The 136544-nt window shown below is 56.9% G+C and overlaps 12 protein-coding genes across 19 annotated transcripts in view; 7 read left to right on the top strand and 5 right to left on the bottom strand.

Annotated features, from left to right (window-relative positions):
• Nucleotides 1-4432, top strand: part of ZNF653 (zinc finger protein 653) — a gene marked incomplete at both ends in the record, with an annotated part of 11370 nt that extends 6938 nt beyond the window's left edge. The window contains 6 exons of one of the 2 annotated variants that reach the window (XM_080715681.1): nucleotides 670-1278; nucleotides 1379-1553; nucleotides 1636-1747; nucleotides 2442-2556; nucleotides 4080-4179; nucleotides 4255-4432. In XM_080715681.1, coding sequence (XP_080571807.1) covers nucleotides 670-1278; nucleotides 1379-1553; nucleotides 1636-1747; nucleotides 2442-2556; nucleotides 4080-4179; nucleotides 4255-4432 — 1289 coding nt within the window. Of the gene's footprint in view, nucleotides 1-669; nucleotides 1279-1354; nucleotides 1554-1635; nucleotides 1748-2441; nucleotides 2557-4079; nucleotides 4180-4254 lie in introns of both variants that reach the window. The other variant, XM_080715680.1, reaches the window with a different exon arrangement.
• A 16959-nt stretch (nucleotides 4433-21391) lies between these two features.
• ELAVL3 (ELAV like RNA binding protein 3) lies at nucleotides 21392-29502 on the top strand (the record flags this gene model as incomplete). The annotated part of the gene is made up of 6 exons (XM_080715534.1): nucleotides 21392-21596; nucleotides 22495-22598; nucleotides 25967-26120; nucleotides 26199-26424; nucleotides 27612-27650; nucleotides 29151-29502. 6 exons carry the CDS (start codon nucleotides 21392-21394, stop codon nucleotides 29500-29502), a joined length of 1080 nt encoding a protein of 359 aa, XP_080571660.1.
• Nucleotides 29503-34012: 4510 nt separating this feature from the next.
• PRKCSH (PRKCSH beta subunit of glucosidase II) lies at nucleotides 34013-42303 on the bottom strand (the record flags this gene model as incomplete). 4 transcript variants are annotated; one of them, XM_080715056.1, is made up of 16 exons in its annotated part: nucleotides 34013-34159; nucleotides 34242-34341; nucleotides 34514-34588; nucleotides 34732-34821; nucleotides 34928-34997; nucleotides 35323-35422; nucleotides 35490-35666; nucleotides 35858-35944; nucleotides 36397-36475; nucleotides 36895-36979; nucleotides 37899-38028; nucleotides 40109-40226; nucleotides 41255-41312; nucleotides 41450-41545; nucleotides 41930-42046; nucleotides 42225-42303. In XM_080715056.1, the coding sequence occupies 16 exons, from the start codon at nucleotides 42301-42303 to the stop codon at nucleotides 34013-34015; spliced, it is 1608 nt and encodes a 535-aa protein (XP_080571182.1). The 4 variants fall into 4 exon arrangements, with proteins under 4 accessions (XP_080571182.1, XP_080571185.1, XP_080571183.1 ...); XM_080715059.1 differs by having other exon boundaries at nucleotides 35323-35392; XM_080715057.1 differs by having other exon boundaries at nucleotides 35511-35666.
• A 1065-nt stretch (nucleotides 42304-43368) lies between these two features.
• On the top strand, nucleotides 43369-55643 carry ODAD3 (outer dynein arm docking complex subunit 3; the record flags this gene model as incomplete). The annotated part of the gene is made up of 13 exons (XM_080715532.1): nucleotides 43369-43624; nucleotides 46235-46356; nucleotides 46425-46502; nucleotides 48988-49155; nucleotides 49513-49614; nucleotides 49686-49811; nucleotides 49900-50022; nucleotides 51693-51845; nucleotides 53214-53374; nucleotides 53452-53806; nucleotides 54137-54295; nucleotides 55323-55407; nucleotides 55525-55643. The coding sequence occupies 13 exons, from the start codon at nucleotides 43369-43371 to the stop codon at nucleotides 55641-55643; spliced, it is 2007 nt and encodes a 668-aa protein (XP_080571658.1).
• Nucleotides 55644-56123: 480 nt separating this feature from the next.
• On the top strand, nucleotides 56124-69664 carry RGL3 (ral guanine nucleotide dissociation stimulator like 3; the record flags this gene model as incomplete). The annotated part of the gene is made up of 19 exons (XM_080716005.1): nucleotides 56124-56156; nucleotides 56600-56713; nucleotides 57700-57929; nucleotides 58037-58090; nucleotides 58237-58448; nucleotides 60973-61121; nucleotides 61195-61410; nucleotides 62879-62982; nucleotides 63079-63163; nucleotides 64076-64108; nucleotides 64181-64267; nucleotides 64451-64483; nucleotides 64560-64681; nucleotides 65877-65972; nucleotides 66067-66135; nucleotides 66222-66339; nucleotides 67620-67748; nucleotides 67823-67937; nucleotides 69546-69664. 19 exons carry the CDS (start codon nucleotides 56124-56126, stop codon nucleotides 69662-69664), a joined length of 2118 nt encoding a protein of 705 aa, XP_080572131.1.
• A 4743-nt stretch (nucleotides 69665-74407) lies between these two features.
• EPOR (erythropoietin receptor) lies at nucleotides 74408-78828 on the top strand (the record flags this gene model as incomplete). Its single annotated transcript, XM_080715757.1, has 8 exons — nucleotides 74408-74522; nucleotides 75230-75365; nucleotides 76195-76373; nucleotides 76455-76609; nucleotides 77011-77164; nucleotides 77250-77337; nucleotides 78036-78123; nucleotides 78217-78828. 8 exons carry the CDS (start codon nucleotides 74408-74410, stop codon nucleotides 78826-78828), a joined length of 1527 nt encoding a protein of 508 aa, XP_080571883.1.
• Nucleotides 78829-81509: 2681 nt separating this feature from the next.
• Nucleotides 81510-83774, bottom strand: SWSAP1 (SWIM-type zinc finger 7 associated protein 1; the record flags this gene model as incomplete). The annotated part of the gene is made up of 2 exons (XM_080715531.1): nucleotides 81510-82013; nucleotides 83526-83774. The coding sequence occupies 2 exons, from the start codon at nucleotides 83772-83774 to the stop codon at nucleotides 81510-81512; spliced, it is 753 nt and encodes a 250-aa protein (XP_080571657.1).
• A 9361-nt stretch (nucleotides 83775-93135) lies between these two features.
• On the bottom strand, nucleotides 93136-99141 carry PLPPR2 (phospholipid phosphatase related 2; the record flags this gene model as incomplete). Of its 4 annotated transcripts, none has more annotated exons than XM_080715214.1 (8): nucleotides 93136-93479; nucleotides 93572-93623; nucleotides 93896-94018; nucleotides 95620-95796; nucleotides 96857-97128; nucleotides 97658-97793; nucleotides 97921-98109; nucleotides 99076-99141. In XM_080715214.1, the coding sequence occupies 8 exons, from the start codon at nucleotides 99139-99141 to the stop codon at nucleotides 93136-93138; spliced, it is 1359 nt and encodes a 452-aa protein (XP_080571340.1). The 4 variants fall into 4 exon arrangements, with proteins under 4 accessions (XP_080571340.1, XP_080571341.1, XP_080571342.1 ...); XM_080715215.1 differs by having other exon boundaries at nucleotides 97921-98034; XM_080715216.1 differs by having other exon boundaries at nucleotides 93447-93479; nucleotides 93912-94018.
• Nucleotides 99142-101533: 2392 nt separating this feature from the next.
• On the bottom strand, nucleotides 101534-107860 carry CCDC159 (coiled-coil domain containing 159; the record flags this gene model as incomplete). Its single annotated transcript, XM_080715530.1, has 13 exons — nucleotides 101534-101587; nucleotides 101691-101854; nucleotides 102272-102354; nucleotides 102462-102571; nucleotides 102776-102852; nucleotides 102933-103000; nucleotides 103408-103603; nucleotides 104493-104574; nucleotides 104650-104738; nucleotides 104915-104948; nucleotides 105597-105834; nucleotides 105917-106056; nucleotides 107630-107860. The coding sequence occupies 13 exons, from the start codon at nucleotides 107858-107860 to the stop codon at nucleotides 101534-101536; spliced, it is 1566 nt and encodes a 521-aa protein (XP_080571656.1).
• Nucleotides 107861-108845: 985 nt separating this feature from the next.
• On the top strand, nucleotides 108846-111115 carry TMEM205 (transmembrane protein 205; the record flags this gene model as incomplete). Its single annotated transcript, XM_080714971.1, has 3 exons — nucleotides 108846-108945; nucleotides 109049-109212; nucleotides 110810-111115. 3 exons carry the CDS (start codon nucleotides 108846-108848, stop codon nucleotides 111113-111115), a joined length of 570 nt encoding a protein of 189 aa, XP_080571097.1.
• Nucleotides 111116-114158: 3043 nt separating this feature from the next.
• On the top strand, nucleotides 114159-118177 carry RAB3D (RAB3D, member RAS oncogene family; the record flags this gene model as incomplete). The annotated part of the gene is made up of 4 exons (XM_080714928.1): nucleotides 114159-114386; nucleotides 115839-115957; nucleotides 116025-116149; nucleotides 117990-118177. The coding sequence occupies 4 exons, from the start codon at nucleotides 114159-114161 to the stop codon at nucleotides 118175-118177; spliced, it is 660 nt and encodes a 219-aa protein (XP_080571054.1).
• Nucleotides 118178-127371: 9194 nt separating this feature from the next.
• TSPAN16 (tetraspanin 16) lies at nucleotides 127372-134979 on the bottom strand (the record flags this gene model as incomplete). Its single annotated transcript, XM_080715529.1, has 7 exons — nucleotides 127372-127419; nucleotides 127689-127772; nucleotides 128820-128972; nucleotides 129803-129910; nucleotides 131441-131515; nucleotides 133688-133885; nucleotides 134911-134979. 7 exons carry the CDS (start codon nucleotides 134977-134979, stop codon nucleotides 127372-127374), a joined length of 735 nt encoding a protein of 244 aa, XP_080571655.1.
• Nucleotides 134980-136544: the final 1565 nt, after the last annotated feature.

Genomic DNA, 136544 nt, shown 5'->3' with positions numbered 1-136544 from the left:
GGCCCTCCATGCCCAGAAGAGCCATGTGCCCCGGGAGGGCGCAGGAAACCAGGGGGCAGGGCTGGAGGCTCAGGGAGGAGAGCCGGGAGCGGCCGTGGCAGGTGCCCTCCAGCAGCCCAGGCCCAAGAAGTACCGCTGTGCCTGTACGGGCACACACCTGCAACCTCAGCCTCCCAATACTGAGAGGGTGTGCCACAGGGCTCTGAGGCAGGAGAATCACAGGTTCGAGGCCAGTCTCAACAACTTATCAAGACCCTGTCTCAGAATGAGGGGCCAGGGATGGTGGCGCACACTTGTGATCCCAGGACTTGGGAGGCTGAAACAGGAGGATCGCAACTTGAGGCCAGTTTCAACAATTTAGCAAGGTCCCTCAGCAATTTAGTGAGACCTTGTTTCGAAATAAAAAAAAAATAAAATAGGGCAAGGGGTGTAGCTCAGAGGTAGAATGCCCCTGGGTTCAATTCCCAGCATCCCAAAAAGATAGTAACAAAATAAGAAAGGCGAGGGTGGCTCCGTTTCAGGATGCCCTGGGCTCATCAGTCCCCAGGACCACAATAAAAAGGGCTGGGGGAGCAGCCGCTGCCTTTGGTAGGGGAGGGTCACAGTGCCTGGCCGCTGTGTGGATCCTTCAGCAGACACCATGGTAACAGTCCGCTTCTCTCTGTGCAGCCGGCCATGGCCCCAGAGCGGGCAGCTCTGACTCACCCAGCTCGGGCTCAGGCTCAGACTCCGAGGACAGCCCCGAGAGTCAGCCGGCCAAGGCCTGCGCGCCGGCGGCCATCACCCCATCCAGCCCCATGGGCAGCAGCGGGCTCGTCGCTCAGGACGGCGTGCACATCCCCTTCGACGTCCACCACGTGGACAGCCTGGCCGAGCAGGGCGCGCCCCTGTGCCCTCACCCCGCAGGCGGCGGGCCCGAGGCCCTGGAGACGCTGGTGTGCGTGCCCGTGCCCGTGCAGGTGGGCACGGGCCCTGGTGCCCTCTTTGAGAACGTGCCCCAGGAGGCGCTGGGTGAGGTAGTGGCAAGCTGCCCGGTGCCTGGCATGGTGCCCGGCTCGCAAGTGATCATCATCGCGGGTCCCGGGTACAACCCCCTCACCGCCGACGGCATCCACCTCAACGTGGCTGCGGGCGGCGGTGCCCCTGGCAGCAGCCTGGGCGAAGATGTGCCCTGCGCCGTGATAGAGGGCGTGGCAGCCTACACCCAGACAGAGCCGGAGGGCAGCCAGCCCGGCACCATGGATGCCGCCAACATGGCCGCCTTGGAGACCAAGAAAGGTCTGCGGGGTCGGCAGGCACTGGGGGGAGGGAAGTGTGGCGTGAGACGGGCTCCTGGACAGCCTTAGCACCCCAGGCGAACACCGTGTGCACCCCGTAGAGAAAGAGGACCTCCACGCACTCAAGAAGGAGAAGGAGGAACCCGTGGCCCCAGAGCTGGCAGAGCTGGCGGCAACGGCTGAGAGTGCAGAGCCCGAGGCAGAAGCGGACGGGGAGGAACTAGACGGCAGTGACATGTCGGCCATCATCTACGAGATCCCCAAGGAGCCCGAGAAGTGGGTGCTGGGCTGGGTGGGCGGGCGGGTGGCGCCCGGGCAGGGGCGAGGAGCCCCACGATCCAGGGCCCCTTCCCCCCAGGAGGCGGCGGAGCAAGCGGTCACGGGTGACGGACGCCGACGGCCTGCTGGAGATGTTCCACTGTCCCTACGAGGGCTGCAGCCAGGTCTATGTGGCCCTCGGCAGCTTCCAGGTGAGGCCCTGCGGGGGCTCCGCTCCGGCCACCCCGCCCAGCTTACTCCACCGGCGGCCCACTGACTCCTTGCTGGACAGCTCGCCCTGCGCACCAGCTCTGCGCAGAGACCCTGCGGGACTCCCGCTCCTAACCCACAGCTCCCCATGTTGCCCCTCTCGGCCCCCAGGCTGCCTCCCGCTCAGTATGTCTCCCCCGTCCCCCTGGGGAAGCCCACCAGCCCCCAGAGCCGGGAGGCCCCCAGGATCACAGCTGCTGTTTGCTGTCTGGAACCCGGCCAGAGCAGAGACAGGGTCTGCGCACAGCCTGCTCCTACCCCAGAGGTGGTGCTGGCCTTTGGGTTTGCCAAGCCGCGTTCTCATTAAGCACAAATTGAGCACCTTTGGGATGTGAAGCTGCCATAGTGAGAAGCAAAGAGTGCCAGGGGCTCTGGACCCCGGGTCCCCCAAGACACCGGCCCCCGTTTCCTAATTGGTAAAATGGCTAATGCCCAGGCCCTCCCCGGGTCCTAGAGCCCACATGCCCAGATGCTCCAGCGAATCTGCTCCGTGACCCCACTCGAGCCCCAGGGCTCCAGGCCAGGCAGCCCTGTGCCCACCTGGGCCACCACGCCCACCTCCTGCTGCCCTCTGCCCTCCCCACCTCGGGAGCCCCCATTGGGCCCAACGCCCACTCCTGCCCCTTCTGCCCCCAGAACCACGTCAACCTCGTGCACCGGAAAGGGAAGACCAAAGTGTGCCCTCACCCCGGCTGCGGCAAGAAGTTCTACCTATCCAACCACCTGCGGCGGCACATGATCATCCACTCAGGTCAGGGTGGGCGCGGGCCGGCCCGCCGAGGATCCCTCCGCCGCGCCCTGCTCAGTGAGCCGAGCCGCTCAAGTCCTGACGCGCCGAGGGGTCAGGTGGAGCGGGGAGGAGCCCACCCCCCTGCCCACGTGTGGGCTTCACGCGGGCCCCTCTTCCCATGAGATCCTGGGGTGTTTATCGTAGTGGTTTCTTAAAAACTGCTGCTTTTAGTCAGACATGGCGGTGCACCCTTGTGATCCCCGCGCTTGGGAGGCGGAGACAGGAGGATCGCAGGTTCACGGCCAGCCTCAGCTACTTAACAAGCCCCACTGCAACTTAGGGAGACCCTGTTTCAAAATAAAGAATAAAAATAGGGCTGGGAGTGTAGCTTGGAAGCAGAATACCCCAGGGTTCCATCCCCAGTACCACACACACACAAAAAAAAAACCCTGGTATTTTTGGGAGAAAAAAAAAACGAAATGTTGCTTATTAAGCAAACATTAGAGAAATACTAGATGTCAAAGTCTGCACACCAGCTCTCCTCCAGACTGGTCCCATAGCATGTAGCTGGTGGGGCGCCCAGGCGGCAGGAGGGAAGAGGGTTGGGCGGCTGCCATCAAGAGCCGAGGACTGGCCTGCGTCACCCTTGGTGCAGGTTTCCTCACGGCTAGGGAGCCCGAGGGCACATGCTTGAGTTCTCTGGTGGCTTGAGTTTTCGTTTGTTTGTTTTTTGGCTTTTTGTTTTATACAGAGGCTGAACCCAGACGCATTCTACCTCTAAGCTACTCCCCTAGCCCAATTTTTTAATTTCTTATTTGGAAACAGGGTCTCACTAAGTTGCCAAGGCTGGCTTCTTAAATTTATTTTTATTTATTTTTGGTGGTACTGGGGTTCCTGGAAGCCCTTCTACCTCCGGGCTACACTCCCAGACCTATTTTTACATTTTTATTTATTTATTTATTTATTTATTTATTTATTTATTTATTTTTGCTGGTACTGGGGTTCCCGGAAGCCCTTCTACCTCCGGGCTACACTCCCAGACCTATTTTATTTTTGGAAACAAGGTCTCTTAAGCCAGCGTGGCTGGCTTCAAACCTGCACGATCCTCCTGTCTCCGCCTCCCAAGCGCGGAGATGACAAGCGTGCGCCACCACGCCCGGCGCCCAAGGCTGGCTTTGAACCCACGATCCTCCCGTCTCAGTTCTCCCAGGACTGAGATTACAAGCGTGCACCACCACACCTGGCGTCTCTATTTTTTGAGAAACCACAACTTTGGGCTTTGGGATGGAATCGTCCAAACATCCAACACTGGGAGGCAGGCGGCGTTTTGCACCGTGCCCCGGTGACCCGAGTTTGATTCCAGGTCTGGCGGGCGCATAGCTGGGCAGTGAGCTGCCACTTTCTGTAATGGACTGTCAGTATTATAGTTGACATCAACCCCGGGAGGATGTGTGTGCTGGGGGTCGGCCTGGCAGGCCGGGGCACGCGGGAGCCACCCGCGGCTCCCTTCCCGGCCGCAGCAGCCCAACCTCTGCCGCCCGCAGGTGTCCGTGAGTTCACCTGTGAGACCTGCGGCAAGTCCTTCAAGAGGAAGAACCACCTGGAGGTGCACAGGCGCACGCACACGGGCGAGACGCCCCTGCAGTGAGTGGGGCCGCCCGGGCTGGGGAGGCGGGGCGGCCCTGGGTGTGCGGCCGGGCTCAGCCTCCCTGCTCGCAGGTGCGAGATCTGCGGCTACCAGTGCCGGCAGCGCGCGTCTCTGAACTGGCACATGAAGAAGCACACGGCCGAGGTGCAGTACAACTTCACCTGCGAGCGCTGCGGGAAGCGCTTCGAGAAGCTGGACAGCATCAAGTTCCACACGCTCAAGAGCCACCCGGACCACAAGCCCGCCTGACGCCGCCACCCACCGCCCCTATTTATTCCTCCGCTCGGACACTAGGCCCGGCACCCCTGCCGGGACAGCTGTGGGCGTCCCCCAGACCGCCGGCGGGAAGGAGGCGCCCGGCCCAGGGCTGGACCCCCTGGGCACATCCCCACCCGTCTGTCATCTCTGCTTGAGAGACCAGAGCGAGATTAAAAGTTGAAGAAGGAGATGCCCTTCCCTGAGGCCCGGATGATTGGGGTGGGGACTTGCCAGCCTCTCCATCCCCCTCCGGGGCACACCCGGTTAGGTGGTGGTCCTGCAGGTCACACGGCCCTTTCCTGTCGTCCTCAGCGCCTGCTCGGGCCCTGGGCCTGGGGAACCCAGGAGGTCACCCACCATGTCGCTGGACTCAGAGTTCTGATGCCTAGCTGGGCATGGTGGCGCACGCTTGTAATCCATTACTCGGGAGGCTGAGACAGGAGGATCAGAGGTTGGCCGCCAGTCTCAGCTACTTAGTGGGGTCCTCCACAACTAGTGAGACCCTGTTTCAAAATAAAGAATAAAAAACAGGGCTGGGAAAAAGCTGGGCGTGGTGGTGCACGCTAGTCATCCCAGCATTTGCCAGCCTAAGACAGGAAGGTCGCAGCCTGCCGACAGCCCCAGCTGCTTAGGTGACCCAGTGAGACCCTGCTTCAAAATAAAGAATAAAAAATAGGGCTGGGGGTGTCGTTCAGAGGTAGAAGGCCCCTGGGTTCCAGCCCCAGTGCCGCAGGGGTAAGAAATCTATGCCCACTCACATAGAGCACTCATTCCCAGAGTTCCAGGGGGATTGGAGGACATATTCGGTAACCCCCCTCGCCCAAATGTGATGCCAATAGTGAGGTGCTGTGCAGGAAACGGGGTGACGCGGGTTGGGGGAGCTGTTCGGGTCCGGCTCACGGAGGGCCTCCAGGAGCGGAGGCGACGTTCAAATGCAGGTAGACCCGAACGACAAAGGACCCGTCCCTGGGGAAGGCGGCTAGGCGCGGCGGCTCCCTCCCGGCCGAAGGGACGGGCCGCGCAGCGCTCCCGGGTGGGGGCGGGGGCACCAGCTCCGCGTTCCTGCACAGGGAGCCGCGGGGGAGGGGACTTGGCCCCATTTCCCCGCGGACCACGGCGAGGCCGCCGCCTCCAGCGGCCACGGGGGCAGGGCGGGAGCCAGGCGCTGCCGCCAGGGGGCGCGCGAGCCGCGTGGGCCCCGCTGGACGCCGCCGCGTGACCCCGGGGACGCCGCCGGCCGGCACGTGCCCCGGGAGCCCGGTGGCCGCCCGCAGGTCCGCCCGCGGGGCGCAGCCAGGCCTCGTGTCCGCGCGGACGGGAGGCTGCCCCCGCCAGGCGCGGCAGCGGCAGCAGCGAGGAAGGGTCCACCCGGCCGGGGAGGCTGCCCCCGCGAGCCCCCTTCCCCCGAGCTTGTCCCCTTTCTCCCCGCGCGGCCGGAACCTGCGGTTTCCATGGGAACCGCAGCAGGGTCTGCGCGCCCAGAAGTCGCCCAGCCCCAGAGCCGTTTTCTGTCGACAGGAGCCGAGAGGAACACGGGATGGGGACGGAGCCACCGACCGGGGTCCCCGGCGCTGGCAGCCAAGTCACCCCGGCAAGCCCCAGGGGGCCACCCGGGGCCCCAGGGTACTGCCAACACCCTCCTGCGCGGGCCACTATAATTGGCCTGCCCCCGCCATCAGCGTGGCAGCTCTCTCTGGTGCGCGCGCTCTCATTGGCCCAATCTCCAGGGCATCTTCCAGCCATTGGCTCTCTCGAGAGCCATTCCTGATTGGTCGGATTAGGCTCAGTTCGCTGATGGCATTCTGACAGTCTGCAGCCTAAAGGGGCGTACGAGGAGGAGGAAAGGGGGGAGAACGCGGCTGTTTGGTTGGGGGGATTTGTGCTACCCGCCCGCAGCGCCCTCAGAACTGCCGCGAGGCCGCTGTCTGTGGCGGTGAAACCTCGCTCGGAGGCCCCCCCGCCCCGCCCCGGAGACGACTGTTGCACCTGCTGCGCCCCGACGTAAACACCTGAGTGCGCCCGGACCCAAAGGAGGTGGCGCTGCGACCACTGCCTTAGGGAGGGAACACCCTCCCTTCAGCCTTCAGGAGGACCACCCGCGAGCCCCCAAAGCCAGGGCATTTAGCTGGCAGACCCGCCCACTCGAGTTTTATGAGGTCCATAAAGGATCCGTGGAGCTGGCGGGAGCGCACTTGGCACGCGCGAGACCTTGGATTCGCTCCCCAGCACCCAGAGAAAAAGGCGGAGGGGGCAGGGCGGATCTGGGCTTTCCCTGGATCCAAAGCTCGCCCGACGAGGTGAAGGGCAGCCGTGCGGGCTCCCCTGCACCGGAGTGTGCCGAAGCCCAGCTTTTGAGCGCGGGGCACCTGGCCCACCCCAATCCGCAGGGCTTCGGCTTCCCTCCCCAATCCTAGCCACTCCTCTCGGGAGTCTGGAGCAGGCTACGCCCGGTTCCCCTCCTCCAGTCGGGGAGGCCGCGCCGCTGCCCGTGGAGGCCTTCCTCGGCCCTTCCGGGCTCGCGCTGGACGGACAGCTCCCGCAAGGCCGGACGGTTGGCCCACGGATCCCTCCTCGCTCTCTCCGCCTCTCTGGATAGATCTGGATGGGCCGAGGAAGGAAGTTTTTCCCGGCGGAAAAACTGCTCCAGAAGCGGTGCCAAGTCGGGAAGCAGGGACCGCAGGGCCAGGAGCGCCCGAATCCGGCCACCCGAGACTCCGGGACGCGCCTTTGGCCGGTGCGGACTCCAGGCCAGCGCGCGCGCGCGCATCCACCTGCCGCGCCGTCGGGCGCCGGGAGGAGGCGGGGCTCGGTCGCGCCGGCCAATAAGCGACGCCGCCGCTGGCAGCTGCTGCTATAAAGGGCTGGGGGCGGCGGCGGCGCGGTCCAGAGCGCGGAGCGCGCAGCGCGGGCCGGAGGGAGGGAGGGAGGGCGGGCGAGGGGCGAGGACTGAGCACCCGGGACCCGGACCGGCCGGACCGAGGGGTGGCGGCAAACGGCAGAGCGCCGCGATCCCTGTCGGAAAGCGCAATCTCTCCGGGCCCCGCGGGGCCGCGCAGGGGACATCCTCGGCCCCGCGCCCGCTCCCTCTTTCCATCCCCAGCCGCTCGCAGGCCACCCCGGGGCCCGGTCCTCTGCGCGCGCCTCCTCGGGCTCGGGCCCGCCCCTGGCCCTCGAGGGAGCTGCCGTCTTCGTCGCCTCCCCTGCAGCGGCCGCACCGGAGGCCGCCCAGGCGGGACCCCGGCGTGAGCATCGGGCGCCCCCCTAGGAGAGCACGACCCCCGGAGCCGCCCTCAACACGGACCGCGCCCGCCGGGCACACAAGAATGGTCACTGTAGGTATTTCCCGGTCGCCAAGAGAGAACCCGGCGGGAGGGGTTGGGTCCGGGCTCCATGGAGACGGGGGGTGGGGGGGGTAGGACCAGGCCTAGCTAGGCCCGGGTGGGGGGGGTAGGACCGCGCCTCGGGCTGAGAGTGGGCAGGGCCGCGCCCAGAGCGCTGGGGGCGCCTCGAGCCTGGTCCGAGAGGCCTTGGGGAGCCAGGCTGCGATTCAGGGGGCGTCCCACGACGCCCTGGAAGCGGGGTGGCCCTCCCTCCAGAAGGCCCGGTGGGGGAGGGGCCGCGGCGGCGGAGGATGCTTCCTCATTCAGGCCCAGACCCCGCAGGCCGCCCCGGCGAACGCAGGGCCCCGCCACTGATGCTGGGCCAGGCCCAGGCGGCCGGGCATCCCCCCACCCCGAGCCCTGGGGGAGCGGGTGGCGTCGGATGGCGCGTTCCGGGCCTCGGCCGCGCCCGGAGCGCGGGCGCCTCGTCCTCGAGCCCGTCGACCTTGCGGCAAGCGGGGAGGGGAGAGGAGGGGGCGCGCCCGGAGGCCCCGCGGGCCCGCGGCCGCCGCGTCCCTTTGTTTCTCGGCGCTTCTTCGCGGGCCGTAGCCTCGCGCGGGCGCCTCGGGCTGGGGGGAGGGGAGGGGAGGGCCGGGCGGGGGGCGCCTCCCGGCTCGCGGGCCCCGGCCCCCCGGGACGTGGGGTAGGGGCCGAGGCAGCCCCCCTGGGCCCGGGCCAGGCGCCCCACCCCGCCAGGCTCTGGGCCGCGGGGTGACCTTGAGCGCCGCCCGCCCGCCCGCCCGCCCGCCCGCTCGCCCCGCGCCTGGCGCTTTCAGCAGCCACCGAGCTGGTCAGCTCCCGAGCGCGGCCCCGCCCGCCGGCCACGCCCTGCGGCCACGCCCGGCCACGCCCATCCCGGCCCCGCCCCAGCCCTGGAGCCCGGCGCCCGGGCGTGTCCCGGGGCGGGGCTGGCCAGCCCTGGCCCCACCCCGGCTCCACCCCCGCCCCTGCCGCGCGACTCCGCTCCCCGCGCCGCCCGCGTCCTTTGTCTGGTCCCCGCGCCCGGGCCTCCTCTCTCGGCTCTTCCCATCTCTCGATCCTGTGTGTGTCCGTACCAGGTGTCTCCCTCTGGGCCCGGTTTCGAGTCGTGGCCAGCGGCGTGGGTGGGGGGGGGCTCCGCTGGCTCCCGCACCCCTCCGCCAGGCCGGGGCCTCTCCGCTCCTGGACCCCGGTTCCTGCCCAGCTGTCTCAGAGACATGGGGAGTCATGGGGGCAGGGCAGAAGCCTGGGTTCACCCGCTGTGCAGCCTCGGGCTAGCTCCTGCCCCTCTCTGGGCCCCCGGGCTGCTCACCCCGGCCTGGGAACCGGAGTGTGGCTTCCCGAGGACCCTCAGAGCCCACCCTGCATCAGTCCGGCCTCCCTGAGGTGGCCCCATTTGAAACCGGGAGAGTAATGCCCGCAGAAGAGGGTGTGGTCACAGGTCAGCAGGGGCCAGTGGAGGGTCCCTCTGGCAGAGACATCATGGGGACAGGCCCGGGAAAACAAGGGAATGAATTGAGACCGCAAGCGCCCAGCGTGGAGGGAGAAGGGTCCAGAAGGAGCGGCGGGCAGCACCACGTGGCCGGCCTTACCACTCAATGCCCTATTGTCAAGCGGCTGCAGTCAACTGTTACGGCCGGGGCCAAAGGGTGCTGAGAAGCGAGTGGGCTGGGTGTGGTGGCACGCTCCCGAAATCCCAGTCCCAGGGAGGCTGGGACTGGAGGATTATGGGTGAAAGACCAGCCTCAGCAACTTAGTGAGACCCGCTATCAAAATAAAAAGGGCTGGGGGTGTAGCGCTGAGGTTAAACGGCCGGAGTTCAATCTCAGAACCAAAATAAAAAGAAATACGTGGGCGTAGGCGCGTTCATGGCAGATCCCTATGTTAGGTGTCTATGGTGTAAAGGGAAAGGAGTTGTGGCCCGACGTACACTCATGATCCCAGCACTCGGGAGGCTGACAGGAGGATCTTGAACCTGAACCTGTGATTAGCTACTTAGTGGACCCTTTGTAATTTAGTGAGACCCTGTTTCAAAATAAAGAATTAAAAAAAATAGGGCTGGGGGCGTAGCTCGGAGGTAGAACGCCCCTGGGTTTCATCCCCAGTATTGCAAAAAAAATTTTTTTTAATAATAAAACATTAAAAAAGAAAAGAAAAGAAAGAAAGAAAAAAGAAAGGAAGAAAGTTGTGAACGCCTATAATCCTAGCACTTGGGAGGCTGAGACAGGATTGCAGGTTCAAGGTCAGCTTCGTCAACTTGGCAAGCCCCTCAGCAACTTAGTAAGACCCTGTTTCAAAAAAAAAAGTGACAGAGAGAAGAGAGGACAGTGGAGAAGAAAGAGAAATGGGAAAAGAAGAGAAAACCCAGAGAGAGGAATTCAGAGACCCAAGGAAAGAGCTGGAGAGAGAGGGGAGGAAGGTTTCCCCACTGCAGGCCTCCAGATCGGCCTCTGCGGACTCCACTCCCCTTCTCTATTCTGGGCTGGTGACAGAGGCCCAGGGCCCCATCATCCCAGAGTCCCGTCATCCCAGGGCCCCGTCATCCCAGGGTCCCGTCATCCCAGGGCCCCGTCATCCCAGGGTCCCGTCATCCCAGGGTCCCGTCATCCCAGGGTCCCGTCATCCCAGGGCCCCGTCATCCCAGGGTCCCGTCATCCCAGGGCCCCGTCATCCCAGGGTCCCGTCATCCCAGGGCCCCGTCATCCCAGGGTCCCGTCATCCCAGGGCCCCGTCATCCCAGGGTCCCGTCATCCCAGGGCCCCGTCATCCCAGGGTCCCGTCATCCCAGGGCCCCGTCATCCCAGGGTCCCGTCATCCCAGGGCCCCGTCATCCCAGGGTCCCGTCATCCCAGGGCCCCATCATCCGAGGCCACAGACTTCGGGCAGGCCTGCGCAGTGCGGGTGTGGCCGGCCGCCACCAATCCGATCCCCATTAGCGGCTCAGCCGGCTCAGCTGCAGAGGAGGAAGCAGCCACTGGCCCCGCTAAGCCCTGGCACAGATGGGTGGACAGCAGAGGTGGTGATACAGGCAGGCTGGGCTCCGGGCTCTGGGTGTGACCGCCCTCCCACCTCTTCACTCTCTCCCAAGCCGGGTCGCAGTTCCCTCTGACTGACCCTCAGTCTCTGCATCTAAGAGATGGAACAGACAGTGTCCACCTTACAGTGTGCTGTGGGAAGTCCGTGAACATTCTGCGCACGCTCAGTACCTGGTACAGAGAGAGGCTTTGGAAACTGGGATCTCATGGGACCAGAATGCTCCGTGCGTGGCCGAAACTCACTGGTACCCACAGCAAATGCTATCGACCCATCCATCCGAGAACCCGGTCTTGGCCAGCCTGGACGGGACTTCACGGTCCGTCTCTATTTATGGGATACCTTTGTACCTTCGTCGGAGAGACAGAGGCTCAGAGGAGTAACAAGACTCTAAGAGCCAGCAGTGGGCACCTGGTGACCCTCAGTAAATATTGATTTTATTAGATTCCAGCAACTGATTTTAAAAGTGGTGCTATAGCCAGATGTGGCGGCACGCACCTGTATTCCCAGTACTGGGGAGGCAGAGACAGGACGATTGCAGGTTTGAGGCCAGCCTCCGCAAATTAGGGAGACCTCAGCAACGTAGGCACTCGGCTTTGTAGTGCTATTTTCTTTTTGAGGTACTGAGGATGGAACGCAGGGGCATTCTACCTCCAAGCTACCCACACCCCCAGCCCTATTTTTTATTGTGTGTGTGTGTGTGTGTGTGTGTGGTACTGAGGGTAGAACCCAGGGGGCATTCTACCTCCGGGCTACACTCCCAGACCTATTTTATATATTATTTGGAAACAGGGTCTCACTAAGTTGCCGAGAGCCTCACTAAGTAGCTGAGGCTGGCTTCGAACCTGTGTGATCCTCCTGTCTCAGCCTCCCAAGCGCGGGGATTACGAGCATGCGCCCCACACCCGGCTTGTGTTACTATTTTGTTTTGTTTCATTTTGTTTTCTGGTACTGGGAATTGTATTTTTTAGGGGGGTACTAGGGAGTAAACCCACCATCATTATATTTTCGAGCTATACACCAGCCCTATTTCATTCTTTATTTGGAAACAGGGTCTCACTGAGTTGCCGAGGGCCTCGCTAAGTAGCTGAGGCTGGCTGCAAACCTTCCATCCTCCTGTCTCAGCCTCCCAAGTACTGGGATGACAAGGGTGGGCCAGGCTCAGCAGGTGGCAAGACTCTTATCCACTTAGGAGACGCTGTTTAAAAATAAAAATAAGCCGGGCGTGGTGGCGCACGCTTGTCATCCCAGCATTCGGGAGGCTGAGACCGGAGGATCGCGGTTCGCGGACAGCCTCAGCTACTTAGTGAGGCCCTCTGCAACTCAGTGAGACCCGGTTTCAAAATAAAGAATAAAAAACAGGGCAGGGGGGGTAGCTCAGAGGTCGAATGACCCTAGGTTCCATCCCTAGACCCGCAAAACATAAATAAGGAAATAAGTAAGTAAATAAGTAAATAAATAAATAAATAAATAAATATGAAAGCTGGGTATGGTGGTGCAGCCAGCCTCAGCTACTTAGTGAGGCCCTCTGCAATTTGGTGAGACCCTGTTTCAAAATAAAGAATAAAAAATAGGGCTGGGGGTACAGCTAGAAGGTACAATGCCCCTGGGTTCAATCCCCAGTTCCGATTAAATAAATAAAAATAAAATAGGGCTGAAAATCGCTCAGAGGTAGAATACTCCTGGGTTCAGTCCCCAGCAGCCCCCAACACACAGCACATGTCTGTATTGTGGTATAGAGTTAATGTTAGGAAGGCCGTGGAGTGTGCTTCGCCGCTCACAGTGGGTGCCTGTGGCAGACATTACTAATCAACTCAGTGTATATCCCTATTCAGCCTGGATGTAGCTTCAGAGTATACACCAGGCAGTATACACCTCTGTGTCAACAGTGCGTGCGTGCGTGCGTGCAGTGCTGGAGGCTGAGCCCCGGCCCTCACGCCTGCTAGACAGTGACTCTACCAGTGAGCTACATCCCCGGTTCTGTATCATTCCTTTTTGTAAGAGTAAATGGGCGTGGTCATCCCAGTACGCGGGAGGCCAAGTCAGTTGAGTCACAGGTTCAAGGCCAGCCTCAGCAATGTAGCAAGCCTCTCAGCCACCTAGGGAGACCTGTTTCCAGATAAAAAATAAAAATAAATGGAGCATGGCCACGCATGCCTATAATCCCAGTACTTGGGAGGCTGAGACAGGAGGATTGCAGGTTCGAGAACAGCCTCAGCAACTTAGCAAGACCGTGTTTCAAAGTAAAATATAAAACACGTTGGCAGTATAGCTCAGAAGTGGAACACTCTGGGTTTGATCCCTAGAAGCACCAAACTTTTAAAAAATATATACTGGGCCGGGCGTGGTGGTGCACGTTTGTAATCCCCGCGCTTGAGAGGCTGAGACAGGAGGATCGCGCAGGTTTGAAGCCAGCCTCAGCTGGCTTAAGAGACCCTGTTTCCAAATAAAATATAAAATAGGCCTGGGAGTGTAGCCCAGAGGTAGAGGGCCCCTGGGTTCCATCCCCAGTACCACCACCACCCCCAAAAAAAATATTTTATATATATATATATATAGATAGATAGAGAGAGAGAGAGAGAGAGAAGAGGAGAGGAGAGGAGAGGAGAGAAATCTTAAAGTCCTTTCCACCATACCTGGTGCATGGTGCATGCTAAATGTCATGAAAGACTACGGGTAATAGTCTGATGAGGCAGGGATAGTGCATGGAGAAACCTGCGTACACTTCCCATGACTGTGCCCACAGCAGACATTACTAACCGATCCCAGAATTCTTTCCAGCTGTTCCCACATGTGGCTTTCAGTCTTCTCCCAGGCCATTGTGCCTGTAACTTGGAGTTTGCATCAGAGTGGATCAGAGTCCCAGAAGTATTGAGTGGCATATTTGAGAAACAAGAGAGCTGTCACCAGCCCTGATTGGCAGTGAGTGTTGGAAATACAGACTACAGATCAGGGAAGCTCATATGCAAATCCCACGTCCACCTGGGGACTGAACCCAAGAGCAGTCTACCCATGAACTACAGCCTGCCCTTTTTATTCTTTCTTTTCTTTCTCTAGGTTTCTTTTTTTTTCTTTCTTTTTTGCAGTACTGGGGATGGGGCATTCTACCTCCAAGCTACACCCCCAGCCCTATTCTTTATTCTTTATTTGGAAACAGGGTCTCACTGAGTTGCAAAGGGCTTTGCTAAGTAGCTGAGGCTGTCCGCGAACCGCGATCCTCCTGTCTCAGCCTCCCGAATGCTGGGATTTACATGTGTGCACCACCACGCCTGGTTCTCACTAGGTTTCTGAGAGCCTCCCTGTGTTCCAGAGGCTGGATTTGAACCTGCGATGCTTCTGTCTCAGCCTCCCAAGTACTGGGATTATAAGCATGCACCACCATGGCCAGCTCTGTGTCCACCATTTATTCATATGCTACATAATCCTAGGCAGCTTTTGAACCATTTCTACACCTCTGTTTCTTCCTGTGTGAGGGCAGAGGGAGAATCTCCAGAGTTCTAAATAAGGAAACAAAAGTTTTGCATATAGAGTGCTTTGCAGGGCTCCTGGTACACAGCAACGCCCAGCATCTGGGGGACAGTTATGGTATTGCGTCCTGAGCTAGCGATGGCTGAGATGATCCGTACTTGATGGCTGTTGCTAGCTCTGTGGCCAGAGCAGACATAGCTAATCAATCACAGTGGTCTTTCCTGAAAGGTGGCTTCTGGATCCTCTTTAATGCATTCCTCTAAGGTGACTTGACTAATCAATCTGAAGTTTGTTTTGTTTTTTGTGCTGGGAATTGAACCAATGTGAGTTTTGAAGCGAGAGCTACTGATTTGCCAAACATATCATAGAAGAAGATGTAAGGAAATGCTGGCTACTTTACCTGCCATGACAGACAATACCAATCAATCCCAGCACTGTTCCCCACTGAGCTCAGGTGTGACTTTAAATTTCTCCTCAAGGCCAGGCGTAGTGTTGCATTCCTATAATCCCAGCTACTCAGTAGCAGAAGCAGAATTATATATCTGAGGCAAGCCTGGGGGATTTAGGAAGACCCTAAAATAAAAAGGACTTGGTAGAAGTGGGCGTGGGGGCGCGCACTTGTCATCCCAGCACTCGGGAGGCTGAGACAGGAGGATCCTGGTTTGCAGACAGCCTCGGCTACTTAGTGAGGCCCTCTGCAACTCAGTAAGACCCCGTTTCCAAATAAAGAATAAAATATAAGGCTGGGGGTGGGCTGGGTACGGCATCTTATGCTTGTAATCCCAGTATGTGGAAGGCTGAGACATAAAAGGGGGGGGTTCAACATTTATTCTTTTTTTTTTTTTTTTTTTTTTTGCAGTGCTGGGGATGGAACCCGAGTGTTGTAACTTGTCCATGCTAGCCAAGCTCTAACCAACAAGCTACCCACCTAGGCCCAAATAAAATATTATTAACCAAATAAAGGCTATCTAGGAAAAACCTATAGCAAAGATTCTGAAGCTGAGCATGGTGGCACACTGTGGCAATTCCAGTACTCGGGAGGCTGAGACAGGAGGATTGCAGGTTTGAGACCAGCCTCAGCAACTTAGGGAGACCCTGTTTCCAAATTTAAAAAAAAAAAAAGACTGGAGGTGTAGCCTGGAGATAGAAAGCCCTTGAGTTCTACCCCCAGTAGCCCCCCCACACACACACACACAAATCCTATTCTGAAGAAAAAAATGTTCCTTTTATTCCTCGGGAAATGTAGAGATCGATTGTAGGCATCCGTTTACACATGTGCTGTATCTGCCTGCTCTCCGTGGCTGTAACAAAATGCCTGAGGCGGGGCATGTGAAGGAAGAAGTTTGTTAGCTCATTTTGGAGGCTGAGTGTCTAACGTCGGTCGGTCCCATCTGTTCAGACTCTAGTGAGGACCCTCTCGAGGGGCCAGGTCAGAACAGGGCGAAGAAGCAGAGAAAGTTGTGTGCAAAAGAGGTGCAGTGCGCCGGGCGTGGCGGGCACGCTTGTCATCCCCGCGCTTGGGAGGCGGAGACAGGAGGATCACAGTTCTTAGCCTCAGCTACTTAGCGAGGCCCTTTGCAACTCAGTGAGACCCTGTTTCAAAATAAAGAATAAAAGCCGGGCGTGGTGGGCACGCTTGTCATCCCCGCGCTTGGGAGGCGGAGACAGGAGGATCGCGCAGGTTCGAAGCCAGCCGCGCTGGCTTGGGAGACCCTGTTTCCAAATTTAAAAAAAAGTATAAAAATAGGTCTGGGAGTGTAGCCCGGAGGTAGAAGGGCTTCCAGGAACCCCAGTACCACACACACAAAAAAGACAGGTGCAGTACATGGCGGCCTTGCTGAACCACCACCCCCTCAAGAGGCTGCCGGGGAGGCCCTCGGAGGCGGCCACATACTTCCCGCGTGGGAAGCCCGGGTTTCATCCTCAGCACCGGCCCGAAACAACCTGCTTTTTTTTTCCCCCCGTACTTTTAGGGTTGAACCCAGGGCGCTCTCTGAGCCACATCCCAGCCCTATTTTTATTTTATTCTGAAACAGGTGCTAAGTTGCTGAGGGCCTCCCTAAGTTGCTGAGGCTGGCCTTGAACCTGTGATCCTCCTATCCCACCTTCCCAATACTGGGATATCAGGAGTGCTCCTTCATGCCTGGGCTCTCTCTTTTCTTTTTCGGGAGCACTTGGTATTGAACCCAGGGATGCACCAACACTCAGCTCCATCTCCCGCTTTACTTATTTACTTACTGTGGTACAGGGGATTGAACCAGGGAGGGTCATCCTACCTCTGAGTTACGCATTCATTTCTATTTTCATTTTCAAACAGGGTCTCACTAGATTGCTGAGAATCTCACTACTTGCTGAGGCTGTCCTCAAACCTGACATCCTCCTGTCTCAGCCTCCTGAGTACGGGGATTACAAGTGTGGGCCACCACGCCCAGCATTTTATTTATTTTGAGACAAGGTTTGGTTAAGTTGCCGAGGATGGCTTCAAATTTTCTTATCTTTTTTTGTTTTCGCTTTTGTGTTTTGTGGTACTGAGGATTGAAACCAGGGGCATTCTACCTCCACCCCTGCCCCCCCCTTTTTTTTTGGTAGTGGGGATGGAACCCAGGGGCCTTCTAACCCCTAGAGATACCCCCTGCCCTATTTTTTATTTTTGAAACAGGTCTCACTGATTGGTAAAGGGCCTCACTAAGTAGCTGAGGCTGTCCTCGAACGGCGATCCTATCTCAGCCTCCCGAATGCTGGGATTACAAGCATGTGCCACCATGCCTGGCTCCCAGCCCTACTTTTTGTGTGTGTGTGTGGTACTAGGGATAGAACCCAGGAGCATTCTACCTCCAAGCTACACCCCCAGTCCAATTTTTATTCTTTTTTTTTTTTTTGGCAGAATTGGGGATGGGACCCAGGGGCATTCTACCTCCGAGTGACACCCCAGCCCTATTTTTTATTCTTTATTTTGAAGCAGGGTCTCACTGAGTTGTGGAAGGCCTCACTAAGTAGTAGCTGAGGTTGTCCTCGAACTGCGATCCTCCTGTCTCAGCCTCCCGAATGCTGGGATTACAAGCATGTGCTACCATGCCCAGCTCCCCGGCCCTATTTTTATTTTTATTTTTATTCTTTCTTTCTTTCTTTCTTTCTTTCTTTCTTTCTTTCTTTCTTTCTTCTTTCTTTCTTTCTTTCTTTCTTTCTTTCTTTCTTTCTTTCTTTATTTTTGCAGGTTTGGGGATGGGACCCAGGGGCATTCGACCTCCAAGCTATAACCCCTACCCTAGTTTTTATTCTTTATTTTGAAACCGGGTCTCACTGAGTTGCAGAGGGCCTCACTATGTAGCTGAGGGTGTTCAGAAACCGCGATCCTCCGGTCTCAGCCTCCGGAATGCTGGGATTACAAGCGTGCGCCACCACGCCCGGCTTTTATTTTTCTTTGGAAACAGGGTGTCACTAGGTTGCTGAGAGCCTCTATGAATTCCCACTGCCGGCCCCGAACCTGTGATCCTCCTGTCTCAGCCTCCCAAATACTGGGATTACAAGCGTGAGCCACCGTGCCCGGCTGGCCGCAAACTTTCAATCCCCCTGCCTCAGCCTCCCCAGCGGCTGAGATGTCAGGCCTGCACCAGCCTGAGCGGCGAACAAGCCACCCACCCTCCAGGGAGGACAGCAGCACCAACCCCAGGGGCCTAATTACCACCCACTTGGCCCCGCCTCTGCCGCCGCCGCCACCTCCCAACACCGCCACCCCGGGGACCAGCCCTGGACACCTGAGCCTGCGGCCACTCACGCCCCCAGCTCACCGCGGCCCTTCTTCAGTCGGTGTGGACTGGTTCCGGCTCAGCCTGCCGGCCACACGGTCTCACCCGTGAATTCCTCCCAGCGCGCTCACTGCAGAAGGGGGTCGTTTTATGTGGCTTGGGGGCAGTATTATTGGGATCTTTTTTTTTGGGGGGGTTGGTTGGCTTGGTTTTCTTGTTTGTTTTTTTACCCAGGGCTTGTGTGTGTGTGTGTGTGTGTGTGTGTGTGTGTGTGTGTGTATGTGTGTGTGTAGTACTGGGGTTGGAATCAGGGGCATTCTACACCTGAGCTACACCCCACAGCCCCACTTTATTTATTTGGTTTTTTTATTCCGAAACATGATCTCACTAAATTGCTGAGGCTGTCTTCAAACCTGCCGGCTCCTAGTGCTTGCTTGCTTCTCTTCCCCTCCCTCCCTCCCTCCCTCCCTCCCTCTCCCTCTCTCTCTCTCTCTCTCTCTCTCTCTATATATATATATATATATATATATATATAGGCATTCTATCTCTGAGCTATACCCCCAATCCTATTTTTTATTCTTTATTTTGAACCCGGGTCTCACTGAGTTGCTAAAGGGCCTCACTAGGTAGCTGAGGCCGTCCTCAAACCATGACCTCCAGTCTCAGCCTCCTGAATGCTGGATTACAAGTGTGCGCCACGCCTGGCTTCTCTCTCTCTCTCTCTCTCTCTCTTTATTTTTTATTTTTTGTACTGTTGACTAAACCTAGGAACATTACTAATCTTCAAGATACACCCCAAATCCTTTTTTTTTTTTTTTTTTGTGGGTCTGAGGATAGAACCCAGGGCCATTCAACGTCCGAGCTACAGCCTGCCCTGGTTTTTATTCTTTTTTTTTTTTTTTTTTTTTTTTTTGTGTGTGTGTGTGTGTAGTACTGGGGGTGGAACCTAGGGGTTTTTCTACCTCTGGGATACACTCCCAGACCTATTTTATATTTTATTTAGAAACAGGGTCTCACTAAGTTGCTGAGAGCCTCACTAAGCTGCTAAGGCTGGCTTCGAACCTGTGCGATCCTCCTGTCTCAGCCTCCCAAGCGCGGGGATTACAAGTGTGGGCCATCACACCTGACTTATTCTTTATTTTGAAACAGGATCTCACTGAGTTGCAGAGGGCCTCACTAAGTAGCTGAGGCTGGCCACGAACCACAATCCTCCTGTCTCAGCCTCCCGAATGCTGGGACTACGAGCGTGTGCCACCACTCCCGGCTCTCAAATCCTTTATTTATTTATTTATTTATTTCTGCAGTATTGGGGATGGAACCCAGGGGCATTTTACTTTTGAGCTACACCCCTAGCCCTATATTTTTATTCTTTTATTTTAAAACGGCCTCACTGAGTTGCAAAGAGCCTAAGTAGCTGAGGCTGTCCTAAAACCACGATCCTCCTGTCTCAGCCTCCCAAATGCTGGGATTACAAGCGTGCACTACCACGCATGGCTTATTTTTATTTTGAAACTGGGACAGCCGGGCGTGGTGCCACACGTCTGTCATCCAGTACTTGGGAAGCTGAGACAGGAGGATTGCAGATATGAGGCCAGCCTCAACAAGTAATGAGACTCTCATCTACCTAGCAAGACCTTGTTTCAAAATAAAAATAAAATAGGGCTGGAGGTATATCTCAGTGGTAGAATCCAACTGGGTTCAACCCCCAGTACCAATATAAATAAATTTTAAAAATATATACAAAAGAAACTAGCCAGGCATGGTGGTGCACGCTTGTAATCCCAGTATTTGGGAGGCTGAGACAGGATGATCAGAGGTTCGAAGCCAGCCTCAGCTACTTATGAGGCCCTCAGCAACTTAGTGAGACCCTGTTTCCAAATAAAATATAAAATAGGTCTCAGAGTGTAGCGTGGAAGTAGAAGGCCCCTGGGTTCCATTCCTAGTAACACACACACACACACACACACACACACACACACACACACACACATTTTTTTAATTTATTTTTTAAGGCACTGGGGATTGAATCCAGGGGTATTCTACTGGCCCAGTGGTCTTTCTGATAAATTGAAGGGATTATTAAGAACCATACATCAAGCCGGACGTGGTGGCGCACGCTTGTAATCCCAGCATTCAGGAGGCTGAGACAGGAGGATCGCAGTTCACAGACAGCCTCAGCTACTTAGTGAGGCCCTCCGCAACTCAGTGAGACCCTGTTTCAAAATAAAGAATAAAAAATTGGGCAGGAGGTATAGTAGCTCAGAGGTCAAATGCCTCTGGGTTCCATCCCCAGACCTGAAAAAAAAAGAACCATACATACATCAGGCTGGCGTGGTGTGCCATGCCTATAAGCCCAGCACTTGGGAGGCTGAGACAGGAGGTTCACAGGTTCACAGCCAGTTTCAGCAACTTAGTGAGATTCTGTCTCCAAATAAAAAATCAAATATGGCTGGGGGCATGGCTCAGTAGAAGGGCTTAATAGGGCTGGGGGCACAGCTTCATATATATATAGGGTAGAGACCTCCAGGTTCCCTCCCCAGTATCTCACACCACAAAAATCACACGTGGAGCTGGGCGTGGTGGTGCACACCTGGAATCACAGTGCTGGGGGCTGAGACAGGACTATTACAGGCTTTAGTTCCAGCTTCAACAATTCAGCAAGATCCTTGACATCTTAGTGAGACCCTGTTTCAAAATAAAAACTAAGCCGGGCGTGGTGGCGCACGCTCGTCATCCCCGCGCTTGGGAGGCGGAGACAGGAGGATCGCGCAGGTTCGAAGCCAGCCGCGCTGGCTTAGGGGACCCTGTTTCCAAATTTAAAAAAAAGTATAAAAATAGGTCTGGGAGTGTAGCCCGGAGGTAGAAGGGCTTCCAGGAACCCCAGTATCACCAAAAAAAATCAAAACAAAACAACAACTAAAATAGGGCCGAGGGTATACCTCAGACGTAGAATGTTCCTGGTTTTGATCCCTACTTTCCAAAAAGCAAAAGAATAAAAAATAAAAAGGAGCTGGGTGTGGTGGTGCATGCCTGTAATCCTAGTACTTGGGAGGCTGAGAGAGGATTCCATCTCCATTATGAAAAAAAATAATAATAACGGGGGAAGAAGCGAGGCAGAGGGGCGCACACCTGGAATCTCAGGGCTTGGGACCCTGAGACAGGGAGCTGGGGTGCGGCTCGTCGACAGAAGCTTCCTAGCATGCCTGAGGCCCTGGGACCCATCACTAAAACTGCAAGACCCCCCCCCCCAAAAAAAAACCCACCCCCCTGGCTCTGATGGTGTCCCGCCAGGGACTGGGCGGTGAGCGGGCGCGACCTGTTGTCTCCAGCAGATACTGGGGGCCATGGAGTCTCAGGTGGGGGGGGGCCCGGCCGGCCCGGCCCTGCCCAACGGGCCGCTCCTGGGGACCAACGGAGCCACGGACGACAGCAAGACCAACCTCATCGTCAACTACCTGCCCCAGAACATGACGCAGGACGAGTTCAAGAGCCTCTTTGGCAGCATCGGCGACATCGAGTCCTGCAAGTTGGTCCGGGACAAGATCACAGGTGCGGTGCCGCCCGGTGGGGGCAGGGAGGGCGGAGCTGGAGTTCCGGGGAGGTGGAGACACCCGCCCCAGGGCGAGGGTCTCGGGGCAGTGGGGCCCTGTGGGGCCCGGGGTCTGAAGTGGTCTGGGGAAGTGAACAAGAGTAGATTTGGCCGGGTGTGGTGGTGCACACTTGTAATCCCAATGCATGGGAGGCTGAGACAGGAGGATCACAGGTTTGAGGCCAGCCTCAGCTATTTAGTGAGGTCCTGTTTCATAATAAACATAAAATAGAAGAGCTGGGCGTGGTGGCTCAGGCTTGTAACCCCAGCATTTTGGAGGCTGAGACAGGAGGATCACATTTGTGGACATGAGACCCTGTTTCAAAATAAAAAATAAAAGTCAGGGCTGGTGGTGTAGCTCAGAGGTAGAATGCCCCTGGGTTCCATCCCATTACTGAAAAAAAATAAATAAGTAAAATAAAAACATAAATTAGGGCTAAGGATATAGCCCAGAAGTTGAAGGTCCCTAGGTTTAATCCCCAGGATCACCAAAAAAAAAAAAAACATTTTAAAAAGCCTGGCGTGGTGGCGCACGCTTGTCATCCCCACGCTTGGGAGGCAGAGACAGGAGGATCGCACGGGTTCGAAGCCAGCCTCAGCTACTTAGTGAGGCTCTCAGCAACTTAGTGAGACCCTGTTTCCAAAATAAAAATATAAAATAGGTCTGGGAGTATAGCCCGGAGGTAGAAAAGCCCCTGGGTTCCACCCTCAGTACCACCAAAAAATAATAATAATAATAATAAATTAAAAAATAAAATAAAAAGAGCGGGATTCGCTGGGGAGGGCGAGCCCGGGGCGGGTGGCCGAACCGTGGCCAGCCTGCAGCCTGGACAGGAGCCGGCCTCGTCCCGCCCACAGGACAGAGCCTGGGCTACGGGTTTGTGAACTACTCCGACCCCAACGACGCAGACAAAGCCATCAACACCCTGAACGGCCTCAAGCTGCAGACGAAGACCATCAAGGTCAGTGCCCCCCCGGCGCGGCCCACCCCGCCGCACAGCCTGGCTCTTCGGGGCCACGGTTCCCTACCTGCTAACGGGGAGTGTGAGGCCCGCCCTCTCCAAAGCCTCGGCCTGGGGGGGCAGGACTCGTGACCCCGCCCTGCCTTTGTCCTGGACATGGGGCGGGGCCGTCTGCCATCTGGGGCCTAATCAGGGCCTGGGGGGGTGGGATTAGGGAAGGGCCCCTCCCCACCTCTGTGTGCGCCCCTCCCCCAGGGCCCGCCCTCAGCAGCTGCAGCTGGGACCCTCCGAGCCCAGGGTCCCTTGGGGGGTCGCCATGGAAACCCCCTCTGTCAGTTTGCCCCCGGGGTGCTTGGACTCCGCCCCACAAATCTGCTCCTGGACCCTGGGGGAGGGGGCGCCCATCTGGCCCCAGTTTGCCAGGAGCACAGAGGCCCGGAATCTCGTCCTCCCATGTGGGGGGCTGGCGGGGGCCAGGTTGTGAGCCCTGGGCCCCTCTGGGGCTGACTGGGCCTCAAGCCCCCCAGGCCCGAGGATCGCCCGGAGAGGGACCACTCACCCTGCGCTGCACACGCAGGTTGGCGGCCAGGCCTGGTGGTGGCTCTGCCGAGGCCGGAGCATCGCAGGTTCAAAGACGGCCCCAGAGCCCTAGCGAGCCGCTCAGCAGCCCAGCGAGAGTTTGCTTCCAAAGCAAAAATTAAAAATAAAGCCAGACGTGGTGGCACGCGTTGTAATTCTAGCATTCGGGAGACTGAGACGGGAGGACCGCGGTTCAAGGACAGCCTCAGCTAATTAGTGAGGCCCTCCGCAACTTAGACCCTGTTTCAAAATTAAAAGTTAAAAAATAGGGCCAGGGATGTAGCTCAGAGGTTGAATGCCCCTGGGTTCCATCCCTAGACCTCCATAAATAAATAAAATAGAAATAGAAATAAAATAGGGCCGGGGTGGGCATGGTGTTGCAGGCTTGTAACCCCAGCATTTGGGAGGCCGAGACAGGAGGATCGCAGCTCTCCAACAGCTACTTAGGCCCTCTGCAACTTAGTGAGACCCTGTTTCAAAATAAAGAACAAAGCCGGGCGTGGTGGCGCACGCTTGTCATCCCCGCGCTTGGGAGGCGGAGACAGGAGGATAGCTCAGGTTCGAAGCCAGGCGCGCTGGCGTAAGAGACCCTGTTTCAAAAATATAAAATAGGTCTGGGAGTGTAGCCCGGAGACAGAAGGGCTTCCAGGAACCCCAGTACCACCAAAATAATAATAATAATAATAATAATAATAATAATAATAATAATAATAATATAAAGAACAAAAAATAGGGCTGAAGATGCTGGGAGCGTACTTAGAGATAAAATGCCCCTGGGTTCAAACCCCGGCACACAAAGCTAAACCAAATGATAGTTAGTAACGTGTGACACGGTGTCTGTGCGAGCGGCCATCGCGGGTCCTGCGGCCAAGACTTGGGTGGGTCCCGGGCTCTGTAGACTCTGGTGTGTGTGACAGGGACTCCTGCAACCGCTGCTGGGAGCCTGGGGCTCCCTGGGGTGTCTCAGCTTGGCGGGGTGTTTGTTGTGGTGATATCGGGTGGGTGTGTCCGCCTGTGCCCCATTGGGATGGGAGTGTGATATTTTGTGTGTGTACAGTGGGTGACAGGTGTGTAATTCGTGAAGACCTCATGTCACTGTGAATGTGGTGCGGCCTTAAGACAGTCTCTCTCTTCCCTTTCTTTCTTTTTCTTTTTCTTTTTCTTTTTGTGGTACTGGGGATGGAACCCAAGGGCGAAATTCTACCTCCAAGCTATACCCTCAGCCCTATTTTTTTTTTTTTTTTTTTTTTTGCAGGTCTGGGGATGGAATCCAGGGGCATTCCACCTCCGAGCTACACCCCCTGCCCTATTTTTTATTCTTTATTTTGAAACCGGGTCTCACTGAGTTGCAGAGGGCCTCACTATGTAGCTGAGGGTGTCCAGGAACCACAATCCTCTGGTCTCAGGCTCCCGAATGCTGGGATGACAAGCGTGCGCCACCACTTCTGGCTTCAGCCCTATTTTTCATTCTTTATTTTGAAACAAGGTCTCACTGAGTTGCAGAGGGCCTCACTAAGGAGCTGAGGCTGACGGCAAACTGCGATCCTCCGGTCTCAGCCTCCCAAATGCTGGGATTACAAGCGCGCGCCACCACGCCCGGCTAAATTAGTTACTTCTAGTGAAGGACTAGTCTTACATGCTCACTGCCCCAAACAAAACCCACATCCTCGGTAATGATCCCTATCTACCCAGAGGTTAATTTAGAAAAAATAGAAACTAAACAGAGGCAGAACTAGGGGGAGGAGGTAGGCATGGCGGCATACACCTGTAATCTCGATACTTGGGAGGCTGAGACAGGAAGATCATAGGTTCAAAGCTAGCCTCAGCTCCTTAGTGAGGCCCTCTGCAATTTAGTGAGACTCTGTTTCCAAATGAAGAATAAAAAATAAGGCTAGGGGTGTAGCTTGGCGGTCGAATGCCCCTGGGTTTCATCCCCAGTACTGAAAAAAATTTTTGAAAAGAGCTAAAAAGAACTAGCGGGTGTGGTGGTTCACACCTAAATTCCAGTGTTTGGGAGGCTGAGAAAGGAGGATTGCAGGTTTGAGGACAGTCTCAGCAAATAGTGAGACTCTAGCTAGGCGTGGTGGCGCACACCTGTAATCCCAGCATTTGGGAGGTTGGGACAGGAGGTTTGTGCAGGTTCAAAGCCAGCCCCAGCTACGTAGTGAGGCCCTTTGCAAATCAGTGAGACCCTGTTTCAAAATGAAGAATAAAAAATAGGGCTGGGGTTATCGCTCGGAGGTCGAAGGCCCCTGGGTTCCATCCCCAGTACCAAAAATAAATAAAAAATAAAGAAACAAGGGGCGGGACGAGTCCCCTGCCGGGCCCGGGGAGCGCGTGCAGACTCTGTGCGCTCCGGGGACACACGGCACCGCCGCCGCGTAAGTGGACGCTGCTCCCCACTTCACCATGCTCCCCACTGCCTTCAGGGAATGAGTGGACGTGTCCGCCATTTTTAAAAAAGCTGAGGAGTATCTCAGTATTGGGCTGGACCCAACTAATCACGGGTACGGACGGAGGCTGCTGGAACCGGCTCCCAGGCTCTTGGTCGCCTGCCTTGGGCACAGCTCCCAGCCCTCCACCTGCAGGCGAAGCCAAGTCACAGCCACGGCCGCGTCCCCGCGCTGCCCAGCCCCGCGGGGACCGCTGGAGAGGGACCTGCTCTGTGGACAGCTGGCGGCCGCACCGAGCCGGCTCGGAGCTGCCTGCCCAGCTGTCTGTCTGTCTGTCTGTCTGTCTGTCTCTGAGATGGCTCCCTGCTCACGGCCGACCCCTGGCCACCCCTGCAGGTGTCCTACGCTAGACCCAGCTCGGCGTCCATCCGGGACGCCAACCTGTACGTCAGCGGACTCCCCAAGACCATGGGCCAGAAGGAAATGGAGCAGCTATTCTCCCAGTACGGCCGGATCATCACTTCCCGCATCCTGGTGGACCAGGTCACAGGTCAGGCGGGGCCAGGCGCAGCGAGGGGCGGGCGGCCGGCCTCTGGCACGGGCCATCCTCACCGCCTCGCGCCCGCAGGTGTCTCTCGGGGCGTGGGCTTCATCCGCTTCGACAAGAGGATCGAGGCTGAGGAGGCCATCAAAGGACTGCACGGGCAGAAGCCGCTGGGCGCCGCCGAGCCCATCACCGTCAAGTTCGCTAATAACCCCAGTCAGAAGACGGGGCAGGCCCTGCTCACCCACCTCTACCAGTCCTCCGCCCGGCGCTACGCCGGCCCCCTGCACCATCAGACGCAGCGCTTCCGGTGGGTGCCCCCCCAGGGCCCCCTCGCCCCACTTCAATAGTCGCCAACAGTCGTCACGGACTGTCCCAGAAAGGGCAAACTCCCGGCGCCCTTGAGAGGCTGAGACAGGAGGGTCACGGGTTCGAGGCCAGCCTCTGCAAATCTGCGACTCCTCAGCAACTTAGGGAGACCCGGTTTCAAAATAAAAAAGGTCTGAGGGAAGCCGGGCGTGGTGGCCACGCTTGTCATCCCAGCATTCGGGAGGCTGAGACAGGAGGATCCGGGTTGGCAGACAGCCTCGGCTACTTAGTGAGGCTCTTTGCAACTCAGTGAGACCCTGTTTCAAAATAAAGAAAAAAAAAAAATAGGGGCTGGAGGTGTAGCTCAGAGGTAGGATGCCCCTGGGTTCCATCCCCAGTACCACAAAAAAAAAAAAGAAAAAAAAAATAGGGCCGGGGCTGTGGCTTGGAGGTAGGATGTCCCTCGGTTCCATCCCCTAGTTTTGCAAAATAATAATAATAATAATAATAATAATAATAATAATGAAGAAAGGTCTGAGGATGTAGCTTGAAGGTAGACCACTCCTGAATTGACTCTCCAGTACCCCCCCACCCTTCAAAACTGAAAAGAAAAGGACGCTCCTGTGGGCTGGCTGCCACGGTCCCATGACCAGCCCTGAGGCTTTGGAGACCCGGGGCGCAGGGCCAGCTCCTGCTGTCTCTGCCTCTCTTGGGCACGGGCTCCAGCCATCCACGCGGGCCTCGGTCTCCTGATCTGTTAACAGCAACGCTTACCGGGAGCGCATCCTGGGCCCAGACACATCTATTGCTTTGCAAGACGATGGTCCGGTCCCTGCCCCGACCCTGTGACTGAGGGCCCCTGAGCCACAGAGGACAGATGCCCTGGCTTGCCCAGCCCACAGGGCAGAGCAGCCCGAGGTCCTAGTGAAGCTCTCGGCCACGCGACCTGGGGGGCTGGAAGTTTTAGGGGCCCGGGAGGCCGCGGCAAGTCATCCGCTCCCGGAGCAGCTATTTGTCCCCTGTGAGCATTCATCCTTCCACGGGGTCCCAGGCCTGCAGCGGGAGGGGAAGGAGGCGTCCGTGCCAGGCTGTGTCCAGCCGGCTGATGGTGGGGGTGGGGCGGGCTGCGGGCGGGCGGGAGGCTGGGCTCCTGGAAGCCGGCTCTGACACGCCCTTCTGCCTCCACAGACTGGACAATCTGCTCAACATGGCCTACGGCGTCAAGAGGTACCAGTACCCCCACCCCGCTGCCCCCAAGCGCCCGGCAACCCCGCTCTGGCGCGCCACCCTCCGCCCCGCTTAGCCTCTCTGCTCAACCCCGAGCAGCAAGGTCATTAAGAGACTCGAGGTCAGCCAGGCACAGTGGCCCACCTGTCATCCCAGTTCTTGGGAGGCTGAGACAGGTGGATCGAAGCTTTGAGGCTAGCCTCGGCAATTTAGCAAGACTGTTTCCCAATAAAAAATAAAAAGGGCTGTGGGTGTAGCTCAGAGGTTTAAAAAAAAAAAAAAAAAAAGCAGCCGGGCGTGGTGGTGGCACACGCTCACAATCCCAGCATTCCAGCATTCGGGGGCCTGAGACAAGAGGATCGCAGTTTGCAGACAGCCTCAGCTACTTTGCAACTCAGTGAGACCCTGTTTCAAAATAAAAGAATAAAAAACTAAAAAACAGGGCTGGGGGTGTAGCTCGGAGGTAGAATGCCCCTGGGTTCCATCCCCAGTACCACAAAACAACAGAGCAGAGGATAAAAAGAGATGCCGGTGTAACCCAGCAGTAGAATGCCCCTGAATTCAATCCTTGGGCGCACGCACGTGTGTACGCACACACATTATAATAATAATAAATAAAAAGGGCTGGGGGTATAGTCTGGAGGTAGAATTCCCCTGGTTCAATCCCCAATACCTAAACAGACAAGCAAACCCCAGCAGGGCAGAGTTGCCTGGTGGGCCAGGGCAGTGTTGGGATGGGGTCAGAGTTGGGGTGAGAGGTGACGCGGCCCCCCAGGGGACAGCGTCAAAGGTCAGGACAAAGGTCGCGCAGTCGGTACAGAAGGCCCTTAGGACAGGGTCGAGGGTTGGTTTCAGGGTGATGAAAGGTTCAGAGAGGGTAGAATGGAGGCCTTAAACTGGGTGTGGTGGCGCACCCTTGCACTCCCGTACTTGGGAGGCTGAGACAGGAGGATCACAGGTTCAGCGCCAGCCTCAGCCCCTCCCGCAACATAGTGAGACCCTGTTTCAAAATAAAGAATAAGCCGGGCGTGGTGGCGCACGCTTGTCATCCCCCTGCTTGGGAGGCAGAGACAGGAGGATCGCGCAGGTTCGAAGCCAGCCGCGCGCGCTGGCTTAGGAGACCCTGTTTCCAAATAAAAATGTAAAAATAGGTCTGGGAGTGTAGCCCGGAGGTAGAAGGGCTTCCAGGAACCCCAGTACCACAAAAAAAAAAAAAAGAAGAAGAAGAAGAAAGAAAGAAAGAAAGAAAGAAAGAAAGAAAGAAAGAAAGAAAGAAAGAAAGAAAAAAAGAAGAATAAAAAATCGGGCTGGGGGTGTAGCTCGAAGATAGAATGCCCCTGGGTTCCATCCCCAGTACAGCAAAAACAGAGGCCATGGCGGGGCCGGGGTCCAGTGCGGGCCACTGGGCCACAGCAGGGCAGTGAGCCCCCGGCAGCCCAGGGGAGCTGGGTCGGAGGCATGCTGGGGACCAGGGTAGAGCCCGCGTGACCCCCAAAGTAGTCCCCTGTCGCTGATCACCAGGTTCTCGCCGATCGCCATCGACGGCATGGGCGGCCTGGCAGGCGTGGGCCTGGCGGGCGGCGCGGCCGGTGCCGGCTGGTGCATCTTCGTGTACAACCTGTCGCCGGAGGCGGACGAGAGCGTGCTGTGGCAGCTGTTTGGGCCCTTCGGGGCGGTCACCAACGTCAAGGTCATCCGCGACTTCACCACCAACAAGTGCAAGGGCTTCGGCTTCGTCACCATGACCAACTACGACGAGGCGGCCATGGCCATCGCCAGCCTGAACGGCTACCGCCTGGGCGAGCGCGTGCTGCAGGTGTCCTTCAAGACCAGCAAGCCGCACAAGGCGTGAGCCGCCGCCCGCCCGGGCAGAGAGCGAGAGAGCGACAGCCGAGCCCAGGCGGACCTGCCCCTCGAAGCCACAGCGTGAGCCCCGGGCGGGACGGGAGGGTCTGCAGGGAACTGGGGGTGCCAGGGGTCCTCCACCCCTTCCTCCCTGCCCCCCCAAGCTGGTTCTTCTCTGGTTCATGGTGAAGGTCATTGTCTTTTCTTGGCTCAAACGAAAGCCAAGACGGGCCCCTACCCCTATCCTCACCACCCTCCGTGGATGGCTCGGGGTTCCCGGGGTGCCCTCCCGGGCCCCCTTGCCCAGCCTCCCCACAGCACTTAGGTGGGCCTAGAGAAAGGGGGAGCGAACAGGTTTAAAAATCCCCAAAAAGTGAAACGTGGAGAGGGATGTGGGACCCCCGCCCCCTGGAGCCCCGGGGTGGGATGAGGCGCAGAGGGGGCGGGGCTGGAAGCAGGAACAGAGTGGAAACAGGGGGTGGGTGGGAGGGGGAGAAAAACTCTATTTTTGTAAAAAGGGAAAAAGACCTCGTGGAGAATTTTTACTGGGGATTCTTGAACTTGAAAAAAAATCACAAAAAAGACAAAAAAAAAACAACAAAAACAAAAACAACTATTTTGGCAGGTTATGTTTACCAACCGGGGCAGGGGGTGCGGGGTGTAGGGCCAAAGGACGGGGAGTCCACAGGACCACGCACAGAGACACAGGGGCACACGCTCACACCGCGGGGCCAGAGACACGCGCGGACACGTTCGTTAGTGACACATTTAGGAACTCCGACCGACGGGCAGGGACGAACCTGGACGGAGGAGGAGACAGAGGCTTGGTGGCTACCTAGACGTGGCCACGGACGCAGGTGGCCACGCGCATGTGCAGACCCGTCCACAGGCCCATCCCCGTGGATACAGACCCAGAGCATGCATAAATCAGGACGCCCAGGCACGCGCGCACACGCACACGCACACACAGGCACACACAGGCACACACACACACACAGGCACACGCACACTCACGCACAGCAGCCACAGGCCCAGGCCAGAGGTCCCACGCAGCCCCTGCCCCGGCGCTTCCTCCAGCCTGGGAACCTGGCCCCCTCCCGGGGTCCCCAGGGCCCCCCACGTCCCGCCCCCGGTTCTCTGCACAGCTCTCCTGGATTGCCAGGGGTCTCCCTGTTGCCCACCAACACAGGCGTGCGCCCACGGCCGTCCATGCATCCAGACACACGATACCTCTTTCCACTTTGGCGTCACGGTGGGGCTGGAGGCGGCCCCCCCACAACACTTGAGGCCAAAGGTCCCCTGTCCCTGGGGCTCGGCCTCCCTGGGCTGGCCGCAGCCAGCCGGGCCTCCCTGGCAGCAAGCACCCCGCACCCCGCAGGCCCAGTGCCCGGGCCCAGCCCCACGCCCTCCCACCATCCACTCGTCACCCCCTTTCCGTTATTTCACTTTATTTTTCGGTCTTTCCCGGTTGGGGCGGGCGGTGGACATCTGGGGCTCTGGCCCAGGCTTCTCTGGCTTTCGCAGAACCCCACCCACCCCGCTTTTCATTCTTTTTTAAAAAATTCCAACAGAAGCCAAATGCCAGAGCCCCTGGGAGCCCCAGAGCACCCCACCCCTCCGCGGGCCGGCAGAACCAAGCATCGAGAGCCCCTTAGTTCTAGCCTCGGCCCGCCGCCTCTCCCGCCCCTCCCGGTGTTGTTCTTAAACGTCTGTGGAGCTTCTGCGGCAAGGAACAAAAACGGAAAAAAACTCAAAAAGGGACAAAAAAAAAGGAAAAAGAAAAAAGAAAAAGAAAAAAAAAACCCACAAACACGAAGAGAGGAAAGAAACAACAGAGAAGAGACTACACTCAGAAGAGATTTTAAAAAAAGGAAAAAAAAACATAAACTGGCACCAGTTAACTTTCTTGTACTTTTTTGCTGAATTTAGCTTCTTGTAGTTTTAACTTATTGCTATGTTAACTATTTATTATTCCTGTTGCCCTGTAAGGACATTTGTGTATATTTCTGTTACTTCATCCAGTTTGCAAGTTCAAGGAACGATGATGTTCTCCGTTTCTTTTAAGTTTTGCCGAAACGTGGTTATGCCTAATTTATTTATACAAGGGGAAGTGGAATCATTAAAGTAATAATAATTATTAATAACAGTTAATGGTAGCCGAGCGGCTCCCAGGGCCAGCGGCGCCCGGGGGGCCTCAGTGGGATTCTTTTTGCTCTTGTCTTGAGAATTTTTTCAGTCTATTTAGCTGGTGAAACCATAGCTTGCTCATGATACTCGAAGCTATTTATTCTTGTGGTTTTAAGTCGTCCTTCCCGCCCTCCCTTCCTCCCTCCCTCTCCCTCCCAGCAGGGCAGGGACCCCCGGGGCTACCCCCCTCTCCCTGCGGTTTCTGGGGCTTTTACCCCTCTGCCCTCCACACCTGTGGGAGGCGTCCTAGCAATAAGGGCTGGGTTGTCCCCCACCCTGGGGGGGCCGGGCTCTGGAGAGGGGGCACCTCCCCACACCCCCACTGCGGCCTAGGCCCCTGACACCCCAACTCGGGCAGGGGACTTCTTTTTCTAAAACACAAAGCTCAGCCCAGCCAGGCCCCACTCCCTGAAGGCCGGCCCCTCCCCCAGGGGGCCAGGCTTAGGGCTCCCAGTGGAGGGGGCCTCGGGTCTTCCGAGCCCCTGGGGGCGGGGCCAGGGCTTGTGGGGAGGAGGCTCAGCCCCTCCAGCCCTCCCTTCATCCTGTTATTTATTCGGAAGGTTTCAAATCATGACAGAGTCCATGTTGGAGGTGATGAAGAACTGTTAAAAAAAAAAAAAAAAAAGACAAAAAAAAAAAAACAAAACAAAAAATACCAAAAAAGAACACTTTGCGTTGCGTTTAGACTATTTATTACCGGATTCCAGGCCTGGCCGCGGTAACAGACTTTTACATGGAATTGTTTAATTATTTGTACTTTTCATGCCAGAAAATAAAAAGTTCAGAATCTTAAGGTCTTGGGTGCTGTGTGCGCCTGCAAGGGCGGGAAGGGTCCAGGTTGCGGGCCGAGCGCCAGCCTCCGTCCCTCTCTGGGCCTGGGTCTCCTTGGCCCCGGGAGAGCCTCGGCAGGGCTGGACATGCGGGGATGGACAGCCCAGCGTCCTCCGCCCCCGTAGGGTTGGGCACAGCCATCAGCAGGACGTCACGTTGGTGGGCTGCGGTGGCCACCGAGGGGGAGGCGGCTCCCAGACGGCAGCTCCCTCGCCCCCTCTGCGCACTGCCCCAGCCCGCCCCTGGGTAAAGCAAGGCAGGCCAGTCGAGGTCGGGGAGGAGTCACATTTATTTCTTCGAGGTCACAAGTCATTCACGCATCACCACCAGGAGGGAAGGGGGCCGGGGGAGGGGCCCCACCAGGGTGGGGGCCCAGGGCAGGCAAGCTCCGTTATCCCGAGTGTGCAGGCCGCTGTGGCCTCGGCCAGTGGCTCAGCCCCGCCTGGGCCCAGGAGCAGGGCTGGGCGCAGAAATGGTTCCAGCTGGTGGAGGAGGGCAGCCCCAGAGGAGCGGACCTTGGTCCAGACGGGCAGGCGGCGGCTCTACTGGGATCCCCTGGTGTGCCTTGAGGTTCTGGCACAGGAGAAAAAGACTGAATTAAAGATGGAAGGAGAGGAGGTTTATGGCCAGCCTCACCAATTTAGCAATATTGGCAACAGCTGAACAACAGTCTCTTTTCTTGTCATTCCAGGGATTGAACGCAGGCAGTCCGCCTCCAAGCCCTATTTTATTCTTATCTTGAAACAGGGTCTCACTAGCTTGATGAGTCTACTTGATGAGGCTGTCCTGTCCTCCAGCCTCCGGTCTCAGCCTCCCCAGGACTACAGTGGGATCACAAGTGTGCACCACCACGCCCAGCTGAGACTGGTTCAAAAAAAAAAAAAAAAAGACGGTGTGGTGGCAAACTCTTGCAATCCCAAGATCAGGAGGATCACAGGCTCACGGGTATCCTCAGCAACGTAGTGAGACCCTGTTCCAAAATAAAAAATAAGCCAGGCATGGTGGCACACGCCTGTAATCCTAGTACTTGGGAGGCTGATACAAGAGATCCCAGCTTGGAGACCCTGTTTCAAAACAAAGAATAAAAAATAGAGCTGACAGCCGGGCATGGTGGCACATGCTTAAAATTCCAGCATTCGGGAGGCTGAGACCTGGAGGATCGCGGTTCGCGGACAGCCTCAGCTACTTAGTGAGGCCTCCGCAACTCAGTGAGACCCTGTTTCAAAAAAAAAAAAAAGAATAAAATATAGGGCAGGGGGTGTAGCTTGGAGGTTGAATGCCCCTGGGTTTCATCCCCAGAGCCACAAAAAAAAAAATAAAGAAAAAAAGAACGACCCTGTTTCAAAGTAATAGGCCTGGGGGCGTAGCTCAGAGGAATAATGGCCCTGGCTTCAATCCTTAGCACCAAAACACAAAAGCAGAGACCCAGGGCACCTGGGCAGACGGGGCAGAGGCCGGAGGGGCCACTGACCTGCGGCCTCCGGCCAGAGCCGGCCGGGCTAGAGCTCGTCGTGGTCGCCCTCGGCGGGAGGCTCGGGCGGCGGCTCCGGGCAGGCCGCGGGCGTCGTCAGCTCCATGAGGTATTCACAGCGACTGGGCTCCGTGGTGCTGGCCACCGCGGTCTCCTTCCCGCACAGGAGGCGCACCTGGGGCGGGACGAGTGGGCAGGGCGCTCGGGCGGCTGGGCGGGGCCTGGGTCCCCGGCGAGCCCTCCCGCCGGCCACTCACGGTGGTGGAGCGGTTGGGGCCCTGCCAGCAGCCCGTGCCCTGCTCGTACTTCATGGCGCTGAACTTGTCGTGGTCAGGGCCGGCCCACATGCCCCAGGTGCTGTGGAGAGTGGGGAGGGTGCCGAGGGTCTCGTGGGCAGTGAGGGGTGGGGTGCCGAGGGTGTGGAGGGGAGGGGAAGAGTGGGGTGCCGAGGGTCTGGTGGTCAGGGCGGGATGGGGTGCGAGGGCCTCGGTGGGCAGGGGCAGGCGGGGGCCTGGCGGAGGCCACTCACCCCAGGTTGGTGGGGGAGCCTCCGAGTTTGGGCTTCTGTGAGACGAGCTTGAAGGGGCAGAGCCGGTACACGTACCTGGCGAGGGGCGGGGCTGGTGGGTAGATCCGGGTGCCCCACCCCCGGCCCCCCACGCGTGAGCTCGCGGGCACTCAAGTCCCTCTGGCTGGCCTGCGGTCCCGGAGAGGCAGCGCCCCTCGCCCGCCCGCACCCCGACTCACTCGTTGGTGGTGAGCTCGTAACACTGGCCGTACAGGTAGGCGAACTCCCCTTGCGGGCCGAAGTCAAAGGAAATCTCCTGCTCCAGGTTCCTGAAGGGAGGCTCAGCGGTGGCGGCGGCCAGGGGCTCTGGCAAGGGCCCGGCCCCTGCCCTCACCCTTGGGGCCCCCGCAGGGTGTGCAGGCGGGCCCTGGCTACCTGATGGACTCCTCCACATCCTTCAAAGACCGGTCAGCCTCCTCGAACTTGCTCCGGGCCTCCTGGGCAGCTGTGGGCAGGGGTGCAGGAATCAGAGGAGCTACTCCCACCTGGCCAGCGGGGACGGGGTGCTCCGGCTCCCCGGCCTCCCCTGGGCCCTGCCAGCCACTAGGAAGGCCGGGCTCTGCTGCTAAGACGCCCGGCTCCCGAGGGGCGCGGGGCCCTGGGGCCTGCTGGGCGGCACAAACAACCTGCAGCCCATGGGGAGGCAGGAGCCCCTGGGACACAGGGGTGGGCCTGGCTCTCCCAGAGCCCCCCACCCGTGACGAGGACCCCGAGCACAGGTGGGGCTCCAGGGGGAAGGAGGGCGCCCTCTCCGCTGACCCCGGCCTCACCATTGATGAGGGCCTGGGTCGGCTCGTCGTAGGGCGGCATCTTGTCCTCCTCGGCGGGGCTGGCCGCCGGCTGGGGTGGTTGCAGGGGGGGTGGGGCCTCCTGGAGGAGGGGCAGAATCAGAGGGGAATGCTGCCCCCCCCACCCGGATTCTCCCCAAAACACACACCTTGGGTTGGTCCGGGTGCACCTCCTCCTCCTCTTCCTCCTCCTCTTCCTCCTCCTCAGTCTCCTCTTCTTCCTCCTCCTCCTCCTCCTCCTCTGCTGTGAGGTGCGAGGGCTCTGGCGGCGGCTGCTCCCCGGGCACCTCGGGGACCAAGGGCGCCGGTGGGTGTGTGGGCAGCACCTGGCGGGTGAGTGGGCGAGTGGGGCCTGTGGACTCGGGGTCCGGCCCACCCCTGGCTCCAGGCGCCTCACGCCCCAGCCAGGATCCCTTCTCCTTCCAGCTGGCGGGAGGGGCCTCGGCCCTGCAGCTGGCCAGGGTGCCTGTGTGCCAGGGTGGGGGAGGTGGCGCCCCCTCTGGGTCCCCACAGTCACCTCCGACCGGTACTTGTCCCTGATGGCGGCCCAGACGCGGTCGTAGAAGGAGCTGGCATCTGTCTGAGAGTCCCCGCTGAGGAGAGCCTGTGCCGATGTCAGGGCGGGGTCAGGACTGGGCGTCCACAGGCCTCAGGCCGTGGTGCCAGGCACGGCTTGCTGGGCGCCCAGCCCTGCAGCTCAGGCCCAGGCCCCGGCTGGCAGGAGGGCGCAGTGCTGCGGTCAAGAGGGGGCATCCCTGGAAGGGGCCAGAGCCCGGGGAACCCCTGGGAGAGAGAGACAGGGCAGGGAGAGACGGAGTCTAGGGAGTCAGGCCAAGCCCCAAAGCGGGCCAGGCTGTCCGAGGCCAGTACCACGGCGGCAGGACAGGGAGGGCGACCTAAGCGTCCACGCTAGGGGTGACCGGCAGGGGGTGCATGGGGTGTGGACCTGGGAAACAGGCCAGAGAAGGGGATCTGGGAAGGGTCCGGTCCCTGTCCCTATCCTTGCCCCGAGTCCCGCTCACTACAAGCCCCAGGCCCAGGGGCGGGCTGGGGTACCTGGGCCTCCCCTTCAGACAGCACCCCATCACCATCAGAGTCGAGCTCCGCATGGGTCTGCAGCTCCGCCACTGAGACCCTGTGGGGTGCAGACAGGCAGAGTGAGGCCCCCACTCTGCGGCCCTGCCTGCCTGCTCCTCCCGACAGCATGGGGCCCAGGCCTCCTACAGGACCTGCAGGTGTGGGGCTCCGAGGCGGCGGCGGGGAGGGGGGGCACCTAGACCCATCTCTGCTTCCTCCGCTTCACAACCCCACACAGGCGAGCTGCCCGCTGCCTCGCGCCCTGTACCCTGGAACCCGTACCTGGGACACCCCACCCTGTCCTCAGGCACTGCGGCCATCTCCCCAACAGCCCACTCTCTGCCCTGTGACTGAGCACAGAACCAGAGCCAGGCCGCCAGCTCTTCCCTGCCCGCCAGCTCCCGGGGCTCTCCTGAGCCCTGCTCGCATGGGGCAGGGAAGGGTGGGCTGGGGCGAGGGCCCTGCGGCCACACTTACATGCCGTCCATGTCGTCATCCAGCTCCTGGAAGGCGCTGGCCGCCAGCTCCTGCTCCCGCTGGGCCTTGGACGCAGCCAGCTGCTCTGTGGAGAGGCCGGCCCATCACCTCCAGCCCCACCCACCGCCTTCCACCCCAGTGGCCCCTGCCGGAGCCTGAGCGCCCACTGTCCTAGCCTATGCGGGCGGGGACAGAGGGACAAAGACCTGTGCCCCCTGTGGGAGGAGTGTGGGGACTTGGGACAGGGAGTGGCGAGGCAGGGAGCAGGAGGGGGGGTGGCCGCCCACTGGGACCCCACCCTGGGCTGGAGGACATGTGTTGGGGTGCCTTCAGCACACCACAGCTTTGGCCTCACCCACCAAGACCAGCAATCACCCCCACAGTCCAGCCTGCTTCCCCCGCGGTGGCCGGAGGAGACTGGGGCCACTTGACCCAGGCACGTCCTCTGCTTAGAACCCTGCGAGGTGCCCAGGTCACTTGGGGTAAAAGCCCATCCCACGAGGGTGGCCGGGCCCTAAATGGCTGGCCCCTTGGCACCCAGCCATGGAAGCCTGATGGGCTTGTGGTGCATGCCTGGAATCCCTGTACTTGGGAGGCTGAGACAGGAGGATCCCAGAACCTGGCCAGCCTTAGCTACTTAGTAACACTCTCAGCAACCTATCTAGACGTTGTTTCAATAAGTAAACTGGGCGTGGAGGCGCAGGCTTGTAATCCCAGTACTTGGGAGGCTGAGCTAGGAGGATCGCAGGTTCCCAGGGCAACCTCAGCTACTTGGTGAGACCCTCCACAATTTAGCGAGGCCCCGTTTCAAATTAAAGAATAAAAAAAATGAAATGGGCCTCAGCTACTTAGTGAGGCTCTCAGCAACTTAGTGAGACCCTGTTTCCAGTAAAATATAAAAACAGGTCTGCGAGTGCAGCCCCTGGGTTCCATCTTCAGTATAACTAGACACAGGAGGAAATGAGCCGCCGCGCCCACAGGCAGCCGCCCACCGCGCTCCGCACCTTCCCACAGCTTCTGGTGCTGCTCCTTGGCCTCCTTCTCTGGCTTCTCGGCCTCCTCCTTCAGTGACCGCAGCATCTCCACCTTGTCTTCCAGAGACTTCTTTCCGGCCTGCAGCTCAAGGAGCTTTTTCTGTGTGGGCAAAGGGGACCAGGCAGGTGTTCTTTGGCTCTGCCTGCTCGTCACCGCCCTGCCCCGTCTCCACTGGATGGCCAGGTGGCCATTCCAAAACACACCCGCTGGGTGTGCCCTTGCTGTGGCTCCAGAGAGAAGCTTCAACACCTTGCCGACCCCACAAGGCCAAGTGACCAGGGCTCTGCCATCTTCTCCAGACCCCTGCCCATCTTTTCTTGGGAAGAGGATACAGGGGATTGAACCCAGGGGCATTCTACTCCCTAGCCATACCCCAGACCTTTTGCACTTATTTTAAAACAGGCCTTTGCTAAATTGTTGAGGCTGGTCTTGAACCTGTGATCCTCCAGTCTTGACCTCCCAAGGTTACTGGGATTTTTTGTGTGTGTGTGTGTGGGGGGGGGGGTACTAGGGACTGAACCCAGGAGCATTCTACCTCCAAGCTACATTCCCAGCCCTATTTTTTATTCTCTTTATCTTAAAACAGGGCCTCACTGAATTGCAGAGGGCCTAAGTAGTAGCTGAGGCTGGCTGCGAACTACAATCCTCCTGTCTCAGCCTCCCAAATGCTGGGATTACAAGCAAGCGCCACCAAGTCCAGGTTTATTCTTTATTTTTTTGTGGGTCAGGGATGGAACCCAGGGGTATTCAACCTCCAAGTTACACCCCCTGCTCTATTTTTTATTCTTTATTTTGTTTTTGTTTTTTTCTTGGTGGTACTGGGGTTCCTGGAAGCCCTTCTACCTCCGGGCTACATTCCCAGACCTATTTTTACATTTTTATTTGGAAACAGGGTCTCCTAAGCCAGCACGCGTGGCTAGCTTCGAACCTGCGCGATCCTCCTGTCTCTGCCTCCCATGCGCGGGGATTACAAGCGCGCACCACCACGCCTGGCTTTTTATTCTTTATTTTGAAACAGGCTCTCACTGAGTTGCAGAGGGCCTCACTAAATAGCTGAGGTTGTCCGCAAACCACGATCCTCTGGTCTTAGCCTCCCAAAGTCTGGGATTACAGGCGTGAGCCACCACGCCCGGCTATTCTTTACTTTTAAAAAAGGGTCGCCGATGCCGGGCGTGGTGGCGCACGCTTGTAATCCCCGCGCTTGGGAGGCGGAGACAGGAGGATCGCGCAGGTTCGAAGCCAGCCGTGCTGGCGTAAGAGACCCTGTTTCAGAAATATAAAAAAATAGGTCTGGGAGTGTAGCCCGGAGGAAGAAGGGCTTCCAGGAACCCCAGTACCACCAAAAAAAAAAAAAAAAAAGGGTCGCCGGTCGTGGTGGCGCACGCTTATAATCCCTATGCTTGGGAGGCGGAGACAGGAGGATAGCGCAGGTTCAAAGCCAGCCATGCTGGCTTAAGAGACCCTATTTCCAAATTTAAAAAACTATAAAAATAGGTCTGGGAGTGTAATCTGGAGGTAAAAGGTTTCCAGGAACCCCAGTACCACCAAAAAACAAAAAACAGGGTCTAAGTTGTAAAAGGCCTCACTAAGTAATTCAAGCTGGCTATGAAACCATGATCCTCCTATCTCAGCCTTTCAAGTACTGGAATTACAAGCCTGCGCCACCGCGCCCGGCTAAGCACCGGGATTACCAACACGTGCCGCCACGGCCGGCTGGCCGACACTTTTTGCTTGTGTGGTACTGGGTCCCGAACTCAGGGCCTCCTGCACGATGGGCAAGCGCTGGACCACTGAGCCACACCCCCAGCCCTTCCTTTATTTTGACACGGGGTCTCGCTAAGTTGCCCAGGCTGGCCTCAAACTTGTGACCGTCCTGCTCAGCCTCCAGAGTCGCCAGGATTGCGGCGCCTGTGGGCCTGTGACCGGCCTTTGACATCACCACACACCACGTTCCTCCCACAACCGGGAGGCCGCCGGTCACAGGTCGTTTGGCCCCGCGGCAGGGAGGCCTTGGGCGTCTTTCCCTGCGGTCCTGGGAGAAGCGCAGCTGGTACTACGACCCAGTGTGATGTCCCTGTACCAGCTGTCCCCCGGGCCCATCCCAGCCAATGACTAACCGCCCCGGACCGCCGCGGGCAAAGCCAGGGCAGGAGGTGGCGCCTCGCCCCGAGAGCCTCACCTGCTTCTCCTCCCGGGCCTTCTTCCAGTCCTCGATGAAGAGCTTCTTCAGGCGGAAGCCCTCACGGGTGACCTCTGCCATCTGCTGCAAGGACTCTCGCTCCTTCCGGCCCTTCTCTCTGGGGTAGGCACAGACACCCCCAGGGAACACTTGGGCTTCCGCACACCTGCCTCTTCCAGGAGGGCTCCACGCCCCCAGCCACCCCCGCCCCGCCATGCCATGCTCCGAAAGCTAAGCCGGCAGACACTCCTCCAACACCGGAGCTCCAGCCTCAGCTCCCTGCACCATCCCGAGGGGAGGGCCAGGCGCTCTGCTACCTCGGGGCTCAGGGGAGAGCCAGGGGAGTGCTAGGGAGTGGGTCTACAGCGTGGTTCCCAAGACTCCCAGGCTAAAAGCGCATTTGGCAGCCGGGCGTGGTGGCGCACGCTTGTGATCCCCGCGCTTGGGAGTCTGAGACAGGAGATCGCGCAGGTTCGAAGCCAGCCTCAGCTACTTAGTGAGGCTCTCAGCAACTTAGTGAGACCCTGTTTCCAAATAAAGTATAAAATAGGTCTGGGAGTGTAGCCCGGAGGTAGAAAAGCCCCGGGGTTCCACCCTCAGTACAACAATAAAAAAATAAGCGGGCATTTGACCAATATGCATCTACTCAGTGCACTCTCTAAGATTTTTTTTTTTTTTTTTTTTACGTACTAGGTTTGGAACCCAGGGCACTCTACCTGTGAGCTACAACCCCAGCCCTATTTTTTTTATTCTTTATTTCGAAACAGAATCTCATTAAGTTGCAGAGGACCTCACTATGTAGCCGAGGCTGGCCGCAAACCTGCAATCCTTCTGTCTCGGCCAAGTACTGAGATTACAAGTGTGCACCACCATGCCCGGCTCGTTTTTTAAATTTTGAACCGGTCTCGCCGAGCTGCTGAGGCTGGCCTCGAACCCGCGATCCTCCTGGCTCAGCAGCCTCCCAAGTGCCGGGATTATAGGTCAGCACCACCACACCTTTAAGGAACACCGGGAAGTTGCCGGGGGAATGTTCCACCTGGCAGAGTGGGCGCTCAGTACCCACGAGCAGGAAAGGGAGCAGGCCAGACTCGGCGGGGCGGGGCGGGGCCAGCAAGGTGCTGGGGGCAGGCCCGGTTACCCACGTACTTGCAGGTGTTCTCGCACACGATGCCGCTGTTGTACTCGTCCGTCCCGTCGCAGCAGTCTGCACAGAGCCACAGACACGATCATAAGCCGCAGTGTGCTTCGCCCCAGCCAAGCGCCCCGCCGTCCCCAAGCCGCAGTGCGCTTCGCCCCAGCCAACCGCCCCGCCGTCCCCGAGTCCGGGGCCACCTCACTCACCACAAATCCCATCGTTGACCCGGTTGGAGGGGATGTACAGGGGCTTGTAGCCAGTGTTGGTGCAGTGGAAACTCCCATGCGGACAGGCAGCCGTGCCTGTGTAAAAGGAGAGAAAGACTGCTGAATCCACTCCTGTGGGCCCCTATGCAGAGCCCGGGACAGGACACAGAAAGGTGAGAAGGGCCGATCGAGAGACCCCCTGGGATGTGCAGGGGGCTCTCAAGGCACCATCCACCACCCTGGACATAACCCTGAGCTGATTTCTTTTTTATTTTTTGGGGGGTAGGGGTGCTGGGGATCGAACCCAGAGCCTCTTTGTATGCTACTAAGCATATCGCTCTACCGCTGAGCTATGCCCACGGCCCAGCAGGAACATGGTTTCTGCACCTGTTCCAGAGAGCCATGGGAGCGCAGGGCCTCCGTCAGAGTATCCTGCGGGGGCTCACTAAATGCGCCCAGGGCCGGGGGAGGGAAGCTCACCCGGCTCGTCTGAGCCGTCCTTGCAGTCACAGTAGTCGTCGTTGACCTGATCGAAAGGGATGGTGGCCGAGCCGTCCAGGCAGGTGAAGGGCTTGGACTCGTCGTAGAAGTGATAGTCTGTAGAAGGGGCAAGAGGCGCGGGCAGGGGCAGAAGCGCTATCACAAGGGAGCACCGCCTCCGTCCCGCTCGCCCACCGCTGAACTTTACTGGGCAACTGAGCACAGGCTGGAAGGGCCCATCCCGGGCCACTGGCACCCGGAGCCCCCTCCTCCACCGGCGGGCGGGGGGACTCACTGGTGAGCGACACGCCCCGGGGCCTCTTGACCTCCACAGCCCCGCAGAGGGGCAGCAGCAGCAGCAGCAGCGGCCACATTCCGCCGGGGCTGAGGCCGGACACGGGTTCTGCGGGGAGATGCACCGCGCCCCCACGCTGCTGCGGCAAGAATGGGCCCCCAGGCAGCGGGACGGGGCGGCTGCAGACAGTCGGCTTCCCCTGCCGCCTCCGGACAAGGAGCGCCCACTTGGCTTCCGATCCGGGGCCGGGGGGCCAGGGGATCCCCGAATCCTGGTCAGGGCAGAAAAGTCTCTGCTCAGATCACCGAGGAGGAGCTTAGAACCTGCACTCCCAGCTCCGGGGCGGAGAGGGCAATCCGATTCCCGCCAATGGACCCACGGGGGGAAGGGTCCCCCCCACCCGTCCCACAAACACCCCTTAGCTGCCCCTGGGAGGAAAGCAGCCCGCCTTCCCACCCGCTGGCTCGCCACCTACACGAGGCCGAGGCAAAGGTCAGCGTCCACCCGCACCCCCCTGGCCCAGCGGCCGCGGATCCTGCAGGAGAAAGAAGGCGGAAGCGTCCGGGGACGTCACTTCCGGTAGCGCGGCGCGCACGCCGGGACGGCGGCTCGGCGACGCCATGTTGAGAGTGGCGGGCGCCGGAACCGCGGCGGCCATCTTGGGTAGGACCGCGAAGCCTCAGCGGGGATCGAACTGAAGACGGGCGCTTAATGGCGGCGCCGCCTACCATCTTGAGAGTGGCGGCTTCTGCGGCCGGAAAAGAAAGATCCTGAAAAATGCCCGTGAACCCCCGGCGGGGGAGGAGGGGCGTGTGGAAATGCCGTGAGCACGTGACCGCAAAGCCGCGCCTTCACCGCCGGCCGGAGCCGCTTTGCCCCGCCCCTTGAAGGGACCGCCCCTTTGCGCAGTATTGGCCAATGACAGCGGTAGCGTGGAACGCGGTAGTCTCCATGGGAACCAAGGAGGGAGGCGGGGAGGAGGAGGTTACCTAGCAACCGAGAGATGCTGAAAGGCCCCCGCCAAGCGGTCGGAGAGTCCATTCCCGGAGCCGGAAGAACCCAGGCGGACGGATCCCGGACAGGGGCAGCCAAGTTCTGGTTGCTGCCTTAGCCCCTAAGAATAATCCTGGGCCCCAACCTGATCATGACGTCTCCCCTGTGCAGGTCGGCATCTGCCAACGTCCTGACTACTCAGGACCAGCCTTCGGCGCCCTCTCCCAAAAGCAAAGGGAGTAAGGGTCCGGCCAAGTTCAGCTACGGCTACCCCCGAGGCAAGGGCGGGGGGCGGGCAGAGGCCTGGCCCACGGGCTCTTCCAAGGAGGGACCCCTCCGCTCCGGTGCCGGGAAGACTTCTGTGCACGCACAGGTGGCAGAGTTACAAAAGAAAATCCAACTGCTAGGTAAGATGGCTCCAGAGAGCACGGAAGGGTCAGGGGTCAGCACTGTGCACCCGCGTGCTGGCCAGGCGGTGCGCAGAGGCAAATCAGCAGCGAGAAGCTAGGCGGCAGGTTTCTGGGGCAAAACCCCTGCTTGTTCATGGATTTCCTCGTCTTTTCAAACTTCTGAGCTCAGAATTGACTAGGGAGTATGTCTGTCTGTCTTTTTTCTTCTTTTTGGTACTAGGTTGAACCAGGTGTACCTTTGAGGTATACCTTAAGCTACTTATTTATTTATTATTTATTTTTGTGGTGCTGGGGATTAAACCCAGGGGTATTTTACATCCGAGCCACACCCACGGCTCTATTTTATTTGTACTTGAAAACAGGGTCTCCCGAGGTTGATGAGAGTGTCTCTGCTTGCTGAAGCTGTCCTCAAACCTACAATCTTTCTGTTTCAGCCTCCCAAATACTGGAATTACATTACAGGCACCACTGTGCTTGGCTGGATTTTTTTTTTTTTAATTGCTGAGGATCCTGCTAAATTGCTGAGGCTGGCCTTGAATCTGTGATCAGTCTGTCTCAGCCTCCCAAAACTGGGATTAGAGACATGTGTCATCATGCCAGGCAAATGCATTTCTTTTTTATATTTTATATTATTTTTTATATTTATTTATTTATTGTACTGGGGGTGGAACCCAAGGGCTGTTCTACCTCCGGGCTATACTCCCAGACCTATTTTATACTTTATTTGGAAACAGGGTCTCACTAAGTTGCTGAGAGCCTCACTAAGTAGCTGAGGCTGGCTTCGAACCTGCGCGATCCTCCTGTCTCAGCCTCCCAAGCGGGGGGATTACAAGCGTGCGCCACCACGCCCAGCAAATGGATTTCACACTTTCCTGTGATTTCAGCTCATCTACTAAAGCGTGTGTGTGTGTGTGTGTGTGTGTGTGTGTGTGTGTGTTTTGCTAGGGATGGAACCCAGGGGCATTCTACCTCCGAGCGAGCTACATCCCCCAGCCCTATTTTTTATTCTTTATTTTGAAACAGGTTCTCACTGAGTTGCAGAGGGCCTCACTAAGCAGCTGAGGCTGTCAAACGGCAGTCCTCCCGTCTCAGCCTCCCAAATGCTGGGATTACAAGGGTGCGCCACCACACCTGCTCCCAAAGCGTAAATTCCATAGCCAATTTTCTGAGTTCAGATCCTGACACTGTGTAATAATTGTTTGACTTTGAGGAACCGAATAACCTAATTTCTCTCAGTTTTTCCATCTACAAATGAGGATAAAACCCAGTATGGGGGCACATGCCTGTAATCCCAGTACTTGGGAGGCTGAGACAGGGGAATTGCAGGTTCATGGCCAGCCTCAGCTACATAGTGAGGCACTCTGCAACTTAGACCTTGTTTCAAAATAATTAAAAATAGAGTTGGAGCCGGGCGTCGTGGCGCACGCTTGTAATCCCAGCATTTGGGAGGCTGAGACCAGAGGATCGCCGGTCGCGGACAGCCTTAGCTAGTACTTAGTGAGGCCCTCCACAACTCAGTGAGACCCTGTTTCAAAACAGAGACTAAAATTAGGGCCCAGAGTGTGGCTTGAATATAGAATGCTTCTGGGCTCCATACCCCATACCAAAAAAAAAAAAAAAAAAGGACTGGGAGTATAGCTCGCAGGTAGAATGCCCCTGGGTTCCATCTCCAGTATATATAAATAAATAAATAAATAAATAAATAAATAAATAAATAAATAAATTGCAGAGACTGGTTTCAAATCTGCAATCCTCTTGTCTCAGCCTCCCAAGTACTGGGATTACAGGCATGTGCCACCACTCTCAGCTGTGAGACCCTATTTGAACATAGAAAATAAAAAAGAGCAGGGTGTGGTGACACACACCTGTAATCCCAGTACTTGGGACGCTGAGACAGCAGGTTCACAGGTTCGAGAACAGTCTCAAGCAACTAGTTAGACTCTCAGCAACCCAGTGAGACCAGTCTCAGCTACTTAGTGAGGCCCTCTGCAATTTAGTGAGACCCTGTTTCAAAAATTAAGAATAAAAGCCGGTTGTGGTGGCGCACGCTTGTAATCCCGGCACTTGGGAGGCTGAGACAGGAGGATTGTACAGGCTTGAAGCCAGCCTCAGGTACTTAATGAGGCTCTCAGTAACTTAGTGAGACGCTGTTTCCAAATAAAATAAAATAAAATAAATAGGTCTGGGAGTGTAGCCGGGGGGTAGAAATCCCCTGGGTTCCATTCCCAGTACTACCAAAAAAAATAATAAGAAGAATAAAAAAATAGGGCTCTGCCGGGCGTGGTGGCGCACGCTTGTAATCCCTGCGCTTGGGAGGTAGAGACAGGAGGATCGCGCAGGTTCGAAGCCAGCCACTCTAAGCTGGCTTAGGAGACCCTGTTTCCAAATAAAAATGTAAAAATAGGTCTGGAAGTGTAGCCTGGAGGTCCAGGAACCCCAGTACCACCAAAAATAAAAAATAAAAAAATAGGGCTCAGAGGTAGAATGCCCCTGGGTTCAATCCTCAGTCCCCCCCCCACACCCCCCAAAAAAGATGATTGCAAAAGGTCTCCCATCCGGAACCCCACCCACGCCCGATGACGTGTGTCTGCCCCACGCCTGCGCCAGAGGGTGACCGGAAAGCCTTTTACGAGAGCTCGGAATGGAGCATCCAGAAGAACCAGGACACAATCGCCGAGCTCCGGGAGGAGAACAAGGCGCTCCAGCTGCAGCTCACCGACCTGCTCCAGGTGAGCGCGACCGGGCGTCTGGGGCTCGGTTCTAGCCGAGCGGGGGTGACCGGCTCCTCTCCTTGCAGGGAGATGAGAAAGTGGTCCAGGCGGTGATCCAGGAATGGAAGTCCGAGAAGCCGTACCTGAAGAACAGGACCGGCCAGGTTTGCGGCACCTCTGCCCACCAGCATCTCCCTCCATCGCCAACCCGGAGCGCTCCCAGGCTGGACTTCCGCCTCACCTGGGCAGCCTGCCCCGCCCCGCCGCTCAGTGGGTCACTCAGTGAACCTGTGTGTGGTGACGGGACTGAACCCCAGAGCCATTCCACCGTCATGCTCCTCCACGCTCGCTAATTTTTTTTTCTTTTTTTTTTTTTTTTTTTTTTTTTACGGGTGTGAGGATGGAACCCAGGGGCATTCGACCTCTCCTCTGAGCTACACCTCCCCACCCTAGTTTTTATTCTTTTTTTATTTTTTATTTATTTATTTATTTATTTTTGCAGGTCTGGGGATGGAACCCAGAGGCGTTTGACCTCCAAGCTACACCCCCTGCCCAGTTTTTTATTCTTTATTTTTTTGGTGGTACTGGGGGTGTCACCTAGGGGCTTTCCACCTCCGGGCTACACTCTCAGACCTATTTTATACTTTATTTGGAAACAGGGTCTCACTAAGTTGCTGAGGCTGTCCACGAACCGCGATCCTCCGGTCTCAGCCTCCTGAATGCTGGGATTACAAGCGTGCGCCACCATGCCCGGCTCTATATTCTTTTTTTTTCTTTTTTTTTTTTTTTTTTTAGTGATACTGAGACTTGAACTCAGGGGCATTCTTCAGAGACTCTCTGAGCTATACTTTCATCCCGATTTTATTTCCTAAGTGGAAACAGCGGGCATGGTGCCACACGCTTGCAATCCCAGTACTTGGGAAGCTGAGACAGAAGGATCGCAGGTTCAAGGCCAGCCTCCGCTGCTTAGTGAGACTCTCCACGACTTAGTGAGACCCTGTTTCAAAATAAAAAATAAAATCAGGCTGGGGTGTAGCTCGGAGTCTATGAAGAATGCCCCCGAGTTCTATTCTCAGTATCATTGGAAAACAAAATAATGGAAACAGTCACACTAGGTAGCTGAGAGCTTGGCTAAGTTGCTGAGGCTGGCTTTGAACCTCTGATTCTCCTGTCTCAGCCTCCCAAGTACTGGGATGACAAGTGTGCACCACCATGCCCAGCTCTCAATGAAATAGTTTGTTTGTTTGTTTATTTATTTATTTATTTGGTACTGGAGGTTAAACTCGGGGGCATTCTACCTCTGTGTTACACCCCAGCCCTATTTTTATTTTTAAGGTTGATGAGAGGCTGTCTCCTCTAAGTAATAAAAAGACTTAGTGTAGCTCAGTGGCAGGACACCCTGAGTTCAATCACCAATATCACTAAAAAAAGAAAAGTCCAGGGGCAAGAATTGGCACTGTATCATCATCATTATTATTTATCATTATTATTATTATTATTTATTTATTTATTTTTGGTGGTACTGGGGTTCTTGGAAAGCCCTTCTACCTCCGGGCTACACCCCCAGACCTATTTTTATATTTTATTTGGAAACAGGGTCTCTTATGCCAGCGCGGCTGGCTTCAAACCTGCACGATCCTCTTGTCTCCACCTCCCAAGCGCGGAGATTACAAGCGTGCCCACCATCCCTGGCATTTTTTTTTTTTTTGGGTGGTACTGGGGTTCCTGGAAACCCTTTTACCTCCGGGCTACACTCCCAGAGCCATTTTATACTTTTTTAAAATTTGGAAACAGGGTCTCTTGAGCCAGCACGGCTGGCTTCGAACCTGCGGGATCCTCCTATCTCTGCCTCCCAAGCGTGGGGATGACAAGCGTGCGCCAACACGCCCGGCTATTATTATTATTATTATTATTATTATTATATTATGTGTGTGGTACTGGGGATTGAACCCAGGGACATCCTACCTGTGAGCTACGCTCCCAGCCCTGTTTTATTTTTATGTGGAAACAGGGTCTCACTAGGTTGCTGAGAGCCTCACTACTTGCAAAGGCTGTCCTCGAACCTGTTATCCTCCCGTCTCAGCCTCCCAATGTTGTTTTTGGTGCTGAGTATTGAACCCAGCTGAGCACAGGTTCAACCACTGAGCTACGCCCCAGCAAGGCATGGGTTTGAGTACCTGGGAGGATGGAGCGGCCATGAGCGGAGGTGAGGAAGCTTCCAGAAGGGCATGCCTGGGATGTAAGTACGGCACTCAGATGTGATGGCTTTGAGGTGCCCATGGAAAAGCCTGGAAGGCAGAGTGCCTATGTTTAAGAGCCACAGTTCAAAGGGGAGTCTAGATTTGGGCTTCTTGAGCGTGTGGGTGGCTCTCAGACCCCGAGGCTGTCTGGGCCTGGTGGCACACACCTGTCATCTCAGCATCTGGGAGCTGAGACAGGAGGACCACGGTTGGTGGCCAGCCTCAGCTACTCAGCAGGCCCTTTGCAACTCAGACTGTTTCCAAATATGGAATACATCATAGGGCTGGGAGGTAGAATGCCCCAGGGTTCCATCCCCAGTGCTGCCAAAGTTAAAAATTAGGGGCGGAGGTCGGAGGTGGAGGTCCGGGGTCAACCCCCGGCTCAGGCGTCTGGCCGCCTCCGCAGCAGGCCCTGGACCACCTGGACCACCAGCTGAGCGAGAAGGTGAAGCAGCTGAACATGGCCCGCTACCAGGTGGCGCTGCGGCAGCGGCGGCTGGACGAGCTCCAGCTCCAGCATCGCCTGCGCCAGCTGGAGCTGGACGAGGCGCAGAACGGCAACGCGGAGGACGCCAAGGTAGGGGCGGGAGGGATGGAGGGAAGGATGGAGGGAGGGATGGAGGGAAGGATGGAGGGAAGGATGGAGGGCGGGAGGGAGGGAGGGATGGAGGGAGGGAGGGAGGGAGGGAGGGATGGAGGGAAGGATGGAGGGATGGAGGGCGGGAGGGAGGGAAGGATGGAGGGAGGGAGGGATGGAGAGATGGAGGGAGGGATGGAGGGAAGGATGGAGGGAGGGAGGGAGGGATGGAGGGCGGGATGGAGGGAGGGAGGGATGGAGAGATGGAGGGATGGAGGGAGGGATGGAGAGATGGAGGGAGGGAGGGGTGGAGGGAGGGAGGGAGGGAGGGCTCAGCCCAGCCCCCGCCGCCCGCAGACCCTGCGCAACCTGGAGAACCGCCTGGAGAAGGCTCGCATGAAGGCGGAAGAGGCCGAGCACATCACCAGCCTGTACCGGCGGCTCAAGGCCTACCTCCAGGTAGGGCCCGGGCGCCGCGGGGCGCGGGGAGCCGGCCAGGCGGCCGCGTCACGGGCCGCCCTCCCGCCCAGGAGGAAAGCCTCAACCTGGACAACCAGCTGGACTCCATGGAGGCCGAGGTGATGAGGTCGAAGCAGGAGGTCGAGGAGCTGGACGCGGTGAACCAGGAGGCCATCAATGCCCGGGACGTTGCCAAGGTGCCGGCCCGCCCGTCCGGGTCTCCCGGGCCTGTCGACCTGGGCCCGCCGTCGGTACCAGCTGCCCCCTCCCCTGCCTGCCCCCCAGAACCAGCTGCAATATCTGGAGGAGACGGTGCTGCGAGAGCGCAAGGGCCGCGAGCGCTTCATTACCGACTGCAAGAAGCGCGCCGAGGAGAAGAAACAGCAGAACGAGCGCATGGAGCGCAAGGTGGGCGCGCCGGGCGGCCCCGCCCACCGGGCCCCGCCCTCGACGGCCACGCCCACCGGGCCCCGTCCTCCAGACCACGCCCACCGGGCCCCGTCCTCCAGACCACGCCCACCGGGCCCCGTCCTCCAGACCACGCCCACCTGGCCCCGCCCACCACGACCACGCCCACCGGGCCTCGTCCTCCAGACCACGCCCACCGGGCCCCGCCCTCGACGGCCACGCCCACCGGGCCCGCCCTCCACGACCACGCCCACCTGGCACCGCCCTCCACGACCACGCCCCCGCCGCGCCCACGAGGTGGGAGGAGCCTCCTTCCACGCCACGCCCCCTTGAGCGGCTGTTTGGCATCTGAGGCGAACTCAGCCTTCCTCCCCCCTCGTACACTTCCTTGCCCCTCTGGGTTTTGTTTGTTTGTGTTTTGTATTGAGGGCTGAACCCGGGGGGATGGTACTACCTCTGAGAGATACCCCAGACCCTTTTTTTTCTTTTGAAACAGGGTCTCGCTAAGTTGCTGAGGCTGGTCTCAAACCAGCGATCCTCTAGGCTCCGCCTCCCAAGTACTGGGATCACAGGCGTGTGCGACTATGCCCGGCTTCACTTCTATTTTTGTTGTTTTGTTTTGTTTTGTTTGTACTGTAGATCAAATCCAGGGGCGTTCTCCTCCCGACCTAGACCCCAGGCTCTTATTTATTGATTTTATTTATTGATTTATTGATTTATTGATTTTCGGTACCGGGGATGGAAACCAGGGGCATTCGACCTCCGAGTTACACCACCCCCAGCTCTGTTTTTATTCTTTATTTTGAAACAGGGTCTCACTGAGTTGCAAAGGGCCTCACTCACTAAGTAGCTGAGGCTGTCCGCGAACCGCGATCCTCCGGTCTCCGCCTCACAAATGGTGGGATTACAAGCGTGCGCCACCGCCTGGCTTTACTTATTTTATTTATTTATTTTGCAGTACTGGGAATGGAACCCAGGGGCATTGTATCTTATACACGCCCAGCCCTAGTTTTTAGTGTTTTTAATTTTATTTATTTATTTATTTATTTTGCGGGTCTGGGGATGGAACCCAGGGGCATTCCACCTCCGAGCTACACCCCCTGCCCTATTTTTTATTCTTTATTTTGAAACCGGGTCTCACTGAGTTGCAGAGGGCCTCACTAAGGAGCTGAGGCTGTCTGTGAACCGCGATCCTCCAGGTCTCAGCCTCCCGAATGCTGGGATTACAGGCGTGCGCCCCCACGCCCGGCGTGTTTTTCTTTTTGAAACAGGGTCTCACTGAGTTGCAAAGGGCTCGTGAGCCTCCAGTGTCCGCTTCCCGAATGCTGGGATTACAAGCGTGCGATACCACGCCCGGCTTTTTTTTTTTTAATAGAGTCTCACTAGGTTACTGAGGGCCTCACTACATTGCTGTGGCTGTTCTCGAACCTGCGCTCCTCCAATCTCAGCCTCCCAAGGACAGGGATTTCAGGAGACGTGAGCCACCATGCCCCGCTGAACCTTCCCCATCTGCCTAAGCCTCCTCCTAAGTCTGACCCTACGTCGAGCCCGCCCTCCTCGTGACTCAGCCCATTGGCGCCGGCTCGGAGCCCTCCTCACCCCTGCCCGGGTGCCCTCACCTGGCCCACAGGCCCCGGAGAGCTGACCCTAGGCTTGACCTCACCCCGCAGACTCAGCGGGAGCACCTGCTGCTGCAGTCGGAGGACACCATCCAGGACCACCTGCGGGCCAAGGAGGAGGAGCTGCGGCGGCGCTGGAGCATGTACCAGATGGAGACCATCTTCAGCAAGGTCAAGGATGCCACCGGTGTGGCCGAGTCGCACGTGAGTGTCGCCGAATCCCGCCCCCCCCCCCCCGCACTTCAACAGTGCCCAGGCCGGGGAGGCCAACCTGCCCCGCTGGGCCAAGTCTTCGGCGAGCAAACCGGACTCCTTATTAAAAGACACCCCAGGCCGGGCATGGTGTCGCACGCTTGTCATCCCCGCGCTTGGGAGGTGGAGACAGGAGGATGGCGGAGGTTCGAAGCCAGCCGCGCTGGCGTAAGAGACCCTGTTTCCAAAAATAAAATAGGTCTGGGAGTATAGCTCGGAGGTAGAAGGGCTTCCAGGAACCCCAGTACCACCAAAAAAATAAATAAATAATTAAATAAATAAATAAATAAAGTAGCGGACGTGGTGGTGCACACTTGTAATACTAGTACTTGGGAGGCTGAGACAGGAGGATAGCAGGTTCCTGGCCAGTCTCAGCTACTTAGTGAGGCCCTCTGCAACTTAGGCCGAGTTTCAATAAAATGGGGCTGGGGTGTAGCCCTGAGATAGAGAAAGCCTCTGGGTTCAGTCCCCATTACTACACACTCACACGCAAAAATTCTCAGATACAGACAAGGGCGGACCCCGGAACGAATGATTTGTCCAGCTCTCAGAGAACAGCAGCTCAGGCCCCTCAGGGAGCCAGATCCTTTCCCGATAGGCGATAGGCGGCGGGCCTCCTGCGGGGGCGGGGCCAGCGCGCCCGGGGGCGGGGCCTGCGGGCTCGTGGGCGGGGCCTGCGGGCTCCACCCGGGGCGGGGTCAGCGTGCTCATAGGCGGGATCTGCGGGCTCCACCCGGGGCGGGGCCTGCTGGCTCGTGGGCGGGGCCTGCTGGCTCGTGGGCGGGGCCTGCTGGCTCGTGGGCGGGGCCTGCGGGCTCCACCCCGGGGCGGGGCCAGCGCGCTCGCGGGCGGGATCTGCGCGCTCCACCCGGGGCGGGGCCTGCTGACTCGTGGGCGGGGCCTGCGGGCTCCACCCGGGGCGGGGCCTGCTGACTCCTGGGCGGGGCCTGCGGGCTCCACCCCGGGGCGGGGTCAGCGCGCTCGTAGGCGGGATCTACGGGCTCCACCCGGGGCGGGGCCTGCTGACTCGTGGGCGGGGCCTGCGGGCTCCACCCGGGGCGGGGCCTGCTGACTCGTGGGCGGGGCCTGCTGGCTCGTGGGCGGGGCCTGCTGGCTCGTGGGTGGGATCTGCGGGCTCCACCCGGGGCGGGGCCTGCTGACTCGTGGGTGGGATCTGCGGGCTCCACCCCGGGCGGGGCCTGCTGACTCGTGGGCGGGGCCTGCGGGCTCCACCCGGGGCGGGGCCTTCCCGGGGAGGCGGGAGGGAGGTGGAGCAGCCCGCCCCACCCCCCGCCCCTCTGACGGGGCCCGCGGCCGCAGTCCGTGGTGCGGCGGTTCCTGGCCCAGGGCGACACCTTCGCGCAGCTGGAGGCGCTTAAGAGCGAGAACGAGCAGACGCTGGCGAAACTCCGGGAGGAGAAGCAGCGGCTCCGGCGGGAGCTGGAGAACCTCAAGTACTCGGGGGAGGCGGCGCTCGTGAGGTGAGGCGGGGCGGGGCGGGGCGGCGGGGAGGCCGGCTCGCTCGGCCAGCTCGTGGCGACCGGCCCCGGCCCCGCAGCCAGCAGAGGCGGCACGCCGAGCTGCAGGAGCGCCTGCAGGCCGAGGAGCAGCGGCGCGCCGACGCGCAGGGCCAGCTGGAGCGCACCCTGCGGGCCATGCAAATCACCAAAGAGAACCTGGAGCACCTGGCCGGCAAGCTGAGCCACGTCAAGCTGGTAGGCCCCGCCCGCCGGAGGCCCCGCCCGCCCTGGAAGCCCCGCCCCTCGCCAGAGGCCCCCAGCCCACGTCCCAAGAGAAGCTTGCGGGGCTTCGGAGACTGGGTCCCACGGGAAAGGCCCTCCCGGACTCTCGCCAAACCTCAGAGACCCCGCCCCGGGGCTGGGGGGAGACCGAAGGAGCCTCTCCTGCAGTTGGTAACCCTGCAGGAAGCCGGGCGGATCGCGCAGGTTCGAAGCCAGCCGCGCTGGCTTAAGAGACCCTGCTTCCAGAAATAAAAAAGTATAAAATAGGTCTGGGAGTGTAGCCCGGAGATAGAGGGGCTTCCAGGAACCCCAGTACTAGCAAAAAAAGAAAAAAAAAAGTAACCCTGCACGAGAAATGCGCCCCCAAAACCCTTTTTATGTATGTGGAGTTCAGAGGCCCCGCCCCCAAAGCAAGCACCGCCCACCGCGGTATCCCCTCCCCTCGAAGACCGCGCAGAGGGAAGCCCCGCCCCCGCGCGCTGACTCCGCCCTCCCCCGCAGAAGGACGGCAGCCGCCCCTTGGGAAAGGACCTGGATCCCTACGCCAGTGACTATCTGCCCAACCTGCTGGGCATCGTGGAGGAAAAGCTGCTGAAGCTGCAGGCGCAGCTGGAGAGCCACGACGTGCCGGAGATGCTGCGACACGTCGCCGACCGCGAGGTGCCCTGCAGCCCCCGGGCAGGGCTCCAGAGACCCCGCCGTGGGGCTGACGGGGCGGGGACCCGCGGACGGGTCCGGGAGGCCAGAGCGTGGGGCTGCGGGATCACGCGTGGGCCTCGAGAGCCCCAGGGGCCAGCGCCCCCAGACCCGGGATGGGCCGAGTGACAGCGAGGTGGACCGGGCATCAGCGTGGCTGCTGAGAAGTGGGGACGCACCTGCGCTGGAGAAAAACTAAATAAGTCGGGCGCGGTGGCGCTGCTTGTAATCCCAGCATTCAGGAGGCTGGGACCGGAGGACCGCGGTTCTCGGCCAGCCTCCGCAACTTGTGAGGCCTTCTGCAACTTAGCGAGACCCTGTTTCAAAATAAAGAATGAAAATAAAATAGGGCTGGGGGTGGAGCTCAGAGGTAGAAAGCCCCTAAATTTAATCCCTAGTACCTCTCACAAGTAATGGATAAAATATAGGCTGGGGGGCACCTCAGATGTAGAATGCCCCTGGGTTCCATCCCCAGTACCGAAAAAAAAAAAAAAAAAAAAAAACAGCCTCAGGAATTTAGCAAGATTCTCAGCATCCTAAAAAAGCCGAATTCCAAAGAATAAATAAATAAATAAAGAGGGTTGGAAGTGCAGCTCGGAGATAGGCTGCCCCTGGGTTCAACCCCCAGTACCAACAGAGAAGGAAAAAGAAAAACTAAGAGTGGGCAGTGGTCCCCGAAAGCCGGCGCCTCTCGACATAGGAGAACGGGAACCGGGCGTGGTGGCGCAGGCTTGTCATCCCGGCACTGGGGAGGCTGAGACAGGAGGACCGTCCGCGGCCGGCCTCCGCTACAGAATGCCCAGTGGGGGCCTTTGCAACTCAGTGAGACCCTGTTTCAAAAGAAAAAAAAAAAAAACCGGGCCGGGGTATAGCTCGGAGGTAGAATGCCCCTGGATTCCGACCCCAGTACCCAAGGAAAGAGACGGGGGAGAGGGAGGGGCGGGCTGGCGCAGCCCCCGCCCGCTCAGCCCTCCTCCCGCCGGTCCCGCAGTTCTACGCCAACCTGGAGGGGAAGCTGCCCGCCTACAACGTCCGCATCGCCCTGCCCGTGGCCGGCCTCAAGGACAAGTTCTTCGGTCAGTGCCTGCCTGGGAGGACGGGGGTGGGCTTGGGAGGGCCGGGGCTGGCCCGGGCCCAGCCCTGGGCAGGGATCTCTGACCCGGGGCCGGATCTGGGCCCCTCCTCCCCGGCAGACGAGGAGGACAGCGAGGAGGAGGACGGCGGCGTGGTGACCCGCGCTTCGCTCAAGATGCGCTCCCAGAAAATCATCGAAAACCGCAGCAAGAAGCGGAACCGGTCGCGGAGGTCCTAGCCAGCAGCCCGGCCGCGGAGGCCGAGGCCCCGCTGGGTCCAGCCCCCGGCCGCGGGGCCCTCGAGGGCCGGCGGGCAGCAGCGCGGGCCAGCGCGCCCGGAGGACAGGCCGGAGCCGGCCGGAGGTTCCCACAGTAAATCTCCGGGGCCAGGCAATAAAGGTCGCCAGCGGCCCCCCCGGGGATTCACCTCTTCTTGGCTGTGTCGCCGCAGAGGGGGGCTGGCGTGCGAACCCGGGCCACGACGAGCGCCCCCACCCCCAAGGTCACGAGGGACACCCCCAGTCCCTCCACACTCGAGGACAGAGGGCTGGCCGGGGACACTTAGCTAACACGCCCGCACTAGGGGCCAGCCTCCCGGGGCCTGCGCGCTCCCGGGGACAGATTGGCCGGCACCTGGCGGGAGGGCCTCCCCGGGGGCTGGGCGCCGCCCCCCGCCCCGCCCTCCGCCCGGGCAGCGGCCGGAGTGGACGGCGCCGGCCATGGAGGGCACCGCGGGCCCGGAGCTCGCCCTGGTAAGGGGCTGAGGGTCCCGGCGCAGGGACCCGGCTCCCCGCAAATCTTGTCCCCCCCAGTCCACCTTGGGGCTCCGGGCCCCCTCGGGCCCAGGGAAGCGGGGTGCATCTGAGAGTTGGGGACCCAGGTCTGCGAGCCGAGACGGGCACCGGGAAGCCCCGTGCGTAGGAAGCTGGCCCGGGAGGGTCCCGGGGTGGAGGCCGGCCTCCGCGACTCGGCAAGAAGCCCCCGTTTCAAAATAAAAAGGGGCGGTGGGGGCGTCGCTGGCAGGCACGGGGCTCCTGGGTTCAGGCCCTCCGCGCCCCAAAAAGGGGCCGGGGGACTCCTGTGAGCTCGGGGCGTCCCGCAACCAGGGCGAGGGGCGCCTGGGGTCCACCCCGGGCCCAGGCTGGGGGGGGGCGCGGGCGGGAAGCTGGGGGGGCTGAGCCGACTGTCCGTCCAGGCGCCGCTGCAGGACTGGGGCGAGGAGACGGAGGACGGCGCGGTGTACAGCGTGGCCCTCCGCCGGCAGCGCAGCCAGCGCGCGGGCTCGGGGGCGGGCCCCGGGGGCGGCCAGGTGAGGACGGGGCTGGGGGCGGCCAGGGGGGCCCAGGTGCCGCTCGGGGGAGGCGGGCGAGCCGGGCAGGTTCAGGAAATGAGGGTGGATCCCGGTGATGGCGCCTTCCGGAGCGGGACGGGGGCGGCCGGGCCAGGGCGGACCTGGACGGAAGGCTCCGGGGAAGCCGGGTCAGGGCGGTCAGTGCGCGGGGCGGGGCGGGGGGCGGGGCGCGCGGCCAGGCGCGACCCCGGGGCTGGAGGAGGCTGGGGGCCGGGCGGGGCGGGTGCGGGGAAGGCGCGCTTGGGTAAGTCCGGGGAGGCAGAGCCTGGGAGGAGGAACGGGCAAAATCAGATGCAGAAGCACAAACCCGGCAGCCCAGGACTTGGGGACCGAGCCCAGGGCATGGCGGGAGGCCGGGACGGGAGGATCGCGGTTCGCGGCCAGCTCAGCTACTCAGCGGGGCCCTCTGCAACTCAGCGAGACCCTGCTTCAAAATAAAGAATAGAGCCGGGCGTGGTGGGCACGCTTGTCATCCCAGCATTCGGGAGGCTGAGACCGGAGGATCGCGGTTCGCGGACAGCCTCAGCTACTTAGCGAGGCCCTCTGCAACTCAGTGAGACCCGATTTCAAAATAAAGGATAAAAAATAGGGCAGGGGCTGTAGCTCGGAGGTTGAATGCCCCTGGGTTCCATCTCCAGACCCGCAAAAAATAAAAATAAAAAAGAAAGAAAGAAAGAAAGAATAAAAAAAAATAGGGCAGGGGTTGTAGCTGGGAGGTCGAATGCCCCTGGGTTCCATCCCAGTACTACCAAAAAAATAAAAATAAAAATAAAAATAAAATCAGGCTGGGAGTGTAGCTCCGGGGTATTTAATGCCCCTGGATTCAATCCCTGGTACCAAAGTGGATTCAGTCCCCAGTAACACACACGCGGGGCGCTAGCAGTGGGCGAGGCCGGAGCAGGCTTCCGGGGGTCTCCTCGGTCTCTCGCTGCCCCCCCCCGCAGACCCCGAGCCCCTCCGCGGACACCTTCCTGCATTACCGCACCAGCAAGGTGCGCGCGCTGAGGGCCGCCCGGCTGGAGCGGCTGGTGAGCGAGCTGGTGTCCGGAGACCGCGAGCAGGACCCGGGCTTCGTGCCCGCCTTCCTGGCCACGCACCGGGCCTTCGCGCCCACCGCCCGCGTGCTGGGCTGCCTGCTGCCCCCGCCGCCGCCGCCCCTGCCCTCCCCGCCTGGGTCAGTAAGCCGCGGTGGGTGGGGGGCACCGGCGCGGCCCCACCCCCAGACCGCCCCATCCCCTCCAGCACCGCGACGATCTGACTGGGGGGGGGGGCTCTTCCCAGGGTGGAGAGCAAGCCGGCTGAGAGACAGGATCCCAGCTTCAACAAGAACCTGAGGTGGGTCCCCGGGGGCGGGGAGGACGCCCCAGCCCTGGGGCTATTTCTAAAGGTCACCGATCCCGGAGGCCGCGGGGCTGCAGGGGTGGTCAAGCGGGGAGCGCGGATCGGAAGGTCCAGATCCCTGAGGCTGCCCCTCCGCCCAGGGCTGTGGTGTCCGTGTTGGGCTCCTGGCTGCGGGACCACCCTCAGGACTTCCGAGACCCCCCCGGCCACCCAGACCTGGGCAGTGTCCGGATCTTTCTGGGCTGGGCAGCCCCAGGGGGCGCCGAGGCCCAGGAAGCAGAGAAACTCCTGAAAGACTTCTTGGAGGAGGCGGGACAGGAAGAGGAAGAGGAGCAGCCCTTGGCCTGGGCAGGTGAGGGGTCCCGGGCGCTGATCCGGTTCCGAGACGCCCCCATTCCTCAAATGCTGCGCCCCGCCCCTGCCTCCCCACTCTGGAATTGCGAGGCTCCAGCCAGGTTTTTTGCTTTTTTTTTTTTTTTTAGAGGGCCTGGAGATTTTATCTCTGAGCTCTGGCCCCAGTCCTGTCTTATCTTTTACTGGGTAACAGGGTCTCAGCCACGCTTGTCATTCGGGAGGCTGAGACAGCGGGATCCAGGTTCGCGGACAGCCTCGGCTACTTAGTGAGGCCCTCTGCAACTCAGTGAGACCCTGTTTCAAAATAAGGAACAAAAAATCAGGCTGGGGGTGTAGCTCAGAGGTAGAATGCCCCTGGGTTCCATCCTCGGTACCATACACACACACAGAAAAAACAAAACAAAACAGGGTCTCACTAAGTTGAGGAGTGCCTCGGTTACTGCAGCTGGCCAGGTTCACCAAGTTTCCGGGACTGGTCAGCCTCCTGTCTCAGCCTCCCCAAGACTGGGATTACAGCACGTTTTTTTAACTCTGCACCTCAGTTTCCCCACCTGTAAATTGGGGATCATAGCCAGGCATGGAGGCACACACCTGTAATCACATTACTCGGGAGGCTGAGATGGAAGGATTGCAGATTGGAAGCTAGCCTCAGTAATTTAGCAAGACACAAGACACTCAGCAACTTAGTGGGACTCTCTCTCTCTCTCTCTCTGTGTGTGTGTGTGTGTGTGTGTGTGTGTGTGTGTGTGTGTGTGTAACTGAGGATTGAACCCAGAGGCATTCTACCTCCAAGGTACACCCCCGTCCTATTTTATTTTACTTGGAAACAGAGTCTCCCTAGGTTGCTGAGAGCCTCACTGCTGACTGAGGCTGTCCTCAAACCTGTGATCCTCCTGTCTCAGCCTCCCAAGCACTGGAATTATAGGCCCCACTCACCCTGCGTTTCTTGGCCTCTCTTATTTTCCCTTTCTGGCTTTTGTTTCTGGCAGCAGCCTGTGAGTTCAGGGGAGAGGATAATGTCGGTCCTGTCCCTGGGGCTGTCCCCAGGAGCAGAAGCAAGGTAGATTAGCTGACTGAATAATTGAATCCTGCTTATAAAGTATCAGCTTTCACCCATCTGTGTTTGATCTGATCCACATTGTAAAAACATCCATCTCCCTAATCCTTATCCTTTAAGCCTCAGATTAAAGTGGCCACATTCCTCTCCGCTTTACAAAGTAGCAGCCACTTTCCTCTGCCTGGTAACAAAGTCTCCGGTTATTTTTGTATTTCCCCTCCTGGTTACTAAGTATTTCTCTCCCTCTCCCTTTCTCTACTTGGGAGGCGAGGCAGGAGGACCCCAGGTTGGAGGGCAGCCTCAGCTATGTAGCAAGGCTGTCCTCAACCTAATGAGACCCTGTTTCAAATAAATAAATAAATTGGCCATGGTGGTCACACTTGTAATCCCAGTACTTGGGAGGCTGAGGCAGGGGAATCACAGGCTTGAGGATGGCCTCAACAATTTAATGAGGCTCTCAGCAACCTAGTGAAACCCTTTTTCAAACTAAAAAATAAAATAGGGCTGCGGGTGTGAATCAGAGGTAGAACTCCCCCCGGGGTTCAGTCCCTGGTGCCAAAAAATAAAAATAAATAGAAAGATAAAATCAGCCGGGCGTGGTGGCGCAGGCTTGTCATCCCAACATTCGGGAGGCTGAGACCGGAGGATGGCGGTTCGCGGACAGCCTCGGCTACTTAGTGAGGCCCTCCACAACTCAGTGAGACCCTGTTTCAAAAAATAAAGAATAAAAAATCGGGCAGGGGTTGTGGCTCAGAGGTCACACATGCCTCAGGGTTCCATGCCCAGGCCCGAAAAAAAAAAAAAAAAAAAAAAAGATAAAATCAGAGCCGGGCGTGGTGGTGCACACTTGTAATCCCAGCATCTGGGAGGCTGAGACAGGCGGACTGTGGTTTGTAGTCAGCCTCAGCTACTTAGTGAGGCTCTTTGTAACTCAGTGAAACCCTGTTTCAAAATAAAGAATAAAAAATAAGCCTCTGGGTGTAGCTTGGAGGTAGAATGCCCCTGGGTTCCATCCCTAGTACCACCAAAAATAAATAAATAAATAAATAAATAAATAAATAAATAAATAAATAAAAATAATAAATAAATAAAAAATTAAAAATAAAAATAAAATAATAATAATAATAATAATAATAATAATAATAATAATAAAATAAAATCAGGCTGGGGCTGTAGCTTGGAGGTAGGATGTCACTGGGTTAATCGCCAGTACCACGAAAGAAAGAAAGAAAAGAAAAGAAAGAATAAGGCTGGAGCTTTAGCTCTGAGGTAGGATGCCTCTGGGTTCCATCCCCAGTACAATAAATAAATAATAAGGCTGGGGGTGTCGCTCAGAGGTGCAGCCCCCGAGTTCAGTCCCCAGAGTTCGAGGCGGGAGGGTGAGACGCAGAGACCCCCGGCGAGTGCGAGGCCGCGAGGCGCCCGGGCGCGGACGGGAAGCGCTGACGCCCCGTCCAATTCTCAGGCCCCCCCAGGACCCCCGCGCCCCCCAGCCCCGACTCCCCCGAGGGCTTCGCGGAGGAGGAGGAGGCGGCGGCGCGCAGGCGGGGCGGCCCCGAGCTCCTGGACTTCGGCGCGGACGCGGTGGCCGAGCAGCTCACGCTCCTGGACGCGGTGAGCCCCGGGGGGCCCCGGGGAGCCCCCGGGCCGCGGCCAGTCCTCGAGCCCACCCGGCCTCCTCCCCCAGGAGCTCTTCTCGCGCGTGCGGGCCTGCGAGTGCCTGGGCTCCGTGTGGTCGCAGCGGGGCCGGCCGGGGGCGGCGGGCGCGGCCCCCACGGTGCGCGCCACGGTGGCGCAGTTCAACGCGGTGACCGGCTGCGTGCTGGGCTCGGTGCTGGCGGAGCCGGGCGCGGCGGCCCCGCGGCGGGCCGGGCGCATCGAGGCGTGGATCCGCGTGGCCCAGGTGCGTGCGGGGGCGGGGCCTGCGGGGGGCGGGGCCACGCGCCAGGGCGGTGTCGGAGGGGCGGGGACGGGTGGTCGCGGGTGCTGTGGGGGCGGGGCCTGCGAGGGGCGTGTCCAGGCCGCAGGGGTGTGGGCCGGGGGCGGAGCCTATAAGGGGTGTGTCCACAGGCGGGGGCGTGGCTGCGGGAGGGGCGGAGCCTAGGTGGTCCTGCTGGTGTGGGGGCGTGGCCTATAAGGGGCGTGTCCATGCAACGGGTGACAGGCTGTTGGAGGGCGGGGCCTATACGGGGTGTGTCCATATAGCGGGGGCGTGGCTGCGGGAGGGGCGGGGCCTAGGTGTATCGGGGCGGAGCCTATAAGGGGTGTGTCCATACAGCAGGGGCGTGGCTGCGGGAGAGGCGGAGCCTAGGTGGTCCTGCTGGTGTAGGGGCGTGGCCTATAAGGGGCGTGTCCGTGCAACGATGGCAGGCTGTTGGAGGGGCGGGGCCTATACGGGTTGTGTCCATATAGCAGGGGCGTGGTATGCTGGAGGGGCGGAGCCTAGATGGTAGTGCTGGTGTCGGGGGTGCGGCCTATAAGGGGGGTGTCCATGCAACCGTGGCGGGGCTGTTGGAGGGGCGGGGCCTGGGGGCGTGTCGGCCTGTAGGGGCAGGACCTATAAGGGGCGTGCCCATGCAACAGTCGGAATGTGCTGGAGGGGCGGGGCCTGAATGGGCATGGTGCTGCTGGAGGGGCGGGGCTTGAGTGGGCTGTTGGGCGGGGCCTATAAGGGGCGTGCCCACGCACCCGGGCGTGGTGTGTCTGAGGGGCGGGGCTTGGGTGAGGGATGCTGTGTGGGTGGGCCCTGGGTTTGTGTGTGGGGGTGAGGCTGGGGTGGGCTCTATCAGGGGCGTGTCAAGGCTGCAGGGGCGTGGCGTGTTAGAGGGAGAGTGATGGGTGGAGCAAGGCTGGAAAGGGGCGGGACCGAAGGACTTTGTCAGGGCGGGGCCAAGCCACCTGCTCCTGGAGCCGCTCCTGTGCGGCCTGGGCTGGAGGAGGGCAGTGGGGATTGGCGGGGGTCCTGAAAGAGACAGGACAGGCTGGGGCAGGAGCCACAGAAGAGGAGGAGACTGAGGGAGTGTCAGAAGAGAGGATGGAGAGGAAAGAGGTAAAAAAGTTGATAACCTGGCGGGCAGGTGGAGTACCTGTCATCCCAGTACTCGGGAGGCTGAGACAGGTTCAAGGACGGCCTCAGCAAGAAGTGAGACTCATCAACCTAGTGAGACTCTGTTTCAAAATTAAAAAAAACAAAAATAGGACTGGGTACGTAGCTCAGAGGTAGAATGTCCCTGGGATCAATCCCCAGAACCAGATACACACACAAGTGGGGCAGCTGTATGAGTCTGGCCCGGCCTAAGAAATCTCAAGATAAGTGTGGCTGGTGCCACGAGTGTGACACGGAGTATGACGGTCGCCCTCCCGCCCGCCAGCGCTGCCGGGAACTGCGGAATTTCTCTTCCTTGCGTGCCATCCTCTCGGCCCTGCAATCCAACCCCATCTATCGGCTCAAGCGCAGCTGGGGAGCTGTGAGCAGGTGAGCCTGGGTGCAAAGTGGGGCCACCCCACTCCATCCCACCCCATTTGGGAGCCCCCAGCCACCAGTCCCTGACCACCCCGCTCTGCTTCCCAGGGAACTACTGTCCACCTTCAGGAAACTTTCGCAGATCTTTTCGGATGAGAACAACCACCTTACTAGCAGAGAGATTCTTTCTCAGGTATAAACACACTGCGACCAGGGTTCCGGGGCCCTTTCCATTCTCAAAATATTCACCTGTCTCAGCCAGATGGAGTGGCGCACACCCCGAATCCCAGGGAGACCTTGCTTCAAAATTAAAGAGTTTGAACTTGGACTTGGGAGGCTGAGCGGGAGGATCGAAGCCTGAGCCCAGCCTCAGCAACTTACTGTGGTCTCTTTGCAATTCAGCGAGACCCTGTTTCAAAATAAAAAATAAAAGTCGAGCATGATGGCACACACTTGTGATCCCAGTACTTGGGAGGCTGAAACAGGAGGATCTTGGATTCACAGACAGCCTCAGCTATTGAGTGAGGCCCTCTGCAACTTAGTGATGACTGGTTTCAAAATAAAGAATAAAAAATAGAAGCCGGGCATGATGGCCCACACTTGTCATCCCCGTGCTTGGGAGGCAGAGACAGGAGGATCCCACAGGTTCGAAGCCAGCCTCAGCTACTTAGTGAGGCTCTCAGCAACTTAGACCCTGTTTCCAAATAAAGTATAAAATAGGTCTGGGAGTGTAGCCCAGAGGTAGGAAGCCCCTGGGTTCCACCCCTACTACCACAAAAAAAAAAAAAAAAAGAAAGAAAAGAAAGAAAGAAAAGAAAAGATAGAAATGGCTGAGAGCTGGGTATGGTAGCACAAACGTGTAATCCCAGCAACTCAGGAGGCTGAAACAGGAAGATGGCAGGATTCAGGTCAGCCTCGGCAACTTAGTGAGACCCTGTCTCAAAATAAAAAGGGCCGGGGGTGTATAACCTCAAGATAGAGCACCCCTGGATTCAATCCCTAGTACCCCCTCCAAAAAAAAAAAAGACAGCAAGATGGGTATATATATGGCGGGTCCCAGGGAGCTGGGAGGGGGCGGCGGCCAGGCATCTCTGTCCTCTCGCAGGAGGAGGACGACCCCCCGGGAAGCCTGCCCTCGGTGAGTGCTGGGGGCTGGGGGGGGGCGGCAGGGGGAGGGGCGGCGCCCAGTGACTGAGCTTTGGGGCTGCAGAGGCCGCCCCCAGGCCCTGTCCCGTACCTGGGCACCTTTCTTACTGACCTGGTTATGCTGGACACCGCGCTGCCGGACACCTTGGAGGTCTGACCCCTGACCCTTGACCCCGACCCCTCCCCTCGCGCCCAGCGCAGTAGCTTTCCCGGCACCGCCCTCTACCCTGCTCGATGCTCGCGACCCCAGGTCCCCTTAGCACGGAGGCTTCCCACGACCCCCCTCCTTGCCTCGACCCCGGCGGGGTCAAGTTCAGACACACTTTGCCTCCAGGGGGGCCTCATCAATTTCGAGAAGAGGAGGAAGGTGAGCGAGTGGGCGCCGGGGAGGGGAGGCGGGTCCCGGGTGGGGCGCGCGGGGGTCTCAGAGGCCGCCCCCCCAGGAGTGGGAGATCCTGGCGCGCATCCAGCAGCTGCAGCGGCGCTGTCGGGGCCACGGCCTGCGCCCCCGCCCGCCCGTCCTGGACGCCCTGCGAGCCCAGCGCCAGCTCAGCGAGGAGCAGAGGTGACCCCCGACCCCAGCCCCCCGACCCCAGCCCCCGCGCACCCTGCGGGACGGCCACCCCCTGGCGCGCCTTGCTTTTTCTCGTTTTATTTGAGGTGCTGGAGATTTGAGGGCCATTCTACCTCTGACCTATACCCCATCCCTACTCTATCTATTTACTTACATTATTTTTGCAGGTCTGGGGATGGGACCCAGGGGCATGCAATCTCCGAGCTACACCCCCTGCCCTATTTTTTATTCTTATATTGAAACAGGGCCTCACTAAGTAGCTGAGGCTGTCCGCAAATCGCAATCCTCTGGTCTCAGATGCTGGGATTATAAGCATGCAGATTTATTTATTTATTTATTTATTTATTTATTTATTTATTTATTTATGGTGCTGGGGATTGAACCCAGAGGTATTCTACCTCTGAGCTATACCCCAGCCCTATTTTTTTTTTTTTTTTTTTTTTTGGTGGCACTGGGGTGGAACCCAGGGGCTTTCTACCTCTGGGCTCTACTCCCAGACCTTTTTAATATTTTATTTGGAAACAGGGTCTCACTAAGTTGCTGAGGGCCTCACTAAGAAGCTGAGGCTGGCTTTGAACCTGCGCGATCCTCCTGTCTCAGCCTCCCAAGCACGGGGATGACAAGCGTGCGCCACCACGCCCGACTGCCCTATTTTTATTTTTATTTTGAAACATGGTCTTCCTAGGTTGATGAGAGTCTCACTGCTTTCTGAGACTGTCCTCAAACTTGTGATCCTCCTGTCTGAGCCTCCCAAGTACTGGTATTACAGGTCTGTGTCTATAATTTACGGAGGTCACACAGCTAGCCAATATATATATATTTTTTTTGGTACTGGGGGTGGAACCCAGGGGCATTTGACCTCCAAGTCACACCCCCGGCCCTATTGTTTTATTCTTTATTTTGAAACAGGGTCTCACTAAGTTGCAGAGGGCCTCACTAAGTAGCTGAGGCTGGCTGCGAACCTGCAATCCTCCTGTCTCAGCCTCCCAAGTACTGGGATTACAAGCGTGCGCCACCACGCCTAGCTCGGAAGTGACCCCCCCTTTCTACCTCACCCTTGACGTTGGGGACCTAGCCCCCAGCAGCCCCCATCATGCACCTCAAACCAACTCTTGACTGATCGTGACCCCTGTCTCCTCGTCCCCCGCTGCTTCATGGCCTCGCCCGCCTCCCCGCTGACCCCCAGCTACCGCGTGTCGCGGGTCATAGAGCCGCCGGCCGCCTCCTGTCCCAGCTCCCCCAGCGTCCGGCGGCGTCTGAGTCTCACCAAGCGCCTTAGCGCGTGAGTTCCGGGCTGTGTCCCGGGGTGATGCGGGGGGCCTGCTGCTGGGCTGAGTCTGGCCTTGGCTTCATTCCCCGTCCCCACCCATCCTCAGGAAGCTGTCCCGAGAGAAGAGCTCATCCCCTGGCGGGAGTCCCGGGGACCCCTCGTCGCCTTCCTCCTGGTGAGCACCCTGGTGGGCGAGGAGAGTAGGGACAGCGCAGGCGGGGGTCACGGCGGCCACCGAGTCAGGCTGCGTGTCTTCTCCAGTCTGTCTCCAGGGTCCCCTCCATCCAGCCCTAGAACAAAGGACGCTCCCCCTGGCAGTCCCCCGGCCTCTCCAGGGCCCCAGGGCCCCAGCACCAAGGTACCGAGCCTGCTTGTGCTTGTATACAGAACTGTGGTGGCCCAGGGCGTGTGTGTATGTGTGTGTGTGCACACAAGACGTGCAATGGAGACCAGCGCCGAGCTGCCTGGGGTCCCTCCATCCAGGGACCGTGAGCATCCGTGTCCAGTCTGAGCGGTCACCCTCCTCCCGGCTTCCGTTCAGACCCGGGCCCGGGCTTCCTCTTGCCTGCAGGGTGGTCTGCAGTGTGATAACTTTATTTTCCAAAGATATGTGTCCCTAGGAATCTGCACACCCAAAGGGGAACCGTGGGCCTGAACGCCGTGCGTGGGGTTGTTGTTTGACACGGACTTGTGACGACCATGAGCTTTTGTGTACACGTGCTATTCTCTGTGTACACAGGCTCTCTTGCGTGTGCACCTGGGTCTCTGTGTATATGAATCATATGTGCATTTGTTCGTGTGTGTGTGTGTGTGTGTGTGTGTGTGTGTGTGTGTGTGTGTGTTACTGGGGACTGAACCCAGGGACATCCTACCTCCGAGCTGTATCCCCAGCCTTATTTTTTGGTTTTAATTATTATTTTGAAGCAGGATCTCACTAGGTTAATGAGAATCTCACTACTTGCTGAGGCTGTCCTCAAACCTGTCATCCTCCTGTCTCAGCCTCCCAAGTAGTGGGATTACAAACTTGTTTCTGTAACAGGGAGCCGAGGTCTGTGTGTGATGGGATGGCAGCCTCAGCTACTTAGTGAGGCCCCTTGCAACTCAGTGAAACCCTGTTTCAAAATAAAGAATAAACAATAGAGCCGGGCGTGGTGGCAGCACACTTGTAATCCCCGCGCTTGGGAGGCTGAGACAGGAGGATCGCGCAGGTTCGAAGCCAGCCTCGGCTACTTAGTGAGGCTCTCAGCAACTCAGTGAGACCCTGTTTCCAAATAAAATATCAACTAGGACTGGGAGTATAGCCCAGAGGTAGAAAGTACCACCAAAAAAAAAAAAATCAAAATAGAGATTTAAAAATAGGGTTGGGGGTGTAGCTTGGAGGTAGAATGCCATTAGGTTCCATCCCTAGTACCGCAAAAAAAAAAAAAAAAGAATAAAAAATAGGATTGTGAAACTCTCGTGAATCTAAAGAGACCATGTTTTAAAAGAAATAGTAAAATAGGGCTGGGAGTGTAACTCGGTGGTAGAATGCTCCTGGGTCCCATCTCCAGGACCAAAAATAAAATAATACAGGAGAGGGGGTGGGGGGCAGCTGGGGGTCTCCCACCCCTCCCACCGCAGGTGCACAGGACTGCAGCCTCTGTCCACTCCTGCCGACAGCCGCCTGTGAGCGCAGAGCTGCCCGGGAGTGGCCCTCGCATCCCCATCCCGGGCCAACAGAGCTTGGAGGCCCGCGTGGTCCGCGTCAGCATCCCCAACGACCACGGGAACCTGTATCGGAGCATCTTGGTGAGGGGCTGGGGCCGGCGGGGACGCGCTGCCTTGGGGCTGGGCCCCCGCCTGACCCCCGCCGGCCCTTCCAGCTCACCAGCCAGGACAAGGCCCCCAGCGTCGTGCAGCGAGCGCTGCAGAAACACAACGTGGCCCAGCCCTGGCCCCAGGAATACCAGCTTTTCCAAGTGCTTCCTGGGGAAAAAGGTGAGAGGGGACAGGGCGCGCAGGTGGTGGGGACAGTCTGTCCAGGGGCAGGAGGCAGCCCAGGCCGCGCGCGGGGGCGCACGCTTGTCATCCCAGCATTCGGGAGGCTGAGACAGGAGGATCACGGTTCGTGGACAGCCTCGGCTACTTAGTGAGGCCCTCAGCAACTCAGTGAGACCCTGTTTCAAAATAAAGAATAAGCCGGGCGTGGTGGCGCACGCTTGTAATCCCCGCGCTTGGGAGGCGGAGACAGGAGGATCCAAAGCCAGCCTCAGCTACTTAGTGAGGCCCTCTGCAACTCAGTGAGACCGTGTTTCAAGAAATAAAAAAGACTAAAAATAGGACTGGGGGTGTAGCTCAGAGGTAGAATGCCCCTGGGTTCCATCCCCAGTACCACACACACACACACACACAAAGAGGCACCAGGCGTGGTGGTGCACACTTGTAATTGGGAGGCTGAGACAGGAGGACTGTGGTTTGCAGACAGCCTCAGCTACTACTTAGTGAGGCCCTCGCCTTTTTTTTTTTTTTTTTCTGTACTGGGGATTAAACCCAGGAGCACTCTACCTCTGACCTATATGCCCCAGCCTTATTTTATTTTATTTTTGTGGTACTGGGGATGGAACCCAGGGGCTTTTCTATCTCTGGGCTATACTCCCAGACCTATTTTATATTTTTATTTGGAAACAGGGTCTCACTAAGTTGCTGAGAGCTTCACTGAGTAGCTGAGGCTGGCTTGGAACCCGTGCGATCCTCCTGTCTCAGCCTCCCAAGTGCTGGGATGACAAGCGTGCGCCACCACGCCTGGCTAACACAGCCCCATCTTGGTAGGGGGACAGTGCCGGTGTTCAGGGAGTCCTCTGGGGTGTGGGGGCTGAATTTGCTGAGACTTGCAGCATAAGCTGCCTAGCCTCTGAGTGGCGGCCTGGTAAGCAGGGACGGACCTTCCTGCCAACCAGCCATCCATCCATTCTGGGAATGGAACCCAGAGGAATTCTACCTCCCAGCTACACCCCCAGCCTTTTTATTATTTATTTACTTATTTATTTATTCATTCAGTATTTATTTTTGCAGTCCTGGGGATGGAACCCAGGTGCATTCTACCTCCGAGCTACACCCCCAGCCCTTTTTATTATTTATTTACTTATTTATTTATTTTGTGGTACTGGGGATAGACCCCAGGGACATTCTACCTCCGAGCTACATTCCCAGCTTATTTATTTATTTATTTATTTATTTATTTATTTATTTATTTAGTGGTAGTGGGGCTGGAACCAAGGTGCATTCAACTTCTGAGCTATACTCCCGTCCCTTTTTTTTTTTTTATTTTGAAGCAGGGTGTCACTGAGTCGAGGCTGGCCTTGAACCTACCATCCTTCTGTCTCAGCCTCCCAAGTCCCCGGGGCCACAGGCGTGCGGTTTCTGATAGCGGGTCTGGGGTAGTGCGGGCTTTAAGCGGGAAGTTGTCGGGTGTCCGGGGCGGGAGGACGAGGCGGTTCCGCTCCATGTGGGGGTCCCCGGGATGCTCAGGCGCTGGGCTCAACTGGGGGACACTGCGGGCGACGGGCCGGTCGCGGGCGGGTGACCACTGTCCCCGCTCCCGAGCAGAGCTCCTGATTCCCGACAACGCCAACGTGTTCTACGCCATGAGCCCCAGCGCCCCGGGAGACTTCAGGCTGCGGCGGAAGGCCGGGGCCCAGCACTCGCCCTCCGTCTCCCCGACCTGAGGGGCCCTTGGTCCTTCCCTTTAGACACCACTGTGCTCTGTATCCTGTGAACCCCCAACTAAAGCTCATCGGACCCCATCTTCCTGACCCCTGGGAACTGGATCTTTATCCCAAAGATGTTAGCCCACAGGGCGGTGTCAACAATGGAGGGAAGAGGCCGGGTGTGGAGGTGCAGGCTCCTAGCCCCAGCACTCAGGAGGCTGAGGCCCGAGGATCGCAGGTTCCAGGCCAGCCTCGGCAGTTTAACGAGGCCCTCAGCAACTCAGCGAGACCCCCCATGGCAAAATAAAAAAGAAAGGCCTGGGGGTGTAGTGCGGAGGTAGGATGTCCTTGGGGGTCAGTCCCCAGTACCATAAATAAAAAGAAAAAAGAAAAAGGAGAAAGAGAGGAACTAAGATTCCTAAGAAAAGGTTGAAGGAGTCATTACAGAGGGCACCCTGAGGGTTTAAGATTTCTTCTGGCCGGGCGTGGCGGCGCACGCTTGTCATCCCCGCGCCTGGGAGGCTGAGACAGGAGGATCGCACGGGTTCGAAGCCAGCCTCGGCTACTTAGTGAGGCTCTCAGCAACCTAGTGAGACCCTGTTTCCTAATAAAGTATAAAATAGATCTGGGAGTATAGCCCGGAGGTAGAAAGCCCCTGGGTTCCACCCCCAGTACCACCAAAAAAAAAAAAAAAAGATTTCTTCTGCCCCACATTTTGGGGTTAATATGCCTCTTTTCTGCAATGTATATAGGAACAAAGTTATTCCAATCAGAGATGAAAAACCATCACTTGTAAGCCAGTACTGGCGAGGGGACGGGTGAGCTGCCTGTCACTCCTGGGGTAGGGAGGAGAGATGAGGCAGGAGGCGGAGACCGTGAGCGCCCAGCGACCGCCGCGGGGTAATAGGAACAGGGGCTTCTACTCCGACCTGGACAGCAGCTACGAGCTTTCTGTTGATAACTCTGTTAATTGGCTTCTCTGTTCCAGTGGGTCAAAATCCCACTCAAACAGGGACCTGCCCCAAAGGGCATGGTGGCTCTTGGAATTGAGAAATCCAACAGGCCCAGCTTCAGGCACACTGCGATCCAGGGACTCAAAAGATGTCACTGGGATTTTGTTGCCCTTTCTTGGCCTTCAGAAGGAGACTATCCGTTGTCCAACCCAAATCCAATTCGCCTTCTTCTGTGGTAGAGAGTCACTGGCATTTAGCTAGTCAGTAAAAGAGCCACATTTCCCACCACCCCCTGCGGCCGAGTGTGGCCACAGGACAGTCTTGCCCAGTGAGATAGGAAAGGAGAGGATGGGACGGATTCTAGGGCTGCCTGTAAAGGGAAAAGGCGTGCCCTGCCCCTCCTGCTTTCTGCTGGCTGGAGTGAAGACGCACAGTGGGCCATCTTGGGTCGGGTGGTTCACATCCTTTGAATAACTGAGCAAGAAGCTGGAAGGAGCCTGGGTCTCTGAAACCTCAGCGCTACTCTACTGCGCCGCGGCTATGTGGAGTGTTATGTACGAGAGAAATAACTGTCTGTCTTACTTAAGCCACTGTTATTTGATTTTCTGTTACAAAAGGCAAATAAATTTTTAAAATGTTATCACGTGTGTTTGTGTGTTTTACTGGGAATCGAACTCAGGGACTTTCTGCTTCCAAGCCACATCCCCAACCCTTATTATTTTTTATTTGAAACAGCGCCTCCGTAGGTTGCTGAGAACCTCGCTCCTTGTCCAGGCTGCCCTCCACCCTGCCGTCTTCCCACCTCAGCCTCCCCATCACTGGGATTGCAGGTGTGTGCCTCCGTGCCTGCCCTATTTTTAGTTTTGAAACAGAGTCTCACTAAATTGCAGAGGACTTTGCTAAATTTCCAAGACTGGCCATGAGCTTGCGGTTTTCCTGTCTCACCCTCCCAAGTAGTAGGATTGAAGGCATGGGTCACCATACCCAGCCTATTTTATTTTTATTTACTTTTTTTTTTTTTGGTGGTGGTGGTACTGGGGTTCCTGGAAGCCCTTCTACCTCCGGGCTACACTCCCAGACCTATTTTTATACTTTTTATTTGGAAACAGTGTCTCTTAAGCCAGAGCCACTGGCTTTGAACCTGCGCGATCCTCCCGTCTCTGCCTCCCAAAGTGTGGGGATTACAAGCGTGTGCCGCCACGCCCGGCTATTTATTTACTTTTTTGGGGGTGTACCGGGGATTGAACCCAGGGGCATTCTACCTCGGAGCTACATCCTCAGCCTACTTAATATTTAATTTTGGAATGGGGGGGGTCTTGGTAAGTTGCTGAGGCTGGCCTTGAACCTAGATACTCCAGGCTCAGCCTCCCAAGCACTGGGTTAACAGGCTGGGCCACCACACCTGGCTCCTCTGCAAGGCAGGCTCCTACCTCAAGGGGGCGGTAGTGCTCCACTGTGTGAACAGAGCCCGGCCTTCCCATCAGGTCCTGCAGAAGTCCCAGAGCAGGTTCCCATTGGACCACCTGTCCAGTCATGTGTCTGTCTCTGGACCAATCACGGTTCAGAGGCATGCCATAGGTCTGTTGGCCAGGTTGGCATCCTGAGCCCATCCCTAGAGGGGCAAAGAAAGTTCTACTCACAGGGTTGGATTCTGGGAATGAAAATGCATGGAAGTCATATCTGGGTGTGAGGAGGAGAAATATGTTAATTATTAATTTATTGTGGTACTGGGGGTTGAATTGGGGCATCCTACCTTCAAGCTACTCCCCCAGCCCCATTTTTTTATTTTTATCCTTTTTTCTTTTCTTTCTTTTATTTTATTTTTTTTTTTATTTTTTGCGGGTCTGGGGATGGAACCCAGGGGCGTTTGACCTCCAAGCTACACCCCCTGCCCTATTTTTTATTCTTTATTTTGAAACAGGGTCTCACTGAGTTGCAGAGGGTCTCACCAAGTGGCTGAGGCTGTCCGCGAACCGCGATCCTCCAGGTCTCAGCCTCCCAAACGCTGGGATTACAAGCGTGCGCCACCACGCCCGGCTTTTATTCCTTATTTTGAAACAGGGTCTCACTGAGTTGTGGAACGGCTCACTAAGTAGCTGAGGCTGTCCATGAACTGTGATCCTCCTGTCTCTGCCTCCCAAATGCTGGGATGACAAATGTGTACCGTCACGCCCAGCTCTGTAAATTGTAATTATGAGAGGCAAGCCAGACCTATTTTAAGTACATCTGTTTTTTGTTTTGTTTTACTTGCATGGGGGGGGAGTACTGGGGATTGAACCCAGGGACACCTGAGTTACACCCCTGAGCTACACCTGAGCTACACCCCCAGCTCTATTTCATTTTTTAAAATTTTGATACAGAGTCTCACTGAGTTGTGGAGGGCCTCAATAAATTGCTGAGGCTGTCCTTGAACCTGTGATCCTCCTGTCTCAGACTCCTAAGTACTGGAATTACTGGAGGATTGCTCAGGTTTGAAGCCAGCCTCACCTACTGAGTGAGGCTCTCAGCAACTTAGTGAGACCCTGTCTCCAAATAAAATATTAAATAGGACTGGGAGTATAGCCCTGAAGTAGAAAAGCCCCTGGGTTCCACCCCCAGCAACACACACACACACACACACACACACACACACACACACACACACGACCAAGTTTGGTGGTGCAAGCCTGTACTCCCAGTATTTGGGGAGGCTGACACATGAGAATTGCTGGTTCAAGGACAACTTCAGCACTTTAATGACACTCTCAGCAACCTAGGGAGACTCTTTTTCAGAACAAAAAATAAAAAGGGATGGGGGTGTAGTTTGGAGGTAGAATGTCCCTAGGTTCAATCCCTAGTACCAAAATAAATAAATAAATGAAACCTCACTCCAGAATATAATTTTATGCCACACACAGTGGCAATCCCAGCCATACCAGAGGCGGAGGCAGGAGGATGGCAAGACGATTTAAGGAAACTCTATCTAAAAAAAAAAAATAATATATATATATATATATATATATATATATATATATATATATATATATATATGCCGGGCTTGGTGGCGCACGCTTTTAAGTCCCACGCTTGGGGGAGGGGGGCAGAGACAGGAGGATCGCAGCACAGGTTCGAAGCCCGCTGCGCTGGCTTAAGAGACCCTGTTTCCAAATTAAAAAAAAAAAAAAAGTGTAAAATAGGTCTGGGAGTGTACCCCGGAAGTAGAATGGCTTCCAGGAACCCCAGTACTACCAAAAGATAAATAAATATAATTTAAAAAATAAGAAGAGCTGGGGATGTAGCTCAGAGGTAGAGCGCCCCTGGGTTCTATCCTCAGTACTGCAAAAACAAACACCCAGGATATGTGTGGTTTTTATAAATAAAGGACCCTATTGTACACCCTGCCTGGCAGCACCGCCTAGCACTGAGCAGTCAACTGCCGGTCGTTATTATGATTCTTATTAACTTGAGCACTGGGGACAGATGCGATTAGCGCGATCCTATCAGTAACTTGCATGCATGGAATGCTTGCTGCGCAGTAAGCTAGATATTACAGATAGAAACTGAAGACAGAGAAAAAAAAAAAAAAAAAGCCCCACGCGGCAAACTCAAGCTGTTTCCGCCCCCTGCCCCCTCCCAGCCGGCCCTTATCTGGGCCCAGGCTGCGAGCTGGTCCCGCCCCCGTGGGGGCGCCGCCGCTCGGAGGGTTCTGGCCCCGCAGGGCCTGGTCAGCTGTGTCCGGCGGAGGCAGCTGCCGGCCCAGCTGTGGACCGGGCCAGGGCTTGGGTCCCAGGGGCAGGAGCCCTGGGCTCCTCGGGGCGGGCGCGGCCTCATGGACCACCTTGGGGCGCCCCTCTGGCCCCGAGTGGGTCCCCTCTGTCTCCTGCTCGCTGGGGCAGCCTGGGCGCCCCCACCCGACCTCCAGGACCCCAAATTTGAGAGCAAAGGTAAGGATGGGGCTGTGCGTGGGCCCTGACCCTTGGAGGGGGTGTCGCAGAGGGCAACTCAATTCCCCTCCGGAGTCGTGGGGGCCATGGCAGGTTCTGGGGGCGCCAAGCCCGTGTCCGAACAGGTGCGGTGGGGGGGGGAATTCAAGACAAGGGCATAAGGTTCTCATTTGATCTTTTCAGGGAGTCTGCGACAAGGGCCTTGCAGCATCTAGGCCTCCCACAGTCTAAGTCCCTGGGGGTAGGAGACCCAGGGGACGGGGTGGGGGGGCTGAGTATAAAGCCCCGGCCCCCAGCCCGAGGGGCCCGGCTGCAGGCGACTGTAAACACGGTTTGCCAACAGGCCGGAGCGCCAGATCCCCGGCCCCCCGGGTGGAGGAAGGGGCGGGGGCCACGGTTGGCGCTATCGGGCGGCCGAGGGCCTGCGGGGGCAGATAGCGGACCGGCCGCCCCGCACAGCGCCAGGCGGGGACTGGGCGGCGCCCGCAGCGGGGACCCAGGTCTGGGGGCTGTGCCCGGACCCCGCGGCGGGGTGGGCGCAGGGTGGGGGCCGGGGGCGGCAGCTGGGGCTCCAGGGGCCTCTGCAGAGCCCTGGGGGCCCGGGCAGGGCGCGGGCGGGCGCCGGTCTTATCGGGTGCGTCCAGGCGGCGGGAGCGAGGGCCGGGGGCCGCGCCCGCGCCCCTGACCCTCTCCCGGTGGCCGTCCAGCCGCCCTGCTGGCGGCCCGCGGGCCCGAAGACCTCCTGTGCTTCACCGAGCGCCTGGAGGACTTGGTGTGCTTCTGGGAGGAGGCGGCGAGCTCGGGGGTCGGCGCCCACAACTACAGCTTCTCCTACCAGCTCGAGTGAGTCGGACGGGGCGGGCGCCCCGAGCGGTGGGGGTCCGGGCAGGGGTCGATTTCCCCCGAGATCGCAGCCCGGGCCGCCCCGTGGGGCCTGGGGTCGCCGCGCGGACCCTCAGTCGTGGTCCCTGCAGGGAAGCCCGGGGGCCAGGGCGCGCCCCCTAGTGGACGTGGCTGGACCGCGCCCCATCGCCGCCGCAGCGTGACACCCGCAGGGGGGCTGGCGGGGTACCGCCCGGGCCTCCGGCGTCGCTGCCTTGGCCCAGGGCGCCCCCTCGTGGTAGTAGCCAAAATGCCCCCTGCGGGGCTGGGCGACACATTCACTATTTCAGTTCTTTTCTTTCCTTTTTTTTTTTTTTTTTGTGGTACTGGGGTTCCTGGAAGCCCTTCTACCTCCGGGTTACACTCCCAGACCTATTTTTACATTTTTATTTGGAAACAGGGTCTCCTAAGCCAGCGCGCGCGGCTGGCTTCGAACCTGCGCCATCCTCCTGTCTCTGCCTCCCAAGCGCGGGGATGACAAGCGTGCCCACCACGCCCGGCTTTATTTTAATTTTAATTTATTTATTTATTTATTTATTTAATTTTTGGTGGTACTGGGGCTCCTGGAAGCCCTACCTCCGGGCTACACTCCCAGACCTGTTTTCTATTTTATTTGGAATCAGGGTCTCACTAAGTTGCCGAGAGCCTCACTAAGTAGCAGAGGCTGGCTTCGAACCTGCGCGACCCTCCTGTCTCCGCCTCCCGAGCGCGGGGATGACGAGCGTGCGCCGCCACGCCCGGCTACACACATTCAACTCCCCCCTTCCCTCCCGGGCCCCCGGGCGCACAGGGGTGAGCCGTGGAAGCCGTGTCACCTGCACCAGGCGCCCGTCGCCCACGGCGCGGTGCGCTTCTGGTGCTCGCTGCCCACGGCCGACACGTCGAGCTTCGTGCCCCTAGAGCTGCTGGTCACCGCGGCTTCCTCGCGCACGCCGCGCTACCACCGCATCATCCACGTCAACGAAGTGGGTAAGCGCGCCGGGCCTGGGGTGGGGGGAGGCCGGGGGAGGGGTCTCGGTCTCCGCCCACCCCGTCAACTCCGCCCTGCAGTGCTCCTGGACGCCCCGACCCGGCTGCTGGCGCGGCCAGCGGAGGAGGGCGGCCACGTGGTACTGCGCTGGCTCCCGCCGCCCGCGGCGCCCATGACAACCCACATTCGCTACGAGGTGGACGTCTCCGCAGGCCACGGCGCAGGAGCTCAGCGGGTGAGCCCCGCCGGGACTGCCCAGCCCCGGAACTCCAGGCGGGCGCCCCGGCTCCCTCAGCCCCGCCCCCACGGCCTGGCCCCGCCCCACGGCCTGGCCCCGCCCCTCCAATTGCTTTGAAGCCTATAAAAGCTCCCTGCCCAATCGCGTGCCCCCTTTGCCCGCCTGGACCCCAAGACTTCCCACACCTGGGTCTCTAACCCCTGACCCCAGGTTCCAGCTCTCCACTCAGGGCCGGGGTCCGTTTTTATATAGCCTAGGTCCCGCCCCTTGCTGTGGGCCCTCCCTCTGATTGGTGTTCAGCTTCCTAGGGCCGCGCCCCCTCCTTTCACTGGTTCCGACCCACCGCTTAGACGCTGTCCTTCTCTCTGATTGGCTGGCTCCTCCGGCCCCGCCCGCAGGTGGAGATCCTGGAGGGCCGCACCGAGTGCGTGCTGAGCAACCTGCGGGGCGCCACGCGCTACACCTTCGCCGTCCGCGCGCGCATGGCCGAGCCGAGTTTCAGCGGCTTCTGGAGCGCCTGGTCCGAGCCGGTGTCGCTGCTGACCGCTAGCGGTGAGGCCCCCCGTGGGGATGCAGGCGGAGCCCGGGCGAAATCCCCGGGCAGACCCTCGGCCCTGACCTCGTCCCCGCCTCCCAGACCTGGACCCCCTCATCCTGACGCTCTCGCTCATCCTCGTGCTGATCCTGCTGCTGCTGGTCGTGCTCGCCCTGCTGTCCCACCGCCGGTGAGCCCCCCATCCGGGAACCTGGAGCCAGCCCTCCGGGGAACCTTCTTCACTAGGAGAAGTAGGCGGAGGGGGGCGAGCACCAAGCCGAGGGCACACCGTGCGAAGCCGGTGCTGGGACCAAGCCAGACCAGGCCCAGGCTCTTGCTGCAATTCTCCGCTCTCAGCCGGGCGTGGTGGCGCACGCCTGTGATCCTAGCGTCTTGGCAGGCTGAGACATGGGGATGCGGGTTCACGGACAGCCTCAGCTACTTAGTGAGGCTCTCTGCAAAATAAAAAATAAAACGAAAGAATAAAAAACAAAGAGGGCTGGGGGTATAGCTCGGAAGTAGAATGCCCCTGGGTTCCATCCCCAGTACAAGAAAGAAAATTAAAATTGGGCTGAGGGGTGTCGCTTCGAGGTAGAATGCTCGTGGGTTCCATCCCCACTGCCACAAAAAACAAACAAAAAACCTGGGCGAGGGTTAGAGGGAGTAGGCCCCAGTCCACACTGAATGCCTATTCACCCTTCAAACGGTTCTAGTTGTCCTTCCAAAGGGCCTTGCTGATGCTTTAACCAAAGCCACGGCCCCCCAGTCCTGATGCACCCCTCTGCCTCTGGCATGATCAGGAACCAGGAGGGTCTGTGCGCCTGTGGCTGGGGTCTGGGGAGCATTCATCGACTCCTGTCCATGAACCTGTTTGTATTCACTCTACAGAGCCCTGAAGCAGAAGATCTGGCCCGGCATCCCCAGCCCGGAGAGTGAGTTCGAGGGCCTGTTCACCACCCACAAGGGCAACTTCCAGGTAGGTAGACCAGTTGTCCCGCCGGGCCTGAGGCCGTCTTGCTCCTGGTGGCTGAAGTCCAGGCCTCTGAGTCTGCTGGCGCTGTTTCTCCAGCTGTGGCTGTCCCAGTATGATGACTGTCTGTGGTGGAGCCCCTGTACCCCCTTCCCAGAGGATCCACCGGCCCGCCTGGAAGTCCTCTCGGAGCGCTGCTGGGGGGGGACACAGGCCGTGGAGCCAGATGCAGATGACGAGGGGCCCCTGCTGGAGCCGGGGAGCAGTATGCATGCCCAGGATACCTATTTGGTACTCGACAAGTGGCTGCTGCCCCGGACCCCGAGCAGCGAGGACCTCCAGGGACCGAGTGGCAGTGTGGACCTGGCCACTGTGGACGGAAGCTCGGACGCTTCCTTGTGCTCGTCTGCTGCTGCCTTGAAGCCCAGGCCAGAGGGGGCCTCGGCGGCCAGCTTTGAGTACACCATCCTGGACCCCAGCTCCCAGCTCTTGCGCCCACGGGCTCTGCCCCCGGAGCTCCCCCCGACCCCACCGCACCTCAAGTACCTGTACCTCGTGGTATCTGACTCGGGCATCTCAACTGATTACAGCTCAGGGGGCTCGCAGGGAGCCCAAGGGGGCTCGTTGGATAGCCCCTACTCCAACCTGTATGAGAACAGCCTTGTGCCAGCCCCCGAGCCTCTGCCCCCCAGCTGTGTGGCCTGCTCCTAGGGCTCCAGCCAGCAGACTCTGGCTGTCCACCCTGGCCACTCTTGTTGAACAGGGACTGTGAGGCCGCACTCAGGGCCTGGGACATTGATGTCCCGATTCAGCTAGCTCAGGGAGTCCCAATTTGGCAGTATTTTTAAATATGTATACATATGTATATAAAAATGTATGTGTGAAAAGCCGGGCGTGGTGGCGCACACTTGTAATCCCAGCGTTTGGGAGGCGGAGACAGGAGGATCGCGCAGGTTCGAAGCCAGCCGCGCGCGCTGGCTTAGGAGACCCTGTTTCCAAATAAAAATGTAAAAATAGGTCTGGGAGTGTAGCCCGGAGATAGAAGGGCTTCCAGGAACCCCAGTACCACCAAAAAAAAAAAATAACAATAATAATAATAATAAATAAAGAGTAAAAAATAGGGCTGGGTGTGTTGCTCGGAGGTAGAATGCCCCTGGGTTCCATCCCCAGTACCGCCAAAAAAAAAAAAAAAAAAAAAAAAAAATTATGTGCGAGTTTTTCTACCCTGATTCTACAAACACGTTGTGGGCCCTAACTTTCGCTGGGTCCAAGCCATAGGACCCAAAGTATTTTAGGTCTTAAAGTATTAGTATTTTAGGACTGTCTGAAAGTATTTTAGGTCTGTACTTAAAGTATTTTAGGTCTGTCTGAAAATCTGGATGTGACAATCTAAAGACTAAAAAAATATATTTTTGTGTGTGTATGATACTGGGGATTGAGCCCAGGGGCATTCTACCTCTGAGCTACAACTCCAGCCCGATTTTATTTTTTATTTAGAAACAGGGGCTCACTAAGCTGCTGAGGTTGGCATGGTGGCTTGGGAGGCCAAGATGTTTGTACTTGAGAGGCTGAGACAAGAGGATCAGAGGTTTGTGGCCAGCCTCAGCAACTTAGGCCGTCTATAACTTAGTGAGACTGTTTCAAAATAAAAAACAAAACAGGGCTGGGGAGATAACTCGGCAGTAGAATGCCCCTGCGTGTTCAATCCCTGGTAAAACACACACATACAAACATGATAATAAATACAAAGGAGGGCTGGGGGGATATTCTGGAGATAGAATTCTCCTGCGTTTAATTCCTAGTACTGGGGATGGAACCCAGGGACATTCTACCTCCGAGCTACACCCACAGCCCACTTTTTTATTCTTTATTTTGAAACAAGGTCTAAGTTGTAGAGGGCCTCATTAAGTAGCTGAGGCTGGCCACAAACCCTGATCCTCCTGTATCAGCCTCCCAAGTGCCGGGATTACAAGTGTGTGCCATCGTGCCTGGCTCATTCCAGCCCTTCATATTTTCAATTTTGGAACAGGGCCTCACCAAGTTACTGAGAATCTCACTAAGCTTCTGAGGCTGACCTCCAGCCTGCGATCTTCCTGTCTCAGCCCACGTACCGGAATAACAGACATACACCACTATGCCTGGCCTATTTCTTTCTTTTTTTTTTTTAGAATTAAACTCAGGGGCATTCTACCTCTGAGCTACATCTCAGCCCTATTTTTTTTTTTTTTTTTTTTTTGGCAGTTCTGGAGATTGAACCCAAGGGCATTCTACCTCCGAGCTACACTTCCAGCCCTATTTTATTCTTTAATTTGAAACTAGGGTCTACTAGATTGCGGAGGGCCTCACAAGTTGCTGAGGCCGGCTGCGAACCTGTGATCCTCCTCTCCCAGACTCCCAAGTGCTGGGATTACAAGCCTGGGCCGCCACACCCAGCTCCAGCCCTATTTTTTACTCTTATTCTGAAAAAGGTCATCACTAAATTTCAGAAGGCCTCACTTAAGTAGCTGAGGCTAGTGCCTGGCCTACTTCTAAGTAAATACCCTGAAAACACATATACCAGGACTCATGTGCAAGAATGCCCATAGTTGTAAATGGGGCTGAATCGTAGGAATAATGTTGACTGGGCAAAGAAGGAAACCAGATTATATTTATCACAGAATGCTTTATACAGTTCAACACAGCAAAAAAAGAATTAATTGGGCATAATATGTATATGGTAATACTGGAGTGTTTTGTTTAATTTTGCAAAGCCGGGAATCAAGCACGGGACTTCATGCACGAGGGCCAAGTGCCTTCCCACTGCGCTCTACTCCGGCCCCCATGATGCTGGGCTTTTTGTTTTGTTTTTGTGGTACAGAGAATTGAACCCAGGGGCAGTCAACCTCTGAGCTATACTCCCAGCCCTATTTTTCTTCTTTATTTTATTTGATTTACTTATTTTTTGTGGTACTGGGGGTGGAACCCAGAGGCTTTCTACCTCTGGGCTACACTCCCAGACCTTTTTATATTTTATTTGGAAACAGGGTCTCACTGAGTTGCTGAGAGCCTCACTAAGCAGCTGAGGCTGGCTTCGAACCTGCGCGATCCTCCTGTCTCAGCCTCCCAAGCGCGGGGATTACAAGCGTGCGCCACCACGCCCGGCTCACTCTTTATTTTAAAACAGGGTCTCACTAAGTTGCAGAGGACCTAAGTACCTGAGGTTGGCCTCCAACCTACGTGATCCTCCTGTCTCAGCCTCCCAAGCGCTGGGATTACAAGCGTGCCCACCACGCCCAGCTATCATGCTAGCAAAGGCACTTTACGTTTTTAGGTCTTGACTCTGCACGCGTCCCTGAGGTAAGTATTCTGGCCTTGGGAAACTGAGTCACAGAGTGGCTGGGACACACCCAAGCTCAGGACTGGCTGCCAGCGCCAGCTCCCTCGTCTGAGCCGGGCTCACCGGCCTGGGCGGGCACCGGGGCGATCTCCATCTCTCCGTTTGGGCGGAAGGTCACCCTCCACTCCGTCCTGGGACGCAGCCCACCGGGCTCCAGGCAGGCCCGGAGGCCCAACTGTCCCGGACCAGGTGGGTCGGGCCGCAGCCAGCACAGGGCGGGGAGGTACCGCTGCAGCACCGCCAGCTGCAGGCCGTCCCCGCCGTCCGTTTTCTCCCGGGTCTGGAGGGCCACCAGGAGCCCACAGCCCCGTGCGCCGCCGGCTCGGTGGCCGAAGTGGGCGGCTGTGTCCAGAAGCAAGGCGGCCAGGTAGGCGGCTTCCTGGGGCCCTGGGTCTTCCGCTAGGAATTCCTCCAGACCGTCCAGCAGCAGGAGGGAGGGCGCCGGCCCTCGGGCCTCATGGGCAGAGCACAGCAGCCGGAGAAGCTCCGGAGTGGACGGTGGGTAGTGGAAACGAATCTTCTAGAGGATTCAGAAAGAAGAAAAAGGCAGGTTCAGCAGAGGATGCCGCCTCCCCGCAAGGGCAGCCTTCTTGCCCTCTCCCCAGACAGCGGTGCCAGGAAGAAACAGTAGTGAGTATGCTTTTATTCACCGTCCTCTCAGCACTTACCCAGGCAGCATATGGAGGGCAAATCTGTTTTTGTGTGTAGGTAGTACTGGGGATGGAACCCAAGGGCACTCTACCTCCGAGCTACTGTTTAATTTGGAACACGGTCTCACTAGGTTGATGGGAGTCTCACTGCTTGCCGAGGCTGTTCTCAACCTCTGATCCTCTTGTCTCAGTCTCCCAAGTACTGGGATTACAGGCGTGTGCCACCATGCCCGGCTCAAATCTTTTTTTTTCTTTTTCTTTTTCCCAAATATTCCCACGGAAAACCTGCTTCCAGCCTCATTCCGTTTGAACACTGCCTCTACAATTTAGCTCCACCTACCCAGACTAATTCCACATTTAGCCTTGCCCCTTATGAAATCCTGGGTGGTGGCGCACGCTTGTCATCCCCGCGCTTGGGAGACTGAGACAGGAGGATCGCACGGGTTCGAAGCCAGCCTCAGCTACTTAGTGAGGCTCTCAGCAACTCAGTGAGACCCTGTTTCCAAATAAAGTATAAAATAGGTCTGGGAGTATAGCCTGGAGGTAGAAAGCCTCTGGGTTCCACCCCCCGGTACCACCAATAAATAAATAAAATCCTGGCTCCACGATTTTGGGGGCCACCTCTTCCCTATATCCTCTCCACGGCTCCCCCTAGTCATTAGTCTGTCGCTCAGTCTTATGTATGTGGCGCGTATCTGTCTATGCATCCACCCATCTGTCATCTATGTATCCAAGGGCATTCTACCTCCAGCGACACTCCCAGCCCTATTTTATTTATTTGTTTTTTTGACGGTACTAGGGTTCCTGGAAACCCTCCTACCTCCGGGCGACACTCCCAGACCCATTTTTATACTTTTTTAAAATTTGGAAACAGGGTCTCTTAAGCCAGCTGAGGCTGGCTTCGAACCTGCGCGATCCTCTTGCCTCCGCCTCCCAAGCGCGGGGATGACAAGCGTGCGCCACTAGGCCGGGTTTATTGTTTTATTCTTTATATTTTGAAACATGGTCTCACTAAGTTCCTGAGAGCCTCACTGAGTAGCAGGCTGGCTTCCAAACGGTGTGATCCTCCTGTCTCAGCCTCCCAAGCGGGCGGGGATTACAAGCCTGCACCACCACGCCCGGCTAATTTTTTATTTTGAAAAAGGGTCTTGCTAGGTTACTGGGAGTCTCGCTAAACTGCTGAGGCTGGTCTTGAACCTGCGATCCTCCTGTCTCAGACACCCCAGTACTGGGATTACTGGGGTCAAGCTCTGCGCTCAAATTTAGCAGAACCTCGCCGGTCCCGCCCTCCCCCGCCACCGCATTGGCCTGCCTAGACGTCACTCAGTCCTCGACCCACCCCGCTATTGGCCGAAATTCCTCTGGCCCCGCCCCGCCGCTACCTGCAGCCGCAGAGGGTCGAGCGCGGCTCCGGCGCCGGGGGGCAGGCTTTGAAGAGGCCTGCGGGTGAGGAACAGCACGGGGCCTCGGCCCTCTCCTGCCGCCTCCAAGGCTGCCGCGAACAACAGCGCCGTCTTTCCGGAGCCCGGAGCGCCGAGGAGCAGCAAAGGCGGCCCGGCTTCAGCCGCCTGCTCCTCCGCGGCCCCGGCCGCGCCGCCCCCACTCAGCGCCCGCCGCAGCGCCTCCGCCATTCCCCGAGTATCTCTGTCCAATCGAGGGTGCGTTCCCGGCCTTAGTCCCGCCCTTGTCGAGGCCTCATTGGGTGCGCAGACTCAGCTTGTCCATTGGTCTGTGGAGCTGTCCATCAAAGTTGCCTTTTCTAGCTCCTCCCCTGGCGAGTGAGGGGGGAAAACAAAAACCACCTAGTCTGAGCTAGGAGAAATGGGGGAATGTGTTGGGGAGGGGTAGTGTGGTTCTGGGGGGAACCCAGGGGCGTTCTGCGTTACTTCCAGGCAACACCCCTAGCCCTATGCATTCATTCATTCATTCATTCATTCATTTTAGTGTGTGTGTGTGTGTGGTACTGGGGATTGAACCTAGGAATGACACCCCCAGCCCTGTTTTTTATTGTTTATTTTGAAACAGGGTCTCACGAAGTTCCGGAGGGCCTCACTAAATTGCTAAGGCTGCCCACAAACCCGATACTCTCCTTTCTCCGCCTCTGGGATTACAAGCGTGTGCTGCTTATTTAATTTTGGAAACAGGGTCGCGCTAAACCGCTCAGGTGGAACCAGGACCCGTGATCCTCCTGAATCAGCCTCCCAAGTACTGGAAGTACAGGCACGCGCCCCCATGCCGGGCTAAAATGGGGGGACTTAAGGGACGGACTTTCCCCTGTGGGAACCCGCTGGGGGAAGCATCGTCAATACTACTATTGTGACGTAAGCAGCTAATAAGACCAATGTAAGGGTCGAGTGCTGGAGGAAGCGAGCCCAAGTCATCGGCACCTCACTTAAAGTGCCCCGGCCTCCGTTTGCCGGTCTGTAAAGTGGGGCTCATGACTGAACAGTACCAGGACGAGCTTTGGTCTGAGAGTGCTTTGTTGATGTCACCCCGTGACAAGTGGGAGTTGGACCGAGTGATAAACTGAGTACTCGGCTCTCTGTGCACCTGAATTTGGTGTTTGGGGGCCACAGACTCTGGCACACTCGAGCGCAAAAAGAAAGAGTAGCCGGCTCTGAGTGTCGGTGCGAGGAAGCCTCTCGTCTCTCTCAGTGGCCCCGGGGGCTTCTTGCCTGTACTGGGGGGCGAGGGCTCAGAGCCAAGGAAGAGGCCGGAGAGGCCAAGGGGGCCGAGAGATGGCGGGATCCAGCGGGGACCTCGGATGCCTTGAAGCGTGTCCCTCCAGGGTCGGAAGGGAGCGGAGCGCGGTGTAGATTGTCACGCATGTTCTCGTTAAATAGCAAAGGAAGGAAGAAAGAAGGTAGGATTGATGGGAAATTGGGAGAGAGGGGGAAACAGGTGAGTGATTATGATCACTTACTGGGTCTCGGCGCCCAGAGCTGCCACTCAAGCCCGTGTTGCCCTGGCAACCGTGTCTCCTGGTAACTTCAAAGTGGTGCTGTTGCCTGGAGACCCAGGGGCAAGGCGGAACTGTGATTTCCTGGGCTTTCTCTTTCTTTGGGGCCAGAAAACAGCTCCACAACATCCCCCAATACACCCACACACACAGCTGGGCACCCCCACACCCTCCACACAACACATGCACACACGGCATCTCTGCATGGAATCCATTTCCGAAAGCCCCATCATCCACATGCTCACAGCCCTCCCCATCCTGACACAAAGCAGCCCTTACACACTGTCCTACATTCACACACGCATGCCCTTTCCTTTACACAAACACACACCACAGCGCACAGATGCAACCACACCACCGCCGCTAAACGCACACCCATGTACACGCACACATTGCACTATTACCTGCACTGAGCAGCACGCCGCCCCAGCCCATCGACAGCAGATACACAACACACACAGGCCACACTGCACACCCGAGTCCACACAGAGGCAACATGGTCGTTAGAGAAGCGACGCCCAGGAGCGCGGCGTGGGGACCTAGCTCCAGCCCTGCCCACTTGCCATCCGTTGCCTAGAAGATCAGGGTACAGATATCCTGTTGTTTCTCGTGCGTGTGTAGTACAGGGCATTCTACCTCTGAGCTACACCCCCAGCCTTTTAAAAATTTTTTTCTTTCTTTCTTTTTTTTTTTTTTTTTTTGGTGGTACTGGGGTTCCTGGAAACTCTTCTACCTCCGGGCTACACTCCCAGACCTATTTTATATTTTTATTTGGAAACAGGGTCTCCTAAGCCAGAGCAGCTGGCTTCAAACCTGCCCGATCCTCCTGTCTCCGCCTCCCAAGCGCAGGGATTACAAGCGTGCGCCATCACACCCGGCTTATTTTTTCTTTTGAAACAGGATCTCCCTAGGTTGATGAAAGTCTCACTACTTGCTGAGGCTGTCTTCAAACCTGCAACCTTCCTGTCTCAGCCTCCCAAGTACTGAAATTACAGTACTTGTGTGCTACCATGTCCGGTTAACCCTGGCCCTTTTGTGTGTGTGTTTTTGTGGTACTAGGGATTGAATCTCAGAGGTATTCTACCTCTGAGCTACATCCCTAGCCTGGATTTTTATTCTTTATTTTGAAGCAGCGTCTCACTAAGTTACTGAGGACCTCACCAAGTAGCTGAGGCTGGCTTTGAACCTGTGATCTTGCTGTCTCAGTCTCCCAAGTACTGAGATTACAAGTATGCACCACCATGCCGGGGTAGCCCCAGCCCTTTTTACGTTTTTATCTTAAAACAGGGCCTCACCATGTTGCCGAGGGCCTTGCTAAATTGCCAAGGCTGGCCTTGAACCTGTGATACTCCCATCTCAGCTTCTGGCATACTGGAATTGCAGGAATATGCCACCATACCCGTCTCTGTTTTTCTGTTTTGTTTTGTTTTTTTGTTTTTGGTACTGGAGATGGAACCCAGGGGCATTCTACCTCCGATCTACACCCCAACACTATTTTCTATTCTTTATTTTGAAACAGGATCTCCCTGAGTTGCAAAGGGCCTCACTAAGTAGCTGAGGCTGTCTGTGAACCGCGATTGTCCTGTTCTAGGCTCCCACATGCTGGGATTACAGGCATGTACCCAGCTTGTTGGTTCACTTTTTAAAAACTCCTTGTAGGTCTCTGGTTGACTCTCACCTACTTAGAGAGGCTTTTGTGCCCAAAGTCCAAAATTGCACTCTTTTTTTTTTTTTTTAAAGATGGAAGCTGGGTGTGATGACGCATTCCTGTTATCCCAGTACTGGGGAGGCTGAGACCGGAGGATCGAGGGTTCAAAGCCAGCCTCAGCTACTTAGGCCCTCCACAACTTAGGGAGACCCTGTTTCAAGATGAAAAATAGAGCTGAGGGTATAGCTGGGAGGTAGAATGCCCCTGGGTTCCATCCCCAGTAACACACACACACACACACACACACACACACACACACACTCACCTTGTTCCCGGGGCTTAGCCCGAACCCCTGGACTCAAGTCCTCTGCCTCACCCTCTGATGTAGCTGGGACCCCAGGTGTGTGTCGCTGCACCCAGCTTCGCCTCCACTCTTTATTTTAAACTACTTGTCTGTATTTCCCTTCAAACAACGTCGCTTCCAACATTAGGCCTGTGTCTGATGTTCCCTCCCCAGTAGAACGGCGGCTCTACAAAGCTCAGGTCCGTGTCTGCCGTGTTCTCTGCGGGGTCCCCGGCTCCTAGCACAGCGCCCAGTAGATCTCATAAACGGAGGTTGGGTGAGGACACCCGGCGGCGATGCAGACGTTTGGCACATCTCTCCAGAACACAGATCTCTATTGCTTCTCAGAATTCTGCCTTCCCGTCTCCGCAGAAGGGTGTTTAGCATAAAGAGCTCCATGGAGGTGTGCAGCCGCTGGGGTAGGGGGCGGACACCGTGACAAGGATAGGGAGCAGGGTGGGCTCAGGATCGGTTTGTGTCTTTCTTTGTTTTTTGTTTTTGTTTTTTTGAGATACTGAGGATGAAACCCAGGGGCATTCTACCTCCAAGCTACACCCCCAGCCCGATTATTTATTTATTTATTTATTTATCCATTGTGATACTGAGGATGAAACCAACAGGCTTTTTCTACCTCCAGGCTACACTCCCAGACCTGTTTTTTATATATATACTTTATTTGGAAACAGGGTCTCGCTAAGTTGCTGAGAGCCTCACTAAGTAGCCGAGGCTGGCTTCGAACCTGCGCGATCCTCCTGTCTCAGCCTCCCAAGCAGGGATTACAAGCGTGCGCCACCACGCCCGGCTCTCTTTCTTCCTTCCCTTCTTTCTTTCTCTCTTTCCTTCTTTCTTTCGTGCTGGGGATGGAACCCAGGGGCATTCGACCTCTGAGCTACACCCCAGCCCTATTTTTTATTCTTTATTTTGAAACACGGTCTCACTGAGTTGCATAGGGCCTTATTAAGTAGCTGAGGCTGTCTGCAAACCGCTGTCCTCCCGTCTCAGCCTCCCAAATGCTGGGATTGCAATCGTGCGCCACCATGCCTGGCTATTTTTTATTTTTATTTTTCGAAACAGGGTCTCACTGAGTTGCAAAAGGCCTCACTAAGTAACTGAGGCTATCTCCGAACTGCAAGCCTCCTGTCTCAGCCTCCAGAAAGCGTGCACCACCACGCCCAGCTTTCCTTGTTTTTTTTTTTTTTTTTAATTTGTTTTTGTGGAACTGGGAAATGAACCCAAAGGCATTCTACCTTTGAGCCATACCCCCATCCCTAGTTTTATTTTTTTATTTTGAAACAAAGTCTCACTAAGTTGATGAGTCTAAGTTGCTGAGGCTGGCTGCAAACCTGTGATCGTCCTGTCTCAGCTTCCTTGTTACCGAGATTCAGGCGTGCACCACCAAGCCCAGATTTTCCATGGCTTTTTATCGACCTGCTCAAGTGTTTGGTTCATTCATTTAAACATTCGTTCGAGCCGGGCGTGGTAGTGCACACTTGTAATCTCAGTACTTGGGAGGCTGAGACAGGAGGATCACAGGTTTGCGGTGAGCCTCAGCTACTAAGACCCTCAGTAACTTAGTAAGATCCTGTCTCAAAATAAAGAATAGAAAATAGGGCTTGGCCGGGCATGGTGATGCACGCTTGTGATCCCCGCGCTCGGGAGGCTGAGACAGGAGGATCACACAGGTTCGATGCCAGCCTCAGCTACTTAGTGAGGCTCTCAGCAACTTAGTGAGACCCTGTTTCCAAATAAAACAGAAAATAGGTCTGGGAGTATAGCCCGGAGGTAGAAAGCCCCTGGGTTCCATCCCAGTACCACCAAAAAAAAAAAAAAAAAAAAAAAAAAAAGAAAAGAAAAGAAAATAGGACTGGTGGTGCAGCTCGGAGGTAGAATGTCCATGGGCTCCATCCCCAGGACCACAAGATGAACACACACTTAAACATCTACTGAGCATCTGGTACACCAGGGTCAGTTCTAGAAACCTACTGGGCACCAGGTCCTAGTAAGGGAATTAGAACATGCCTGTTAAGCCAGCTGTGGTGGCACATGCATTTGGGAGGCTGAGACGGGAGGCCTCGGCTACTTAGAGAGGCCCTTTGCAGCTCAGTGAGACCCTGTTTCAAAATAAGGAATAAAAATAGGGCTGGGAGTGTAGCTCAGAGGTAGAATGCCCCTGGGTTCCATCCCCAGTACCGCAAAAATAAAAGAGAGAGAAAAAGAAAAAGAAAGAAAGAAAATGCCCACTAAACACAAGGATTTTAAACAGCGTATAGATGATAAGTATGTGCCATAGCTGGCCTCAAACCTGGGATCCTCCCATCTCAGCCTCCTGGGAACCTGTGATTACAGGCGCGTACCACCACACCCAGCCATGAGATACTTAAGCAGGGGATGACCTCGTCCAGACCTACATTCTAAGCCATGGATTTATTTTGGTGGAGTTGAGTTTGTGAGGTGTGAATGAGATCCACTGGGGCCGGTCTACAAGAATTTTTTTTTTTTTCGATACTGGGATGGAACCCGGGGGCATTCTACTCCCAAGCTAGAGCCCCAGTCTCATTTATTATTATTATTATTATTATTATTATTATTATTATTATTATTATTTGTAGTACTGGGGGTGGAACCCAGGGGCATTCTGCTCCCAAGCTACACCCCCAGCCCCAATTTTTTATTCTTTATTTTGAAACAGGGTCTCACTGAATTACAAAGGGCCTCACTAAATAGTACCTGAGGCTGTCTGCGAACCACAATCTTCTTGTCTCAGCCTCCCAAATGCTGTATTATTTATTTTTATTTATTTATTTATTTTTAGTTTTTTGGTGGTACTGGCATTTCTGGAGGCCCTTCTACCTCCGGGCTAGCTGAGGCTGGCCATGAACCATGATCCTCCTGTCTCAGCCTCCCAAATGCTGGGATTACAAGCATGAAACACCACACCCAGTTATTATTATTATTATTATTATTATTATTATTATTATTATTATTTTACAGTATTGGAATTGGAACCCAGGGGCATTCTACCTCCAAGATACACCCCCGGCCCTAATATTTTTATTCTTTATTTTGAAACAGGGTCTCACTGAATTACAAAGGGCCTCACTAAGTAGTACCTGAGGCTGTCTGCGAACCACGATCTTCTTGTCTCAGCCTCCCAAATGCTGTATTATTTATCTTTATTTATTTATTTATTTTTAGTTTTTTGGTGGTACTGGCATTTCTGGAGGCCCTTCTACCTCCGGGCTACACTCCCAGACCTATTTTTATATTTTTATTTGGAAACAGGGTCTCCTAAGCCAGCGTGATCCCCCTGTCTCCGCCTCCCAAGCGCGGGGATTACAAGCGTGCCCCCCACGCCCGGCTGTATTATTTATTTTTGAAGCAGGGTCTCCCTAGGGTGCGGAGGGCCTGACTCAGTAGAGGCTGTCTGCGCACCGCGATCCTCCTGTCTCAGCCTCCGGAGGGCTGGGATCACGAGCTGCGCCACCACGCCCGGCTTCGATAAGGAACTGAATAAGCACGTCCAGCCAAGTCTCGAAATTAGGAGCGCGGGCAAGACTAGGGCTGCTGTAACCGAAACTGGGACTAAACCCAGCCCAGTCTTTGCCGCCAGCACTCCCCGTCAGCACCGCGGACAGCGCCAATGGCGGAGGGCGGGGCGCTGTCCGCGGTGCTGAAGCCTCAGTCTGGCCTGGAGGGGAGGCAGCTTCAGGTTCCCGACACTGCACGGGCCTCTTGCCTGTGAGCCGTGGGAACGGCCTGGGCCCCCAAGAACCCTAACTTCCACCCCAGCTCTCATGCTTCCATCTATCCACTGTCTCCTCAAACCCTTCTTCCTCCATCTCTTCTCTGTGTCTGCTCCAGCCACACATAGCTCTCTGACGTCCCCTGAACACATCAGACTCGTGTCTCAACTCAGAGCTTTCGCACGTGCCGTTCCCTTAAACCTGGGGGGAATAAACTTACACACACCTGGGCTCCTCCTGAGGACTGGGGTCACAGGCGTGCGCCCCCATGCTCAGCTCCGCCTTCCAGATCCTTGAGAAATAAATTTCTGCTGTGTATAAGCCACCTTGCCTAGGGTGCTTTGTGATAGCAGCCCGAACAGGCTAAAATAACCCGACCCAGCCAGGCGTGGAGGTAATCCCAGGAGAAGGGAGGAGACAGGAGGCCCGCGGTTCGCGGACAGCCTCAGCTACGTAGGCCCTTTGCAACTCAGTGAGACCCTGTTTCAGAATAAAAAATAAAGCCGGGCGTGGTGGCGCACGCTTGTAATCCCCGCACTTGGGAGGCAGAGACGGGAGGATCGCACAGGTTCGAAGCCAGCCTCAGCTACTTAGTGAGGCTCTCAACAATTTAGTGAGACCCTGTTTCCAAATAAAAAAAATATATATATATTTTTTGAAAAGGGTCTGGGAGTATAGCCCGGAGGTAGAAAGCCTCTGGGTTCCACCCCTAGTACCACCAAAAAAAAAAAAAAGAATAAAAAGTAAAAAATAGGGATGGGGGTGCAGCTCGGAGGTTGGGTTCAATTCCCACTACCGTAAAAATAAAATAACCCGACCCATGTTAAGTGCGCTACTGTGCTTGTTGAGGGCGTGGTGGGAAGGAATCAGAGTCCCTTTCCGGGCTCACAGATGTGTCCAGGTCCCACGTGGCCTGTCTGAAGCCCGGCGGGGTCTGGAGCCTCCCGCTCGGCTATTCCTCCCGATCCCTGCTGAGTCCTCGGCGGTGGGCACCCGCTCTCAAGCAGTCCTGTTCTCCCTCCTGGTGCCTCTCGCGTCCGCAGGGGCTCCTTGCCTTCCCCTCACCCGGCCCACGGTCAGAAGCTGCGGGTGAGCCCCTCTCGGGGTTTCTGTGGCCGTCCTGGCCCCCGGGGCTGCCCGCACCCAACAGATAACGCAACGAGACGTTCGTGCACTTGCCCGAGGCCACGCAGCCAAGACTGACCCCAATTGCTGGCTCCCTCGTCCCACACGGCCTCCCCGGGTTGTCCTCAGACACACCGCAGCCATGGGGTCCTTAAGATTAGATCCTCCACACCCCGCCCCCGGGGAGGCAGGCAAGTGGCCAAACTTCTGTTACAAACAGGTTTTTATTAAAGATGAGAAGCCAGGTCTTTATTAAAGATGACGGGGGGCAGGAAAGGGGACCGTGTCTCCTGTGCCCAGTGCCTTTGGCGGCTCAGGGTGGGGGAGCCCCCTCTGCTCCACCCATGCCCCCCAGGAGGGCACATCTGCATGAGGCTGAGGCACGGGGGGCAGTGTGAAGAACAGGGGTGGGTTCCAAGGAGGGGGGAGCCCTTCCCACGGCCCTAATAAATAACAGGAGGGTTGGGGTGCCCTGGACAGGCAAAAGGAGACACAGCACCCTGAACCCCAAAACCTCTGAACTGGGGCAAGCCCTGCTAAAGTGGAGAGTTGGGAGGGACTAGGGGAGGGGTGCACGTGGAGGTGGGGCTGAAAGGGGAAGGGGTACCCCAAGGACCCTGCCACGGGGGAGCCGGCCCCCCACCCTCCAGCTGGACTCTGTGATTCTGAGAGATCTGAGGCCAGGGGATGAACACATCCCTCCTCTCCGCACCTGCTTAGACACGGGCGGTTCCCCATTGGCTGGAATCATACCCACCCACTCCGGAAATTCTGAAAGCCGAGGGCTCCTATTGGCTGTTCAGGCACCAAACACGGGCTGCAGTTGCCCTCTCGCCTGAGGAGTCTAAGTGAGAGGGAGGCTCCCATTGGCTGGAGTAAACTCATTTCGGGTAGAGGGCTGAGAGCCTGGGGCTCTCATTGGCTGGGCAGTGGCCAATAAGGTCAAGCTTTAGCCCTTCCCAGGGCAAGTCTGAGGGGCAAGAGCCCACCCAGGAGTCGCGCCCACTGGGCAGGAGCGGCAGGGCATCCCCCAAAAGTCGTTCCAGCCCTCTCCTGACACCGGGCCTGGCCGGTGTGGGGTCGGGGGGCTTTGGCACTCAGGTGGCGCCCGCACAGACACGCGTGGCGGGGAAAGGGGGGGGACACGGGCAGACTCCGGGTGGGCGGTCGGGCCTCACAGCAGGTGGTCGCGACTGGCGAACAGGTACGGACTGAAGTTGTCCCGGTGGAAGGGGGAGGGGTAGAGCCCGCTGAGGGTGTACAGGTCCCGCAGCAGGGGTGTGGGCAGCAGCAGCTTCCGGCCGCGCCCCCCACCCCCGCCTGGCCCCCCAGGCCCAGGAGAGGAGGGCGAGGGGCCCTGGCTGGGGGTCGGCGCAGGCAGGGGCAGGGGCAGGGGCAGAGGCGTCGGCTCGGACCTCAGTCGAGGCCGGGGCACACGGGGCGACGAGCACATGGCTGGGGCCCTGGAGGACACGCAGCTGGGGATCAGGTGGCCACGGCGGGCGCAGTTCTGCGGCTCTAGGGGTCAGAGGTCGGAGAGGAGGGGGATTAGAAAGCTTGGCAGGGGCAGCCCCTCCGGAAGCCCCCCTTCTGATGCCCCCAACACTCACTGGATGGGGTGAGCCGTGCCGGTGTCGAATGCGGCCTGCAGGCCTCGGGTTCCTGAGACAGAGAGGCAGAGGGGAGGGGCTAGAGGACCCCCGGAATTCACTCTCCAGAGCCAGAGGGCCCACCCAGGCGGAAAGCCCAGGGGAAAGACAGCCAGGGTTCTCTGGATCCAGGGTGTCCCTGGGGTGGGAGGGGGCGCACCCTGCTGTTTCCTGTGACTTAGTCCAAACACGTGGGCGACCCGCAACCCCCATCTCCTGCCTGACTTCCTACCTCTGGGGCCCCCGCCGCCCCCTCCAGCCGGGTGCGCCCCCGGCCCCCCTTACCTGGGCCACACTTAACTTTTCGAGGGGGCTGTCCACGGCGGGGGCCTGGACCATGTCCTCCCAGGGTGAGAGCCTCCGGCCAGAGGGTGGCCGACTCTGGAAATTGTGCACAACACAGGTGACCTAGAAGGAGGGAGAGGCGTGTTGAGGACCAGGGCCAGTAACTCAGGGATTCTATGAATATCACCCCCACTGTTCAGATAAAAAACTGAGGCTTAGATTAAAAAAAAAAAAAAACAGCTATTATTTTTTCTCCTTTTGGCACTGGGGATTGGACCTGGAGGCAGTCTATCTCTGAGCTACACCCCCAGGCCTGTTTTATTTCATTTATTTATTTATTATTTATTTATTTCAGTACTGAGGATTGAACCCAGGGGCACCCCAGCCCCTGTTTTATTTTTATTTGGAAACCAAGTCTTACTAGGTTGTGGAGGGCCTCACAAGTTGTTGACGCTGGCTTCAAATCTGTGATCCTCTCCTGTCTACTGGGTTTACAAGCATGAGCCTCCAACTCTTTTTTTTTTTTTTTTTTTCAGTACTGGGAATGGAATCCAGGGGCATTCTACCTCTGAGCTACACACCCAGTCTTATTTTTTTTATTCTGAAACAGGATCCCAGCCCGTGGGAGGCTGAGACAGAAGGATCGCAGGTTCGAAGCCAGCTTCAGTAATTTGGTAAATCCTTGTTTCCAAATAAAAAATAAAATAGGGCTGGGGGTGCCGCACGCTTGTAATCCCAGCTTTCGGGAGTCTGAGACCAGAGGATCAGGATTCGCGGACAGCCTCAGCTACTTAGTGAGGCCCTCTGCAACTCAGTGAGACCCTGTTTCAAAATAATGAATGAAAAACAGGGCAGGGGGTGTAGCTCAAAGGTCGAATGCCCCTGGGTTCCATCCCCAGATCTGCAAAAAATTAAATTAAATTAAAATAGGGCTAGGGGTGTAGCTCAGAGGTAGAATGCCCCTGAGTTCAATCCCCAGGACCACACACACATAGTTAGTTATGTGATGATGATAGATAGATAGATAGATAGATAGATAGATAGACAGACAGACCAACAGATAGAGTGGGAGTGTAGCTCAGAAATAAAACAGTCCTGAGTTCAATCCCCACAACCACGCTCACATGCATGCAAATGTTCCAATAAAATATTTGTCTTGGGGCTGGGATGTAGCTCAGCCGCAAGGTGCTTGCCTTCCAAGCGCAACCCTCTGGGTTTAATTCCCAGTTCCCAAAAGAGAGACGAAGATACCCCCAAATATTTATTTTGACTGCTGAGTGTTCCAGCCCCCCTTTAAATTTCATTCAAGGGGCCGGGCGTGGCGGCGCACGCTTGTCATCCCAGAATTCCGGAGGCTGAGACCGAGGATCGCGGTTCGCGGCCAGCCTCAGCTACTTAGTGAGGCCCTCCGCAACTCAGTGAGACCCGGTTTCAAAATAAAGAATAAAAACTAGGGCAGGGGGAGTGGTTCTGAGGTCGAATGTCCCTGGGTTCCATCCCCAGACCCACAAAAATAAATAATAAATAATTTCATCCGAGGTAATTCCTGGTCAGAATCCTAGTCCTGTTATCTGATTCCACAGATGAGAACCATCGGGCAGGGGTCAGCGTAAAGGATTCGCCCAAGGTCAACAAGCCCAAACCCTTTAGCAGGCTGCAGCTGGTCCAGGGTCCGGAGCTGGTGGGAGGTCTCCCAGCAGGAGGTGGGCGGAGTGGAGGCTTACCAGGAAGGTGGCGATGGCCGCTCCGGTCAGGAAGCCCGCCAGCACGTCCGACCAGTGGTTGCGGTACTCGGCCACGCGGACCACGCCCACCAGGAAGGCGGGGCACAGCAGGGCCAGGCAGAGCGAGGGCTTGACCAGGCGGGAGCCCTTGACGCGGAACACTAGTGTCACGTACATCTGTGGGAGCCGGACTGATCAGGGGACGCGCGGAGGTGAGGTCGCCGCACCCGAGGGACGCGAGCTCCCAGGCCGGCCGGAGCCGGGGGAGGGAGCGGGGGCGTGGCCAGCAGCTCGGGGGCGGAGGAACAGATGCCCTGGGGCTTTTGCAGAGATGGGGGTGGGCGCGTGAGGGCAAAGAGAGGGGACCGGAGTCGCGGTGGGAGAAGGGGCTCCAGGGATTGCGGTGTCTCAGGGACACCTGCAAGACTAGAGGGAGGGGCCAGAGCGCCAAGAAACCAGGTAGCTAGGGCGTGGTCGCAACTCAAGGGGGTGGGGCCAGGGCAAAAGGGGCGGGCCCCAGGGGACCACTGGGGTTGGAAGCATCCTTCCAGAGGCCATGAAAAGCATAAGCCGGGCGTGGTGGCGCACGCTTGTCATCCCCGCGCTTGGGAGGCGGAGACAGGAGGATCGCGCAGGTTCGAAGCCAGCCGTGCTGGTGTAAGAGACCCTGTTTCAAAAATATAAAATAGGACTGGGAGTGTAGCCCGGAGGAAGAAGGGCTTCCAGGAACCCCAGTACCACCAAAAAATAAAAAGAAAAAAAAGAAAAGCAGTCAAAGCAACAGAGAGAGCGACTAGAGAAAAGAGGGGGGCAGAATTAGAAGCCCTAGTGCAGTGAAGAGTCAGGGGAAGGGCCAGGGCCTCACAGGGCGGGGCAGAGCCCACTTGCCCCGCCCACGAGCCGCCATTCAGGGCCTGGAGCCTCAGTGGAACACTAAGGGGCAGAGTTCACCGCTCCCAAGGCCGTGTGGGACCCCAGAGGGTAAAGGCAGAGGCCTCCCCTGGGCGTGGCATTACGGGGCAGGAGGCGTGGCTAGACGACAATAGACTGACCGGGGGCGTGACCAGGTCCCGAGGGGAGGAGTCAGAATGCAGGCCCCGCCTCCGGGCGGGGGTCATGGCGTGGGCGTGGCCTCGCCTAGGTGGGTTGGGATCCGCAGCTCCAGCCCAAGTGGCCTCAGGCCAGACCGCCCACCTCTGGCTCCCATTCCTGACCCCCCCACTCCCCTGGGGCTCACCGCCGTGTAGGTGACCGCGTAGGCGCACAAGGCCGCATCCTTGCAGGGGAAGGCGCGGCGCGCTGCGGCCACCAGGCTGGGGCTGCCTGCGCAGGCGCCCTGGTCAGTGACGAAGCGGTCAGGCCCCGGCCGGTCCGGCGAGGGCGGTGGGCAGCCCAGGGCCGTGTAGTTGGGGCGGCACACCGACAGGAAGTGCGGCGTGGGGTTGCCGGTCACCACCTGCCCCGCGTTGGCAAAGATGGTCGTGGTGAAGAGGCCGAAGGAGTATACCCCTGGTGGTGGCGAAGGTAAGGGGATTCAAGCCCTGCGACCCGATGCCCACTGGCCCTCCTCCCGAGAGCCCCTATGGCTCCACTGCGCCCCGGTCTTGCTGCTTCTGTGAGCGCCATCAAAGCACACCTGGGGCTCCAGGATTCCTGGACCACGGGCCCTGCTTGGGATGGAACCCAGGGCAGGGGCATGATGCTGCCTCTGAGCTACACCTATTTTTCATTCTTTATTTTGAAACAGGGTCTCACTGAGTTGCAGAGGGCCTCACTGAGTTGCAGAGGCTGGCCTCGAACCGAGATCCTCCTGTCTCAGCTTCCCCAGTGCTGGGATGACAAGCGTGCGTCACCACGCCCGGCTAGACCCCACCCATGTTTCTGAAAGTTCCATACTTCTGAGCTGAGCCCAGGCTCCTCTGTCCCCTTAGTCTGCATCATGACAATTCTAGGACATCTTCCTCCCCACCTGAGACTTCTGCCCTGGCTGACCCCACCCAGCTTGCTCTGCCTGAGCAGGGAGAAGGAGGAGTCTCACCCAGGAAGCGCACCAGCCTCCGCAGCGGGGGGCTGAAGCGGCAGCAGGCCCCGGACACGATGGTGCTCTCCCAGACAAGCGGGCTGGCAGAGGGCGGTGCAGGGAAGAAGGCACGTGCCAGCTCCCCCAGCAGGATCTGGGGAGAAGACCGAGGTGGGGTCTTCCTGGCCTTTGAGCCCAGACCTTCACCAGCCCCCACCTGGCCTTCCTGCCTCCTGGGAGGTCCTCCCCAGGTCCATCCACAGCGACCCACAGCATCTCACCGTGAGGGTGGGCCCAGCAGTGACCAGGGCGTAGATGAGGGCCGGAGGTGCGCGGCTGGCAGCCTCGGGCCCTGGGTAGGGCTTGGTGTAGGTGCTGTCATAGCAGAAGAAACCCTGGGTGTGCACGGGGAAGGTGTCCGTGAACTCCAGGCGGTAGGCCAGCAAGACCACGATGCCCAGCAGCACAGACTGCCCCAGCCAGGGCGAGGAGAGCGGAGAGGAGAGAAAGAGAGGGGCTTTGAGGCCACGGACACAAAGACTCAGAGAGAGACCAAAACACCAAGGAGGAGAGAGAAGAGCCCAGAGAACACAGAGGAGAGCCCGGTGTGCTGGTGCACGCCCGTAATCCCAGTACTTGGGAGGCTGAGATGGGAGGGTTGCAGGTTCGAGGCCAGCCACAGCAACGTAGCAAAAGCTCTCAGGTAACTTAGTGAGACCCTCTCAAGACAAAAAGTAAAATTGGGCTGGAGGTATAGCGTGGCGGTAGAATGCCCGCGGGGGGGGGGGGAGATAGAGGAGAGAGAGAGAGAGAGGAGAGGAACAAATGGATAGACAGAGATAGAAACGGAAAGGAGACAGGAGGAGAGGAGAGGGAAGAGAAGGGGAGAAGGAAGAGAACACCAGAGAGAGGAGGCGTGTGGAGATGGATGGAGGGAGTGAGAACAGGGCCCAGGCTCAGAACAGACGGACAGCCAGAGTGGAGGAGGCAGGGACGGCCGTGCAAGTGCCCACAGCTCCCACGGCAGAGCCCCGGGGCAGAGCACCCTCCCAAGCCTCTTCTGTGAATGAATACATTTTCCCTTCCTAACAGCCCTTGGGAGAGAGGGACTCCAGCTCCGCCCATTTTATAGATGAGGAAACTGAGTCCCACAGCATGGATGGATGGATGGATGGATGGACGGACGGACGGACAGACGGATGGTGCTGAGTGGGGCTGGAACCCATAGAGGGGCACTTCTGAGCCTAGGCTTGGGGCCACCTCTCCAGAGAAAGGGGACAGCAGCAGAGGTCCCAGAGGAACAGGGATTGAGCTTTGAGGGGGAGATGGAATAACGGGTCTGGGAGGGGTCCTGGCCTGGGCTTGGACAGAGACAGAGGAAGAGACCGGAAGATGGGGCTCCAAGCCCCGTCTAGGACAGATGCCAGGGCGCTCACCTCCACGAAGACAAAGCAGGGGATGATGGAGAAGCTCCTTTTCAGGTGCGGTCTCCCTCCCGCCATGGTGAAGGCCGGCCTGCGGGGAGGGAGGAAGGGGGAGGGCCAGGGTGGGCCACCAGGACCCTGAGCCCACTCCAGAGCCTGGAGAGCGACCTGAGCCCTGGCTCCGCCCCTTGACTCCTCAGGCCACGCCTCTGCCATCCAGGCCCTCCCTACTGGCCCCTGGCTCTGCCCATCGGCTGCCCCGCCTCCTCTGACCCACCTGCTCAGCCTCTGGCTGGGACCCCGGACATTCCATAGCGATCCCCTCCTCTTATGGCCTAGGAAGGAGACTGCGACCTCAGACCTTTTAGGAGGATTCTTCCCCGTGGCCTTTAGAAGACTCCTCCGGCCTTATGGGGGCCCTCCTCCACTGCCCACCCCTGCCAGGGCCCGCCCTTGACTCCCTTCCCCCAGGCGTCCATGGGGCCTCTCCTCTGTCCCTCTGCCTGGGGTGGCTGATAGCCAGGTCCTCCCTCTCTCCCAGCTGCCTCTCTCCTCCCTGTTCCCAGCCTGCCTGCCTCCCCCTGCTCCTCCCCCACCCCAATCTAACCTCAGTTCCCAGGCTTCAGGGGCCAGTAGTCACACCAGCTGGCACCGGGCCTCCCTCCCCCGTCCCCCCCCCCCGCCCCGGATCTCACCCGTGAAAGCGCCTAGGGCGTCCGGCAGGCCACCGCCAGAGGCTCACAGCCGCTCCTGGCGGCCAGCAGGCCAGGGACGGTCACCCCCATTGTGCAGATGCGGACACCGAGGCCCTCTCCATCCAGGCGGCTTCTTCTGCAGTGTGACAGGGTGAAGGTCACCAGAGGTGCCAGAGGCCCGGCAGCCCCTCCAGGCAGGGCCAGCGTCCCAAACACTCTGCCCACAGCCCAGGACTGGCGTCCATCCATCCCTCCATCCAGTAATGAGGACCCAGCACGCGGCGCCCGGCGGCTGCCTCTGGTGAATAAGACAGGCCCGCTCATTCACACAGGTACCCAACACCCACGACAGTCATAACTCACACACGGCACAGTGTGCGCGGCTGTCACCGACACCCACGCGGATCACATATATCCCCCTACACACACACACAACACGTGGAAAGACCAGGAGACCCCAGCCCCTCACAGCGCCAAGGCCAGCCGCGAGCCTGCACACCGCCAGTCGACTCGGGGTTGCCAACACCCGAGTCAGAGCACAGTCACCCTACAATGGGAGTCACGGAACCGTCACACCCCCAGCTACAGGGCTCTCAATGCCGGCCACGCTGCCGGCCACTCTGACGGCCTCGGCCACGGCCGCACAAGGGCTCACACACGCACACCACACACTCAGCCCATCACACACCAGCCGTCCAGACGGCCGGCCGCACACTCGCACCACCAAAAACACAGCGGCGGCCGCGCAGGGGCACAGCCACCAGGAGAAGCCACAACACACACACACACACACACACACACACACACACACACTCACACCAGCACGGAACAGCCACACGGTGACAGTCACGGCAGACAGCCTCACCGCGGACACACCCGGAGCCGCACCATCAGAGCCACACAGCCGCACGCCAGTTACACAACCACACAGACACAATGACAGCCACCCCAGCCCGCCCCCAGCGGCCTCGCAGCCGCCCTCCCGCCCCCGACCCGCGGGACCCCGCCTCGCATCGTGCCCCGGGGGGCGGGGGGGCTGGAGGACGGAAGCCCACCCAGGGGCGCAGGTGCCAGGGCGCCTCCGGCCCCTCCCGCGCCCGCTCTGGCCGCCTGAGCCCCACGCCGCTGGACGGCCCGCGCACGGCAGGACAGACGGACGGCTGGCCGGGCTGGCGGACCCGGGATGGAGACACCGTCAGCCCGGCCGCCGCCGCCGCCGCCGCGCAGACTCCGCGGGCGAGAGCGGGGCGGGGCTTCCAGTCGTGCATTTGCATAAACCCACGGGGCGTGGTCTCGAGGCGCCTCATTAGCATGGCGGGGCGGGGCCTCGGTTGCTCTGGGGAGCGGGCGCCTTAGCGGAGATCCCGGGTGGGACGGGAAGGATGGAGGTGGACTGGGTAGACCGGGGTGGGCGGCAGTGCTGGGAAGAGGAGGGCGGGGCCTCCGAGCATCCTCCGCGCCGCCCGCCCCCGCCCCTGGCCTCAGTTTCCTCATTTGGGCACTGGCAGCAGAGGGCCAGATGCTTACGGCTCTCCAGCCAGAAGGGCTCTGTGGCCAGCGTCCAAAAGCCTGTCTGGCCACACTGTCTGGCCAGGGTGACCTCTGACCTTGCCGGGTACGAAATCTTATCTGCTGTCCCCCAGTCCAGACCCACACCTCCCCGAACCATCCCGGGGGGCTTTGCACCTTCCCTGACACTGACGAAAAAACTGGGGTGGAGGGAGGTTCCTAGGCCCGGAGGCGGCGCAAGAGTCCAGGGAGCAGGAGGATGTCGGCTACTTTATTTCTCTCGGAGGGGTCTTCAGGAAGAGCAGTCCCGGCTGCTCACGCTGTGGAGAGAGGGTGGTCAGGGCCCGGCCTGGCCCAGGGACCCGGGGCTGCAGGTCAGGGGCCAGATGCCCAGGTAGGGAGCTGGGGTGGTGCTGAGGGCACCACCCCAAGGGCAGGTGAGGGCAGAGGGGGCCTGGGTGGGGTGAGGGACGGGGGACCCCCACCGGGTGGGAAGGATCGACTCTTGCTGAAAAATGGCCGATCTGAGTCTGAATCTGAGTCCCAGGAGGGGAGCGGAGGGCTCAGGCACCGGTGTCCTTTGTGGCCTGTGGGAGAGAGGGTTCAGTCCTGTGCCCGCAGGTGGGAACCCTTTTATTTTTTTTTTGTCTTGTGTGTGTGGTATTAGGGGCATTCTACCTCTGGGCTACACCCTAGCCCTATTTTTTTATATTTGAAACAGGGTTTCACTTGGTTACTGAGAGCCTCATTAGGTTGCTGAGGCTGGCCTCAAACCCGCGATCCTTCCAAGTACTGGGATTACAGCCGTGGATGCCCGACTTGAGCACAAACCCTGCATGTGACCCTGAGTGACTCCTGGATGGCACCGCTAACAGCCCTTCCTGCCAGCCCAGAACAAGGCCACAGAAAAGACCCGACAGCTGTGACTTTGAACGCAGCCTCTGAACGCGCCGCCCTGAGGCCGGAGGGTGAGCCCGCCCCTCGCCAGTGATGGCGGCCCTCACCCCTGAGACTGGAGGCTCGGGGCCGGGCTCCTGTGGACATGGTGAGGCCATCGATGGAGCTCTGCAGCCCGTGCACGGCAGACCTGCAGCGTACAGGAAGAGACAGCCCGTGGGCGGTCCTGGCCTCAGGCGGGTCACTGCGGGCCAGGCTCGAGGGGTGCCCGAGGTCAGACTGGAGGCTGGGCGTTACCAGATGTCACTGAGTTCCTTCTGCAGGCTGTCTTTCCGGCAGCCGCTGTCCCCCAGGGGCCCCTCGTCCGCGGATGCCTCGTACCCCTGCTGCCTCATCTTGGTCAGGACCTGGGAGCCGGGCGGGGGCAAGCCAGGCGAAGTTACCTGGCGCTGATCCGAAGCACTTCGCCAGCTCAGCGAGGGCTTGCCACGAGTACACCCGCCAGACAGAGGAGTGACCTGCCCCGGGCTCACAGCGCGGCCCCCCGCGGGACGTGGCGTCGGGTCTGATGGCGGAGGCGGGAAGGGAGGTGGGAAGGGACCCGGGCTCACCTTGCGGCACTTCACCTGGGTCTTCTGCATCTTCTGGATGCTCACCAGGTTCTCTGAGATCTCGTCCTCCTGCGCCTCTGTGGGGGAGGAGGGCGCTCAGGGGCGCGGGGCTGCACAAGGCCGCCCGCCCTCCTGGCTGGGGCCTCCGGGCACTCACGGAGCTTCTGGTAAATGAAGGTCACCTCTTCCCGCACCAGCTCCAGCTCCTCCCATAGGAACTTCTTGCTGAGGGGACAGGGCCGCCCGCGCTCGCCCTGGCTGCCCCCCTCCGAGCCTGCCACCCCCGTGTATCCATCTGTCCAAGCGCCCATCACCCCGGCCTCGGTTCCCTCCATCTGCCTGGACACTTGGCTCCTCATTTACCGTCCCCTCTCTCACACCCGCAGCCCTCCTGGACGCCAGCCTCCTCATCTCTCAGCCTCTACACTCTCAGCCTCCTGATCCCCTGGCCTCTCTCTCTCCCAGCTCCAGCTTCCTGCACTCCCAGAACCCTGCCCGCACGCAGCCTCTCGCCAGCTGCCTGTCTCCCCTTCCTCGTGTCCCCCAAGCCCTCCACTGCCCGCCGGTTGCCCTCCCTCCCGAGGGCTCTCCCGGCCTCCCCTATCCCCAGCCTCGCTCCCGCGCACACCCACCTGTCCCGGATCTCCTGGGCCAGCAGCTGCAGGCAGCGCGTGGTGCGGGCCCGCTGCACCTCCTCGCTATCGCGCAGGGTCTTCTGGAGCCCCCGCAGGCCTTGCGCCAGCGCCCCATACAGCTCCTGCCGGCCCTGCTCAGAGCCCCACTTCTGCTCTTCCTTCTCCCCCTGGCGCCCCGTGGGGCCCAGCAGCTCTGCAGAGAGGAGAGGACCTGGACGGAGCCCTGAGGCCAGTTTGGAACCTGGCTTGCCCTACCCTTCCCCCGACCTTGACCTGACCGGGCCAAGCAGACAGATCCGGCCTCCAGCCTGACCCTGACCCTGACTCCACACTCCCACGGCTTCTCCTCCAGCATATAGATGGGTGGAACCCAGGGGCTTTCTGCCTCCAAGCCACACCCCAGCCCTATTCTTATTCTTTATTTTGAAACAGGTCTCACCAAATTGAGGAGGGTCTTACTAAGTATCTGAGGCTCCCCATGGCCTCCTGTCTTAGCCTCTCAAGTACTGGGATTCCAGGTGTGCACCACCAAGCCCATCCAGGTTGATTTTTTTTTTTTTTTTTTGGTGGTGGTACTGGGATGGAACCCAGCAGCTTTCTACCTCCAGGCTACACTCCAAGACACACACACACACACACACACACACACATATATATATAATTTTTTTTTTTGGTGGTACTGGGGTTCCTGGAAGCCCTTCTACCTCTGGGCTACACTGTCAGACCTATTTTTATATTTTTTATTTGGAAACAGGGTCTCCTAAGCCAGCGCGCGCGGCTGGCTTCAAACCTGCGTGATCCTCCTGTCTCTGCCTCCCAAGTGCGGGGATTACAAGCGTGCACTACCACGCCCGGCCCTATTTTATATTTTATTTGGAAACAGGGTCTCACTAAGTAGCTGAGGCTGGCCTCAAACCTGAGATCCTCCTGGCTCAGCCTCCCAAGTACTGAGATTCCAGGCGTGCACCACTGAGCCCATCCAGCTCGATATTGATGCTGAATCCAGACCCCCCCACCTTCTCGGCCTCACCCACCCAACGGGACCACCCTCCGGACTGGCCCGGCCTCTGCCCCGTCCTCACCTTCAAGCTGCTGGATCTTGATTTGCTGCAGACAGCTCTCCTTCTCCAACATGGTCACAGAGTGGTTCAGGAACTCAAAAGCCTGCGAGGAAGAGGTCAGGCCTGAGGTAGGAAGGAGGGCAAGGGCCAGGGAGGGGCAGGGACAGCGGTGCTTCACCTTGGTCTGAGCCTGTAGCTGGCTCTTGAGTGACTCCAGCTCGCATCTCAGGAGCTTCTGGGAGTCGGCAATCATTATGGTGGTCTTACCTGTGGGCAGGGTAGAGGTCAGAGTAGGGGAAGGGACAGGGCAGAAGGAGAAAAGCAGGGTCCACTGAGGCCTGGGCAGGGGCGAGTGGACAGTGACAGTGGGGGTCAGCTGGCGCTGGGGACGGGGTGGAGGCAGGTCTTCCCCACACAGTCCCGGTGGGAAGGAGGGTTCTCACCTTTGGCTTTGGAAGGGCTGGTCTCCCAGGGCTTCTAGGGAAGGTGGACAAGAAGGGAGTTGAGGTTTGTCCCCGGGCTAGTCACCCCGACCCAGTTCGGAAGGCTGGACAAGATTTGAGGTCTGGGTGTCCCAAATCAAAAGTACAGGCAGAGCTGCCTCCAGGCACGTCCACGCACCCCTCCTGCGCATGCTCCGAAGGGCACTTGTGAGGCGCCCATATGTGGCGCGTCCACAGAAGTGTGCCTGTGGGTTGCCCCTGACAGCAGGCGCCAGGCCTGTCCCTGGCCTCAGCTGGGGTAATGGCCCTTATCCATGGTGGCAACGGCATCAAGAATGTCTGCACTAGGTGCGAACAGATTCGACGCATGCTTGCCAGAACACACCGCCATACGGACACAGGCCCTCAGACAGCCGTGCACGTGTCTTGGACACACACGCAAAGGCACACCCAAGACAATCAGATAAAACCCCACGAAAGACACACAACTGCAAGCTCCTACATCCCTTCCACTGCCGAGAGCCTGGGGAGCGCGGGGCGCTGTTCTAGGTGCTGAAAATGCTGGGCCGGAGTTCCTTTGAGGGTCCCCCAGCCCCCCAGCCCCGTCCCTGAGCCCCACAGTGGCATATTCCAGTGGATGCCTGGACGGAGGGATGTGATGGGTGGGGATGACCTTGGTTACACTGAGATTCCTCTTCAGGAGGTCCTGGTCATCGCAGCGCTCCTGCTGGGGCTGTGAGTCAGTAAAGGAGGGCTCCCCATGCGGCTGGGGCCCCGTGTCCCACCCTGGCCTCCAGTCTATACTCTTGACTGTGTTCTTGACAGTGGCGAGGCCCAGGGTCCCTGGTTCTGAGTTCTTGGACCAGCAAGCCGTACAATTCAAATCTTTGTCTGAGAAAGACCCAAGAGGGGAGGGCTTCCTGGAGGGGCGGGCCAGAGCACGCTGGGTTGTGTCTCCAGCCTCCCCAACCCAGCCCTCCAGCCTGAAGGCAGCCCCTCAACGAACCCCAAAACTTCTCACACTTCCGGTTAGTAGATAAACACACATTGGACGGTGCTGGTGGAGAGTAACAGGGCACGGAGTAGTCAGGGTCCTGAGGTAGGCCAGCCAACAGAGGGTCGCTGCGATCCAGGGACAGAGGCTGCTTTGAGACCGGCCCCCAGGTCCCAACACCTCCAGCCCCCCCGGGGCACCAGACACTCCCTAGTCCTGGAGGCCAGACTCTCAGTTATGGTGGGAACTGGAGAATAGATGATCCCAACCCCTAGGGGTCAGGCTGACAGTGTGAAGGACCCAGAAGACCCCACAGAAAGAAGCGAGGCCTTGAAAAATCCCCAGGAGAAAGGGACCTCCACACTGGGCCTTAAAAGGAGGGCAAAAGCCGGGCGTGTAATCCCAGTACTTGGGAGGCTGAGACAGGAGGATTACGTGGGTTCGAAGCCAGCCTCAGCCACTTAGTGAGGCCCTCAGCAACTTAGTGAGACCCTGTTTCCAAAAAAAATATAAAATAGATCTGGGAGTATAGCCCGGAGGTAGAAAGCCTCTGGGTTCCACCCCCAGTACCACCAAAAAAAAAAAAAAAAAAAAATTGGAACCCAGGTCTGTGCCAGGTCAGACATAGGAAATAACTCAGCCGCGCGCCCGTAGAGTCAGAGCTGGCCCAGCTGGAGAAAGCTTCGCAGGTGTGCTGTGAGAACTGCCAGGCGAAGGGCCCCGTGCGCGGGCCGCGCTCAGCCGCTCCCCAAGCCCTTCTCTCCTGTTGCTCCTTCTAGATTTCCCGCCGGGAGGCCTTCCCTTGGCCTGTCTACCTGGAAGACTCTGACAAAACCCCATTCAACATATCCTTGGTAAAAAAAAAAAAAAAATTATGGCACTAGGGATTGAATCCTGAGGTGTTTTACCTCTGAGCTATACCCCCAGCCCTATTTTATTTTATTCTATTATTTATTTTTGTGGTAACCTCTAACCCAGAGGCCTTCCACCTCCAGGCTACACCCTAGACCGATTTTATATTTGATTTGGAAACAGGGTCTCACTAAGTTGCTGAGAGCCTCACTAAGTAGCCGAGGCTGGCTTCGAACCTGTGATCCTCCTGTCTCAGCCTCCCAAGCGTGGGGATTACAAGCGTGCGCCACCTGTTTTGTTTGTTTGTTCCTTTTTGCGGCACTCGGGATTGAGCCCAGGGCATTCTACCTCCGAGCTATACCCTCAGCCCTATTATATTTTTATTTGGAAATAGGGGCTGAGACTTGTCCTTCAACCTGCGACCCTCAGGTCCCGGCCTTCCAAGTACATGCATTAAAGGTGTGCGCTGCTTTTTTTGTTTGTTTGTTTTGTTTTAAACAGGTTCTCGCCAAGTTGCTGAAGGCCTCATTCAGTTGCTCAGGCTGTCTTTGAACCCGAGATCCTCCTGTCTCAGCCTCCCAAGTACTGAGATTACAGGCCTGTGCCACCATGCCTGGCTCAGACCACTGTTTATTCTTTTTATGTGTGTGTGGTACTGGGTATGGGACTCAGGGGCATTGTACCTCCGAGTCACACCCCCGGCCCTATTTTTTTATTCGTTATTTTGAAACAGGGTCTCACTGAGTTGCAAAGGGCACTAAGTAGCTGAGGCTGGCCGCGAACCGCGATCCTCCTGTCTCAGCCTCCCAAGTGCTGGGATGACAAGCGTGCGCCCCCACGCCCGGCCAGTGTTTATTCTAGAACGTCACCCTGAGGACCTGGGGACGGTGGGAGCCTGGGAAGCTTGGAGGGGAAAAAGGAACTGCCGCCCACAGCGGGCAGGTCCCAGCCGCGCCTCCCGCCTCCTCCCATTTCAGCGGGTGGGTTCTTCCGTCGTCCCTCCCGGGACAGTTCTTGGGGACAGGAGGCGGGGTCTTCAGCGTGGGCCACGCCCCTCGGCCTGGGAATCCGGCGCCCTCCAAGTTCCCGACGCCCTCCATTCCCGCCTTACCACATACCACCTGTTCATGCCTTCCCCTCGGGGACCGCATAAGCCAGTTTCCAGTGTTTTGATCCCGTGGGGACACCATCGCATTAAAACGCGCGGAGGCAGAGGCTAGAGTCACAGAGAGGGGTGTGGCCGGAGGCTTAGCCCCGCCCCCGCCGCGGGAGCCGGACGCCCTATTGGCGCTTTAGCAGGCGCGGTGCGATTGGGTAAAAGCCTGACAGGGGGCGGGACTTCGGGAGGCTTTTCGCTGTACGATTGGTCCATTCTGAATAGGGCGGGACAGAGAGCGGCAGGTGTACGATCCGATTGGTTTGTGGGTCGGCTGGAGGGCGGGCTGAGTTCTTGGTTGGGGCGGGACGAGACGCGAGGCGGCCCGGGAGATTGGCGGTCCACCTAGGCGCGCGGGAGAGAGGTAGCGAGTTCTGTCCGTCCGGCCCTTGAGATCTGGCCCCGCACCTCTGGTTTCCGACTCTGGGTGCTCTGGGCGGAGGTTCGGGTTCCCAATGGTGGGGCTGCTGTCGGGGGGCGGGATCCGGGACTTGCCAGCAGGAGGCGGGGTCTCTGGGGGTGCATTGAGAGGGTCTTTGTAGACTATTTCAGATCCCCTTAGCAGAAGAGGATCGTGGCTGTTAGAACCGGCTCCCTGGGGCGACATTGGGGAGTTACTAGGGTGATCTCTGAAGACCTAGAGCGCGGAGCTGGAGCTGCCGGGACTGAAATTCGGGGGTCTCAGAGGTGGAATGGCTATTGGGGTGGCCTAGAAGGCCTGAGGGCTTGAGGGCTGACGTTTGGAGAGTTGAGGCCGGGAACTGTCACAGGGCCGCCTTGGTTCTTCCCACCCCAGTTCCTGGGCTGCTTTCCCCGGAGCTCCATTGAACTGGCCGTGACCCCAACCCTGAACAACACACAGGGTTTAAAGGCCACCGGGCCCAGATAAAACCTTGCGTCACTCGGTGTCTCCTTCCCAGGGCTGCAGGATGGAGGAAGGAGGGACCCCGGGAGGCTGGATTAAGGTGGTCCATCTACTGGTCTTGTCAGGTGCCTGGGGCATGCAAATGTGGGTGACCTTCGTTTCAGGTAGGGACCCTGGGCCCGGCTGTCGTGGGTATGCAGGGTGGGGACAGAAATGGGAGGGAGACCAGGAAGTGTCCCGACAGGAATGTGGTCCCCTGCCTCACAGGCTTCCTGCTTTTCCGAAACCTTCCCCGACACACCTTCGGCCTGGTGCAAAGCAAACTCTTCCCCTTCTACTTCTACATCTCCACGGGCTGCGCCTTTATCAACCTCTGCATCTTGGCTCCTCAGCGCGCCTGGGCTCAGCTTACATTCTGGGATGCCAGCCAGGTACTTGGTTCTATTTTTTTTTTTTTTTTTTCTTTTCTGGTTCTGGGGACCGAACCCAGGAGCATTTTACCTCTGAGCCACACTCCCGGCCCTAGTTTTTATTCTTTATTTTGAAACTGGGTGTCACTGAGCTGCAGAGGGCCTCACTAAGTAGCTGAGGCTGTCCGCGAACCATGATCCTCCTGTCTCAGCCTCCTGAATGCTGGGATGACAAGCGTGCGCCACCACGCCCGGCTAGGTATGTGGTTCTTCCGTGCCACTCTCTCTGGAGACTTGTTCCTCGAGAACCCAATGATCGCCTAGTGGTGACACCTTTGTAAAAGCGGGTGTGTGAAATGTCTCTTCTTCCTGGTGGAGATCAAGGCTGCGGTGGATATCCTTGAGCCGCGTGCCGCCTGTGCAGCTGTCCCTGGCAGCCTCGTCTATCCCCTAGTACCTCTCTGTCGGTTGCTGCTCCCTCTTCTCCCTGTGGCTGGGACTGCGGCCAAGCTGTGGTGACTCAGCTGTGCTGGGCTGCTGACCCCAGCTCATTGTTTAAAAACCAGCCCAACTGGGAATTTAGGGTTCCCTCCCCCATCCACACTTCTCCAGTCACAAGGCATCTCCCCATCTTGGATTTCTCTACACTGCTCTCCCTCTGCCCCCGCCCGTGTTCCTCGGATGTGGGCAGGTGAGGCCTCAGCCGGGCGTGGCGGCACGTACTTGTCATCCCAGCATTCGGGAGGCTGAGACAGGAGGATCGCTGTTCACGGACAGCCTCAGCTACTTAGTGGGGCCTTTTGCAACTCAGTGAGACCCTGTTTCAAAATATAGAATAAAAAATAGAATGCCGGGCGTGGTGGCGCACGCTTGTAATCCCTGCGCTTGGGAGGCGGAGACAGGAGGATCGCGTAGGTTCAAAGCCAGCAGTGCTGGCTTAAGAGACCCTGTTTCCAAATAAAAAAGTACGAAAATAGGTCTGGGAGTGTAGCCTGGAGGTAGAAGGGTTTCCAGGAACCCCAGTACCACCAAAAAAAAAAAAAAAAAAACCACACAACAAAAAGCTGGGGGTGTAGCTTGGAGGTAGAATGCCCAGGGTTCCACCCCCAGTACCATGAATTAAAAAAAAAAAAAAGAAAGTCGGGTATGGTGGCTCACACTTGTAATCCCGGTATTCGGGAGGCTGAGACCGGAGGATCACAGTTCACAGACAGCCTCAGCTACTTAGTGAGGCCCTTTGCAACTCAGCCAGATCCTGTTTCAAAATAAAGAATAAAGCCGGGTGTGGTGGCGCACACTTCTAATCCCAGCATTTGGGAGGCTGAAACCTGAGGATCCCAGTTTGCAGACAGCCTCAGCTGCTACTTAGTGAGGACCTTTGCAACTCAGTGAGACCTTGTTTCAAAATAATAAAAAATAGGGCGGGGGGGGTGTAGCTCGGAGGTTGAATGACCCTGGGTTCCATCCCCAAACCTGCAAAATAAATAAATAAAATAAATAAATAAATTTTAAAAAGCGTACATTTGGGGTCCCCAGTCTGGGTTGCGGAGGGAGGGGAGGCTTAGATCGGGGTGTCCCGTGGGCTCTGGGGACTCACCGCTTGACGTCTCTTCTCCAGCTCGGCCTGCAGATCCTGAGCCTCACCCTGGCTGCGGTCAACGCTCACTGGCTCGGGCCTCGCACTACGGCCGCCATGTGGGCCCTGCAGACCGTGGAGAAGGAGCGGGGCCTGGGCGGGGAGGTACCAGGCAGCCACCAGGGCTCAGACCCCTACCGCCAGTTGCGGGAGAAGGATCCCAAATACAGTGCCCTCCGCCAGCACTTTTTCCGTTACCATGGCCTGTCTTCTCTCTGCAATCTGGGCTGCCTCTTGAGCAACGGGCTCTGCCTCGGCGGCCTGGCCCTGGGCCTCCAGACCCTCTAGTGTGGACAAATAAATACTTCTTTGGAGATGGCGTCTGTCATTAATTTCCCCCCATAAGAAGCGGGTTGGGGCCCAGCATGGTGGCACATGCCTGAAGTCCCAGTCTGTAGGAGGCTGAGATGGATCACAGGTTTGGGGCCAGCCTCAGCAGGGAGCAAGGCTCTTATCAAACTAGTGAGACCCTGTTTCAAAATAATAGAGCGGGGTGTGGTGGGGGCGCATGCTCGTCATTCCAGCATTTGACGGGCTGAGACAGGAGGATCACGGTTCGCGGCCAGCCTCGGCTACTTAGTGAGGCCCTCTGCAACTTAGTGAGACCCCGTTTCAAAATAAAGAATAAAAAATAGGGCAGGGGGTGTAGCTCGGAGGTAGAATGCCCCTTGGTTCTCTCCCCAGTATTGCCAAAAAAAAAAAAAAGGGGGTTTTAATTCCAAGAGCCCATATAAGTAAATATTGGGCAAAAGGAAGCAGCTCAGTTTAGGGCCAGGCACTGCACATTGCAACACTAACTCAGATCGGAATCTTCCAGGACGCCATGGGCTGCGTTGCGTGTGCTTAACGGGGTTGGAAACGGAGGCCGGGAAAGGTTAAGTCTAGAATCCAGCCTCAGAGCGGTGGAGCTGGGATTCGAACCCGGCTCCAGGTCCGCAATCTTAGCCTCTGGGCACTGTCTAGGAACTCTACCTATCACTAGGAAAAAGCCTTTTGCTGTTAGGGGCGGGCGCGAAGGGAACGCGAGGTGCAGCCTCCAGCCCCGCCCACCGCAGCCCACAGGCCCCGCCCACCAACCAAGCCCCGCCCACCGTGGTATAAAAACCCGCCCATCGCCTACGACCTGCGAGTCCCGCCCACCGCGACGCAACAAGCCACGCCCACCCGGGTATAAGGGCCCGCCCCTACCGCAAGCCCCGCCCCGCGGCCTGCACGCCCCGCCCCGCCCTGGGCGGAGCCCGCGCGGGATCCGGGTGGCGGCGGCGGCGGCGGGGCCGGGGCGGGGGTCGTGGCGGAGGCGGCTGCAGCGAGTCGGAGCGGGAGCCGGCGGGCGGCGCCGCGGGCGCGAGGGGACCCTCGGAGGGAGCGCGCCCGCCGCCCCGCGCGCCTGCAGGTGGGGAGCAGGGGCTGGGGGCGGCGGGCCGGGGGCCGGGCGGGGGCTCCGGACGCCTGTCCCTCGCCCCCACCCAGCTGGGCTCCGCCGGCGGCGGTAACGGGGCGCGGGCGGGGCCGGGAGCCCAGCTGGGGGCGCGCGGCGGGACCATATGGTGATGGGGGCAGCGACAGCGCCTGGCCACCTGCTGGGGCGCCCCCAGTGCAGGAGAGGGACCGATGGGAGCTGTCGGGGGGCCGGCACTGGGGTCGGCCGAGGGCTGGAGGGAGGTGGGACCGGTGCCCGGCAGGGGCAGGGTGGGGCGGGAGGCCCAGCGTGGAGGCGCTGCCCGTCTCCCCCGCCTCTCCTCAAACTCGTTCTCCCGGAACACGGGGTGGGGCCGGTTGGGACCGCGTTCTAAATGGAAAAAATAAAGGCCCCAAAGGTGGCTGAGAAATAGCTTTACCCGGGATCCACCCCCCCCCACCCCGCGCCTGTGCGTTTTCACTCACCCAGGGCCTACCTGGGGAAACTGAGGCCTGGGGAGGTAATGAGGCGGCAGGGGGCACCCTGGGCCCAGGCGACGCCCAGGCATGCAGATGCAAGCAGCGCCTGGTGGGAGAGAAAGGAGCAGGGTGCCTGGTGGTGGTCTCCTAGTGGGATTTCTGATAATTAGTTGGCTGAGTAACTTCCTTGGATTTGAGGACTTGGGCTCCTGCCTCCGCGGGCTGGGGTTGGGGTGAGTCACCTGGCCAAAGAGAGACGTCCGGCCCCTTTGACAAATAGAAAATGGCAGGTACCCTCTTGGGAGTAGAGCTGGGGCTTTAAACCTAGGCCTTGTGCACAGAAAGCCCCCTGGCCCTGGGGCTCAGGGAAAGGGTTACACTGGGCTTGGGAGGGGGGCAGGGCAGGCTCACCAGTTACAGACACCTGCCAAAGTCAACACCCGGGCTCTGGGAGGGGGCTCTGGCCAGCTGGCAGGTGCCCCCCCCTTCTTTCCTGGGTAACACCTGGGCCAGGTCAGCTGCTTCCCCCAGGGCAAAGTCCGCTCCTACAGCTCTGCAGAGACTTCCTCAGTGGCCAGAGAAGCGCCCTGTGTGCCCCCGGCCCTGCATTTGAACCCTTCACCAGCCCTTTAGTGAAGCCCCCCCCAGCCCCCCATATCAGAAGCTCAGAGAACTGAGACGTGGTGGCACACGCTTGTAATCCCAGCATTGGGGAGGCTGAGACAGGAGGATCGCGGTTTACAGACAGCCTCAGCTACTTAGTGAGGCCCTCTGCAACTCAGTGAGACCTGTTTCAGAATAAGGAATAAAAAATAGGGCTGGGGGTGTAGCTCGGAGGTAGAATGCCCCTGGGTTCCATCCCCAGTACCACACACACAAACAAAGGCTCAGAGAAAATGAAACAGCAGGGACATTTATTGAGTGCCAGCTACATACTAGACGCTGTCCTGTGATCACTAGGTGTATTAAGAGCCCTCTGCTGGAAGGCACGGGGCAGCCCCAGGGGTGGGCTTGGTCCTGTTCAGTCCCAGCTGTATCTCTGCAGAGACACAGGTGGACTCAGTGAGTCCACCTGCTTAGGCCCTTTGCAACTCAGTGAGTCCTTGTTTCAAAAATAAAGACTTAAAAAATAGGGCTGGGGTGTAGCTTGGAGGTAGAATCCCCCTGGGTTCCATCCCCAGTGCCACAAAAGAAAAAGAAAAACTCATTGCGGGCTCCCGACTCACTGTCCTTTCAGACAGGGACTCTGACAAACATCCCATTTTCCAAAAGGGGGTGTGAAGTGGGACCAGAAAAAATGATGCTTCCAGAATCGCTTGGCCTCCATGGGGCGGGCCTGGGATTTGAACCCAGGCCGGGTAGAGCCATGATGGGTATTTAATTTCCTTGTGCAGGGCTCCTGTCTCCCCAGCTGAGGATTTCAGGCCTCCTCCCCCGAGAGGATCCAGCCAGCATGGCGTCGGCAGGAGACCCCCCCGCGGGCCCCCGGGACGCCGCAGACCAGAACTTCGACTACATGTTCAAGCTGCTCCTCATCGGTAACAGCAGCGTGGGCAAGACGTCCTTCCTCTTCCGCTATGCCGACGACTCCTTCACGCCCGCCTTCGTCAGCACCGTGGGCATCGACTTCAAGGTCAAGACCGTCTACCGCCACGACAAGAGGATCAAGCTGCAGATTTGGGTGGGCCGGGCAGCTGGGCCGGGCGCAGGGACTGCCCCCTCCAGGGATGGTCAGGGGAGGGTTCCCGGGGGAGGGAGAGAGGCCCAGGGTCTAGGAAGACGGCCTCGCCTATGGGGTAAAGCCAGGCTGAACCAGGCATGGTGGCGCACGCTTGTAATCCCAGCATTTGGGAGGCTGGGACGGGAGGATCGCAGGTTCAAGGCAGGACCCTTAGTAACTTAGCGAGACCCTCTTTCAAAATAAAGAAATTAAATTGGGCTGGTGGGGTGTAGCTCAGAGGTAGAATGCCTCTGAATTCAATCCCCAGTACAACACACACACACACACACACACACACACATACACACACACACACACACATACACAGATAGGTTTGGTAGCACACACTTGTAATCCCTGTAATTGGGAGGCTGAGACAGGAGGATGGCAGGTATGCAGCCAGCCTCAGCAAGTTGTGAGGCCCTCCACAACTTAATGAGACCCTGTTTCAAAATAAAGAATAAGAGCCGGGCGTGGTGGCGCACGCTTGTAATCCCAGCATTCAGGAGGCTGAGATCTGGAGGATCGCGGTTCGCGGACAGCCTCAGCTACTTAGTGAGGCCCTCTGCAACTCAGTGAGACCCGGTTTCAAAATAAAGAATAAAAAATAGGGCAGGGGGTGTAGCCCGGAGGTCAAATGCCCCTGGGTTCCATCCCCAGACCCGCAAAAAAAATAAATAAATAAAATAAAATAAAACAAAATAAAGAATAAAATCAGGTGTAGCTCAGAGGTAGAATGCCCTGGGGTTCCAATCACACACACACACACACACACACACACACACACACACACACACACACACAGTATGAAGAAAAAAAAAAAAAAGTATGGCCAGGTGTGGTGGCGCACGCTTGTAATCCCCGTGCTTGGGAGGCAGAGACAGGAAGATCACGCTGGTTCGAAGCCAGCCTTGCTGGCTTAAGAGACCCTGTTTCCAAATAATATATACAAAAAAACAGGTCTGGGAGGGAGTGTAGCCTGGAGGTAGAAGAAACCCCAGTACTACCAGAAAGGAAAAAAAAAAAAAAGTATGAAAAGCGGGGCATGGTGGCACATGATTGTAACCGCAGTACTTGGGAAACTGAGACAGGAGGATCGCAGGTTCGGGGCCAGCCTCAGCAACTTAGCCAGACCCTGTTTCAACATACAAAATAGAAAGGGCTGGGGGTGTAGCCCAGGGGTAGAAACCCCCACCCCACCCCTGGATTCAATCCCCCCCAAAAAAAAGACTCATAAAAGGCAAGGGACCCTGAGTCTGGCAATCCCTCCAGGGAGTGCGCGTCACCCATCGGACTAGGGGGTCCTATGGGAGTGAGTCCCTGTCCCCCCATCAGACGAGGCCGTGAGGACACAGCTGCGGCTGACCCGGCACCGTGGCTTCCAGCCCCTGACGCCGCCCCTCCTTCGCACAGGACACGGCGGGCCAGGAGCGCTACCGCACCATCACCACGGCCTACTACCGCGGAGCCATGGGCTTCCTGGTCATGTACGACGTCTCCAACCAGGAGTCCTTCGCAGCCGTGCAGGACTGGTGAGTCCCCGCCGGCCCCCCACCCTGCCCGTGCCCTGCACCCCGGCTCATGCCTGCCGCTCCACAGGGCCACGCAGATCAAGACCTACTCGTGGGACAACGCCCAGGTCATCCTCGTGGGGAACAAGTGCGACCTGGAGGACGAGCGCGTCGTGCCCGCGGAGGACGGCCAGCGGCTCGCCGACGATCTCGGTTAGTGCTTGGCCTGGCCTCGGTGCTCGCTGCAGCGGTTCAGCGGCCCTTAGGGGGCTGAAAAACCCCCCAGCTATGTGCCCATCCCGATTTTTTTTTTTTTTTTTTTTTTTTTTTTTTGGTGGTGGTACTGGGGATGGAACCCAGGGGCCTTCTACCTCCGGGCTACACTCCCAGACCTATTTTATATTTTATTTGGAAACAGGGTCTCTTAAGCCAGCTGAGGCTGGCTTCTAACCTGTGTGATCCTCCTGTCTCAGCCTCCCAGGCGCGGGGATGACAAGCGTGCGCCACCACGCCTGACTTCCATCCTGATTTAATTTAACTTAATTTTAGAGGATTCTTCTATAGGAACTCCCATGACCAGGGAATCTAGGTTTGTTTTTTGTCTTTGCAGTACTGGAGATTGAACCCAGGGACACTGCCCATGAGCTAAACCCCCAGCCCTATTTATTATTATTATTAATTAATTAATTTATTTATTTATTTTGTGGTTCTGGGGCTGGAACCCAGGGGCAATGTACCTCCAAGCTACACCCCCAGCCCTATTTTTTATTCTTTATTTTTGAAACAGGGCTTCACTAAGTTACAAAGGGCCTCACTAAGTAGATGAGGCTGTCTGTGAACCGCAGTCCTCCTGTCTCAGCCTCCCAGATGCTGGGATTACAAGCGTGCCCACCACGCCTGTCTCCAGTCCTGATTTTTATTCTTTATTTTGGAAACAGGGTCTCACTGAGTTGCAGAAGGCCTCGCGAACTATCCGAGGCTGTCTCAGCCTCCCAAATATTGCAATTACAAGCATGCACCACCATGCCCAGCTTCTTTATTTTGAAACAGGGTCTCACTAAAATACGGAGGGCCCCACTAAGTAGCTGAGGCTGTCCTCAAACCTGTGGTCCTCCTGTCTCAGACTCCGAGTACCGGGATTACAATCCTGTGTGGCAATATGCCCACATTTTCAGGGAACCGAGTTACTTGAGACTGGAATCCTATCAAGGCAAGAGATTTTTCTCTTCATTTCCTTTCATGCCCAACAAACTACAGCTCTCCCTCTGTTTTTGTGCTGTCTGCAGTCTTTAAACAAGTTTTACTGTGTATTATTATTTTTGGTGGTTCTAGGGATTAAACCCAAAGGCATTTTACCTCTGAGTTATACCCGCAGCTTTTTTCTTTTTCTTTTCTTTCTTTCTTTTTTTTTTTTTTTCTTTTTGGTGGTACTGGGGTTCCTGGAAGCACTTATACCTCCGGGCTACACTCCCAGACCTATTTTTACATTTTTTTTTTTTTAATTTGGAAACAGGGTCTCCTAAGCCAGCGCGCGCGGCTGTCTTCGAACCTGCACGATCCTCCTGTCTCTGCCTCCCAAGCGCGGGGATTACAAGCGTGCGCCACCACGCCCGGCTTTATTTTTCTTTTCTTTTCTTTTTTTTTTGTGTGTGTGGTACTGGGGATGGAGCCTACACCCCCTGCCCTACTTTTTATTCTTTCTTTTGAAACAGGGTCTCACTGAGTTGCAGAGGGCCTCACTAAGCAGCTGAGGCTGGCCGTGAACTGCGATCCTCCGGTCTCAGCCTCCCAAGTGCTGGATGACAAGCGTGCCCGCCACGCCCGGCTCTGCTGCCAATTCCCATCATCATGATGGTCGTCAGCAGCAGCCACAGCAACATTACTGTTGTCATTTCATAGCAGACTGAGGTTCAGAGGGGCCCAGGCCTTCGGCCAAGGTCCCCCAGCACTAGAAAGGGCCGCGCTGAGCTGGAAAGCGGGTGTAAGAGATCCCGCAGCCCAGGTCTCGCCTGCGGTCCCACGAATGCCGTCTGTCTCCCTTGTGTCCGTCCAGGCTTCGAGTTCTTCGAGGCCAGCGCCAAGGAGAACATCAACGTGAAACAGGTGTTTGAGCGCCTCGTAGACATCATCTGTGAGAAGATGAACGAGTCCCTGGACCCCGCCGCCAGCCCAGGCAGCAACGGGAAAGGCCCGGCCCTGGGGGACCCCCCAGCCCCCCAGCCCAGTGGCTGCAGCTGCTAGAGATGGCCCTGGGCAGCCCCACCGCCCCCTCGCGCCTCTGCAGGGGCTGTGACCCAGGCCGGAGCCACAGGGCTGTCTCCAAGCTCAGGGCGCCCCCTCCCCTCCTGCCCGCTGCCCGCCACTGCACGGCTCACCCCTTCTCCGTGTCGCCGCAGACCCCAGGGGCTCAGCTCCGGGGCACAGGCGGGGGCCATGCCGCCACACACAAGCCGGCTGTTGGCGGCCCCTCGGTGCCTGACCGGGGACATCTTGCGTGCCTTCGACGGCAGAACGGTTCCCACGCCTTGTGAGCTGGTGTTCACGGGCAGGTTCTCCGAGTTAATCCCAGGAAATGTGGGGGCAGCCCCCCTCTTTCTCAGATCCCCCAGTATGGCCATGAGCCTCTCCCCAGGAGTCTCCCAGATTCTAAGACGGGGCGGTGATTTCGGCCCCCATAACTCCCTTCCTCTGGCTCGCAGACTGTCTCCTTGTCAAGCCAGCACGAAAGCCTGTTTTTCCACTGTAGCAGGGACAGGGAGCCAGCGACACCCCGTCCCCCAGACACCAGGGGCTCCCAGAGTGCCTTCTGAGCTCCCCGGCACCAGGCCAGGCGTGACCCCGCGCTGTCTTGCTTGACCTGCTGCGTCTCTGATCCGGGATTGGATTCTAGCACATTCTGGCCACATCAGGTGAAGCTGAAGATTGCCCAACCTTTCGGGTTCCGGCGCAGGGCTCTCTGCCAAGAGTTAACCTCCTCTGAGCCAGGAGCCCGGGCCCTGCCTGGCTGGTTGGATTTTAAGCAAGATCTTTGCAAACCTTACATCCTGCCAGCGAGGGAAATTGAGAAATGTTCCCACGGCCCGTGCCGGCTGGCGGCTTCCTCATGTCAGTCAGGCTTGGCCTTACTTATTTGAGGACCCTTAGAGTCCAAGGTCTGTTTCCCAAAGCCATGTCATCCTCAGCGACCTCTGTGTTTTTTCTGTGGCACTGGGGATTGAACCTGGGGGCATTCTACCTCCAAGCTACAACCCAGACAGCGTCTTTCTTTCTTCTTTTCTTTTCTTTCTTTCTTTCTTTCTTTCTTTCTTTCTTTCTTTCTTTCTTTCTTTCTTTCTTTCTTTCTTTCTTTCTTGGTGGTACTGGGGATGGAACCCAGGGGCCTTCTACCTCCAGACTACACTCCCAGACCTATTTTATATTTTTATTTGGAAACAGGGTCTCTTAAGCCAGCAGAGGCTGGTTTCAAACCTGCGCGATCCTCCTGTCTCCGCCTCCCAAGCGCGGGGATGACAAGCGTGCGCCACCACAGCCGGGTTTCTTTCTTTCTTTCTCTCTCTCTCTCGCTCTTTCTTTTCTTTTTCCTTTTTTTTTTTTTTTGGTTTATTGTTTTGAAACAATATCTCACTAGGTTGCTTTGAGTCTCACTAAGTTGCTGAGGCTAGGCTAAGTTGCTGAGGCTGGTCTCCAATCCTTGATCCTCCTGTCTCAGCCTCCGGAGTCCTGCGATTCCAGGAGGGCACCACCATGCCCGGCCACAGAGGAATCCCTTCTAAAGAATGCCCGGGGCTCAGGAAGCGCGTGAGAAGGCAGATTGTGCCAACTTGGAGGACAGAGCTGGGAGCGGCAGGACCTTGCGTTGATAGGTGACGGGCCGCGGTCGGCGTCAAGGGGTCCACCAAGCTGGGTGTCCTGCTCAGAGGACATATGCAATTTGGGATCTGTATCCTGACCCTACATCTCAGCGTCCCCTCTGCCCACCAAAGTCCAAACTCTGGTGGCGTGGTACTTCTGCTCCTAAACACCAGTGGCACCCTCACGACCCCAGACAGAGTGGCCCAAGCTGATGGCGTGGGCCCAGCTCCCGCTTACAGGTCAGGCGTCCTCACCACCCCACCTCTGGCAGCTGGTGCGACTCCCTGAAGCTGTAATGAGCCCCGCCCCCTCCCCGGGGTGTGAGTGTGCCGGAGAAGGCCTCGGTTCAGTTCCGGGCGTGGTGGCACACACTTGTCATCCCAGCATTCGGGAGGCCGAGACAGGAGGATCGTGATTCGCAGACAGCCTCAGCTACTTAGTGAGGCCCTCCGCAACTCAGTGAGACCCGGTTTCAAAATAAGGAATCAAATTAATAGGGCTGGAGGGTGTAGCTTGGAGGTAGAATGCCCTTGGTTTCCATCCCCAGTACTACAAAAAAACCCAAATTAATTGCTAGGTGCCAGGTGTGGTGGCACAGGCCTATAATCCCAGCACTTGGGAGGCTGAGACAGAAGGATCACAGGTTTGAGGACAGCCTCAGCAAAGTGGCAAGACTCAGCAACCAAGGAGACTGTCTCAGAACAAAAATTAAATAAAAAGCGTTTGGGTGTAGCTCAGAGGTAGAGTGCCCCTGGGCTCGTTCCCATACCACACTCCCCCCAAAATTTCTAGGGAGCTCCATTTCCCCCTTACCAAGGACTGCCCTTAGAACCAACCGCTTGTATACAACCAACTGAACGGACAAATGCCCATGAACACACAAAATCCAAGTGTCTGAGCACCGAGGGCATCAGTCAGTTGGTTTTTTTTTTTCTTTCTTTCATAACGTTAATACCAAAGTCAAATTTAAGCAGCTTAAAAGGCCTTAAAAGCCGGGCGTGGTGGCGCACGCTTGTCATCCCAGCATTCGGGAGGCTGAGACCGGAGGATCGCGGTTCGCGGACAGCCTGAGCTACTTAGCGAGGCCCTTTGCAACTCAGTGAGACCCGGTTTCAAAATAAGGAATAAAAAATAGGGCAGGGGGTGTAGCTCAGAGGTCGAATGCTCCTGGGTTCCATCCCCAGACCCGCAAAAAAAAAAAAAAAGCCTTAAAATGCAACACGGGCCGCCCAGATTTTGTTGGCCGGGTCACTCTTCCTAAGCTGCTCCCCAAAGGGGTGGGTGGTTCGAGCGCGTCACAGCCTGTGTGATAAAAGCAGCTGTGGCTGCTTTTCTCGAGCCCCACCAAGCTCTGTTGACAGAAGACTTCTCCACAGTAACAACCCAGAGAACTGCCCCAAGCGTTCTCCCAAGGCTGACCAGGTGGGAAATATTTTGTTGTTGTTGTTGTTTCTAAAAATAAGGCAAGTTCTAAACGTGATTACAGGGGAGAGGTGACTTGAGATGGTCGCTAGGGAACGGGAACCCATGTCCCCGTGATGGCTGAATGGGGGAAGAGGAGGTTTGTTGAGTTTATAAACGGAAATTAAACCAAAGGCCGTGGGAAAACCACTTCTCAGCTCAGGGAATGAGGTGGGAGCGGCCAACGGTGGCTTCTTGTTTGCTGTCGGTAACTTGTCCCTTCCACGCGCAGTTTTGGGGGAAATCACCATGACCATGGCGGTTTGTGGTTCTGTTTCTCCCTCTCTTCTCCTCTCCATCCTCTTCCCTCTCCAGGGACCACGCATTCGCGTATTTCCTTTCCTCTCCCACCTAAAAAGTAAGTAAGGGGTGACATTTGCTCTCCGTATTGAAGCAATAATTCTGCTCCGGGCTCCGCCCTGCAATTCTGAAACAGCACGGGCCGGGCGAGCTCCGGGCTGCCCACGTGTATCCTGAACCTGGTCCTTCTGTGTGATTCTTTGGTGTCCAATTTGGAGATACGTGAAACTTTTCTCCTCATAAAAAAAAAAAATTTAGTAAAACTGTTAGCGTCCAAATGCATTTGTGCTTTTATTTCCATGAGTGAAATTCAGTTTCCCAGAAAAGGGTGTTGACTCAGTGGTAGTTGGTGGGGGCCACTTGGGTTTTCGGTGGTTTTGTTTTGTTTTGTTTTGGTACTGGGGATGAAACCCAGGGGCATTCTAACTCTGAGCTATACCCCCAGCCCAATTTTTTATTCTTTATTTGTAAACAGGGTCGCACTGAATTGCAGAGGGCCTCACTAAGTAGCTGAGGCCGTCTGTGAACCCGGATCCTCCTGTCTCAGCCTCCCGAATGCTGGAATGACAAGCCACCACACCTGGTACCCAGCCCTATTTTTAATACTTTATTTTTATTGATTTATTTTTTCAGTGCTGGGGATTGAACCAGGAGCAATTCTACCTTCGAGCTAACCCTCCCAGCCTTATTTTTTTATTCTTTATTTTAAAACAGGGTCTCACCCTGTTTCCAAATAAAATATAAAATAGGTCTGGGAATATAGCCTGAAGGTAGAAAAGCCCCTGGGTTCCACCTCCAGTACCACCAAAAATAAATTAACTAAAATAAAATAAAACAGGGTCTCATTAAGTAGCTGAGGCTAGCCAGGGACATGCGATCCTCCTGTCTCAGCCTCCCAAGTACTGGAATTTCAAGTGTGTGCTACCACACTTGGCCTTTTTTATTTTTTAATACTAGAAATTGGACACAGGAGCATTCTACCTCTGAAGTATGCTCTCAGCATGTATGTATGTATGTATGTATGTATGTATGTATGTACATAGGTATGTATTGTGTATGGTGCCAGGGACTAAACTCAGGGGCATTCTACCTTGGACCTACATCTCCAGCCCTATTTTATTTTATTTTTGTGGTACTGCAGATTGAACCCAGGGGCATTCTACCTCCAAGCTACACCCCCAGCCCTTTTTTATTTTTTATTTTGAAACAGGGTCCCACTAAGTTGCGGAGGGCCTCACTAAGTAGCTGAGGCTGGCCACAAACTCATATCCTCCTGTCTCAGCCTCCCAAGTACTGGGATTACAAGTGTGTGCCACCATACCCAGCTTTAATTTTTTATTTTGAAACAGAGTCTCACCAATACTCAGATAATCCACCTGAGACAGGTGGATTGTAGGTTCCAGGCCAACTTCAAAAATTTAGCAAAACCCTCAGCAACTCAGTGAAACCCTGTTTCAAAAAATTAAGCCGGGCGTGGTGGCACACGCTTGTAATCCCAGCATTTGGGAGGCTGAGACCGGAGGATCGCGGTTCACAGACAGCCTCAGCTACTACTTAGTGAGGCCCTCTGCAACCTAGTGAGACCCGGTTTCAAAAATTAAAATAAACTAAGTGTGGAGGCGCACGCTTGTAATCCCAGTAGTTGGGAGGCTGAGACAGGAGGATCACAATTCGTGGACAGCCTCAGCTACTCAGTGAGGCCTTCCACAACTTAGACTCTATTTCAAAATAAAGAATAAAAAAATAGGGCCGGGGGTGTTGCTTGGAGGTAGAATGCCCCTGGGTTCCATCCCTAGTACCCCCCCAAAAAGGTTACTCTTTGGGGACTCCTCCCGCTGTGTGGGGGAGCCGTTTTTATCTACTTTCCTTGACTTGAAATAAACTTTAATATTTCTATTTAGAAAAAAGAGGGGGTGGCAAGAATAAGAGAAGAAGGGATCTCGAACTGCACCCAGGACCAGCAGGGACTTGCTGGGCACTTGTGGGAGACACAGGTTCCTGTGAGACACGGTGACGCACACACCTGCAGTCCCCATCCTCGGGAGGCTGAGACAGGAGGATCACAGGCTCAAGGCCAGCCTTTGCAGTCTAGCAAAACCCTCAGCAAATTCATGAGGCCCTGTCTCCAAATAAAATTTGTGTGTGTGTGTGTGTGTGTGTGTGTGTGTGTGCGTGTGTGTGTGTGTGTGTGTGTGTGCGTGTGTGTGTGTGTGTGGCACTGGGAATGGAACCCAGGGGCATTCTGCCTCCAAACTATACTCCCTGCCCTATTTTTTATTCTTTATTTAGAAACAGGGTCTCACTGAGTTGCAGAGGGCCTCACTGAGTAGCTGAGTCTGGACTTGAACCGTGATCCTCCGGTCTCAGCCTCCCAAATGCTGGGATTACAAGCGTGTATCACCACGCCCAGCTCAAATAAAAAAAAATTTTAAAATAGGACTGGAGGCCGGGCGTGGTGGCGTACGCTTGTAATCCCCGCGCTTGGGAGGCGGAGACAGGAGGATCGCGCAGGTTCGTAGCCAGCCTCGCTGGCTTAAGAGACCCTATTTCCAAATAAAAATACAAAAATAGGTCTAGGAGTATAGCCCGGAGGTAGAAGGGTTTCCAGGAACCCCAGTACCACCAAAAAAAAAAAAAAAAAAAAGACTGGGGGTGTAGCTCAGAGATAGAAGAACACCTCTGGGTTTAAACCCTAGCAACACACACACACACACACACACACACACACACACACACGGAAAATGAAGAAAAGAAATAGATTCCTTGGCACAGCTCCTGATCTCCTGAGCCAGAAGGTGCCTGGCTTTCTACATACCATCCAGAAGATTGCATGGCAGGCTCCCATCTGAGGACAGGACTGAGCAAACCGCAGTGGAAAACGTGAAAATCACACCGGTGTGCGGAGCGTGGCGGGACCTCAATTCAAAGGAACCCAAGGTAAAAAAAAAATCCGTTTTTGTGCTAATCAGGAAAATTCGATGATGGCCCAGGTTTATTAAGTGATTCCAAGGAATTGCCGTAGGCGTGATAATGGCTTACGGTTGTGAAACACAAACGAATGTATTTTTAGAGGTGTGTGAAGGGGAAGATGACATCGCCTGAGATTTGTTTTAAAATAAGTCATCGAAATGTCTTGCCACAAAAATCAGAGTTTGAAAGCGACACCCAGGCAGCCAGGCGAGCCGGCACGCACTTGTCATCCCAGCACTTGGGAGGCTGAGACCGGAGGATCGTGATTCCCAGACAGCCTCAGCTACTTAGTGAGGCCCTGTTTCAAAATAAAGAATAAAAAATAGGGCTGGGGGTATAACTCAGAGATAGAATACCCCTGGGTTCCATCCCCAGTACCGCAAAATAAATAATAGTAAGGAAATGAATTGTGCAATATTTTATCAATGGAAAACCAGAAAAGATAAAACAAATGCATAAAAATCTTGGTGAATCTGGAAGAATTTGGGTATTTCCTTGGAGACTTCTATGAGTGTTCAGAATTTTCTTCACAGAGAAATTTACAAAACAGGGTCCTGGGTGAGAAAGGACGTCCGATCTGGCAGACTTCACAAGTGGCCTGTCCCCAAAGGCTCATGTGTTGGAGCATGGTTCCCACGGTGGCAGTGTTGCGAGGTGGGGGAGCCGGGCGTGGTGTAGTCTCAGTATTTGCGAGGCTGAGCCAGGAGGACCACAGGTTCAAGACCAGCCTTAGGAACTTAGCGAGACCCTGTTTCAAAATAAAAATAGCCGGGCGTGGTGGCGCACGCTTGTCATCCCCGCGCTTGGGAGGCAGAGACAGGAGGATGGCGCAGGTTCGAAGCCAGTCCGGCTGGCTTAAGAGACCGTGTTTCCAAATTTAAAAAGTATAAAAATAGGTCTGGGAGTGTAGCCCGGAGGTAGAAGGGCTTCCAGGAACCCCAGTACCACCAAAAAATTAAAGATAAAAATAGGGCTGGGGGTGTAGCTCAGAGGTAGAATTCCCTGGGTTCAACCCAACACACACACACACACACACACACACACACAGAGTTACTCATTCACATACAGAGATCATGGGACCTTTAAGAGGCGTGGCCTAGCGGGAGGCCTCAGGACTGGCCCCTCCCCTTGGCCTGGCTTCCGGGCTAGCGTGGTACAATCTCTAGTGCATTCAGCCCCATCTGTTTCCTGGTTCCAAGCGTGATGAGGTGATACGGCCCAGGGAGCCCTCACCAGAGCCTCGCAGGCTCCCAAACTCAGCTACTCAATCCTATTTTCTTTTTTTTTTCTTTCTTTCTTTCTTTACTTCCTTCCTTCCTTCCTTCCTTCTTTCTTTTCTTTTCTTTTCTTTTCTCTTTTTTTTGTGGTGCTGGGGACTGAACCTAAGGGCATTCTACCTCCCAACGACACCCCAGCCCTATTTTTATTTTTATTTTGAAACAGGGTCATGTTAAGTTGATGATAGTCTCGCTCCTTGCTGAGGCTGGCCTCAAACTTGCAATCCTGTCTCAGCCTCCCAAGTACTGAGATTACAAGCCTGTGCCGCCATGCCCGGTTGGAGGCCTCTTTTTGTTGTGAGTATCCAATCTGAGGTTTTTCATTACAGCAACAAAAAATGGACTTATACACAATCCTCTTCAGGTATGTCAGGACAAATCAATCTCTCTCTCTCTCTCTCTCTCTCTCTCTCTCTCTCTCAGCAGTACTGGAAATTAAATTCAGGGGCATTCTTTTTTTAAATATATTTTTATTGGTGCATTGTAGTCAAACATCACAATGGAATACAAGACTTGTGAGGACTTCCAAGCACATATCATCCAATTGGCCTCTATCCAATCCCCATCCCTCTCCCTCTCCCTCCCTCAATCCCACACTTGATTTAGTGATTAACTTTGATATATTTGTTTACATACATACATCATGAGTTGTAAAGAGATTCCATCTTCCCCCATCCCATTCTCTCTGATTGGTCACCTTAATTGCTCCTCCATAGGGCCCCTTCTTCAATCAGATTTTCTCCTATTACCCATTTCTTCCTAGTTTTTACATATTAGGGAAAGCATCTGATTTTTTTTGTTTTCTGTGATATTTCTCTGCCGTATTGCAAGCTCTGATCCCACTCTTGAAGGCCCCAGCACCGGCCTGGCCACCCAGCAGACTCTAATCCCAGCCTCGCTAGCTCCAGTACTGGCCTTGCCTCATGGCAGGCTCCATCCTTGTCTCAGGGGCCCCAGCACAGGCTTTGCCTTAAGGCAAGCTCCTATCCCAGCCTCGTTGGCTCCAGCTACGGCCTCACCACATGACAGGTACTGATCCTGGCCTTGCTGGCCCCAGGACCGTCCTCGCCACAAGGCAGGCTTCGATCCCGGCCTCCAAAACCCCAGCCCCGGCCTTGCCTCACGGCAGGCTCCAATCCCAGCCTTGCTGGCCCCAGCACCACCCTTGCCTCACAGCAGGCTCCGATCCTGGCCTCGCTGGAGGGGCATTCTTTTTTTGAGCTACACCCCCAGCCCTATTTTTTTTCTTCCTTATTTTGAAACAGGGTCTCGCTGAGTTGCAAAGATCCTCACTAAGTAGCTGAGGCTGCCTGTGAATCGCGATCTTCCTGTCTCAGCCTCCTGAATGCTGGGATGACAAGCGTGCGCCACCATGCCCGGCTTGGACAAATCATTTTTAGCTGGTGCGAATAAAAAAACCAAGTCGACAGGGGTCAGGACGAATGGAGATTTTCAGAACTTTTCATTACCAATGCCCCATCCAGAAGCAGCTAGTGGCACAGAGAAATAAAAAATGAGAACCAGCGTCTGGAAGCCAGCCGGGCTGCGGTGTCCTGTGCACTCCAGGCCTGGGTGTCAGCCCAGCTTGATGAACAGGAGCAAGGTGACCAGAACCCCTGGCAGCTGAATGGGAGGAGAAAGAAATGTTAGCCAGGCGTGGGGCGCACACCTGTCACCCCCGTACCTGGGAGGCTGAGGCAGGAGGATCACAAGTTTGAGGACAGACTTGGCAAGTAGTGAGACTCTCATCAACCTAGCGAGACCCTGTTTCAAAATAAAAGCAAAAATAAAAACAGGGCTGGGGGTGCAGCTCGGAGGTGGAATGCCCCCGGGTCCCATCCCCAGACCTGCGAGTCCAAAAGTTCCTTGTGTCCCGAGCAGCTGGTCCTTACCTGCAGTATGGCTGCCCCCAGGGAGACCCCACTCAGGGTGAAGCTCTGAGTCTTGGTTATCTTCAGGAGCTTGAGGAAACATCCCTGCAGATCCGAGAGCGAACGCAGGAGCTGGGTGGGGCTCAGGTTTTTTGTTTTTTTGTTTGTTTGTTTGTTTAATTTTTGTTTTAGTTTTTGCGGTACTGGGAATAGAACCCAGGGCATTTGACCTCTGAGCTACACCCCCCAGCCCTATTTTTTTAATCCTTCATTTTGAAACAGGATCTCACTGAGTTGCAGAGGGCCTCACTACATAGCAGAGGCTGTCTGCAACCACGATCCTCCTGTCTCAGCCTCCCAAATGCTGGGATGACAAGTGTGCACCCCCATACATGGCTGTTAGTTATTTCTGAATAAACTTTTTTTTTTTTTGGAACCCAGGGGCATCCTACCTACAAGCTACATCCAAGCCCAATTATTATTTTTATTTTTTTCCATCCCCAGTACCACAAAAATAGATTAAAAAAAAAAAAAAGGTGAGGGGCTAGTGTTATAGCTTGCTAGTAGGGTGCTTGCCCAGCATGGATGAAGCTCAGACTTCCAACCCCAGTAAAAGAAAGAAAAAAGGAAAGGTGCTGGAATGTGGTGGCACACACCTGCAATCTCAGTATTTGGGAGGCTGAGACAGGAGGATCGCAGGATCAGGGCTGGCCTCAACAGCAAAGTGAGGCTCTTAATAATTTAGTGAGACCCTGTTTCAAAATTAATAAAATAGGGCTGGCTCATAGCTGGAACACCTGTGGCTTCAATCCTCAGTACCTCAAAAGTAATAAAATTAATTAACTGATAGCTGGGCGTGGTGGCGCACGCTCGTCATCCCAGCATTCGGGAGGCTGAGACAGGAGGATCGCGGTTCACTGACAGCCTCGGCTACTTAGCGAGGCCCTCTGCAACTCAGTGAGACCCTGATTCAAAATAAAGAATAAAAAATAGGGCTGGGGGTGTAGCTCGGAGGTAGAATGCCCCTGGGTTCCATCCCCAGCACCGCACACAAAAAATGAATGAATGAATGAACAAACTGGGGTGTACTTAGAGGCGACTGCCCTGGTCCCTCCCCAGCACCGCCGCAGGTGCTCAGGCCCCTGGCCTCACCTCCTGGTGGATGACGCTCGTGGACGCGTTGCGGCCGTCGCAGGCCGCCGTTCCTATGGATTTGCAGCAGCCCCTGGGGTACGCGTGGCCCGTTGTCATCTCAAAGGAGGAGCCAGAAAAATCCGTGTAGTTTTTCACCCCGCAGCATTTTAACTGCACAGAGAAGAAAACGAGAAATTGAGTGTGTGTGCCGTACTGGGGACGGAACTCAGGGGCATTTGACCTCCGAGCTATACCCCCTGCCCAACTTTTTATTATTTATTTATTTTTTTTGGTGGTACTGGGGGTGGAAGCCAGAGGCTTTCTACCTCCAGGCTATACTCCCAGACCTTTTTCTTATATTTTATTTTGGAAACAGGGTCTCACTAAGTAGCTGAGGCTGGCTTCGAACCCCTGTGATCCTCCTGTCTCCGCCTCCCAAGCGCGGGGATGACAAGCGTGCGCCACCACGCCCGGCTTATTTATTTTTAAACAGGTCTCACTGAGTTGCGGAGGACCTCACTAAGTAGCTGAGGCCGTCCGCGAACCGCGATCCTCCGGTCTCAGCCTCCCACATGCTGGGATTACAAGCGTGCGCCACCACGCCCAGCCCCAGTCCTAATTTTTATTACTTATTTATTTATTTATTTAGCAATACTGGGGATGAAACCCAGTTCACTGTACCTCTGAGCTGCACCCTCAGCCCTATTTTCTAGTCTTTTTGTTTTTATTTATTTATTTTTATTTATTTTTATTTTTTTTTACAGTACCAGGGATGGAACCCAGAGGCATTCTACTGCCAAGCTACACCCTCAGTCCTATTTTTATTTTTTATTTTGAAACAGGGTCTCACTGAGTTGGAGGCCCTCTGCAACTCAGTGAGACCCTGTTTCAAAATAAAGAATCAAAAATAGGACTGAGGATGTAGCTTGGAGGTCGAATGCCCCGGGTTCCATCCCCAGTACCGCAAAATAAATAAGTAAATAAACAAACTAAAGCCTCACCTTCTCCATAACCAGGTTCCACTGGGTAGAATAGTCGTCTGGCTCATTGTAACCTCTGTAATTTTTCCTCAGGGTCACGAAGGTGTGTTCCAAGGTCACTTCTCGAATCTTCCAGAAGAGACCAGAAGCAGTTAACACCCCACACAGCAAAGCTAGAGTCAGCAGTGGTGATGGGCGGCTGTCATCCCAGCCCTTGGGAGGCGGGGCCAAGAGGATGGCTGTTTGGAGGCCAGCCTCAAACACTTAGGGGGACCCTCAGCCCCTCCGCTAGAGGTGACAGGTGATGCTTGCTTCTTGGGGATTCCTTTTTTTCTTTTTCTCTTTTTGCGGTACTGGGGGTGGAATCCAGGGGCTTTCTACCTCCGGGCTACACTCCCAGACCTATTTTATACTTTATTTGGAAACAGGGTCTCACTAAGTTGCCGAGAGCCTCACCAAGTAGCTGAGGCTGCCCTCGAACCCCGATCCTCCTGTCTCAGCCTCCCAAGCGCGGGGATGACAAGCGTGCGCCCCCGCGCCCGGCTCTCTGTGATTCTTTTGCTGTTGCTATCCCCAGCTCGTGGGTCTGGCAAGAGGGGGCCACATTATGCTGCCATGTTGCCCGTCAGAGATGTGTACACCCAGCGGAGTGTGGTGGAGCACGTCTGTAATCTCCATACTTGGGAGGCTGAGACAGGAGGATCATAGGTTCAAGGCCAGCCTCAACTACTTACTCAGCAACCTAGCGAGACCCTGTTTCAAAAATAAAAATAAAATAGCTGCCGGGCGTGGTGGCGCGCACTTGTCATCCCAGCATCCGGGAGGCTGAGACGGGAGGATCGCAGTTCGCGGACAGCCTCGGCTACTTAGCGAGGCCCTCTGCAACTCAGTGAGGCCCGGTTTCAGAATACAGAATAAAAAATAGGGCAGGGGGTGTAGCTCGGAGGTCGAATGCCCCTGGGTCCCATCCCCAGACCCGCAAAAAAAAAATTAAAAAATAAATAAAGAATAAAAAATAGGGCAGGGGGTGTAGCTCGGAGGTCGAATGCCCCTGGGTTCCATCCCCAGACCCATAAATAAATAAATAAATAAATAAATAAATAAATAAATAAATAAATAAATAATAAAAAGGGCTGGGGGTGTCACTGAGAGGTAGAATGTCCCTGGGCTCCATCCCCAGTCCCAAAGAAGAGAGGGGTGGGAGCGAGGGGCGGGGAGCCGGGTGCGCGTGGGTCCCCAGCCACCGCACTGGCTGTTCCCGTCCTTTCTCCTCGCCCACGAGCTTGCTCCGCCCGCGGTCGGCGTGACGCCCTTTTAGAAACCGAGTCTCATCCCCACCAACCAAAACCCTCTTTGCACACATACAAGGCAATTTAGTGGGTTTTTTTTTCCTTTTCTTTTTGCAGTGCTGGGGATGGAACCCAGGGGCAGTCTACCTCCGAGCGACACCCCCAGCCCTGTCCCATGTTGTTGTGTTTTGATTTTGAAACAGGGGCTCACTAAGTTGCCAAAGGCCTCACTGAGCAGCTGAGGCTGGCCACGAACCCGTGACCCTCCTGTCTCTGCCTCCCAAGCGCGGGGATGACAAGCGGGCGCCACCGTGGCTGGCTGAAGTTTTTTCCTTTTGACGGCCCAGCGAGAGAGGCCGGCCATACTCACGATTGGGAGGAAGGCAAGGACCACCGAGGCAACCGTGACCTCCACCACCATGATGGCGACCATGGACAGGAAGTACTGGAAGACAGGGGAACGAGGCTGGGCTGGCGGATACAGCGAGGAGGCCGGTGTGTGTGTGTGTGTGTGTGTGTGTGTGTGTGTGTGTGTGTGTGTGTGTGCGTGGTGCTGAGGATGGAACCAAGGGGCAGTGTACTTCTTTGCTATACGCTCAGCCCTACTGGTTTTTGGTTTTTTTTGGTTTTTTTTTTTTTTGGTGGTACTGGGGTTCCTGGAAGCCCTTTTACCTCCAGGCTACACTCCCAGACCTATTTTTACATTTTTATTTGGAAACAGGGTCTCCTAAGCCAGCGCGCGCGGCTGGCTTCGAACCCGCGCCATCCTCCTGTCTCCGCCTCCCGAGCGCGGGGATGACGAGCGTGTGCCACCAAGCCTGGATTATTTTTTAAATTTTTTTATTTTTGCAGTCCTGGGGATGGAACCCAGGGGCAATCGACCTCCGAGCTACACCCCCAGCCTTATATTTTATTCTTTATTTTGAAACAGGGTCTCACTGAGTTGCAGAGGGCCTCACTACCTAGCTGAGGCTATTCACAAACCGTGATCCTCCTGTCTCAGCCTCCTGAATGCTGAGATTGTAAGCATGCATCACCATGCCCGGCTCCTATAATTAATTCATTTTTGCAATACTAGGGACTGAACCTAGGGAAATTTTAATTTAATATAATTTTTCTTTTTGGTGGTACTGGGAGTGGAAACCAGAGGCTTTCTACCTCCGGGCTATACCCCCAGACCTTTTTTTTTTTTTTTTTTTTGGAAACAGGGTCTCACTAAGTTGCTGAGAGCCTCACTAAGTAGCTGAGGCTGGCTTCGAACCCATGCGATCTTCCTGTCTCAGCCTCCCAAGCGCGGGGATTACAAGCGTGCACCACCATGCCCGGCTAATTTAATATAATTTTAATTTAATATATTTATTTCTTAGTATATGTTATATATTATATTAATATATTTTAAATTTAATATATTTATTTCTTTATTTTTGCAATACTGGGGGCTGAACCCAGGGGAATATTAACTCCAAGCAGTACCCACAGCCCTATTTTATATTTAGTTTGAAATAGGGTCTCACTAGATTGATGAGAGTCTCACTACGAACCTGTGATCCTCCTGTATGGGCCATCACGCCCGGTTTTACTTTTATTTTACTTTGAAACAGGGTCTCTCTAGGTTGATGGGAGTCTCAGTACTTGCTGAGGCTGTCCTCGAACCTGCGATCCTCCTGTCTCAGCCTCCTTAGTACTGGCTTGCGCCACCACCATGCCCAACTTAACATACTTTTTTTTCCCTTACAGTGCTGGGATCTGGAACTTGAACCTCACTTGCACCAGGCAAGCAGGTCAGCACTGGGCTGCATCCTGAGCCCCTGGACCCTCTTCTTAGCCTATGGGGATCCGGCCCCTCCTCGTGCTGTTCCTGGCACAGCCACCAGAGGGCGTCCGAGAGCCCGGAGGGTCCCACACCATCACAAAGACTTAACTAAGACTTAGCGTTACAGGCACAGATTCCAATGTAAACCTCATGGAATTTGGGCTTATGTTGGACATGGGGCATAAGAGAGACAGGTGTCTTGGAGTCTTCCAGGTGAAATTATGGGTGAGCCAGGCGTGGTGGTGCTTGCCTGTAATTCCAGGACTTGGGAGGCCGAGACAGGAGGATCCCGGGTTCCGGGCCAGCCTCAGCAACCCAGCGAAGCCTTGTTTCAAAATACAAAAATCAGACAGAAAGCTGGGCGTGGTGGCGCACGCTTGTCATCCCAGCACTCGGGAAGCTGAGACGGGAGGATCGCGGTTCGCGGACAGCCTCGTCTCCTTAGGCCCTCTGCAACTCAGTGAGACCCTGTTTCAAAAGAAAGAATAAACAATATGACTGGGGGCGTAGTTTGTAGGTAGAATGCCCCTGGGTTCCATCCTCAGTATTGCAAAAAAGAAAAAAAAAGGGACTGGGGGTGTAACTTGGTGGCACAATGCCACTGGGTTCCATCCCCAGTACCACACGCACAAAAAGGGAAGTAAAATGCCCTTATGTGTGATCCCTACTTTTCATCAAAAGGAGGAGGAGGGGGAGGAAGGGAAGGAGGAGGAGGAGGAGGAGGAGACACGAGCGGCCGCAGTGCACCGGGGGACCCTGGCGGGGCGGCGGGCGGTGGCAGCTGTGCCCGTGGGCCCCACTTACAAACAAGAGTGTGCTTCTGCTTTCCGTCATAGCTCCGTACCAGCCTACGAGGCCCAGCAGGATGGCGACGCAGCCCATGGCCAGGCTCAGGTGGCCGGCGTGGAAGAGGTGTGCCGAGGACAGCCCCAGGACCCTGGTCAGCGTGGCCTGTCTGTACTGGACACCGAGGCCCAGGCCAATGAGCGCCAGGCCAGACACCTTGAGGACACGGAGCAGAAAGGGAGGCGTGAGGATGGCACAGGGGCGCCGGCCTGCGGGCAGGGAGCACGGCCCTTCGCATCAGCAAAAGCAGGCTCTTTATTTTTGGTACTGGGGGTTGGACTCAGGGGTGTTCTACTTCCAAGATACACCCTCACCTCCATTTTATTTTTTATGTTTTTCTGGTTCCAGGGGCATTCTACCTCCGAGCGACACCCCCAGCACTATTTTTTTATTTATTTTATTTTTATTTTTGGTGGTACTGGGGTTCCTGGAAGCCCTTCTACCTCCAGGCTACACTCCCAGACCTATTTTTATACGTTTTTATTTGGAAACAGGGTCTCCTAAGCCAGAGCGGCTGGCTTCGAACCTGCGCGATCCTCCTGTCTCTGCCTCCCAAACGTGGGGATGACAAGCGTGCGCCACCACGCCCGGCTATTCTGCTGCTTTTTAAAAGGTATATAGAAAGCCGGGCACCATGGCGCATACAGATTCAGCTAATAGGGAAGCCTTGAGAAATTTAGCAAGACCTCATTTCAACTAAAAATAAAAAAGAAGCCGGGCGTGGTGGCGCACGCTTGTAACCCCGGCATTCGGGAGGCTGAGACCAGAGGATCGTGTTCTGCGGCCAGCCAATACTACTTAGTGAGGCCCTCTGCAACTCAGTGAGAACCTGTTTCCAAATAAAAAAAATAAAAAATAGGGCTGGGGGTGTAGCTCGGAGGTAGAATGCCCCTGGGTTCCATCCCCAGTACCAAAATATTTTTTAAAACTTGCTGTCAGCTTGTCCTCCTGCGCGGGGCCTCAGGGCTGCACGCGTCTGTGCCGATTTCGCCGTGCTGGTCCCTCTGAGCCGCCGCCTGTCCCCCACGTGCCCGGCTCCTCGTCAGCCTGGCCTACATTTCTCCTGACTGTCTGGGGACCACAGATCCGGAGGCCAATCTGGGTCAGCTTAGTTCTGTCTTGCAGGGAGCTGTGGGGGGAGAGGGGCTCCAGAGCCCGGGCCTGGCTCGCAATACACTCACAGCCACCAAGGCGTTCAGCGTGCGCAGCAGTCTTTTCAGGTAAGAGTAGGGATTGTGGCTCTCAACCATGATGGCCGGACTGGGCGCCCTGGACATTTAGGTCAGCATTTTCTTCACATGTCACAGGTCTGGGCTGGGGGTACCGGAGTTGACTGGTGTGACCTCCTGTTTCCCGGCTGCCTGAGGGTCTCAGGCATCTGCCCCCTCAGTCAAAGGCCTCTATCACATCACAATCGGATGCTGGAGCAAGGTGCGACTCATGGTGCCCGGACACAGGGCCCCCGAGGGCTCCTCATCCCCCAAATGGGCCGCACTGGGAATGGAGGAAAGGCACCTGTGCCTCTGTGGTACCCCCTACGATGTCACCAGGGCCCTGTGGGCAAAGTGCCCAGCACTGCGGGGCACGGTGGCTTGTACCTGCCATCCCAGTACTCGGGAGGCTGAGACAGGAGGATTACAGGTTGGAGGACAGCCTCAGCAAGTAGTGAGACTCTCATCAACTTAGGGAGACCCTGTTCCAACACGTAAAGATAAAATAGGGCTGGGGGTGTATCTTGAAGGTAGAACGCCCTGGGTTCAATTGCCAGTGCCACAAAAATAAATTAAGATATAAAAAGGGTTGAGGTGCCTGAGCGATCCTCCTGTCTCAGCCTCCCAAGTACTGGGATGATAGACAAGCCCAGCACTTCACCGCGCCACTGAGGTCTTTCTTTCTTTCTTTCTTTCTTTCTTTCTTTCTTTCTTTCTTTCTTTCCTTTTGGGTGGTACTGGAGGTGGAACCCAGAGGCTTTCTACCTCCGGGCTACACTCCCAGACCTATTTTATATTTTATTTGGAAACAGGGTCTCACTGAGTTGCTGAGAGCCTCACTCAGTAGCTGAGGCTGGCTTCGAACCCGTGGGATCCTCCTGTCTCAGCCTCCCGAGCGCGGGGATGACAAGCGTGCGCCACCACGCCCGGCTCCCTCCCTCCCTCCCTCCCTTCCTTCCTTCCTTCCTTCCTTTCCTTCTTTCTTTCGTGCTGGGGATGGAACCCAGGGGCATTCGACCTCCGAGCTACGCCCCAGCCCTATTTTTTATTCTTTATTTTGAAACAGGGTCTCACTGAGTTGCAGAGGGCCTCACTAAGGAGCTGAGGCCGTCCTCAACGGAGGTCCTCCTGCCTCGGCCTCCCGAGTGCTGGATGACAGGCGCAGTGGATTTCCTGATACTTGGCCCACCCCGGGGTGCCTCCCCGCCCTCCCTGGTGTAGACCCCCGGCTCCAGCAGGGTCTGCGGCGCTCTGGACGGCTGGCGGGGCGGACGGAGGTGCTGCTCGAAAGGGAGAGAAAACAGCGTACGCTTTCGTAAGTTGAGCCATGTTTACCAGCCTGCCTGCTCCTGGGAACACGCAGAACCGGCAAGATGTTCGCGGAGGAGTGATGGTCTCCCCCCTGGACCACGCCTTCCCTAAAAGGTCACTCGAGATAAGGAGCCCGAGCGGTGATGGACGGCTGGAGAGGGGGGGGCGCGAAGGAAACGCCCGGTGCCAAGAAGGGGAACTGGGGTGCGAAGGGGACTAGAGACACGGGACCCCGGGTGCAAAGGAGTAAGGTGCAAAGGTAAGCGGTGCTGCAAAGGATGATGGGCAAAGAA

The sequence above is a fragment of the Muscardinus avellanarius genome, assembly GCF_963383645.1.
Source record: "Muscardinus avellanarius genome assembly, chromosome: 18".
Lineage (NCBI taxonomy): Eukaryota > Metazoa > Chordata > Mammalia > Rodentia > Gliridae > Muscardinus > Muscardinus avellanarius.
Note: the sequence above shows the minus strand (reverse complement) of the source record. Positions and strands in the feature narration are given on the sequence as shown.